The sequence below is a fragment of the Grus americana genome, chromosome 26 (genome assembly GCF_028858705.1).
Source record: "Grus americana isolate bGruAme1 chromosome 26, bGruAme1.mat, whole genome shotgun sequence".
NCBI classification, from domain to species: domain Eukaryota; kingdom Metazoa; phylum Chordata; class Aves; order Gruiformes; family Gruidae; genus Grus; species Grus americana.
In genome coordinates, this window is record NC_072877.1 from 2,203,210 (window position 1) to 2,309,273 (window position 106,064).

The following is a 106,064-nucleotide window of genomic DNA, read 5'->3' on the forward strand; positions in this document are numbered from 1 at the left end:
TCGACGCTCACATAATCTGACCTAATTTACCATTACCTACCTCGATGGATTAATGGAACAGGGAGAGGCAATACCCAATGTGTATAATTAAACCTGCTTTTTGTATTACTTCCTGGACTGAATTTTTTCATCAACTTGCCTTTCTGGTTTGAAGCCCCGAGGAAACAATGGGAAAGGTGCAGCACACGCTGGGGGTGCCTTTGGGATTGACTGGTGGCACTGGGCAGAGGAGGCTGAGAGGATCCCATGGGCTTTGGGTACAGCTCTTCTGGGGTGGGGTTGGTTTTTTTTGGCCTTGTTTCTAGCGTTTAGCAAAATTAGGTCCAGAAAGGAGGGAGAAAATCCTGCCTTGTTGTTCAGGGGATGTTTAAAGCCGGGGAATGGTCCTGCTCTGCCACTGATTCCTCGCATGGCCTTGGTCAAGTCATTTAATTTTGCTGGGCTTCACCACCTCTTCTGGGCAGGGTTTTGTGTGGTTAAAAGACGGTGAGCAGGAAGGGATGAGATGAGGGCTCTGCAAACCGCCGTGGCTGGCGGGCAGTCCTACCCTGCTGCTGCAGTGCAAGCAAATAAAAAATCAGCTTTATTTGCCCCAGAGTGAGCACAGCCAACACATCCAGGGAGATCGGGCTGCGGGGACACCTCTCCGGCTTTGAAATGGAAAGAGGGGCGTTTTAACAAATAAACACAAAAATGCAAGATGAAAAGTCCAGCTGGGGGACACGGCTCAGCCCTGCCTCCCCCTCCACACCCCCCTTCGTACCCCCACCGGCCAAAGGAACGGGGTGCTCCACCTCGATCAGCACGGACAGCCGCCGCGTGCCCCAGCTGCTCCCGTATCTGCTCACCCCGCTGCACGCTGCGGGCTGATATGTGGGGGGGGGGTGCGGCGGGGCGGGCGACGTGCTCCCCCGAGATAGGGGCCGGGCACCCTGCTCACACCTTGCTCGGGCTGTCGGGGTCGACCTGCGCGTGTCCTAGAGGCGGTTTGTCCTTTGGAAATGGCCGATGCCCAAACGCCCCGCTCACGGCGAGCTCTGCCGCGCTGCTCTGCGTCTCCATCAAGCTGCTTTCTCCAGGCACCAATTCAGAGCGAGCCCGATGATTTTAGCAGCGTGGCTTTATCCCAGATTTCCTCTGAATTGCACGAGGCGGGCGGGGGGGGAACAAAGCAGGATTTGGTGCTTGGTGGAAACCTTCCTCCCGTGCAAAATGCTGGGAGCTCTCCTCGGCGGAGCATCGGAGCCCGAGTCCGAACTCACTTCACCGACACGAGCAACAGCCAGCGGGGAAGGTTTTAGGTTTTACTCCCACTGGTGATACTGTTAACGGTGGAATGAAATATATTCACAAACAACTAATATTTTCTCCGTTGCTGCAAAGAGCATGCATCTGGAAATAATTAGCATGCACAAAAACAACTTGCACATTCCTCCTAGGCCTCCATTTTGTGCCGCCTGCAGGCTCTGGCAATGACGGTTTTATCGGCAGCTCTCAATTTCTGCATATTTTTCATTATTTCTAACACCCGGGCCGGCCCAGGCCGAGCCCTGGTCAAAGCTTGCCGGTGACGCAGAAACCGCGCTCAGCCCCCAGCAAACCACCCCCCCTGCGCAGCTTTTTTGTTTGCATGGTTTCATGGCAGCGCTGGCTTTTTTTCTTTTCTTTTCTTTTCTTTTTGTTTTGTTTTATTTTTCCCCCTCCACAAAGCCTTCGCCGCCACTGACATGCTCCTACTTGTGCCTTCGTCTCTGCAGATGACGGCAGCATCGGGAACCCGCCGCCCTGCAGCCATTCCCCCCAGCATCACGAGTTGCAGCAAACTGCTTTTGGGGCGAATTCAGCTTGGAAAGGGACTGAGGCGCTGCCCAGAGCAGTTGGGTTTTGAGCTGCGTGGCCCGGTGGGAGCCCGTGCAATGCCAGGATGGGTCCCACCAGCCCGGTGGTTGAATGTCCACGGTGCTGAGCGAGGACGGGGAAGCTCTGAGGGGACACGTGCTCCTCACGCCGCGGGGCAACAGGCTCAGCACCTTTGCTGGGCTGAACCCCCTGGCAGAGGTTTGCTCCCACGTTTCTCCTGCAAATCAAGAGCAGGTCTAAGAGCTCCTCCCCAGAGGCCTTGTCATTAGCTCAGCATAATTTGCCATCGCAAAGCACCTGCTTTCCCGCCCAGGGCCGCATCCAGCCGCGCTGGGGATGGCTCGCACACCCAGCACAGCTTTCCCCGTGAGTTCAAGACTGCTCTGCTTCGCTCTGAGCTAATGAGCGATATATACCCACAGACAAGAGTTGCAATGCTTAAATCCTAAAGAAGCCCAAGGTATTGGCCGTCTTGGAGAGCCGTACGCCTGGAGCACGGCTGCAGTCCTCCCTCCAGCAAAGCCCTCTCCCCTGCCCTGCCTGGGCAAGCTCTCCTTGCTCCACGGGGCCCCGTGCATTGCTGCGGCTTGGTCAATATATTTCTGCACTGCTTCTGCGAGAAGTTCATTAAAGCATTTTAACTATTGTGAAAAAACACGCTAGAGACAAACGACTTCGTTCTCAGCGCGTGGCAGAGTAGCTGCGGTGAGCCCTGGCGGGACGTGTGGCCCTGACCCCACCCTGGTTATCTGGCAGTAAAACCTGGCGTGCAAAAGCCAGTGTGCAAATCCCGGTGTGCAAAACCCGGCGTGCAGAACTCAGCGCGCAAAACCCAGCATGCAAAATCCAGTGTGAAAAACCCAGCGTGCAAAGCCCAGTCTGCAAAACCTGGTGTGTAAAGCCTGGCATGCAAAATCTGGCGTGCAAAACCCGGTGTGTAAAACCTGGCGTGCAAAAGCCGTCACACAAAATCCAGCACACAAAACCCAGATGCAAAGCCCAGCGCGTGGGCTCAGCGGGTCTCCCTGGGGACAGCTGGGTGCACTGGTGGCTCTGCGCCGAGCGGGGAAGCAAAAGCCAAAGTGTTTTTGAGAAGCGTTGACGGCGGCTCGAGAGGCAAAGATGAAAGTTTCTTGTGTGAGAAGAGAAAGAGGAAGAGGAAACGCGGCAGAAAATGAACTCGTGTGAAAACCCGTCGCCTTCCACGCTCCCCTCCAGCCGGAGGAGTCCTGCAAAGGATCCTGCTCAGCACAATGCAGCTCCTGGGTCACATCTGCTTTTCATAAGGGCACCAGACAGCCAGTCCCAGCTCTGCTTCTTCACCCCGGGCCACATTTGGATTCTCTGCTCCTGATGTGACCGTGGCTTTCAAAAGGCGGAAGGAGTTCTGGATGCTCCCCGGAAAACGCATGGCAAAGGCTCGCTGCTCCTTCGCTTGAGGGCTTCGCGCCGCCCAAAGCCAAAGCCTCACCGGGGGGTCCAGCCGGGGCATCCAAAGTACAGAGCTGCGTCCGAGCGCCTACAGAGGCGCGCGATGGCCAGAGGGGCAAACAGCAGGTAACCGGCGTGCATCAGGGAAACGACAGCGCCCGTCAGGCTGGGCGTTCAGTTTTGTCCCGTTTCCCTCCTGCTGGGCTCCCAGGGGCGAAGGCCAAGTCTGTAAGCACCGGTTTGTGACGGCAGAAGGAATGAGCAGAAGCCAGAGCAGCCCGGCAGGGCCAGCTCCTTCCCCCCTGCAGATGAGACCAATTTTTGATCTTACGAAATCACCCAGCGTGTGGCTTACCCCTGGAAAAGCAGCGCTTAACCCGCGAGGGCTTTATGCAACGCCCTCCACACCTCTGCCTGGACACGCATTAATCACCGAGCGCGTGGTTTTGCTCACGCGGCCACACTCGACTTCACCCACGGCAGCTGGGACGAGCCTGAAGCGCACTCCGACCGACGCTCCCCAGCCTTTCCGTGAGCTTATTCCTGTTACGAATCCATCGCAGTGGCCCGGATAAACTTTTTTCTTTCCCGTTCTCTTGGAGCTGCGCGGGCACGAGCTGTGCTGCCACTCAGTGGCAAGGCTCAGGAGGGTTCCTCCCGCACCCCTTCGCCCTCAGATTTTGAGCCCCTTCAAGGCAAGGAGAGGCTTTTTGCTTGGTTATAATTTAAACCAGATTCATGCATTTATTACCTATAAATATTTGTGTTTATTGCAGGTGCTGCACCACCACTGCATATTTACAACATATAAACAAATATTTATGTATCCGCGTATTTATAGTTATAAATTTCTGTTCAGATGTTTACACACTGTTTGTACATTGATAGTTGCCTGCTTACAGCAGCAGGGTAACGCGCGGCTCGCAGGGCCCTGCAGTGATTGCCCCCCAGCGCCGGGCCATAGAGCTGCGCTGCACGCTGACATTAACCCACGGGCACCGCCCTGGCCACGCCCCCTCACGCTTGGCCACGCCTCTCTCACGCTTGGCCACGCCTCCCTCACGCTTGACCACGCCTCCCTCATGCTTGGCCACGCCTCCCTCACGCTTGACCACGCCCCTAGCCCGCAAACCACGCCTCCTCTCACCCGTGGTCACGCCCCCGGGGGAATCCCTTCCCAGCCCACCACTGCGAGCTCGTGCGCCACGTGTGTGTGTGTATATGTGTGTGCGTCACATCCGGCGGCGGAACCCGGAAGTGGCGCGGTGGCCCGTTGCTATGCGGCGGGTCGGGAGGTGAGCGCGGCGTTGGCGGCCCGGGCCCACCGGCTGAGGGAGTGGGGGAACGGGCGGCGGCGGCGGGGAGGGTCCCGTCCTTCTGGGGTGGGCACGGGTGGGGCAGCGCCTCTAGGTTCCCGGGAGGGGCCCCTGGCCGCCGGGGGTGCCGCCGCGTTTCTGGGGAGCGGGGCGGGGGGGTGAGACCGGGCCGAGCCCTGCGGCCTGCCGGGGCCTGTGCCCCTGCGCCTTGCCCTCCCTGCCTCCGCCCGGGGCGGGTTTGAGGGCGCCGCTGAGAGCGGGAGTGGGCGGCTGCGGTTTGGAAAGGGGGGAGTTGGTGGCTCCTGGGGCAGGTGCTTTGGTGGGGCTGGGGCGTGTGTGGAAGGGCTGGTAGGAGAACGACGGTGCAGGCCTGTGCTGAAGCGTCGGCATTTGTGTTTGGTTGTTTGGGTTTTTTAAATGTTGCTGATGTTTTGGTATGTCTGGAGTCTTTACGTTTGGGGACTGGCTGTGCAGGTGGTAGCAGAGCTGAAGGAGCTCGGTTTGTAAAGGCCTTGTGTTGCAGGTGCGCTGCTGTGCGTGCCTTTCTCTGGGCTCCCTGAGCAGAGCGGTGAGCAGCTGTGCTGCAGGCAGGGGCAGCTAGCGTGGGCTGCCCAGGCCTGTGTCCTGCCAGGCTTTGAGTGTCCCAGAGGATGGAGACCGTGCAGCCTCTCCGAGCGTCCTGTTCCAGTGTCCCACCGCCCTCAGTTTTTTTGGGTGTTCAGATGGCACAAACAGAAACACAGGAAATTGCCCCTTGTCCCGTCACTGGGCACTGCTGAGAAAAGAGTCTGCGTCGTCTTCGTGTTCTCCAGTCAGATGCTTGCATGCGTTGATAACAGCTCTCTCCTCTCCATGTAAAACAGGCCCAGCTTTCTCAGCCTCTCATTGTGTGAGAGGTGCTTCAGTACCTTTGTCATCTTTGTGGCCCCACACTGCACTTGCTCTGTGTATTTCTCGTCCTGGGGAGCGCCAGACTGGACCCAGCGTTCCAGATGTGGCCTCATCAGTGCTGAGCAGAGGGGAAGGCTCACCTCCCTCAACCTGTTGGCAATGCTCTTGTAATGCTGTCTAGAAGTTCATTTATGTTTTCTTTTTGATTCAGGATCAGCAGAGCAATGGTTTGGAGAACAGTTGATGTGCCTTGTCAGTCTGAGGTGACCGGCTGATGTTTGAACACCAGCTGGTCTTTCTGTCTGCTGGTCGTGTCCCAAAATGGGGAGGTAAGAATCCCAGAGGAACTGTCCAGTTCAATTGTGATGATGTCTTTTGAGTGGAGGACAGGGAGCCTAATCATGAATTCATGGCTAATCATGAATTCAAAGGTGGGAATAGCATCTTGACTACACTCAAGCCAGACCACGTGCAAAGCAAGAGCAAAGTAAAAAGCTTTATGAAGAATTTGTCCTTAGCTTGCTTCAAAATGCATTGTGTTTAGTTTTGGTGATAAAGTCCATTTTTAAAGCAGATTATCCTCTTTGAATTTTAAGGATCAGCATCTCATGTTTGCTTCCCGCTTCTTGGCACTTCAGCATCTCTCCAGTGGGATGTCCACGTATTCTCAACACCACTTTGCGACAGATCGTTGTGATAGGAATACTTGCTGCTGCTGTCTCTCTGCTTTACTACTCTCTGGTAGTCATCCGCAATAAGTATGGGCGTGCATACAGGGACAAAAGATTCCACAGGTGAGAGTTGAAAAGACTTTTTGTGGAAAGGAACGAAATGTAGTTTTGGTCTGAAAGGGAAAACACTGGCAAGTTGTGTCTGTAAAATACACGAATGGGGTGGAAAAAGTATAAGTAAAACTTCCTGCTGTCTTTTACAAAGCTTTCCTTATCTAAGTCGATTTTAAGTTATTAGTAATTCGACTTTCTAATATCTTATGTATCTGTAGTAGCTCAGTAAAACTATAGGCGCAAAAATATTGCATAATAAATTATTTTGGAAACTACTTTTGGTTTGTGTTCTGGGAATTTGATTCTTATGGGTGGCACTTTGCTTTTTTTTTTTTTTTCATCAGCAAGAGTACAGTAGTGAAAACCATGTGATTGCTGTGATGGAAAATGTTGTCCTGTTTTGAGTCTGATGCTGAGAAAAACTTCCATATGGAACTTAATTGCCACGTAGTAATGCCTAGTTTCCTTTTAGGTATCTTGCCCGAGTAACTGACACTGAAGCTACAGATACGAACAACCCCAATCTGAACTATGGCATCGTTGTGGACTGTGGCAGCAGCGGCTCTAGGATTTTTGTATATTGTTGGCCAAGGCACAATGGTAATCCGCACGATCTGTTGGACATAAAACAGATGAGGGACAAAACCAGAAAGCCAGTGGTTATGAAAATTAAACCAGGTACTAGAAAGAAATTAATTTTAGATATGCGAATTTCTAAATAATTGCCTATCCTCACTTTGCTTTTTCAAACCCTTTATTTAAAGTGTCTGGGTAAAGGACACTTGTGAGTTGTCAACGTGGCACTCCTCCAGATTTCTTTGGGTTTGGTTTGCAGAGAGCTCTGTTCAGCTTTAAAGCTTGAAACATGACACTGACGGGCAGGAGGGAGAGGTTTCTCTGTGGACTAAGACAGTTGCCGGTTCAGTTGTCGGTTAACTTGGTTCTGTTTATTTAGTGAATAAATAATTGGCTTTCTATAAAGCTATTTGAACCAATTATATAAATAGATAATATATCTGATGCCAGGTTTTGTTTAGAGGGTGATTAAGTGTTAGTTTCATTCTTATTTTCTTATTTCTGTAGTTGATTTCCTGGGTTTGGCTTTGGGCTGTTGCTTTCTTCTCTGTGCGTTGGTTATCGAGATTTTTCCAGGAAATGCCCAAAGCTTGAGTTGCTTCACTTTCATATTTATCTGTTTCACTAGGCATTTCGGAGTTTGCCAGCTCTCCTGAAAAGGTCAGTGATTATATTTCTCCACTTCTGAGCTTTGCTGCGGAACATGTGCCACGTGCAAAACACAAAGAGACTCCTCTTTATATTCTGTGTACTGCAGGGATGCGGATTCTGCCAGAAAGGTTATTGGCTGTCTTATTTTTAGCATTTAGGATAGAGATCCTGGTGTGTCTGACTATTTTTAACTGTTGAAAATGTAATTTTGCAGCCAACAGAAGGCAATACTTGAAGATCTGCTCACTGATATTCCTGTGCATTTTGATTTTCTGTTTTCGGACTCGCATGCAGAGGTTATTTCAGGGAAGCAGGAAGGTAGGTTAACGTTCGAAAAACTATCTTTGAAATGTTTATTGCTTTCACGGTACAACCTGGATAATTTTTTGTTGTTGTTGTTGCTTTTGAAGACTGTGGTTTGGTTGAGAGACCTTATTCCTCAGTAGCAACATATGGAGTGTGGAGATGATCATCTGCTGTAATCTTCTAACTTGCCTAAATGTTTTCTAATTAGCAGTGAAAATAACTTATCTGTGTTTAGCAGGAATTTTAGTCCATTTTCTCTGGCTTTGCGGAGGGAGGGGTAAGGATAAGGCACAATATTCTTGCTGGAAGAAACTTTGCAGGGAAAAACGGTTTCTAACAGAGCAATGCTTTTATATGATCAGCTCACTAGAGGCTTAAAATCCCTTTAAAAGCTAATGTGCTTACTTTTTTTGAAACTTAGACTGTCTTTTTTTTAATTAGGATTTTTATTGTTGCCTTGACCTGGGAGAGGAGGACTAGAATAACTTGTCAGGAATGTTTAACTTCTAAGTGTTTTATGTAATAAAATATGAGCAGCGATATATCTTGACTCATATGCAAACAATCCCTCTTTGTTTTTAAGATGATATGTCCCAGATATTCCTGAAATGTCCAAATATGTTTTCTTATGCATGTAGGAGTATATGCATGGATTGGCATCAACTTTGTTCTTGGAAGATTTGAACATACAGATGATGGTAAGTATCTTAACTGTGAATTGGATTGTAGGAAGGACTTCAAGTACATTCCTGTGCTTTCGCTGTTGATGGCTTGTTTTTAGACAGAGACGTTAGCGAATAGTGCGTGTGCAGATGCTTAATTTGGCTTAATTTGCACGTGAAATTTCAATGAGCTGCATTGCTCCAAAAAATAAGTTAACAAGAAGTAGTGTACTGCTGCTTTAGGCTCGCTCTAGTTGTATTTCTCACTGCCTTTCCGTTGTTTTATCCAGAGGATGAAGCGATTGTGGAGGTGCATGTCCCAGGCAGTGAAAACAAAGAGGCCATCTTTCGTAAGAGGACAGTGGGTATTCTTGACATGGGCGGAGTGTCGACTCAGATAGCGTACGAAGTCCCTAAAACTGTAAGCTTTGCCTCTTCGCAGCAGGTTATTATCTGTGCAACTTTCTTCTTTTCCTTTTGATTTATTTTAATGCATATTTGTTGTTTTGTGTTCTTTGTTTTGAGTCCTATTCCTCATTACATCACATTCCAAAACCAAGGCAAGAGAAGATGGCAAATACGAGTCCTTCATCAGCTAAGCAACTCATTTGTATTTTGTTTGTTCAGAAACTTTATTTCAATTAATATAATTTGCTACTAATTTTTAGGTGGATGTGCATTCTTTGTGTGTGTGCATGCATTTATGTACAATTTTAAAATTTGTGTTATACTTGAGATTGTATTCTGGGGTTTAGAAACCAAAAGTTATGTGGTTCTTATGCAAGAACTTACGTGAGAGATTACTTTTTCCTTTAAGTTGGGTTGGTAGAAACTGAATTAACAGGACAGGGGGGTAACAGTACAGTTTGTTTAAATATCACCTGCATCCTCAGCACGGTTCATCTGTTGTAGGAAGGAAATTTCTTTGTTAAAAGTCTTAAATGGAACATAAATTGCTCTAACCTCAACCCACTGAGTTCTAGAGTAATTCCTGAATTTCCTTTTTTCCCCCGTTAACTTCATTGAGAAATTATCTAAAGTAAGAATAGCATAAAAGCCCTATGTTTTGAGTCTCGATGCACTGTTATAATGATATATATATTTTTTTTTCAAATCTTCCTGTGAAGTGATGGGTTTTCATTATTACAGGTTTTAATAACTACACTGCCTTTCAGACAGATGGTGTAACAAATAGTTTGGGCTGTTAAACAAAAGTATGAGCGTTTAGATTCAGAGCAGATTGCCCCAGTCAAATATGAATTGGAAATGGGAAGAGTTGCATACAATTGATGACAATTGGAAAATGAAGAACAGCGCTGCTGGGCAGACCATAAATCTACCTAGCCTGGCAATCAGTAGTACGGGGACTCAGTTGGAAGTGGTAGCATTGAGATTAATAGCCACAGCACGTAGGCTTTTGTAGAAGATGATACTTCAGCGCCCATAGTAGCAGTTGACTATCAGTAGTGACGATACAGTTCTTGGGACAGCAAAGCATATTGATTGCTATCAAGGAGAAGGTAACGTGGACCTGTGAAAAGCAAAATAGATGAGTAAGGAGTGAAGTTTAAAGATGTCAAGGGCATCCCGTTGTCCCAAGAACTCATCTTTAGTTCTAGTTCATATTGTTTATACTTCATCTTGGTGCTTGTGTTTCTACAGGAGGAAGTAGCCAAAAACTTACTTGCAGAATTCAACTTGGGCTGCGACGCTCATCAAACTGAGCACGTGTATAGAGTCTATGTTGCAACGTTCCTTGGCTTTGGAGGAAATGCAGCACGGCAGAGATATGAAGACAGTCTATTTACAAGTACAGCACTTAAAAACAGGTACCTGGGATACAGGTTCTGTGCATCACTAGGCTTGGTAACCCCCTCACTTGAATATAGTAAAGTGTCCTGGCATAAAACTTAATTTCTACAGTGTGCTGCCTGCAATGCTGAAGTTTCTTTATTGAGGCTACTTTGTTTTGATGTTGTATCTCAGAGCTTGATGCTTCTGATATGCAGTTGTTACTGTGCTTGCTTCTTTTATACAGACTGCTAGGCAAACAGACCGGCATGACTTCTGATTCACCCTACCTTGATCCTTGCCTGCCCCTGGACGCTCAGGATGAGATCCAGCAGAACGGACAGATAATGTATTTGCGAGGAACGGGAGACTTTAATCTGTGTCGTGAAATTATTCAACCCTTTATGAATAAGACTAACGAAACACAGACATCTCTTAATGGTGTCTATCAGCCTGCTGTGCACTTTCAGAACAGTGAATTCTATGGTTTCTCAGAATTCTACTACTGCACCGAGGACGTGTTACGCATGGGAGGAGATTACAATGCTGCTAAATTTACGAAAGCCGCAAAGGTAAAGTGTTCTTGAGATAAAGTTTTTCTAGTTCAAAACAACTACTCTCCAGAAGCATTTTGTTCTGAAATTCTTGCGACAAAAATGTACCTTTGAAGATCCCAAATCCTTTTACCTTGCAATAAACTATCACAGGGCATCTCTTTTCCTCACTGGGTTTTCTTTTAGAATACTTGTTTTAAGGCACAATAGTAAAATTGGCTCTAGAGGGAATGGGACTCTTGGTAGTCAAGTTCCAGCAGAACTATTGATAATGGGGAGATCCATGTTGCTTCCACCCCTTGCTGCTTTTTAGGAATGTCTTCGTTGTTGTTAGAAAAATAATTCCTTTTCTTCTTGCTTCATACATTTTGTACCAGTTTCTCAAGTGTTACTCCTAACAGGGATCAATCTGTTGGGGACAGTTTAAGGCTACAACATAAAGTAGAAGAATGTGACCTGCTTTGTTGATGCCCTAACAATAAGTTGTCTATTTTTCATCTCCAAGTACATGACCAAAGAGTTTAAATGCTACTGAATATTAATTTAACCACAAATGCCAAGTATAGATGAAAATGTTTCAGAAAATACCATGAAATTTGCGATCTGACTTATTAGCAGTGCAAGGGAAGCCATTATTTTTGAGTTTTCTAGCTTTTGGTATTTACAGAACATCTTATCTAGTGGTATTTTTTTCTTCTGAAGGCAGAAGCAATGTTGAAGTCTTTCTTCTTTTTCTTTTTTTTTTTTTCTTAAAGGATTATTGTGCCACTAAGTGGTCTGTCCTACGGGAACGCTTTGACCATGGTCTTTATGCTTCACATGCTGATCTCCACAGATTGAAGTAAGTATTTGTGTTTGTACAGCAAATTCATTCATGCAGAGTTGCCAGGGAGAGGTCAAGGTCATGTCCAAATGATCCATTTAATGAAGTCATTGAAAGTGTGAATATAACCTTAAATATTGCATCAGCCGTAAGAAAGTACTGCTAATTACATGTCTAATTGTGCTCTCCAGTCCTCTGGGACTCTCTAACTGCTGGCCTGACTTTATGCCACTCTTTCTATAGGTACCAGTGTTTTAAGTCTGCCTGGATGTATGAAGTATTTCATAGTGGCTTCTCTTTTCCTGTGAGTTACAGCAATTTGAAAACAGCTCTGCAGGTTTACGATAAAGAGGTGCAATGGACCTTGGGAGCCATTCTTTACCGAACACGGTTTTTACCTTTAAGGTACTAGAAGTTGCTATCTCAAATGTGTGGAAAGAGGGTTTGGGTGGAAGGTACGGGGGTTTTATGAAGGGAAGAAGTGTGATAGAGCTGCTGACAGATAGGGGGAGACAAGATCTTGTTTCTAGTGCATTATATATAACCTTAGTACATATTTCAGGTAGCCCAAGTAATGCTTTGTAAAGAGTATTCTACTAAAATGGGCTCTGTTTCCTTTGGTAAGATAGATGGAGGCAAAGTTTGGTTCACAACTTATGTCTGTTATCCCTTTGATTCCTTTCAGAGATATCCAGCAAGAAAACTTCCGTGGAAGTCACTCCCACTGGAGAAGCTTCTCCTTTGTTTACAATCACTATTTGTTTTTTGTCTGTTTTCTGATTGTGCTGCTCTCCATCCTGCTTTACCTGCTAAGGCTCAGACGAATCCACAGGCGAATGTTGCGTAACAGCTCGTCTGCTTCCCTATGGATGGAGGAAGGCCTTCCGCCACAGAAGATTGCAGGACCCTTATGAGATGCTGTGATGGAGAGCTTTTATTGGACTTGCTACACAAAAAGCCATTTTTGCCTCAGGGTTCCTCCTTTTTGTCCCTTTAAACCATTGAAGAAGCAGATTGCCTAGAGTGTGTAATACAGCTAGGCTTTGGAAATATGGGAAAATGGGGTCAACTTGGCTTAGTCTCATTAGACGATATCTGCCAAAAATTACTTTTTTTTAATATTGCACTTTTGTGTGTAAAGGGACGAGCAGAGGCTCGTCGTCAGTAAATGAGTAGCAGCAGCGTAAGCTATGTATGGTAAGAGAATGAGTGTGAATTCTCATCCTTTGGGTGAGATTGTGAAATACTGTTAGCTAGGATGAATGAGGACTGTTTTTATTTTCTTTTCCAGATTCCAGCATTGATATCACTTGACTTTTCAATTCTGAGTCTCCTCAGTCAAAGAAAAGGAAGTGCAGGGTTTTCAAAAGCAGTAAGAAAACAACCTTTTAGGACAGTTTATCTGATTTTATATTCTGGAATAAGTACTGTGATGGAGAAGAAAAATCTATTGCACCCAATGCTGTGCTTCCACAAAACTGCTTAAATCAGTTTTGTTTATTTGTGACAGATTCCCCTTTTGTCTTGGAAGCTATATCCTCCCAGTGGCAGAAGTCACTACTTTTTAATCCTTTATTTCTGTTTCATAATCATTCAGAGATCTCCCTGAAACTCCAGTGAGGTGAAGAGAACTGGAATATGCCTAGGCTTTTGTTTCTGCTAGAGTAGACATGCACAGTGTCTCTTTTTGGTTTTGAGTACTCTGATTTGTTAATTTATATTTTATTTAAAACTGTTAATTTTACTTGAATCTAAATTTGTCCATGATTAAAAGTGGGATTTATATGAACTTTTGGTGTATGGATATTTTATTGCACAGTATCACTTCTGTTCTCACTGTATCCAACTGGCAAAGCTTTCTTCTCTTCTAGTAGGTGTGAATATGCTGGAAAACTGGATGCTGTTTTCAGTATTGGAGAACTAGACACGTTGATACCGCTTTTGTCATGCTTAAGGTGCAGTTTATTCATCTAAAAATCTAGATACTTTGAATTGTTTTATTGTCTCCTTTTGATATGCTTTTGCCTTTGACTGTGTAGGGAATTCAGGCTTGATTCGTTGAACCGCAACTAGACTTAGGTGCTAAACTTCCTGCTCCTTCCATCCAGTGTCTGGTAGATGGCTGTGCTGCAGTCATAAGAATTAACTGTGGTGGAATTTCAAAATGGCAACAGGATCTTTAATTGAATGATCAGAAGTAATAAATGGTGTCTCCCTTTTATAAAGGATTTTTTTTGTACCTGACAAATCTGAACACTTCACCAGCTGAGAGTCTGTTTTGCATTTTGCCTTTTGGTTTTTTTTGACCACCGAGTGAATGCTTAGATAATACACCTCTCACTTCTGATGTCTGGAACTGGGGTACAAACTTGTTGCACTCATAGGCTGATAAGAATTATCAGAAAACTGACACTGCCAATTGTTAGAGAGCCTGTACTTCCCCTTTCTGAGATGCCTAAAACCGAGTACAGAGCCTCTAATTGCATGCTTAGATAAAGCAGCCCCCTTTGGACAAGGGCTGACGTTAGTGGTGAAGTGGAGAGGAAGTATCGGTGTGTGACTTGGCAAAATCCAGGCATCACTTAGCAGAAGAGATAGCGTCTCAAATGCAGCAAGCCAAAAAAGCCCCAAAAAGGCCAATAAAAAACTTCTGAAAATCATAAAAACATAAAAAAAATTGAAGGAAGAATGTTTCAGACCTAAAATAGAATTTCCTTTTAGATGCTGCAGCATTTTCTTTTTAGTGATGTTCTTAAACATTGAAGAGAATGCCAAAAAAGAAGAAAGGAGAGAGAACGATCTTAATGTATAACTTTAAAACTTATTCTTTAATAGAATCAGAAGCTCATTTTTATTAAATAATGGAGAGTCATGGACAAAAATGTTATTCTGGCCTTGACTAAGGTGGTCTAAACTTTTTGAAAGGAAAAACAATTGTCTAAAGTTATGTAATATGTCACGGTTGAACCAAGAGCAGGATTTCGACATTGCTTTCTTATCTTGTAGGATGGACAAACTATGGCTGTGCACAATGAAGTGTGTGGTTTATGGCCCCCCAGAGCTTCAGAAGATTTTGGTAGAACAAAAGCTGCAGCTAGCAAGCTTGGTGAATGCAGTAGGGACAGGTACAGCATTGGGATCATGGAGACAGATTGGTCTTGTGCTTACATAAAACATCGTGTGCCTGCTTTAGGGTTTCCACACTCGTTTTTGAAAGTGGACACTAGGGACTGAAGATATGAAGGAGGAGTGTTTGGAATGTGAAAAAGATAGGATGATGAATGGTGAGAAAGTGGTCAGGAAAAAGGGGCACAAATGGGCAGGAAACTTTCCACGTACCAGTACCTGCTCTGCAGTGTACGGTGTCTCTTTTTTCCTCTAGGATTGTAGCAGTATTGTCCTGCTTTTTATAGTGATTTGGTTCAGGAAGGGCAGAATAAAGATGGCCCAATACAGAATTTCCTCCTGTAATGGTAAAAAGATACTGCCAGCAGAGATTGGTTGTGGGAGCAGCTATTGTTCATTAAAAATCTAAGCAGTGCATGAAAAACCAGATTCAAACAAGTGTAAGGCCTAGAAACTTAAACAAGCTTTCTTCATTCATGCAAGGTAGTGCACAGAGCCATTTTAGATCTGTATATCCCCCTCATTCAGCTGTTGGGGGGTAAACTGCTTGATAAGGTGAGCAGGTGAGTGGGGTGGGGAACACTATCTTCCAAACTAAAACCAGCTGGCTCTTACCTGCTTGGGGACTTGCTTTCCAAAATTCTTGACGATCTTTAAGAAACCTCATTAGATGCTCAGCTGCCCCTCCCTGTGCATGAGAAGAGTCCATTTGTCATGGTAGTGCTAGTCATTGATCCTCACTTTCACAGCTTTTTTCTTTTTTTTTCTTCCAATAAACTGTTTCCTCCAGTTGCTTAGTGGATTTGTATTTTTTTGTGCGGTTTTTCTGCTGCATTATGTCTTTATGGCCATAATGCTAATGGAAAGATTTAAGGGGAAGAGGCTGAGATTCTTTAAACCCACACAGTCTCACACCCTGGTAGGAGTCTAGAGAGCTTCAGGGAGCTGAGTACACTGTGAAAGCAGCACTGGGAGCCTGGTTGCTTCCAACAAGCTGGGAGTTAAGCCCCTTGATCTCACACAGGTGTAGGGAGCACAGTGAGAGGCAGCTGAGTTAATTAAGTTTCCTAAAGGTGCACAGGAGAGATCCATTGTGCTCATTAGGAGCAAGAACCTATAAGGGCTGGGAGAACACAAGGCTATGGGAGAACAGATGGTGTTATGCCTTGGTCCTCTTTGGGCACATTCCTGCTTATCTGAGGTATTCTTCTTTCAAATTGAAGGTTTTTTTAGCCCTGTTGGAGAGTGGGTGGGTTTGAGTTTTTCATTGCTGTGGAGCCATGGGGATGGTGCAGTAGAAGGGCAATAGGGTGCTGTGGAGGGGAGGAAAGTGTGCAGAGTGGTTTGCAGTGAGGACCTCAAGTGGATAAACCAAGCCTAAAACTGACTGGTAGCTTTGGATTGATTTAGCAGCAGTCCTGTGGTAGATCAGGGTTGCTTAGAGAGGAATAAATGTATTGAGAGGAATTTCAGCAGGTTTAGGCTGTGAATCTAAAAATGTTGGTTGTTCTTGGCCTGTACTTTTGGAAAGAGTAGAGCATGAATGACTTGGAGACTCCAACTTTTGCTTCTTTCAGGAGGTGGTTTTAATGCTGTAACTGGGATGTGCTAGGGATTGGGGTATGGAGGAGAGTAGGGTTTTGTCCTGGGAAAGTGTATTTTAGAAGAAAGGATGTTAAAAACCAGCTTTGAGTATCAGCCTGACCATCAGGGCAGTGTAGGGCAACAACACGGTGCTGAGCATGTCAATCTGATTGTATACGTACATACAGGTTTGTAGCGTGCTCGGAGAGTGTGTCCGTGCTCGGAAGCAACTGGAGCACCCTGCAGACTGCTCTGCTCCCAGAACCTCACTGCTGGTGTGTCTGTGAGGCCGATGGGCTGGGGCAGGGGAGCAGCCAGCTCCTTGCGGGCACCTCCTGGGGTGCTCCAAGTGCTGCTGATTCAGGGGTAAGGAGGCTTTGGCAATCCAGCCCCCAGTGGCGCGGGGACCTTGAGCCACGCAGCAGGACTGAGCAAGGCCCTTCCTGCGAGGGCTTTGTGCGAGTTCATCGCACGTTAGCGGTTGCTATATTGAGGCTGACAGATGCGCGGGTGCCTTTAATTGCTTTAAGAGCTTAAAGCCCACAAGGCATGGGGAGGAGGCACAGATTTTCAAAAGCAATCAGCTAAGTGCCAAACCTAAATGCCTGCATTTATGAGACTGCTGTGCTTTTTGGTGCTTGAACTATCCTGTGGCAAGTGTTTGCAAATTCAGCTCTTAGCTTCTTTGAAGATCTGGCTGTAGTGTCTTATTAGTTAGAACTATAGGATGTGTGTGGTTGTTTGGGGTTTTTTTGTTTCTTTTCTTCTTCCCTCCCTGCAATAGGGGTTTGCAGGATGGGCAGGGGGTCTGGAAGAGGAGGAAGTTGTTTGTGATATTTCCCGAGAAGGAGACTAAAACCATATTATTCTTGCAGCTCCAGATGAAGGGGGGAAAAAAAAAAAAAAAAGGAAGCCTTTCCATCCCACCCCTGGACAAGCCTGCTCCAAGGAGACTACGCTAAACAACACCAGGGGAAACATGATTCCTTTAAGAGACTTAGCAATACCTGTTTTCACTCAGAGCCTGTTCCTGGGCTCGGATTCCGAAGTCACAATGGTAATGTTTATCTGTTTGTGTCTGTTTCTGCATTAACATGCTTTATTTTCTTTCTTCTGCTTCTCCTATTCACCTTGTCCTTTCTCCAGGTACATTAAGGCCAGGTAAGGCATGCAGAAGAGCACAGAGGGCAGGCAAGGGCACTGCTCTTTGACCTATCCCAGTCACCTGGAAAGGACAGGCAAATGATATCGAAGCTTTTGGCTTCATGGCCTCTTAAATGTATCACTCTTCTTTTTGTTGTTGTGTTTTTGTGTGTGGAAAATGTCCAAAGCAAACAGGGAACAAGGCCAAATGTGGCCCCTAATGGAAGAAGTGGTTGGGAGACAAAAGTATGCTCATGAGAAAGGCAGGGTATGATGAGGAGGGAGGGAGGAGGCACAGGGCTCCTCCAGGAACACCGTCTCTAGCCCTGCAGCTTGTGGAAATGAAAGGGTTTTCCATCTCTGCAGCCCTTAATGAAGGGGACAGTCAATAGTAGTGATTTGATGGCATGCCTGATCGGGGGCACCTTGTTCTTTCTTCTCTCATTGTTTCTGCCATTGTTGCTACTAAATAACGCATGAAGCTCATTGAAAGCCGAAATGAGCCTTGTGAGGACTTGCTGTGTCCCTCTCCCTGGGCACCAGCCTCTGTGTGTGTAGTGTTCAGGGGACCTGGTCCTGACAGTTGTTTTTTTCAGGTCACCTTCTCTTTGTTTAAAGAATGGGAGGATGACAATTACTGCTTGTGCTTGAAGGTCTTTGGATTGGTAGGAGGTGGTGCTGGGAAATTGCTTGGGACTGGCTTAGCGGTGTCTTCCTCGGTGGTGAGTGGTTTGTGTTGCTGGAGATACTTTTTAGACCCCTCATCTTCAAAAGCTCAGCATGCTTGTACCAGGCAACATGCAAATACACTTAAGACACAAATGTGATGTCTGCGTTTTCCTGAACTCCAAATGCTTTCCAGGATGCTGGAAGTTACCAGTTCTATGTTCCCTGCTACAAATAACGTGCAGAGCAGGGCAGGATTTGAACCTACAGATTGCAGAAGTTTTCTATTCCTAGGTCTTGCATGTATGGCGTTTTACCAGCATTTCTCTTCTGCTGATTGCTCCACTAGTGACTTGCAAACAAGATTCTAACAGTGCCAGGTTTTTTTCTCCATTAGGTGGGCTTTCTAGGTTGCCGTGGCCAAATTTTGGCAGGCGGTAATAAATGGTCTAAGGCAGTAATCTTGGGTAACCTGCCTGCCATGAAAGCTGAGGGTCCTTAACTCCTTGCTGATCACATATACACGAAGGGCATTAATGAAACGGTGGGATTAGACACAAGGGTGTGTCACGCATCTCCTACATAGCTGTTCCCTTCTGCATCCCATGTCCTGGCCTTGTAGTGAGCTCTCTTGCAAATTCAGCAAGTGGAGTCTCTGTCCCTGAACTAATTGTTCTAGTTTCTGCCTAAGAGCAGAACCGCTAGCAGAGACTGCCCTTGTTAGGACATGTTCCTTGGCCTGTCACAGTGAATCAGCACAAAAGACGTTAAACCAGATGTTTCCATAACGCCTTTTAAGGATGAGGAGGGATTTGCTGCATTTGCCTGGGAGTAATGGAGACCAATACGTTGTGTTCTTGAGCATCCTCCCCCTTTTACAGCCAAACGGCCTTATTCTGTTCAGTTCCTTCCCTCTTCTCCCTTTCTCCTGGACATAGCTCTCTTAATCACAGCAAAATAAATCCTGACAGAGTGGATGTGAGGCCAGTTCTGTCTGCTCAGTGCTCTTCAGGGCCCGAAGTCCCTTCTCTGGCTCTTGACCCCTGGACACAAAGTCTGTGCTTGCCAAGGCTCTGCTGTTAGGAGGGGGACTCTTGCCATCTAGTGGGAGGGGATGGTAAGCCTCCAGGACCTCTGCCATCCCTGGGGAGTAGAAGATAATATGCAACCCTCCTTCCCGGACTTTTAGTGCATGAGTCAGTTCTCTGCACATGTGGGATTAGCTCACACTGCTTTCCCACAGTGGTGTCACTGCTTCCAATTGGTGAAGCTGGATTTCTCAAACTCTTTACCTTTCTAGACATCTCACTCTTTTCACATTTTTAGGGGCAAAATTTCATTTACACCCTTCTATAATCATCTCCTGGATGGCTAAGTTGCACAGAGGGAACCTGTACGTATGGCGAAGGAAGTTGGTGCGTGCTGGTCACATACTGTATGCCACCTGCATTTTGTCAGGAGATTGTGTGGGGGAAGTTGCCTTTCAACAGCTGACTCCTTGAATCAGTGCTCAAAGACAGCTAGGATCTCTGAGTAATTGCTCTTACAGATAGAGAATGGACAGTACTTGCAATGTGCCGTGTGCTGGGTCTTCCTTGGCCTAGGAAAACCAGAAGCTCACATTCCACCTGGGAGATTTCAGCCCTAACTGGCTTCCCCCCACCCCTTTCTTGAAAGGTTAAGGAGAGAAATACAAGGAAGATGTATGTGCTGCTCTATTGTTCAAACTGCCCGGGACTGAGAAGGAACAGCTGTACATGTACAAGGACAGACATCATCTCTGAGCCCCTGTGCCTGCTACAGAAATATATCTGCTATGAATATTTCTTGGGGCTTCAGGTTTTCCCCCACCTTGGTGTACAAGCCCTTCGTTTGCTCAGAGATAGGTGTAGTTAATGGATGTTGAAGGTGTGTTACTCTTTAGATGATGCACCAGATTGAGAGCTGGAAGACACAGGTCTATTGCAGATCTCGTGTGAGGCTGATCTGCGCTTCTGTTTGGATGGGCCATTTGTTAAGAGTCTGGACTTCAGCAGAGATCTTGTTTCGGAATGTTTTTATAGAGCACTGAGGTGTCAGCTGTGCCATAGTGAGCTAATATGAATTGCAAGACTGAGAAGTTATGAGGCGTGTATATTTGAGGGGGTGACTCTGCAAAGCATGGAAAATCAAGTGGGTGATGGAAAGTAAGCATGATGTGGTCATTGTCTGCACTGCACTGACCGTTAGACTCGAACGTGTGCAGAGGAGGAGAGAGAGAGATCTCAAAGGCCTGAAGTTACTTCTTACGGAAAACGAATATCATTTTTTCCAGCTTTTCTGGCTGCAAAAGAGCTGTGTCATGCAAGGGTCCCTCCCTGAAGAGAAGCAGCACAAGTTGACAGTCCTTTCAACAGCAACTAGCAGTAACCAAATAGCAGTTATAGAACCAAACTCCTGACGTGGAAATCGTAGAAATTCCAGTAGAGATTAATCATATTGTATAAACTGGTTTATGCCTTTTTTGAGGATGCATAGAACTACTTTTCCAGAATCACTGGTGTGTGTGAGCGAAAAAGCAGGGATCTAGCTCTGCAATTACACGTGGCAGGTACTTTTCAGTAGGGCCAATTGGCGTGAAAATTGCCACGTGTCATTAACGCTCTTACTGAGCAGTCAGGTCCTTCAGTTCTTTAGGTATCGCCTAGATCACCTCTGTGCGGAGCAACCTTTACAGACCTTAGTGTATCTGCTCTGTGAATTTGAAAGGTCAAGTCAGCTTGTGGCTCCAGAGAGTCTACAGGGTGAAAACACAAGGTTTGGGGAGGCAATGAGCCTTCTCTTTTTAAAAGAACTGAAAATTGGAGAAGAGAGATTATAGAACCTAATAGTGCGTACCTAATTTTTGGGAGCATGGACCATGACTGTGACTACCTGGTCAAAACCAGCCTTGACTTGTCCATATGGCAAGGTGTGTCCTTCAGGCAGATGCAGATGAAAACATGTACGCAAGGGATGTGGACCTGAAATGATGGCTGTGCGTATGGCCAAGAGGCAGATTCAGCTGTAGCTGGTACTTGTACAAGTATTTTGCATGAAAATATCTGTTATGTGTGGTATCGCTGAATGCAGAAAATTGGTGCCTGCTGTTAGCGATGGTATTGCTGTCACAAGGGTGCATCTTTGCCCCTTTGTTGGAAGAAGCTGAAAGATTACTGCTGGGGAGGCAGATTTGTGCTTCCCTCCTGGCAAAGGGCAGCAAGCTCCACACAGCCCAAAGAGCAATGAGCTGATGGTTAAACAGGCTGGGAGGTGATAGGATTGCTGGTGGGCCTGGCAAGTGGTTTTGCTGGTTGCCTGTTTACATGATCAAATGATGCAAATCCTGTTTGAGCAGCATTATTTTTCTGTAGACTATATGATTTTGAGAAGTTTTCTAATTTTTTTTTTTTTTTACTAGGTGCTTTTCTTTTGGTCTTAACCAGCTGCAGTACGAAGGGGGCAGCAAATTCCCTGGATCCAGCATGTTACCTTGAAGAGCTTTGCTGAATTCCTGCCGAATGTTTGGCTTTATGCAACCAGCAAGCTCTTCCATCAGCTGGAAGCCTGCATGGAATTTGCTGCTTGTATCCTTACCCGACCCGGGCATTCAGCAAACATTCCTCCGGCAGGCTGTCATGTTTCTCCATGCCCTGATCAGCAGACGCTCACACATTCCTTCCTCTGGCCAAGCTGCCTTCAGCTTCCTGCCAGTCTGAAATAGCTCTGTGGAGCTTCTGCTGTGACAGGTTTTTCCCCTGATGTCCCTGAGACTGAGTGAGGTGAGTCTGGCCGGGCTTGACCCACGAGGTGGAGCTCTGCTGATAGCCATGATGCTAATTGCAATTTGCAGCGTATCATGGAATCCCAGACTGGTTTGGGTTGGAAGAGACCTCAAAGCCCATCCAGTTCCACCCCCCTGCCATGGGCAGGGACACCCTCCACCAGCCCAGGTTGCCCAAAGCCCCATCCAACCTGGCCTTGAACACTGCCAGGGAGCCAGGGGCAGCCACAGCTTCTCTGGGCACCCTGTGCCAGGGCCTCAGCACCCTCACAGGGAAGGATTTCTTCCTCAGATCTCATCTCAGTCTCCCCTCTTTTAGTTTAAAGCCATTCCCCTCATCCTGTCCCTCCCTGCCCTTGTCACCAGTCCCTCTCCAGCTTTTCTGGAGCCTCTTCAGGGACCGGAAGGTGCTCTAAGGTCTCCCCGGAGACTTCTCTTCTCCAGGCTGAACAACCCCAAATTTCACCTTTCAGGAGCATTCCTGGTACAAGAGAATTAGGGCACTGTGGACTAGCTGCAAAACCTGCTGCTGCTTACCACTCATGCTGGCTTCCCTGCGAAGAAGAGTCAAGCTCCATTTCAGTGGCATCCTGGGTTTAAGTCCTGATGTCTTGGTATTCTCTGTATCACACCAAGAAACAACTGTCCTCTCTCTAGTTGTTTTTTTCTCCTTTAACAACACGTTTGATGTCGGGGTACTGCCCAGCAAGAGGCTTTGCCAGCTCATGGGAATGTGATTGTCATCACTCTACCAATATTGTCAGCTGGTGTGGTCTCCTCTGGGTGAGTAGCATTTTGGCAGCCTGCTGTGCCACTGATGGGCCCGTTCTTGTGCTGGGCTGAACCCTCAGTTCTGGACCAGATCACTTCATGTAGAACCTGTGAAACAGCAAGAGAGACTCTGTGCTGAACGCTCTACAGTCTCTTGTAAGCAAGGTTGAGCTTCTCTGGTATTGTCAGTTCATTCAGCGAAGAGTTATGACCTTGCTTAAATTATGCAGAGCTGTATTACACTACCAAACTAGCTTCCCTTCTGTTTCCAGCACGTTGCAGATTCCTCTAATGTTGGTGCCCAGTTCAGTGCAATATCCCTTTCCAATAAAAGGTGGCATCAGAGAGAGGGGAAGCCCTGCACATCAGTGCCAGAGCAGCTGGGACTAAGAACAAATGCTGCTTTTCCTGTGGTTGGGATTGAGAAAATGGAGTTACGCCTGCTTCCTGCTCAGAGCACTACTTGGTGTGGGTAAATTGTGTAGGAAGTGATGAAAACGCCTGGGAAAAGGGAGAAGTCTGATGACAGACGTGTTCTTGTAGGGTTTGGTGTTACATTGCTGGAAATGTATCCAGAGATGTGGGTGAAGCACTTGAACTTTTCAAAATAATTAATAGAATTAATTTGAGAATTGATGTGAAACCAGGCAGGACTAACCTGGAAGAGTATGCTATAGGCAGCAGTCCTGTGCTAGGGTAGGACTTGCTAGAAAGTCCTTTACAAATATGAATATACTGAAATAAATAGGGATATTCCTTCAAAAGTTAGCCTTTGGGAATACCTGCTGTTCTTTCTGTTCCTATCAACTTCCTGCAGACTTGTTTGAAAACCCATTGAACGTAGATTTAAATACCCAAGGTGAAAGCTGGTGGGAAAAGAAATTTCCATTCTTTGGGAAATGCTGACACTTCAGAATGTGTTGCTATCCAAAATTGGGTCAGAAGACAAATTTCAAGGTCTTGTCTGTAATAGAGATTTGAAAGCCACTGTTTACAGAAAATGGAACTGAATAGAATTGCTATGATGCATTAAAAGCCTAAATGAAAAAAAAAAAAAGGACCATTTTAAAAACACAACCCCCCCTCTAGCTGAAAAGATTTCAGAAGTGTACAGTGGCCTCAGAATAATGCCTAATTGATTTAGCTACTACTTGTTGACAGAAGAACTGTTTCAGCTAGCTCAGACCAGTGTTACTATTTCACTGCTAACTGTTCGCACCACAGATGCTCTGAATCTTCTGACACAGCAGAGGTCGGGAATTTTAATTGAGCTGTTGTTTTTTATGAAGAATTGTTTTTAGTATCTGGTTACTCCTTAGGACATTAAGGAATATGGAGTAATTGTTGCTGCAGATCTAGATGGTTTTTAAGTGTGTGCCTTGGTTTGAGCTGCTGTAGTTAGGAGCTTTAAGAATATCGAGCCGCTGGAAAAGCAGTTGCTGGATGCTGAAGGGTTAAGATGGGCGATACCTGAATAGCTGAGGAGCTGGCAAATGCTACAAACTCTAGAAAGGGGTGTAAGTTTGAAGATGCTGTACTGTAAGACCCTGCGCTCCTCTGTTTGTAGAATGCTTAGCGCTGTGAGGCTCCGAATCAAACTGGGGTGCTTAAAACCTGCTGTGATCACACCGGATTATTTAACACTGGTATTGATACAGTTCTCAATATTTGTTCTCTAGGAACGTCCTGAGAAAGCATTCCTGTTCCTAATCCACCTCCTTCCTTGCAACCCTGGCTAGATTTCCCCCTCTACCCCCAATTCTTTTCTCTTTGCAGTCCTTCTGCTCAGATTACAAGACAAGCCCATGATATCACCCGCTATGAGCTGAGGCTAAAGGGGCTGGGTCTTGGGAGGGGTTTGCTTGACTAACTCTAGTGAAATTTGCCAGGAAGCAGCAGCTTCTCGCAGCATATTTCTCTGGCTGCAGGATATTTTCCAGCGCAGAGGGGACCACTCAGACGGCGCGCTCAGCCCAGAAGAAAGAACTTCATGAAGCACGACAAGGCAGAGGTCACCCCCAGCACAGCCTACCACTAACTCCAAGGTAAACGCAGTCCTGCCGAGCCAGAACAGTGGCATTATTGCCAGAAATGAAGGGGCTGATGAATTAGTTGAAACATTTCTAACTCTCTCTTGCTTCGGGGCTGAAAGTTTGATTTCACTTCTTCCCTTTTCTCTTTGAATGTATTTTCTTTCTCTCCCATCAGTTTATTATAAAATATGATGTTTAGGCATAACAGGCTGGGAAGAAGGTAGATGTTTCTTTGAATTCCTGTCCCCTGCGGCTTGATTTGGCAGGGGTGCGATGACAGATATTCAGTGTCACTTTGCAAAGACATTGTGACCAAGTTAAAGATTTTCTCCCCTTGCTCATAGGCATGCACAGATGAAATAAAAAAAGACATGTTGCAAACTGTCTGCAAGTTCAGGCAATGCATATTCTGTAATATTATTAAAATATGCTTGATTTAGACCAGAAAGCTACAGTACATGCCATCAACATTGTGTAAATGTTACCAGCTAAACTTCAGAAGCAGTTTAAATTCTCCTCTCTGAATTTCAGAGTGCTCTTTCAGAGGAAAAGGCTTCAGTGCAGATGTTTCCCATTGGCAGAAGGTGCAAAACAGTTATGTCCATAGTTAAGAAACTTTTCTGTGTGATTGCTTGGGATTCAGAGCCCCTTGAAAATAGCCCTCAGCCTACCAGCAACTTTCTTTAAACTGTTTTATCGTGCAGCAGTCACAGTAGTTTTCAGGATGACTCTAGGAGGTGCAGTGGTAGCTACCTGAAAAGTTGCAGGATGTTTCTGTCTGGAATTAGCATAGCCCAGTTTGAGTTCTGATTCTTCAGCATGCACACAAATAACTTTGCCTTCTTTTAGATTAATTTTTGATGTCTAATTTAAACAGATGTTACTGTGGGGGGGTAAAAAAAAGATCTATAGACCAAGGTAGTTTAGAAGACTATAGAGAAAGTTTAGTTATCGGGGAGTGTAGTGGGAAAACTATTTAGCATCTCTATAATCAGCTCATAAGATGACATTGCAATGCTTTCAAATTTGTACTGAATAGGGGCTGAAAATAATTGCTTTAGGTGGTCCTACTTGCCAGTTTTGTCTGTATTGAACCACCCACAGTGGTGGAATTTCCTTGGTTGGAAGCTAGAGAGCAGTTAGAAAACATAAAATGAAATATTAGCATGAACTACTGTAATAGCAAAGCATATAGGGAGAAACTGCATCTTCAGTGTAGTGTGCTGGATGCTTGTTGCTGCAGGAATGAATTTCATGTGATCTTATTGGCAGTGCAGGACGACGTTGGAAAGCACCCCCAAAGACGGGTTACTAATGCGAGGTTTAATACTTCGGTCAGGTGGTGATGAGGCTCAATATATCTCTACGATTGTCTGCTCTCCAGTCAAATCCAGTGTGGTGTTTTGTGAGTGCTGAGGCAGGAGAGCAGAGATGAGGTCTTTGGAAAAAACTTTGAGAAAGTTTTAGCGGCTTGGGAAAGCCACCCAGATTGAAGAGGGTGCTGATGATGTACTAGAGGACAATGCCTTTGTCTTCAGCAGGGTGATTTAATAGAGAAGCCATGTGTTTTGCTGAAAGTGCTAGCCTTTTGCAAGTTAAGCAGAGACCCCAAAATGCATGCCTAGAAATGTTCCATGGAGTTTTTTTCAGTAGTTCAACTCCCAAGTTCATTGTCTTTACCTTACTGTACCACTAACTTCCCTTCTGTTTTTTCTGTTTCTTGCTTTTACATTTATTTCAACCTTTTGTTCTTTCTCCTCCTGAACTGTTTCATGACATTCTTGGTGCTGTTTAAAACCACAACAATGTCCGTCCTTAGACAGGGCAACTCCAGCGGATGGAGTGATTTAGCAGATCAACCAGTCAGTTTGCAAAGCACCTTCTGTGAAATGCTCTGGGAGTGCGTGTGTGCGCAGACACGTGTTTACTATGAATGTCTGCAAATATACACACTGAGAAGAAAAAGTCCCACTCCGAATCTGTAGAAATGCTGAGGGAGGCTTGTTATTTCAAGGGATAATAAAATCAGAATGCAGGCGTAGGGATAACAATGTGCTGTTCTGAAGTCAACCTGTCCTGCGTCTGCACTGCTGATGGGTCAGGCTGTATTAATTAAGACAGCGTTACGCAGGGGTATGAGGGGGATCTCCTCCTTGGAGGATATCTAGTATTTATTAATGCTCTTCAAACTTAGGTCATGCACATATCTGGCTCTGAGTGTGTGTGTCTGCTGTGGATTTTAATGTGGTACCTTTTTGTAGGGTCTTTATTCACAAATCAATTGTATGTTTCATGAAAAGAGAAGTTGAATCAGATAGCTCTAGTTGCTCCTCCTGGTTTTACTAAGTATAGACGGATTGCTTGGTCATTGTAATTGCATCCACTAGCTGCAAATTAAATAATTTATACTGCTAGGTTAAAAAAAAAAAATCACTTTTTCTGTTTAATTGTCTTGGAAATATATTTGGGAATAAGTTCTGTTTCCTATTAAGAGTACAGCACAAGGTCTGTGGAACAGCCAGCTGGTGCTGGCCAGGAGCCTGAGAATTGTCATGGTTCACATCTCTATTCGTCTTCATTCTCTGACACCAGGCAAAGGGAAGAGATAAGGAAAATAAAGAACTTCCCAAAATGAAGCATATTTAAATTGCAACCGTGACATGGAGAGAAGATGGGGTGCGTGTCCATCTGATCCCCAGGCAAGCTTTTTTTGCCTTCTAAGATAAATGAATGCATCAAGGGGCTAAAACTGAAAGCACATGTGAATTGTTGAAGAAGTAGATCTGAGAAGAGGCCACAGCCTGGGTTTGGAAGCTGTAAGAAGCGTTCAGCTGAGCCCTTTCATGAAACATGCTGACCATGGATCCGGGTGTTTTGTCCTGTAAAAATTGCTGTGTCCTTGCAACTTTGGAGAGCAGCATAGTCCTAAACATTTGGATCTCATAGATCTAATCAATGATGCAACAGACTTTGGTTAGGCAACTTCCACAAACACTGATTTTTCTGTTGTTAGACTTGTAGCTGTCTTTTAAAAGAAAACACAAGCAAAGTGCCTTTTCTTTCCTACTCTCCTAACTAGTATGTTTGTTCATCCATCAGAGCTTCTCTTCTCTTGTCTAGCTTCAATAGCAAGTGATTCCTGGGCTATGTACATCTCTTTTTGCTGTCTGTTCAAAGCGCTGTCTCTTGTAGTTTATCCTCAGCAGTTGGCAAACACTCCAAATTGTTTTCTGTTCCAGGTAGTACATACTTCAGTAAGCTTTTGGGAGGAAATAAAAAGGGGGTGGGTGGGTGTGTGTGTATGTATGTTTGAATGTGAAGCAGAGGCCAGAAGGTTCTTTAGTAATTATTAAATAACGTTGTTTCTCTTGAGTGAGATCTTGTGGCTAGTAAAGTCGTGGCAAGTCTATAGCTTTGGACTGTGCAAGCTTTACCTCTGCTGCGGGCATTTGCGCTTTCTTTCCCTGCAGCATCCCAACAGGCTAGAAGGAGCAAATTGCATTTGGTAGCTTCCCTGATGTAAACAACTCTTGAATTTGCTACTGGTTGGCCTTGGCCAGTTTGTAATAATGTGAAATTTGCTTTCTTAAGCTCTTGACTCCCTGGTAGCAGGTTTCAGTTCCTGAGCAGCGTCAGCTCTCTGGAGAGACTTATGAAAGCCCTACGCTAATCGGAGAGCTCCAGGGAGCCCGAGTGAAAGGGATGAGCAAAGGGCAACAGCTCGTGGTACTGGCTAATAGGCACCAGTTCTTTTCTCCTCAACTGTGGAGAGAAATCCAGAGGAAACGTGTTCCTCAGAGTGATCACTAGTGGGTTATATTGCAAACCAGAAGGATGGCAGAGTCTCTGGATTGTAACGTATCAAAATGTTATCCTGAAATGATTTCTGCTGTCCTGCTTGCTCTTGAATCCTATACAGCTTTTTACTGAAAAAAACCTTTAGTTTATGGTTTAGATGAACCCAGCAGCATTTCAGCTTCCTTCAGTCATTCAACTTCTGCTTTCAGCACGCTCTTTGCATTGCCTTAGCTGCCTTTCCTAAGAGTGGCTGTGTCCTGACACTCGAAGGGGCTTGCCTGACCCATCAGGTGTAGCATGATGGCATCTCCTCCCTGCAGAGGCCATCGCAGCACACCGTACACAAGTTTTGTTATCAAGCCCACGCTGTTCTGCTCTTCTCCAAGGCAGGTTCAGTTATGCTGAAGTCAATCTGAAGGATGTCTGGGGATTTCTAGGAAGAGGGTTAAGAGTGATGGTGATTTTCCTGATCACCCTGCTTAACTGTGTCCACTCCTTAACCCCTGGGGGAAGTGCTGGTCTTAGGTTGCTCCTCTGGCTAATGGGTCTTTGCTGTAGATTTGGATTTATTGGCATTGCTTGGTCTCTCTGGCCTTGGCGTAGCGCTTTCAGAGCGTGAACGAGAGGGCTCTCATTCGTGGTTTACACCAGGGTTTATAATCAATGGGCATTTAATCTACAAAAGCATTAGCCCTAGTGCCCGCGGCAGGGCTGAGTCTCTTGGAACAATCGGAGAACGCACCCCAGTAAGCGGTAGCGTTTCTATTCACTTCAGTAGTACTGGAGAGGGGCCGGTGTGAATTGCCCTTGTCTTGGCTGGAAACTGCTTCTGTGGTAGTGGGAAATCCTGTTCCCGTCCCCTGGCCGTGCCTGCTGCGGGATGTGAGGGTGCCTGAGGAATGCACTTTGGGCGATGGGGCATGGAATTGGAAACGCAGGGTGTACGATTCGGGCGGTACCGTTTCAAGTGGTTGAATACCAACTGTTTGGTGCTCCTGGCTGAGACCCAGGCGTGCCAGCAGTGGTCGGAGTGCTAATTGTCTCTTCCTCCTGATGGATGCCAAGCCAAACAGAGCGTTGCTGGATCTCCAGTCACAAAGGACTCAAATCAACCACTTGAGGCTTTCCTTTTGTTGTCTGGCCAAGGATGGGAGCAGGAAAGCTGGTGTTTCTGGCTTTGTCTGAGCTGATCTATTGTTCGGATGATTTGGTGAAATTAAAAACGGGATCCTTGCTGGTAGGAGCAGGCTTTTGATTTGGGGAGATGAATACCCTATTAGTTTCACCTGGTGAATTCTCTGAGGAAGTAAAAGCTCGGTATTATTTTGAAATGAAACTGTTGCACATTTCCTTGTAAGCCTGTGTCCATCTGCTCCCTTCAAGACTTAAGACTGGAGTCCTGGAAAGGGCTGAGTCAGCAGCTAGCAGGAGCATGCCTTAAAGCCTTAAATTACATGTTAATGCGGTGATGGAGAATCATCTTATGGCCTGAAGGACAGGATGGAGAGCCAGGAGACCTGGAGTATTTTCCTGGCTTCTCCACTGACTTTATTCAATAGGTTTTTAATGTTCTGTCTTGGATTCTTTTGAATGGAGAGACCAAAATATATACTTTTAGGATTACATCATTAATAAATCTGGAGGCTATTAAAGTGAGGGTGTGAGGGGAGGAATGAGCCCTACAATAAAGGGAATAGCCAGCACAAACCAAACGTCTTGCAAATCTAAGCCTAGATATGTTCTTAGGAAGGTCAGCATGTGCAGCTTTCTTTGAGACTTGGGCAAGAAACGTGTCCAAATCTTGGTCACAGCAGCAGAGGAGTAGGTTTCCTTAAATACTTTCTGTATTAAATTTTGTTATTGTGGGTTATAACGATGCCACCGTAAATGTGTGTGTGCAGTTGCCTTCTATCTGATACTGTCCACAGTTGTTTCTTTAAATGCTCTTAAGTGAGTCTGTTGCCAAGTCCTTGGTGCTCTTGCTGAAGAGCAGTGATAGTTCTCTTTGATACCGGTGCAGTACAACTAACGTCTTGTAGCTAAGGAGAGAGATTTCAGGAGGAGCCAGGAAAGAATAAATCCGGAACTCGCGTGGCTGTTGGGCTATGGAGTGAAAGAAGCGGTGTAAAATTTTATGTGCTGCTTTATCAATCCTCTAGACTGGTCCTGTGTTACTGCTTGTCTTGTCCCCGATAAAAACTGACCTGGAGGATACGGACGGATGCCTCTGCCAGAAGATGCCCGAACCTCTCTGATGCCAAAACTCCCTGCCCCCCTGACCGATCTTGATAGGAGGCAGAAAGCTGAGAGCCCTTTGCAGTACTGCAGCATCGGGTGGCTTCCCTGGCACTGCCGGGCACAGTGGGCTCCTGAAATTTCCCCATGGTACCTGGGCTGCTGCTTCTTGTGGAAATACTAAAATATGCCTGTGTTCAAATTCCACTGGATTCTGCTTTTCCTGACGTCGTGACTTAGTCTGAATAGTTTCTCTTAAGCACCTCCATAAACAAGACCTCTGGGTATGGAAGGTTTTATTTCTGGGGCGATGCAAACACTGTGAAAGCTTTGTCTCTTAATGTTTGAATGTGTAACTATTTTGAAGCGGATGGTAATATGACCTGAAGAAAAAGCGGACTGTGGTTGCTAGTACACACTGCAGTGTTGTCTCCTGAAGCACGTAGCATTGCTGCTGTTCTGGTCTTATGGAGATTTCCTCCGGGATTCGTTTCTGCAGGTGGAATGGGACTAGAAGGGAGATTTCTGAATCTTTTTCCAGTACCTTCCCCTGGGCCGTCGAGGAGCCCTATCTGATCCTCGCAGGATCCTGATGAAGACCAGATACGATGCTGTATGACCTGAGCACAAAATGTGTGTGCCCTGAGTCATTTTTCTTAGCAAAGGTTGGGGATTGTGTTCATACAGGCTTGTTAAAATTCCTTTTTGCTAGCCAAACTTGCCCCTGCAGAGCTGGGACCTCTCGGGCAACCTTATCCTCCCTCACCAGGTTTTCTTGTGTTCTGTGGTAAATGGTGGGTTTTGGGGAACAAAAGCAATCCTGCCTGCAGTTGCCTTTTGGAGTCTTGGGGCTCTTGGGGTGTCCGACTCAGCCAGGCTTTGCCAAGAGTGAAAATTACACCTACTATATTTACTATAATCTAAATTAGCGTCTCCCTGACTAAGCTCGGTATCAGTTAAAGTGTCCTGGGAGTCTGTTGTGACCTCCCCTCCCCTCCAGCTGCTCATGGACTGCGAGGTCCCCCAGTGCTGTGACTTTTTGAAAGGCTCTGGCATCTTGCAGTGGTCTGTCTGCTTTATTAATTAACACTTCAGGGAGCACTGCTCTCGGCTGGTAACTATTACATCCTGCCTCTGAATGGTTTCCCCAAATTGTTGTGTCTTTTGGCTGAAGTCCTTCAGTAAAATGACTCAAGAGCTTTGGTTTGAATAGAAAGCAGTCCTGGAGACTGATGTTGCACAGCTTTTAGCTATTCCTTGGCCTCCGATCAGGAAAGACCCCCATTAACCTGAGCGCAGAGCTGACCGCTGGTCATTGTTTGCCTTGGCACAAAAGGGACGAGTGAAACACGCTGACCTGCTGGTTACTCGCTGTTTGTCGATCCTTTTCTCCTGTAAAATATTCTTATTTAGTTTACTATTGAGCTTTCTGGAGTATCACGAAACATAACTGTAACCTAGAGGGGAATTTGGCATATTCTGTTAATTACACTGACGTGCCTTCTAATCTCTTGAGAGCTAGTGATCCTCCAGGACTCGACTGTGAGGCTACTCACCACGCGTTATCTGCCTTCGCCTTCTCAAATATCCTTCGTCTGGCCGCCTGCTACGCAGCAAGACCATCCAGATGCTTCGAAAGGTCCCAGCAATATATAAACAGAGCTCTGCGTTCTTGGGCGTGTGGAACAGCCATGGGAAAGCTGTCGTGACTTCTTTAGAAATCCAACTGTGTAGCTTTCAGCTAAGTCAGGGGCCTGCTACCCCTCATCTTAGTTTTTGGAGAGAGATTGTTTCAGTCCAGCTTAGTTTTTGATTAATATTTGCTGAAGCTTTTAATATCCAATTTATGCAGTAGCAAGAAACAACAGCCACATAAAATGAAGTAGGTCAAAACAGATGCTTAAAGAAGATTAAAACTGAAAACCAGATTTTTTTTTCCTGAAGACCACTACGCTTGTGGTTCTGCTACGCTTGAAGTTTGACACACCCCCTTCGGTATTTTCGCTTATAACTAACATATGTTGTTCTTCTCTGTTATGATCCGACTAGGGGGGTTACTTGGATTTTTTTATACTGTTCATGACAATTGCTCTGCCCATGTGTTTATCCTCTGGGCTAAAAACCATCTTGTATCCATGAAAAACATTGTAAGAGGTTTCTTTTGAAATCAGTGCTAGTAGGTATTGAAGTCAGGCATGTCTGACTAGTACTAATGTGCCTTGACTCAGGAGCCCTTTATTTTTACAGAACGCATGTATCCTGCGCTGTGGCTACATTTACTTCGGGAAATCCCCTTTGTTTGCTGCTGGAGGGGAGCAGCCTTGTGAAAGCAGTTGTGCTTCCTTCCTCTCTTCCCCTCCAACTCTCTCTGATGTGGGACAGGACTTTATTTTATTCCTTTCTCTCAGCCTCGCCTCTTGACCTGCAAAAAAATGGAAAAATACCATGTTTCCATAGCAGTATTGCTCTGAATATCTGATGAAAATTTACAAATCTCAATCTTGTGAAACCACTGTGAAAGCACGTGGCTCCTTGGAACCAAATGTTTATTCTCCCTGCCCTGATTTAGTTAGACCTGTTGTAAAGTCTGCCCTTGCTTTTCCTGTTTTATCCCCTGATGTCCAATGCTAGACTTCTAACCCTCATGCTTTCTATTTCATTTGTCTATTCCTTGGGCAAATGCCTTTCATCCTCAGGTCTCAAAGCACTTCGGTAGGAAGCTTGTGATCACCAGCCCTGTTTAGCTCAAGGGGAAATTGAGGCACAGCTCTGGAAGTGACCTGCTTGAGGTCACACAGCAGGTCGGTTGCAGAGCTGAGGTTTGGACTGATGTCTCTTGAATTTCAGGCTAGTTGCCTGGGATTTCTGATACATCTCCTCATTAAGCGGCTTGAAAGGCTGGTTAATGTGTTTCGCTGTGTCTTCATATGTGTATGTGATCTTCTGGTCATTTTTTAGGGATAGCTAAGACCCAGCAAAATTACTGGAGGTTTTTAGCTTCTAGACATCTGGTTTTGGAGCAGAATCTTTCCCCTTCTCCCTCCCCTTTGGTGGTTGCCAGGAAATAATGGAGCTTTAGAGGGCTGGGAAGCTTTTTCCCACTACACTCTGGCATTGCTTCACTTGGAAACTATTCAATCATCAACCCCCACGTGTGCTGCTTGACCACTCCATGTGCTGGGTGCCTGAATGAAGGCCAGGGAGTAAGTGAACGGGAAGCAGGCAGAAAAGGACCAGGATTTAATCTCTGCGTAGCATCTAGATGAAATTCCTCTAATGAGTCAAAAAAGTTGCTGGTTCATACCTTAAATGACTAGTTTATTTAAGGATGTAGCAGTCGTATGACAAGTAAATCCCTATCCAGACTTAGCAACCAAAAACTGGAGACCATTAGCCACTGCATCAGACAGACAAGGTCTGCAAAGTGTCTGTGTACAGGAACTTATGTTCATTCTCTATAGATGAAACTGGACGTGCAGTGACAGAAATAAGTCTTCTATCATCGTATTGGGAAAACAGACTTCAATATACATACCTCACTTCTGACCGTATGATGATACATTTCATTACCCTTCTAGATTTCCACTGTTTAAGTGATGGGTTTGGCTTCTCTGTTGTAGGAGGTATGGGAGCAAAATGGTTCAGTTCTGTCCTGGTAGGATTTGAACCAAGGCTGGCTGTAGCTTGCTAAAGCCACTGAACTACTGGATTTGCAGAGAAATAGGAAAATCAACTGCTAGCACTTATGACCTGTAGAATTTTGCCCTGGAAAAAAATATTTTCCAGGTAAAATTATTTAGCAAGCTGGTCTAAACTTAGAAGCGGTTTTCTTGGGGGGGTGGTTCAGTTTGTTCTTCCGCCTCACAAGAAATAATTTACTTGACTTTGTTTTTACAGGCAACATGTACATAGTTTTTTCCGTAGCTTTATCCTCTGCTGAAGCAAGAGATATAAAGTCTATGTCATTATCAAGCTTTACTCAACTTTTCCTTTCATTTCAGGACAGCCACACAGTACCTACCTGCACTGATTGGCAGCTGCTAGCAGAGGATTTGGCTCTGAGAACTGTGAGCACTGAAAAATGGCAAGATTCCTGGGTTTTACCCATAACCACTGTTTCATCATGCTGTTCTTCACCTCCCTGAGCCCGCTGGGCTTTGCCCAGTACGAAAACTGGTCCTACCTCCCCAGTTACCCTGAGCCACCCCCACAAGTGTACCAGCCCCCCCAGAGGCCGGCAAATGTTCCCAAAATCCAGCTGCGGCTTGCGGGGCAGAAGAGAAAACACAACGAAGGCAGAGTGGAGGTGTTTTACAGCGGCGAGTGGGGCACGGTGTGTGACGATGACTTCTCCATCCATGCTGCACACGTGGTCTGCAGGGAGCTGGGCTACGTGGAGGCAGTGTCTTGGCTACCAAGCTCAAAGTATGGAAAAGGAGAAGGTAAGGTAACTCCAGAGCAGTGGTATTGTACTAGCTGTCTCTCCAAGCACCAATAATTCTTGGCCTGTCGATCAAATTTAAGATGTAGTGATATTTCCTACAAATGTAACTGAAATAGCTTCCTGGTGAAGCAGTGCCTCTATAAATCACTATCCCATTAGATTCTACAGTTAAAATAATAGGTGTTTGCTTGTCTGGACTGAAACAAGGAATGATGAGGCAAAAAGCTGAAGGACCAGGTTACAGTGTGTGAACTCTGGCAGGGGACACTTGGGAGCAGCTGGCTGTGGACAAGGGTAGGAGGCTCTTGAGTAGCCAGTATGGTTTGTGAAAAGAGAAGCTGCGTCCACAAATGTGATGTGTATAGGTGGCCCATTTCCCTATTCACAGTTCCTTTGCCTTGTAGTGAGTCAACTAGAGCCTCTAAGCACTCCTTTCCCTGTTCTTTTTTTCCCTCTGAATTGTTTAGGCTCTAAACAGGCTGTCTATATGATGCTATACAAATCTTTCTTTTCTCCTGTTAGCCTCTCTAGAGACACATCATATTCTGCAATGCAGACTAGCCTATAAAACCCCAAAGGAGTGTGTGCACTTCATGTCCTGTATAGGACTATATTTATAATAATCCATTGGTACAGTCCCAGGCTGTTCCTAGTGGAAAGAGCTCTTCACCTCCGCCCCAAACTGTACGTCCTTTCTTGCTCTTTGAAATGGCACCTGATGGTTGTGTGGACAATTGCACCTTATTGCACCTCATTCCCAAATATGTGCTGAAAAAGACTTGGAAAGGTGAATGTTTGTGTGGTATAGCAACGAATTCTTAAAATCATAATGTTTGAGAGAGAATAGCTCTGTGACAGTATATAACTCAACAGATTTAATTGTTGTATTTTGATTTGCTGTTAGTTAAATGTTGACCTACGGAGAATTTTTTCTGCAAACATTGAAGCCTGGCACACCATTGATGTAACCCACAGACAGATTATTTCCACTGCAGCAGGGATAAACGTGCTGTATGCTTGTTACTTAGCACCACTCGTTAGTCCTCACACCTATAAACTTGCCCGTAAAAGAGCAAGCAGGCCTTGACTGAAATGCGAAACCTTGAATGTTGTCCCAAGCTGTGGATTTTGGCTCTTGGGGTAGAGTAGGAGACTTCCGAGCAAGTAAGAGGCCATGACATTTGAAAACAAACCAGGAACTGATTGCCACGTGATTTAACAGGAGTGTTCTCTGTACGCCAGAGTAGCGCTGGGTAAATCTCGTGCCGAGAGCCTGTGCAGGGGAGATCATGCCTTCCTCAAACTGTAGAGCCAGGCTTTGCAGGAGATCTTTCTGCTGTCCTGTTTGGGGAGCGCAGAGAGGGCTGGCAGATCCATCGTCGGGTGATTAACCCACTGAACTTGTTGGGGCTGCTGGAACAAAGCTGGGACAGCCAAGGGAAATGGCTGCAGAATCTCCTAGTGGCTCTGAAGCTCAGGCAGCCCTTTCTATCCAAGGGACGTGTTATTCTTCAGACAGGCAAAGCGTTTGGGATCCTAAAATATGGGAATTGCTTGTTGGCCCTAGTTCCCTGCAATTTAGGGGGTAAATCACAGGCAGCAGCATGTGCCTAGCACATTTCCAAAGGGAAAACAGGCACTTTGTAAAGGTGAATCTTGGAGATGCTGTTGGGTGTCTTGCTCTCAGCTGCCTCTGGGAAAATGTGACCTAAAATTTGGAGGTGACACCTATTGATTTTTTTTTTTTTATCTGCTCATCTTAGAAGTGAGTTCTGAGGGACCTGATTTGATAAAATGTTTTTTATATATATATATGCACGTACATGTGCATGCCCATGTGAATATGCACTCACTTTATGCTGGAGGGAAAGTGGTAATCACAATCTGGAAATTGGATCTGGTGATTGGTTTTCAAAGAACTCCCAAATAACAGGAGGTTCCAAACAATAGTGGTTTGTTAAAGCTTTCGCAAAACTCTGTTTTTAAAAAATGAGGGCATTTAATCAAAATTCGGAGATGACTCCTACAAGAGATTTAATGAGGGTTTGATAAAGGAGAAACAATGTAAAGAGAAGTCTTAAATACGGAAGGGATGATTTGGTGAGTATGATTAGAGGGCAGGATCTAATCAGCCAGATCAAGGGGACCTGGCGACACTGTTTGCTCTGAAGTGGCTGTCATCAGAGGAAGGCAGTTATCGCTGGGAGCAGGTCTGCAGCGGAGATCTGCTGGTGGTAGTCTTTTATTACCATGCAGATAAGGGAAAGGGAAAGCTGTGGGGCAGAGCTGTTTGCAGTTAGTAAGTGTTTGAGGTGGATCGTTGATGTTCCTTAGTTGTTGATTCAAGCTTATTTTAGCTGTAATCTCTTCCCCTAACGTAGTAAGAGCACGGCAGCCTTCCTTGCTTTCCTACCAGCTATCAGTACAATCTAGATTTACCCTCTTTGTGAGTCTCAGTTCTATTTTCTTTCCCCTTCAGGGAAAATTTGGATGGACAATGTCCACTGTAATGGCAAGGAGACCACCCTGGCAGCATGCACTTCAAATGGCTGGGGAGTAACTGACTGCAAACACACCGAAGACGTGGGAGTGGTCTGCAGTGAAAAGAGAATCCCTGGCTTCAAGTTTGACAACTCATTGCTTAACCAAATAGAGGTAAACATACTTAAAGCTATGAGCTGCTGATCAAGAGTCTTCTGTGGACAGGGATGTCTGCTACTACATGTTACAGGTTATCCCAGCTGCATGCTGTGGTTAAAGCAAACTCTTGACAGTGCTTCTAGATGCTGGCTAAAGATGCAACTTTCAAATTGGATTTCAGCTGTTCAGAGCATTATATGTATAATAAGAACCTGAAAGATTTTTTTTTTTATAGCATTAGACTAAGGAGAAAATATATTATTCCTGTTCTGCAATCAATTTTCAGAATTGAAAACTGGTTTATTATATTTCTAAGCATGTATTTAGAGAGACAAGGATATGTGCTGTACTCACAGACCTTACACCTGGGCGACTTTGTCATAGTACTAAATTACTGAGTTTTCTTTCCCCTGATGCCCCCCTTTCAGTACTGGGAGCAATTTGGGGGTCTCTGGTATAACAGCAGGGGTCAGCAGGTAGGCTTGGATTTAGATGTGAATAGGGCTTACAACCATGGCGTGAAACGGGTGGATTTATGAAGAAATATATAAAGAGATTTTTTTGCACAGTTTGGCTAAGCAATGACGAAGTAACCACGATAACTGTATGGAAATATTTGCGGGAATGGGGGATTAGTACTGGAAGTGACAAAAGGAGTTGAAGAGAGGAAAACGTGGGCTGGTCACTGGGGAAAGGTTCTGGATTGTGACTGGGTTAGACTGCTAGGCTGAGGTTAAAACTCTTGGGGAAATGACAGAAGCAAAATGCTTGAATCGCCTTCCAGTGGGCTTGTTAGATTTCTGCAGAATAAAGAGCTGGGAGAACGCTGGGCTGGAAAGAAGTTGAGCTGAGCTCTTCAAAGAAAAAAAATGCGGCTTTTTCTTTTTTTCCTTCAGCTTTTCAGGTTGGAAAGTATTTGTGGTGACTCTGCTAACATCTCTCTTGTTTCAGATGCTCTGGTGTTTCCGTACACGAATTCAGTGGTTGCCCATGGTCAAAAGTTATTGAAAGAACCTATCCAGTAACCACAGTCAAATCTTATTTTAAGCAGACAGGGAATCCAGGATGTATTGCATACCACAGTGTGGTTACCATGGCTGAATCTTGGTTTTGTTCATGCTCTGAAACAATGGATACAGCTGCCTTTATCACTTTAAAACAAAATTGTTCTAGCAGTTACTTCATAGCCACTGATTTTGAAAGGGTCTCCCAGCATTTTCGTTCACCAGATTTTTCCATTGTAGGTTAATGCAATGCAGTATACTTGGCAAGGGAAGATAATCGCTCAGTCAAACCTTTCCCTGCCCTGCTGAGGCTTTAGGAAGAACACTGTATGGGTGGGCAGGCAGCATTCGGCACTTTACAGAAGGCTCTCATGCAAGGGTGCACATATGGGATACAGGAGCTGAAATTCTCTTCCTTGCCTTGACCTTGCTTCACTTGGCTAAGGAGGGAAAGGAGGCTTTCCCGAGGGATCCCAAGCTGTCTCCATCAATGGCACTGTTGTTCAGGGAATGAGGCGAAATCATGGAACATCAGTGATGGCTTTGGCAGAGGCATGCTTCCCCAAAGCCACAGTGAATCCTCAAAACAGAGGCCTGGAAGAAAAGATGCTTTAGTCTAGACGGAGGTCACTTCATTCTGAGATGCTTCAGATATTAATCATAAAAGCTTTGGAGGGCTCTGCTTTTCCATTAGCTAAGCATTGGAGTTTGACTAATGAGTTGAACACATTGGGTAATTGAGGGCTAGCTTGTGCTGATGCTGTGTGGGTGCTTAAAGCTTCACATATGATAAGTAAAATGAATCATGAGATTGAAGCAGTTCATGTAGCAGAAGCCTGACTCATCAACAGGATCACTTAAGAGAAAAAGGTGTAAGAGAAGTCATATTTCCCATATCCTGGCAGCTCTTGGGAGCTACGTATGGGTGAAGGCACCCACTGATGCAACGAGTAACAGCATTCACAGCGATTGCTAAGGGGCACTGGTGACTAAAGACGCTGAGCTGGTGGGAGAAAAAAGTAAAACAGATGAATAGCTTTATTTTTAAGTACTTGCAGTAAGCTGAGAGCTGTCAGCGTGGCTGTCCCTGTGACTTTGTCCTGGTGGTAGAAAATAGTGTTGTATTTTCTGGGCAGTGGCTGCTGTGACCCTCGGCTCTATGTGTCTGTGCTTCTCCCTTCCCCATGGCCGCCTGAATTTTATGAGCAACTTAATACCATACTGTTGCTTCTACTCTGCAAAACTAAGCTGATTTTTCTTATGGCCCTATAAGATCACTGGCTGCCAAAGGATTCTTTTTCTGCTGGTTTTGCTGCAGCACGATTAAAGTTGAAGGTGATGTGCTATAAATTTTTAAGATGCCATTGTGGAAGTACTTTTCAGTCACAGCTAGCTGTCAAATGTTTAAGCTCTTTCCCCCTCTCTCAGCTTTCCTCCTCCTCTTAATCTTTGCTTTATCTTATTAGCAGCTGGCGTGACATAGTTTGAGTCAAAGATGATGAGCAGGGTTACTCATAGGGTCATAAACTCGAAAACAGGGAGGTCAAAAGGCTTGTATGAATGCAAGTTGAAAGTCTTTGCCCTCTCTAACATGCCTGGGAATTCTACATATCATACCTCACATTCATCAGAGGAAACATCATTGTTTTTTAAGCTGCTGGGTTCTTTAGTCTGTAGCCCAAAGTTTGCCCAAGTGATGTTTTCTCTTTGGAATGAGATCAGGGGTTGAGGGGCCTGGAATTTTCTACTGCACAGCAGTGCTGTGGTCAAGTCTCTCCACCAGTCCCACTGGCTTCAGCTATCACACTGACGGAGCTAAACCAGAACAAATTTCCCACTGAGATTTCCAATGGCAGGTATTTCAGTTTGCCCTTAAGCTGCTTTTAAAACTACGCTTTACTCAAAATAGATCTGGTTTAAGACAATGCACAGAGCTTATATATTCAATTGCACCTTCCAATGTTGCTTTCCCACGCTAGTTAGTAACAACTTTAACAATTCCCAAGTGGATCTGACTGTTTGCAAACCCGTTCATGTGTCGGGGTGTAAGCTGCGGTGGGGTAGGAGCAGCAGTTTTGTTTTGCTTTCCTATTGCAAGCGTTGAGGGGAAATACGTGCTTTGTGCAGCCCGGTTAACCCTTCGCCAAAGGTGTGCCAGCACATTTAGATTTCCCTTGCCTGTCACAGGGAGCTCTGTGTGTTCCCACTGCCAGGGACAGATAGATCATCTTAAATTCATCGTTTAGAAAGTGTCTTAAAGACCCTTTAGTGCTAAGTTCTCTGGGGCTGCCAAGTGCTGCTAAGATTTAACATGGAAAGCCAGCAGGTATAAGACAACATCTGACTTCATTTTGACGGGGCTCCAGCTCGGAGGGGCTGTGCAAATTGACATTTGCTCAAGTCTGGCCTTGCTCCCTAAAATCTGACAGGCAAAGAGAGTTCACACTCTTTTAAAAGCAACGTGATAGCCCTTGAGCAGAGTTTATTTTTATTGGACAACGGACTTGCCTCCATTTCCCAGTTTGGAAATGCTGCAGATAAGTAGTATAGAATGAATTTTTCCATCACCACTTGGCTTATATATATATATGCTCAGACAGATCTTTTCCCGTCACAGCTCATATTTTGAGGGTTACATCATATCTCTTCCTGAGCCTTTCCATTCCCTGCCCTGTTGGGAAGGAGCAGTGCCTGACCCTTGCTTCTGTGAGACAAGTTGCTGGTCACAGGCCAAAGTGAAACGTTTCAGTCTAGGGTGAGTGATGGAAGGGCTGTGATAAGATGATGGGGAGATGGGCAGGAAGAGGTTAACTCCTCTAACAGGACTGAGGTTGGGGCAGATCTGAAATCCATCAGTTTCTTGCTAAAGGGCAGAAAAACTCCCATCGTTTTTGCTTGCTATTTTCCGCAGCCACTGCAGCTTTTAGCCTTGGGACTTGTTCAAAGGATTATTTCTTGGAGGGTGATGAATGTGCATAGCAGGACAGCTCTTTCATGGGCTGCTGGCTGGTCAGAATTAGCCTGATAGCCCTTTAGCTCAGTGGCTGCATAAACACTGAAGGTTGCTCACCTTTTCAAAGCTAGAAGAGCGGCGTGTGTTTGGTGCTGATGTGAGCATAATGACATTGAATGCATTTTACACAGGGACTTTTCCCCCTCCTCTTTAAAGTGCGTAGGCTAAATATGCAGACAGTGTCTCATTAATGGAGAGAGCAGGCTTGACCTTGTCTGTTATTACCTGTTCACCTCTGGGAGCAAATGTCTTGGTGTTTGGGAAGCCAAGAAATCCCACAGCACTAGGAGGGGAAAGGCAGGTACCACTGGTATCGCATCCTCCCTCCCTTCCTGCACACCAGCTCTGTGAGAGTAAGCCCTACACCCTGAAAGGGTTAAAAAAAAAAAGTAGTAGCTGTGCTTGGAGGTGCTGCAAGTGTGTGGCTGAGCATTGCTTAAATTGTATGTGGACATAAAGGCTGTGTGGATGGTTGGGAACACGAGGAAGTTGATGCTGATCCTTGCTGTGATCCTTCACAGAAGCTTCTGCACGTGCAGAACGATGGGGCCAAAGTTGTTACCGTAACACCATTGTTGAACTCGGAGTTTGATTCCTCCTTTTTTAGCCACAGCGTAGCCTGGAGTAAAGCTCTGTTTTGCATACTCGAATTCACATTAGTGGCTTGATGTACGACTAGGGTCTAACCACGATGGCAGAGCATGTTACCCGCTTTATTTGTCATGGTAACTCTTGTAGGCATTGCAGCGTGCCAGGCACATTGTGAGTGGTGTCTGGTCAATGAGGGTGAAAAGAAAAGTTTAATCATGCTGGGTTTGAGTGCTCAAAGTATATCTGGGAACACCGAGACTGCTTGCTGACTGTCATGGAGTTTGGGAGGGACAGACGGTTAAGTGCTGTAAATATATAAGCTGAACTGCAATAATTCAAGCTTTGTAAAATATAACAAGTGGAATCTGTTGTGTTAGCCAAAGATATCTGAGCACATGGGGCCTTGTGCTGTCTGTCTGTCCCAAGGAAGCACTATATCTGTTCTGCAGGTAGGGCAGGGGGAGTCAGCGAGGGGAAGAGCCAGGTTTGAGGAGTGAAGTGGAGGAAAAAAGCTGGGAGCAGAATCTGCGCATCTAGACTGTCCCGAACTGCACTCTTCCTTCTGCCGGTATGCTATGGCAAAAGGTACAAAGAGCAGGGTACAATCGATGCAGAAGTGCAGTACGACTTTTGGTTCTTGTCTTGCAGTTCATAAGTGTCTGAAAGTGGTTGGGTGGGTAGCGTGGACCTGCTTTAAGGTTCCTTTATACAGTGCCAAAGCCTGCAGGTTAAATGTGTGCACAGTCTCAAATGTTTTCCTAAGTCTTTGCAGGATGCCAGAAGCTCTGAAATCAAAATGATTTAATGTGTGTTCACAAAACCATGAGCAGGGAATACAGGCCCTGCTTTTCCAAATAGTACACGCAGCCACTTTGTGTTGTCGCAGCACAAGCCCACCTGCGACTGCCTTACTGGGTTGACCAGCAATTTTAAGACCACAGTAACTAGCTTCTACCCTTAATATATTTCTTAAATAAATGCATGCTAGGTTTTTTTTTTTTATCCTATCCCCCAAAACATCCTTAACAAAATATTTGTTGTCCACCCTCTTCCTCTGTGTGCACACAGAGGCTTCAAATAGGACATACTCTAAATATATCAAATTGCTACAGCCATTGCAGGTTCACAAATAGATCTGGTACCTGAGACTAGACCAGAGCTTTGGCCAGACGGTGGGCAGACGAGGTCTAGGTAAACATACCAGGCTGTGCTGCTATTTCTGTCCTGCTTTTCCCTTCTGGGTGTATGTGAAGCACAAAAATCTCACTTCAAAGCCCAGTGGCTCAAAGGCTCTGGTCATGCCAGGTTAAAAGTGGGTTGAACATTGTTTTCCAGGTTTCTTAACCAGTGGGAAGAGGCATTGCGAAGTCCTGCTCAGGAGCTTTCAGTTAAGTTGGGCTCTGTGGATCTGACTGGAAGGTGTATGGAGGGGAGGAGGAAAGGGTCATTGTTTGTGGCTTGGCACGCAGATAGATCTTCCTTTTATGTAGCTTTTTGCCATGCGAATCAGTGGAGACTCTCTCTGTACTGTGGGGAGTTGCAACTTAGGTCACCACCCTCTGAGACTTCAGCTCTGTCTCGACCATTCAGTTCTCAAGAATGTTTGACAATAAAAGGTTTATTTGCCTGTTTGTTATGACAACAGTGTTTTAATTTCTTTCCCCTTGGTGTAAATGTTTACTTCACTAAACATCAGCCCATGTGTAGCATAAAAGCTGATGCTTCGTGTATCTAGAAGGGGTCTCAGCATCTCGTCTGGAGCTAACTCCAGACAAATATTAATTAAGCTGCTGTTGGGGTAAGCCACCGTGTTTCTTTAGTGCTATAATTTTAAAGTGTGTGTGTGTGATAGTTTCTAACTGCTTGCCTCAATGGTTTCTTTGTCACGGCTTGTGGCATGTCAGGCTGCTGGGTTTGTTGTCCCAAAACAAGGTTCATCTCCTTGCACTGTCTGTATCCAGGGCCTAAGTAGCTGTCAGCCGTTGTGCTGGATGCGATACCATTTCTCTGTTACACAAGACAAATTAACTCTTTAACAGAGTATGATCTTGTTCTGTTTTGCAGTGTGGAGGTCGGGTAATAAATTTGGCTAGCTTGCAGCATTAACGGTTGGACTTGATGATCTTAAAGGTCTTTTCCAACCTAAACAATTCTATGATCTGACCCAGATTGTCTTTAAAGTCACTCGGAAGAAAGGAAACGGAGAATGTAAAGGCTTTGCTCATCGTGAAACCCTTGGGCCATGATGCGCACGGAACAGAGCGACATCCTACCCTGAGCTGAGCCTCCCACCCATGCCAAAGTATCTCCAGGGTTCAGTGCTCCTGCCTTCTCTCGCTCGCTTCTGTCACCAGCGTTTCTTTTCTCTCGTGCTTTTCATTAGCCTGCTTTGCATTGGCAACCATGAGGCTGCTGCTGAAGCGTTTCATGGCTTAGCAAAGGCCTCAGCTTTTGTCCTTTATAATCTGCACTGTATTTGCTCCTGGACCCTAATCCTGAGTTGCACTCTCATCCCTTACCCTTTTGTACTGCACAAACCCAGAACACAAAGTGCTTGCAGTTCAATACAGCAGAATGTTCCCAGGGGACGGCTGTCCCCCATAGGCAACCCGGCTTTGTCTTGCAGCATCTATCTCACCATGTTTATTTAACAGCTGGGACCTTGTTAGTGACTCAGAGACACAGCTCCAGATGTTTAAATCAAAACAGATTCCACCAATTCCTATGTACGTGAAGAAGACTTTCTAAAAAGTCATCTTCAGGGGAAAAGACTTGGTAGCTGAGACTCCAGTGGAAGTAAGTGAAGGTTTAAATACAGGAGACAAGATGTCTCTGGGATGAACAAAGTCTGGAAAGATTTTGTGTTATGTTCTTAATTGAAAAAAATCAATTTATTTCTTGTCCAAGTTGCAGCCTTAATATCTTGGTGTTTGGGAAGGCAAGAAATCCCAGAGCTCTGTTGTAAATGAGAAATGAGGATATGACTTGGTTTCTGCATCTAAGAGGCAGTGGGATAGGTCAGGCATAGGGAAGGACTGGATCACGGGGAATCTTAAAGCAGGAGAGCAATGCATGTGGACTAGCCAGAGACAGACTCCTTGCATTTGTTAAATCAAGGATTTGTGGTAAGAAGTGCACCTTTGCGTAAGCTGTGTGCTCGTACCATCACCTGGCGACCAGGTAGCCGCCAGAGCCGGTACTGAATACCTCCGCTCTCTCCCTCTGCAATCTTTAGCATCGCTCATGGTGGTAATGTGTTGTTTGGGGTTTTTTTTAAATCATAAAGTACACAGAAGCAAAATTTCATTCCAGTTCCCCTTCTGCCTGCATTTGAGTAGTTTCTCTGGCCGTAAGGGAGATGCACGCAGCCACGGCTGTTCAGACCCACCTGCCCCGTGCGGTTCTCTAGCTGGTTTCTTAGTGTCGTCACTGAGCGCGTGGGTGTGTGTTTAAAGCGAGTGTTGAGATGCTCTTCTGAAAAGCCCCTCTGAAATCCCAGCTGCTGTGGCTTGCTTCCAGCCAGGAGCCAGTGATTCAGAACCAGGGTAGCCTCTGCAGTCTGCGAAGTCGCAATTGGGTTTCTAGGAACGGGATCTCCTTCCTGTATTGATCACTTTGCGTCCTCAGGGCTGTTGCAAGAAGAAAGGGTATCGCTGAGCTTGGGCAGTGGAGGAGGACACAAGCATGCTGTCCTGGGCATTGTTGTTCTGCCAACGCAAAATAGATGGCAAAATGTGAAAGAAAATGTTATGAAAGTTGTGTCAGTTTTTGCAATCAGATCCGAAGCTGTGGGGGAAGCATTTGGTTCAGAGACTGGAAACAAAAGCAGCTGAGGCTCATGTGAAAACTTTCCAAGCCAGGAATCCTTTTGTGAAAGCTCAAAAACAACCCCCTTTCTTTTTGCTGTCTCTGGGCAGGCCCCGGCTTTCTGAAGCTGAGATTCATTGGTTTCGTAACGGAGTGCAGCGTGTTGGCTTGCGGTGGGCTTTTGTGTCCGGGACTGAAGAGGAGCAGCAGTGCGGGTCTTGAACATGGCTCTTGGCGAGGAAAGGAGGGGCTGGAGGGGAATATGGTCCCACCCAGAATAGTTTGACACTTTTTTCTGCATTTTTATACTAATTTGTATTGTGGTCATGTTGGAAGTCCCAACTGAAATCACATCTTTGCTTTGGGCAAATACAGATGTGAAGCCCTTGCTGCAGAGGCTTTGCAATTCGGGGCAGGTGAGATGAGCTCAGAATTGTCTTCCCTTTCCAGAAGGGGTGAGGAAGTGTGAGCAAGAGGCCAGAGGTAACAGCAGGGAGGTGGGGAAGTGAGTTTTTGTGGCTGAAATCACACAGGGGATCTGTTGCAGAACCGAGCAGGGTCTCTTCAGCCTCGGACCACAGAGTTATTTTAGCTTTGGTCTGATTTTTATATCGCTGTGCACAGTCAAGTGGCTCCAGTGAAAAGCAGGGTGAGGTGGAAGCCAGAGCATCAAATCTACGAACAGAGGTACTACGCTTCCTCCCCCTGCCCTCCGTACCCACCTTTAGCTTGCTTTCTATTTCTTCACACCTTTCAAGGCTAAGGAGGCTTAACTCAAGCAGGAGAGAAATGCCTTAGTGCGTACTCCCTTAATGGAGTTTGTCTGTGCCAGATTGGATGTCTTTGATGAAAGCGAAGCTGCAGCTTGACGAATGAGGCCAGTGGTGATGGAGCAGATCCGCAAACTCCATGCACAGGGTCAGCAATGCAAGCAAGGCAAAGCAGCGCTCTGGAGAGCAGAAAGCAAAGGCGAGAGCTGATTCAACCTCAAGTATGTGGGTGGGATTGTTTCATAAGCAAAGGGGAGGTTGGAGATCCAGGTCTGAGTTATGCTAGTAGCTGAATTCTAAGACTTGGAGTTCAGGGGGAGTTAAAAAAAAAAAAAAAGGAAAAGGGCTGGCACATACATCTCCACAGCTGTTGGCCTAAATAGGTGGAAATTGCGCAAGGCTAGCTGGGAAGGGGAGGACTGTCCTGCATGAGCCGTGAGAGTTAACTCTTTCTGGCCTTGGTCTCTCCTCTTGCTTTGTGGGTAGAAATCCTCAGCAGCTTTTTTCCCTTGTATTGAGGAAGCTGAACTGTGGGTTTGTGCATGGTTTTCTCCCTCCCTGCTCTGGCTTCCTCAGCCTTAGACTGAGCAAGCCATGTCCCATTGGCTTTGGGGCTTGGGCCTCTATTCCTTCCCATAACGAGGGGTGCAGCCAAGCCAGTTTTATTTCCTAGAGGTAGCATTGCTCTTTAGTGAATGCTTGGCTCCTGAAATACTCTTGAAGGCTCTGCATTATGGTGGTTGATAGCTGAGGTGGGAGCTTGGCAGATGTGCATTCAGCTTCTGAGTTGGTTGCAGATACCTGCTTTGTGATCCTCAGATAGCCGTCAGAGGATTTCCCAGGTCTACCTTGGAGCTTCAGTGTCTGGCTATAAGTAAAAGAGAATATGGAGAATAAGTAAAGTTTTCAGAGATGAGGTTTCCTTGTTGATACGACGGCTTGTTGTAGGTGTTTGTCTCCACGTGTACGTAAAGCATGGAGACAGTGGTTTTAAAAAGTCTGCTCTAGCTATTAAGTATTGTTTGCTTCTGATTTTTATGTGGAGTCTGTTTTCACCATTAGCCCAGCTGCTCTACACGTTGGTGTTGGAAGATAAAATATAAGTCTGCCTGTATTTGCATTATTGCATACTCCCAGTGTAACAAAACCTCTGTAATGAAAGGAAACCATTCAAATCTGTTAAGAGTTATCGGGAGAAAGTTCTTAGCAGTCCTTTCTCCTTGAGAAACCTACAGTGCACTTATTTTGATCCTTTGTTCTTTCATCTTCCAGTATAAAGCTGAGGTCTACAGCATGTTGAATTCCTCTCGGACGTTTTGCTGTTCAGACTGAGTACAAACCCTCGAGTTGCTATATCAATAATTCTCTGCTCTAAACCTCCTCTCTGTGAGCAGAAAGGGCAATGGATGTGGATTGGTTTTGCTCTTGGACGAATCATGAAGATGTCATTGTGTGCCGGTCTGCTATAGCTATCTGAAGATTGAAATACCCTCGAAGGAATGAAATGATGGTTTTTTCTTGCTAGTTTGCTCACTTTTTTTTTTCCTTCCTTGGCAAATACAGGCAAAAAAACCCCATGACAAAAGAGTTGGATTTACTAAGACAGAGTCCCAAGTCAGAGCAGGATTTCTTTTTGTGTGTATGTCAGCATCTCTGGGGAGAGACAGACGTGTCGTGGGACCTTTGTACTGGAGCCCGCAGTGCCTGAGGTATCATGCTGGCTCTGACAGTGGTTTTTTGAATCCGAGAGCAAGCCATTCAAGTTTGCACTTTATTTCTCCCTCTTGTGAAATGACCAGCAAGGACGAGTGGAAAAGACCTGCCCGAACACACAACCTGGAAGTAGGAAACGCAGGCATCTCGAGTCCTGCCTGGGTCATGGGTACCACAGGAGGTCGGGGCACCCCAGGATCCTGTACCGGGACCCCAGCATCCCCACCCCTGCAGCGGTCAGAGCTCTGTTGGAAACAGACGTAGCAACTTGTTTTTATTTGCTAAGCTGCTGAACTAATTGCAAAAATAACAGGCAAATCATAACATCCCTAACAGTATTCCCAAGCTCTTTTTTCAAGAGTGTTTATTTTTTGCAACTTTGTGACTTCTCTCTCCCCTTCTCTGACTCAGCCAGCTGGTTTCTTTCTTTGCCTGTTGCTCTGATATCATAAATCCTGGTAAGAGATTCTCAAATCCATCCAGGGTTTTTGAACATTAAAATATACCCTCTGGCTTGGGAAGTCTGCGAGATGCAGATGCTCAGAAGGTGCAGGAACGCAGCAGGGAAGAATTGCTGCGCGTTGCCCTGTTTGGATGCTCTTTCCTCAGCATCTCTCTTGTTTTTGTGCAACGCAGCTCCTGCTAGGCTGGTGGAGTGGGAAGGCGGAAAAAATCCAGATGTGCTTGATCAGAATGCGAGTGTTTTAGTGCTAGAGGATTGTTTAGCTGATGTTCTCTGCCGCAGGAGGGATCTTCACGTGGAGGCTAGAGCTGGGGCCTTGGGACACTTGGATGCGATTTCCTGCCCTTGTGGTCTTTGGAGAAGCAGTTTGCTCTCTCTGCACCTTTATTTCTCAATCTGCAAAAGGAGGCTGAGAATCATTGCTTTCTCCCCTCCTTTGAGGTCTCTGTTTAGCTTGGAGGCTTTTCAGATTTGTCACCACCTTCTATCTCTGTGAAGACCTCTGATGGTGCAGTAGTGAGAATAGTGATGTATTAACGATGACTAATAGGTGCAACGTGGGAATAATGGTTCTGCTGCTTTGCGGTAGAAGCATCAGGCAGATGTTTAACATCTGGAATAGCACTCTCTGTGATTCAAATGGAGTTAGCAACTGCTGTTGTGCAGCTTCCTCGCAAAACACAGGCATCTTGAACGTGTGAAATCACACTTTGTTCCGAACGCTCCTCCTTCTCCGTTGTGCCGTGGACCGGCTGCGGCCTCCGGCCTGTCTAAATTCAAGCAAAATGGAAATGGCTGTCAAGTGAAAACCACGGGTGGATTTTAGCACGTTGCTGATGTCAGGTCTAGTCAGGGAAAATGTTCCATTTCAGTTACTTTAATATGCAGTAGGGCTGAGACTGACGTAACTACGTGTAGCGAACATACTTAGGGCTTTATATAGGGTGGATATATCCTGCAGTCACAGACGGAGAAGCTCACTTAGGCTGTCTCACCCACTTTCTCAGCTGTCAATGCAAATTTCCTCCTCAGTTACTATCTTTTCATGTGCTTTTCTAGTGCAATTTTAAGCTTTGGCTCTCTGTCCTTTGGGTTAATCCTTTTAATAGGCTTTCATTAAAAACACTTTTAGATCTTCAGCAGTCAAAGCTATTTCCAAATGGATTTCAGGCTTTGATTACCTCTTGTTTCCTGGGGAAGAAACTAAGGCAAGGTAGAGGGAGCAGAGAAACAAGGTGCTCTCTCAGGCAGCACTGGCCTGTAGCTCCAGGTAAACGTGCTTTCTCCATCAGGTGAAGAGCTGGAAACATTTCATAAACTGCACCGGAGGAAAAGTGAGTTTCAGGCATTGGAAACCAGCCTGGGGAGGCTTTCAATGCACAGAGGCTCTGCTACTTTTCTGACAGCACGTAGTCAAAAGCTGTGCAATATTTCAAGAGAATCTGCCAAATTCAGGAGCAACTCTTTGTGTTGCAAATGGACTTCCCAGACTACACAGGAGGTGTACAAGTTTGCTCTTGCATCAGAGCCTTTGTCTGAGCACCTTAAAGCGTCTCAGATGTAAGAAACTGGGATGTTGTTGTGGTTTTGTTTTGTTTTTTCTTCTTGAGGGCTACAAGAGCTTTCAAAACTGAAGCCCAAACTGCAAACCCTGTATGAGTAGCACTATCCTACTGGGTATATCACAAGGTCCCATTTTCCAGGGTTACTGGGGGTCTCATGGATGCTCCAGCTGAGTTGCTGGAGGACTGAATTCCTGCAGCTGCAGGCAAAAGGAGGAATCGGTGATCTGGTTTGGTGTAAAATGAGGTGGTAAATGTAGACAATAAAAAAAGAAGGGGAAAAAAGAGAGAAGAAAAGGGGAAAAAAAGCCTTAAGTGACTTGCCCCAAAGTGGTGTGTCAGAGCAGTAGCAGAGCTGTGGATGAGGAGATGCCTCTGCCTTGCCCTGCCCCAGCAGACTTTCTCTGCAGTTGGTTTCTGTTTGCCTGGGGTCTGTTAGTTGCATCAGTGTGGGTGAAGCATCTGGAGAATGGATGCACCACGTGTAATTTGCAGGACTCTGCACGTCCTACTGCGATCTCCGTGACTTCAATACCTGTGTGTGCCGCTGATCGGTATGCAGAGGCCTGTGTCTCTTTAAAGCTCTGGGCATTTTTCTTTTCCAAGTGATTGAATTTGAGCAAGGGGAGGGGAGGATTCCTCAGTTCTGATGTAACTGTTAGCAGAACCACGTGGGTTTCTACATTTTCGACAAGAAAAGGTCTCCTGGAAGCAAGTTATAAAATTTTCAGTAGCTCTTTTGTAATTGCTTGCCACAGCAGATATTTTCCAGTCAGCCTTTGCTTTGGGTCCCCGCAAGGTTTGTTTGTTCAGTGTCCTCACGTAGGCTCCAAATGTGAAATCCATTCAACCTTCATGACTCATTTGCTGTACCAAGTAACGCTTCAGCTGGAGGAGGAACCTGGCTTGGGGAAGCGGCGAAATGCCGGTGTCAGCACATCGAGATCCCAGCTTTCACAGGTGGGAAGGGATGCCCAGGGGCTCGCTGGGAGCCCCCACGTCCTTCCCTGCCAGGGCTCCCACCTCTCTGCACCCTGCCAGCATTGAGGTGGCCCTAGCAAAGCTGAGCTTGGTTCACTTCCATAGTAGCTGAGACTAAATTAAGGTCACTGGGCTTCTGAAACAGGCACTTCAATGAATTCAAGTAACAAAGGAGGTTTGTTACACAGCTATTTGTAAAATAATGTGCACTTTTTTATTTAAATGAGAAAAAGCATCCTCTTTCGCAGGATGGATTTGCACAAGGTGGCAAGGTTGGTTTGCTTCCCTGTTGTGTCTTTTCCTAAGCAGCTCTTCCTTTCTGCCTCCCTCTGTTTAGCTGTAACCCTGAATTAGAACTGGGTTTGGTTCCTTACCTCAAAGCTCCACAACCAGTTTCCTTGCAAGCCAGCATCAATAAGCATTTCTCTTACGCTTACAGAACATGAACATCCAGGTGGAGGACATACGGATCCGTGCCATCCTCGCCACCTACCGCAAGCGGGTGCCTGTCACAGAGGGTTATGTGGAGGTGAAAGACGCAGGGACATGGAAGCAGGTCTGCGACAAGCACTGGACCATGAAAAATTCCCGAGTTGTCTGTGGCATGTTTGGATTTCCGAGTGAGAGGAAATACAACACCAATGTCTACAAGTAAGAGCAGAGCTTTGTATGAGACACAAGCATGTTTCTTTGAACACTTGGGGCCTTGTTCAAAAATGCAAATTGTCAAATGACACTGGAGAGCTTGAGGTAGAAAAACCTCCAACTGCTTCATTCCTTCAGATCAGATTTTCCTTCTGTGTAAATATTTGAAATGTCAAGCATTTCCTTGTGCAGACAGGGGAGTCGTTTGATCTCACCGTTCTGGCTGAAGACCTAGTACAGTATCAGTTGTAGTATTTGATAGGTCCTATAGATGTGGACAGTCAGCCCCAGAAATCTTTTTTTCTTTCCAGCTGTAGCACAGTTATTACCTTCACCAGAGAGAGGTTTAGGTTCTGTCTTGTGTGCAGGGGATGGATGTGAGCAAACTGATCATATTCTCGCAGTAAACCTATCAGCTGCAAGCAAATCTAACTGCTTACCCCATCCCTCTGCAGAAAGCCAGCCGTAGGAGCAGATCTGGTGTGTGCTGAAAGCTCCAACCGAGTACTCTTGGAATAAAACATGCCTTTGTTGTGCTTTGTTGCCCAGGTTCCCCCTTCCTGCTACTGCATGCAATTCATGGTCTCTCACCTCTCGTGACGTGTTTATCCATGTTTACCAACCTCTCTGGCTCTCACGGAGGCTCACCGCCCATGGTTCATGGGTGTCCAGCTGCCAAATCACCCCCCTAGAGCAGCCTGCCCAGGGGAATATTTCCCAGTAAATCTCCCACTGTTGTTAACCCCAGTTCAGATCCTTTTGCACTGGCAATTCCTCAGGGTCCCAGGCTGGAAGAGCATTTTGTCACCAGCCTTCATCACAGACATGGTTCTTCCTACACTGTTCCCTAGAAATAACACCCTAAAGCAGATGCAAAATAGTTTAAGTGAAATTCGGTCTTGTTTCTTTCCTACGCTGTGACCTATGGAGTGGGAAAGCGTCAACTGGTTGGGGGAGAACTGAATTCTCCGGGCAGGAGTTGTGGTTTTCCTGCCTGTTCCTTTTGGCCTGTGCAATTGCTATTTCCGAAAGCTCCCTCTGGAACTGGCTGGCCACGTTTCATTTCTTTCATTAGCAAGATTGTGATCAATTGAAGAGGTCCTTGGGTTGGAATAGCGTAAAGCCACATAGCAGCACAAAGAATATAAAATAAATAACCCAAGTGGAATTCTGTTTTCAGGCTTCCCAGGGAGATGAGCAGTGAATTAATAATTGCTACCAGGCAGACTCGTGTTCTGCCCTGGACACCAGTTAGAGGAGTGTTTGCTCCCATCAGTGCAGCATGTCTCCATCAAACTCAGCTCCGAGATTCCCATCCCCTGCATCAGAGCAGGAGGGCAGAATAAATTACCTCTAGTAAGACAAAGGAGATTTTTCCTGCTTCTCAGTCCTGGTGTTTCCAAGAAAAGCATTAACTTTAGCAGCTGGAGCCATCTGCCTTAAATAAAAGGGTGCTTGGTAATTGTCCTGTCTCTTGCAATAGTACACGTAGAGACGGAAAAACTGAGGCACAGTTGTTCAGCATAATTTTTGACGATGTTGAAAATCCCATTCACCAGAGCTGGAGATATGAATATGCAGTGCTTACAAATACCAGGCTGCTACCGAGCAGACACATTGCTTAAGTAGCCTCAGTGCCCTAATACCTCCCTCATCTTTGCTTGTTTTCGGCAAGCGGTAACGGCTTGCTGGGCTGCTGCACCCACAGAAGGATGTTTTGGAAAATATGCTGAATATTATCCCAGGTTGGAAGAAGATGGGATGTCATTTTATTGGAGGGAAGAGACTTGTAAAACTTTGTCAGCTAGACAGTTTTGTTTGGTTAGCATAGTTTAAAAAGCAGTGTTTTTTTCTTAGGGCATTTGCCTTTGTGCTTTGTGTTACTGGTAGATGCATCATGTACAACCAGCATTGCTGGTAACCTTGCTGGTGAGGGAAACCTCCCAGTTCTGGGTTGGGAACTTCACAAGTGATCTTTGCTTTCACGATCGAGGTACTGGAATGACGACCACTGTAATCTGCTCTCTGCTTTGTCCCACGTGCTTTCTGGTCGTGTTTTGTGTTGGAGAGGGAAGAGTTCGTCTCTGGCTGGTCACTTGAACTAAGCCCTCTCTCCAAGTGAGTGTGAAGCCTCAGAAACATTTTTCTCATTTCTTGAGCTTTGCCCTCCCTAATTCCTAAATACCATTCTCCCAAGAGCAGATCCTTTCCCGCTCCTGTTCTGCAGCTGGGAGACAGGCTGGAATTAGGTTTCTGCCCCCCTTCCCACGTCCCCGCCAGTCCCACTCCCCACAAACTACAGCTTTGCCTGCTGAGCTAGCTGATACTCTGCTCTGCTTCTGCACAATGGTGGGAGGTGAAATGATTTGCAGATGGATCTCGCTTGAAAGAAAACAACTTAGTTCATTGTTGTCCCGGTGCCAGGGTTTTATTCCTGAATGTAACTTAGACTCTGCAGTTGACAGCACGATTTATGTTAGGAAACGAAACAAATCTCAATGTTGTTTCCATGTTCTTGTTCATTCTTCAAAGTGATTTTATATAGGCACCACTTGTTAATTCCTCCTCCCAACTCCTGCTCTGGTTGAGAAAGCAGGATAGAATTAAACGCATTTTGCTGATGGGGAGAGTAGAAGTTTGTGACCAGAGATGCCTAAAGCAGAGAGTGAGACCTGATGCCTTCTCGAGGCCTTACAGCTTGGGATGGAGGAGTTCAGCAGTTCCAGGATATTTTGTTCAATGTCAGGCTAAAAAGCATCTCCCAGTTTAAGCAGTCTGCTCATACCATTATAAAGCTGGTCAGATGTGTGAGGCAGTTAATCACTTCTACGCTTGTAGTAGAAATCATCATGGTTTGGGTTTTTCCTAGCAAAGCCAAGATCTTGAGGGCTTTGGTAGTAGGTGGCAGGTCTGGCTTCTCTTCTGCCTCCCTGAGGCTGAAGATAGCAAACTTGTTAACTTCAGTAAATGCTTGAAGGATTTGTTGAGTGTAGAAGTTGCTCTTAGCACCAGAAATGTATGCTCACACCCCTGAAGAGGAGTTATTCAGCCTCCGTTCAGTGTGTTACGGGTGAATTTTCCTGGCGTGTGTGTGTAATGATTTGTTTTCTGGTCTCCTTGAGCGCTCTCTTGACGCGTTCTTACGTAGCAAGGTTGCTTTAGCTAAACCCTGAGCCACTTCCCACAGGCCTTGGGCTTAACCTGTGTCTTTGTTTAAAGCTTATGTGATGAAGGTCCATCTCTCCTCACCCGTATTAATGGTTTGGACTCCAACTTGACCTAGAATTAGTTAAACTCTCACAGCATGGCTGTTCACTCGCACCTCTGATCAGAGCAGCATTGCTCTTGGTTTATACCAAGGCCAGCGAGAGGTGGGTTGTACCCTTTCTGTGTTAAAAAGTAAGTAGCAAGAATGCCCTCAGTTTCTATCTGTAAAGATCATCTGTATTCTATTTCCTTTTTTTTTATATATATATATATACACACACACACACACACACACATATATATATATATATGTATTTGGTCTGGGGAAACAAGGTGGGGCTTTCTCTGGCTATTTCTCCCCAGCCTACTAAGGGCCGTTAATACCAACCAGATGTTAATGCCTCGTGAAATTTCCAGGATGAGGTCATTGTTTGCTATTATAAGGCATCCCCATAATTACTTCTCTGAGACAGGCAGTGTTTCTTGTCTGCTTTGGAGTTCATGGAGCTCTCCGCACATGTCTGCGGAGGGCCCTCAGTGAAAATCGTCCTTTGGGTTCTCACTTCCATACGGAAAGGTCACAGACTGGAAGGGCAGTGGAGCAGAGCTGGCTCATCCCAGGAGAGCATGGAGCAGCCTCAGGGAATGCAGGCGGCTCCGGGTGCTCTCCAGTCTGCCCCATCGCTCTGCACTCCGAGAGCAGTTAACGTTCAGGTGGGACCTCGGTGCTGAGCTCCAGCAGTCCAAGGGCAGAGGCTTTTGTGGCTTTTTGGTAGACGCGTAGTATCCTGTGTAGTTTAATTAAAAGGGACAAAAATCTTCAAGGTTTGGTCCAAATTGAGCCAGATATTGTAACTGAGGAGTGCCTGGCACTTTCTGCCTGCATCCTCCCTGGTTTTACTTTTTTATTTTTTTAAATTTTTATTCCCCATTCATTTTCTGTTGTTTCGGGGTCCCTGACAGCTCTGGTTTGACAGACTTAGACAGCCAGCATTTTACCCACAGCACAGGTGGGTTGCCCATCGCTCCTCCATCCCTTCCAGCACAGCGTTTACTCCCCATCATGAGATGCAATTGCATCTCTATCTCCAGCCTGGCTGTATTTGGCCCTAACCTCAACACAGATAAATTTGTTTCCAGAAAGGATTAGACAGTGGCCGCGAGCCATGTGAGCCTAGAGAACTGCTGAGCTTGTCAGCAAGGCTTAGAAAGCAGAAGGGGAGAACATGGTCCCCTCAAGCATCTGAGACCATGCAAATTAGCCCACGCAGGACCACCAAAGGGTATCAGCTGGGAAAACCTCAACCTGTCCAATTTATTTTCAAACCAACAACCTCTGAAAGGCTGTTTGTCCCTTTACCAGATCTTGTTCAGGCTCTCTGTCCTGCAGGGATGTGCTACAGTTAATCGGACTTGGTGCTTTTTCTCCCAGCAAGTTCCACCCACCTCGCTATGCCGTTTCTCACAGCTAATCCCCGGATGGCCAGGGCTGCATGGCAGCTCCTCCTGGAATAAGGAGCCGCACACGGATCTCACAAAGCCACGTCAGGATCACAGCAGGGCGTTGGCTCCTCTGCGCCTTGACTTTTTTTTAACTCAACATCTAACATCTCCCTTTTGATAATGATCTGACCTATATTTTTATTGATTATTTTAGCTCCGATACAGTCGTCTGACGGCCTTACAATGCAGTTAGGATGAAGCGGGATTACTTTCTTTTCTCAATTTATCACATGTGCCCCTTCCCCCTTAGGAGTCCCTGGAGCAACTCCAGGCAAGTGCTACAGTTTGGGAGCAAGAAGCAGAAACTGCTGCCAATCTCCTCTGCTGTGAACATGTCATCAGGGGAATTGCTCTCGCACTCGGAAATTGCTTTCAGGCCCACAGTTGTTAACACTGCAGCTTTGAAAGAAGCTGGAGAGCCGTGGCTTTTTCCCAGCCTGCCATCTTCTCCCAGCTGATAGGTGATGGCCAGCAAAGAGAACAGCTCATTTACGGGAGAGGTCTTTTGGGGGTCTTTCTGAGATGACCTAGTTACTCCCGAGTGACACCTTAACAGAGAGTCATTGTGTGTATGAATGGATCAGCCTTCAAATAATACTCTTCAATCCTCATTTTATTTCAGAGTGGGTTTGGTTTTTTCTCCCCAAATGTAGCTGCATCAGTGCAGTTTTTATGGATTCCTAACTTTTATTTTCCTGTTACCTTTTACTCCTTTAAGGATGTTTGCCAGCAGAAGGAAGCAGCATTACTGGGCTTACTCGATGGACTGCAGTGGGAATGAGGCTCATGTCTCCAGCTGCAAACTGGGCAACCACCTCAACATGGATGCAGAGAAGAACGCAACGTGTGACAACGGGATGCCCGCAGTAGTCAGCTGTGTCCCTGGACGCGCCTTTGCCCCCAGCAGCCACAGTGGCTTCCGAAAAGCCTTCAGGCAGGAGGTGAGCAGGCAGCAAAGTGCAACCCGTCAAGTAGGAAAAGCCTGGGGGTAACAATTCACCACCTGTATGCCTGTAGCCACAAACCAGCCTGTTGTGCAAATGCCCCCTCTTTGTATTCCTTTCTGACAAGCCCAGCTGAGTTTTTGTCCTCAGAGTATGTGGTACCTTGCCTCAGTCTGCAGGCTGAGAAGGATGGGAGGCTGGCTCGCTGCTGCAGCTGGCAAAGCTGCGAGCAAGTAGTAAGAAAATACATTTGTCACGTTTCTGAGCTGTTCTGTTCAAGCCAATTGAATGCATGCCCAGTTGCTGCCGGGCTTTGCTGTTTCACAGTCACTTAAATGCTGCTGGGTTGTTTTTCCTGTGGAGGTACAAGGGTAGTAAGCTGGCATTTCCGCTACCCCTCTATCTTCTGCAAAGCAATGCCCTGAGAGACTGGGAAAACCTGGCCTAGAGAAAAGGTTGAAAAAGCAGTGTTTGTTTAGTCTAGCCAGGAGAGGGCTGAGTGTAGCGTAAAAAAGATATGCAAAAGGCTGTTATAAAATAACCCTGGAGTCGGTTGTTCGCGGTATCAGCGGGGCGCCTGAATGTGAAAGAACAGCTTAACTTGCAGCAAGTGTGGTTTAGGTTGACCCTAATGGAAATTTTCCAGCTGTAAGGTACGTGCAGCCTTAGGATACAGTGGTGATCTCAGGGTCTGGAGGCCCTTAATGCTGGGTGAGAGGGTGTTTTTGCAGGGTGCCTTAGGTGCTTTGGATCTAGCCTATAGCCCGAGGCTGCAGCCTGCGTCCCCCAGCCCTCTGTGACTTTAGGAGTGGGCTTTCTCTTGGCACCTGAGAAGACCCCAGACCACAGCTCCGAACGCTGCTGTAGTGGGAACAGTGCAGTCCTGTCCCTTCTTCTGCACTTCTCTGCACACGAGCTTGCAGGATTTAGGCCTCAAAGGTGAAAGGTCTTGTAAATCATTACTAATCTTCTGAGCCATGCACACTGCCAAGTAATTCCTTAAGCCTTTGTGTAGGCTTTGGATGTCCTTCGTGTGACCCCAGCCTGGAGAACTGAATATGCTTCCAGTTTTAAAAGTTAAGGTTTTTTTGGTCTCAGATGTTGCCCGAATCACTTGGTGTTCCCATACCTAAGGCTCGGCTCCCACCGCAGCAGCACATCTGTCCGGTGCAGCAGTAATTGGCAGGTCTCTGCTTGGTACTGGGGAAAGCTGTAAGCGACGTATTGTCAATGACTAATAGAAATATAAGAACAGAAATTAATGGAACTGGACCTGCCACTCAGCTGTGTATTTCTGACTGGGATCTGTCAGATCACTTACTCCACTAGTCGTAACTGCAGCGGACAGATAGGTTATACATGGCTTGTTCCGCGTTGGTGGTCTCGGTTAACCCAGGACCCCCGTCTGGAGATCTGTACAGCAAATGAATCCATAGCGGCTGATCCACAGGCAGCAAGTGGAGGAGAGCAGTGTGCTAGCTGGGTCGGTTCCTATAAGGCTCCCAGGAGATGTGGTGTGACTGCTGGGCGGTTGCATGTCCAGCCACCCCTGTGTGCAGCAGCTCTTCTCTGCTGCAGAACTGCTCGTGTGAAAAAGGCTTCTAAATCCAAGCACTAAAACTGCAGAGAATGAGATGTCTCTCTTTGTTCTCTGCCCGTGTACAGGGACGTAAGAAACGTGTCTATGCATACCGTAAGTCTTAGAAATAAAGATGTCCTTTCATCCAGCGCTCTTAGCCTTTTGTATTATGTGGTGGTTGTTTTAAGGTGCCTCAGGGAATGCTTTTTAGGCCACAACTTACCTGCAGCCACAGTTGTAAATAAGAGCTACAAAGGAAGGATGCTGCTTTGTTCCGAGGCAGTGGTAACACCAGCTCTGTCTGTGTCTTCCAGCAGCCGCTGGTGAGGCTGAAAGGAGGAGCCAACACTGGCGAAGGACGAGTTGAAGTGCTGAAAAACGGGGAGTGGGGAACAGTTTGCGATGATAACTGGAACCTGGTGTCGGCCAGCGTGGTCTGCCGAGAGCTGGGCTTCGGGAGCGCCAAGGAAGCAATAACGGGCGCAAGGCTCGGACAAGGTAAGAGCAGCAAGAGCTCCAGGGACCGTTTGTGCCTTGTCCACCTCCGAGAACCCTTTCATGATTCAGGGCAGAGCGTATTTTTACTGGGATGTTTGGTTTGGGGACCAGGAATTTATTCTCTACCCTTAATAAGTCTCTTGAGTCCAGGAGCTTGAGGCTGAACCGGAATATGTGACTTAAAAATATATTCAAGATTCCTTGAAAGAAGTCTAGTGATGATGAGTTTAACCTTTCCCTCAGACAGCTGTTCCAGTAATTACTTCTTTGTTATCACGTCCGTTGCTCTCAAGTTCTCCTTATGAGTTTGCTAGATTCACATCATGGTGTAATGCATTACTAGAAGGTTCCTGGCAAAAATGGTCCTGGATCTAGACTTCAAACGCTCTCCAGTTTAAGACCAGAACATTAATTTAGCCCATTATAAATAGAAGGGCATTTGAACAGTTCAGAGCCAGGTTTGGGTTTGGATTTCCTGTATTTGGGAGCTGGTTTAAATCCCAAACTGTGGTAAACAGTAACTCAAAGCCTAACGTACGCCCTCTCAAACCACCTTCTGATTCACACGCCTTGGTCCCATAGTGTAAACCCAAAGAAAATGACACCAAACCAAACCCTTTATTATGAGACTAGATGAATGGAGGAAATTTCTTCAGCCCAGTATGGCTTGGAGAAGGGGAGAAAAAGTAACAACACGTGTAAAGCACAGTGGTGGTGTCCAGAATCTGGAAAGCTTTAAAATGTGACCTGTCCATTGGATTTGCCAAAAAAAATCTTGCGGTGAGATGCAGGGAGCTACTGATGAGCTTAGCTGCATCTAGGGAACAGCAGCATCACGATGGGGGGGAAGCGGCTGCCACGTGAGGGAGGAGAACACGCCGTTCCCTGCCACCTCCCGCAGCCGCAGTCTGGAAACTCTCAGCAGCAGCTGCCGATTCCCACACGTTTTCCTTTCTTTTAACGTTAAACGCTGGCAATCAGTCGGTGCACCCTGTCAAAACTGTCCTCGGGGATGACAGCAGCCAGATCGTCACGTTGTGGTAGGAAAAGCAGCTCTCCTGGCCCCAACTCACCTCCATGCTCCTGTTGCACAGGGCAGTCTCATAGCTGTTAAACTGTGTCCACGTGCGTGTTGATGCTTTGCTTTGTTACAGCTGCATCTCGGTGAATTTGTGCGTTCAAAGACTAATTTGAAGGACCGGTCTCATCATTGCTGTGGTGGAGATGTAATTTCACGGGGTAAAACACATAAAGATGGGCTACGTGTTAAATCAGTGTGCAGTGTCTAGGAGTCCCAGTTAAGACAGTGACCTGTGGGAGATGAGTGCCTACCACAAAGAGTACAGGGTATGGAGAAGATGATTTATTCTGCCTGGGCAGCTGAGACCCTGATTAAATAATTTACCTTTATTCACACAAGAATTCTCTGAAAGGAAGATGCTAAGCCCAGAGCTCCCGAATGCATTGTCTGCTGCAACGTCCTTGGAGGGAGAACATAGAATAAATCCTCAAGCAGTAGGTGAATGTATACATTGGATATACAGTCCTAATCCTGTTCTTATGCTAAATGGAATGGCATGGGAGGAAATATGATTTTTATCGCCATATTGCAGCACATACAGCAATGCAGCTTGGCTACATTTCAGTGCCCATGACAGCAGTACTTGCTGCCTCCATGTATCATAAAAGAATTTCCCCCGAGAAGAGCAAATGCGCCAGGGTTACGTGGATCAGTGCTGTGGCCCTGCCCTCTTGCTTGGTCACTTCATTGGTATGACTTTGTCGGGCTGTTTCAGTGGAGGATGTCGGACTGGATCCATCCTGCATTCTTGGTGCATCACTCTCCAATTCTGGTCAGCACCAAGGCATTCCTCCTACTCCAACTGTTCAGCAGCTTGCAAAATGCCTAGATCAGTGTCACCATTTCCAGATGTAGACCACAAGCAAGATTTTAATAAGAGAGAAGCAAAAAAGGCTAGAAACACATTCCCCAGCAGCCTCGATCTGTTCCCACGTTGTACAGGTCTTGTGTGATGAGTGGATACAGGGCTGGCCGAAGTATTAAGGTGCGAAAGGTGGCCAGAGCCAAATTAATTCTGTGGGTGAGATTGAACCCAATACGTTTACATCTCTGCCTTTGTTCTGCTGTTGTCAGAAGGCGGCTCCGGGGTACATCCTGACTCATTCCACCACACAATCGCAAAAATATGCTAAAGACATTTCCCCCCCCCCCCCCCCTTTTTTCTGTTTTCCCTGTGCCTCAGCAGAAGTCTGAGGAGGTGAGGGGTTCACCAGACAAGATCATTAAACTGTCACCCACGGTTAGGTCTCTGAGTCAGAGGTGTGCTGGCTGCCACATAGAGTTAGAAAGGCTCCAGATGGCAGCAGGAAGAGGTTTTTAAGCAAAAGGATCCCACCTACTGTTAATAAACCAATTACCTTTTCCTGCCTTCCAGAGTCAGCTCTTTGCTTTGAACTAAAAGGAGCAAGCTCGAAGTTGGGTAAAATTTTCCTTTCCAGAGGAGTGAGCAAAAGAGGGTTTGTGGTGAGGCTGCTGGTTGGAGCCCAGTTGGCAGTTCTGCCACTGTCTAACTTAAGGGCGATTTTTGTCCTCTCTGGGTTCGGATGAAGGAACGGAGCCAGCATCCAGGATGTCATTTCCAGGCTCTGTTCTCTGCTGATGTGAATGCTTTGAGACAGGTACAGCTCTCTGGCTCTGTGGAGCCCTCATCACTTCTGCTGTGATGAGAATAGCGTTGCAGGAATGAAGAATCACCAGGCGCTGTCAGAAATGGTAAGAAAACAGTTGTTTTTCTATCTCCGGTACCCAGAGGGGCCAGCCTGGCCTCCGGCAGCCTACTGCTGTGTGCCGTGCACCCTGACAAAGGGAACTCCCCACTGAAGGCCAATTCCTAAATCTGGTGTGGGTCAACCTCTTCCAGCCGGTGGAAAGAGCTGGGGATGGGTATCGCTGGGTGGATGCTGCTTTCTTGGAAACATCTTCTGTGGCTTTTGCCTTTCATCGCCACCATCATCGTGGTGACCAGCGATGGGCATGCCTGCGGCTCAGGAGTGCCTGGCCGAGGGCTGCAGTGAGGCAGCACAGCATCTGCCAGCGTTTTGAGTACACTGAGTCCAGAGGGAGCACGTTGACAGCAAAGTTCAGGAGTGGTTTTATTCTTAGCCTCCCATCTCTGAAAGCTTCCTAGAAACTGCTGGAGACCAGAGGTTCTACATCTGCTACTTGCAGGGATCTCCTGTCAAAGCTATCCGGTGTGTTTCCATCAGTAATTACTCATGGATTATATGGGCTCCAAGAAAGACTCCGGTTGTTCTGTAATGAAGATCATCTGCTGGAACCTCTGATTTGTGTGTCCCCGCCAAAACTTCTTTCTAACCAGCTTTGGGCTCAGTTTGGAAACCAAACCCGAGAGCTTTACAGGCAGGACTTTTGCCTTCTCATACGTGCGTCTCCTCTGGCTGTGTCTCTTTGGTAGAAGGGACAATTCTTTGCTGCCACTTGCCCGGGGAAGAACCAAATTATTCAGCTTGGCTCCCAGCACCTTGAGACCGTTCTCTGCAGTAGGAAATGGTGTTTGCTCTCTTGTTTCCATCGGTGGCATCGGAGTCTGTACCCGCCCAAAGCGTTTCACTGACTTCTCGCGCATCCCTGTGGTGTTACGTTTTGTTGTCCCAGCAAACGTGTCTATATCCCGTTTAAATGTCAGGGCTTGATTGGGAGCAGGTTCCAGCATATAGACCCAGCCAAAAGGTCATAATTCGCGAATTCCTCCAGCTGAAGTTTGTAAATTATGTAACAATGGAAACTTGGCATTTTCTGTGGTGCTAGAGTCCCAGAGACTACTGGAAAGAATTTAACGGTAAAATTATTAATAATAATCTTGTAGCTTTTTGTTTTATTTTTACAAGAAATCGCTGGAATTTTTTTCAGGATTACCGTGTTTTGAATGCTAGAGGCTAGCGTGATGTCTGCAGTGTATTCATAAACTGTTACTGGATATTTCTTCACCACACAGTAGCATGGGCAGAAGGTAAGGCCTCTCTTCTTTTTTCTCCTTTTCTTCCCCAAGGCATGGGTCCAATTCATCTAAACGAAATTGACTGTACGGGCTTTGAAAAATCAGTCACGGACTGCAAGTTCAACATGGAGTCGCAGGGCTGTAACCATGAGGAAGATGCTGCTGTGAGGTGCAACGTTCCAGCGATGGGTTTCCAGAATCAGGTGAGAAGCCGAGCGATCCGGGTGCGAGCGAGCGTAGCGAGGTGCGTTCATCCTGGAGCATCGGCTGCCCTCCCTTGCAGTGCGGGGCATCTGGGCAGGAATCATTTCGCCTAAGCCGTGCCTATTCAGTTTAGGTTTAAACATCGGTGTTGCATCGGAGAGGAGGGTGAATAAGGGTGATGTACCCTTTTTGTACTGAGCTTTGAGCTCCTCCAAGCATGACAGGGGCTTATAAACGGGTGAAGTGCTACTTCAGCTGCAACCGGTGCAGTCCCGCAGCCTCGTCAGTCTGGTACCTGTCCCTGTTGTGATGGGATCTCGGTTGGGTCTCGTGACAGCGGGACCCGGGTGGCTGCTGGCACGGGCGCTGCTGTCATCTTTGCCACGCGGGGCTTAAAAACTTTAACCACAAGCCTTGAGAAGATCCTGAGCCCGACTGTTGCATCTTCCCTATAAAGTTTGCTATGTTTATTGACGTAGGAGTTTTTATGCTCTGCAGCTGCGTCTGAGCGGCGGCCGCAACCCGTACGAGGGCCGGGTGGAGGTCCTGGCAGAGCGCAATGGCACGCTGAAATGGGGCACCGTCTGCAGCGAGAACTGGAGCACCGTGGAGGCCATGGTGGTGTGTCGGCAGCTGGGCCTGGGGTTTGCCAGCCATGCCTTCCAGGTGAGTCCCCGTGCCCTCCCCTGCGTGTGTGTGCTTGGGTAGGGGCTACTGGAGGAGGGGGAGGAAGGCTTATTAAAAAAAAAAACAAACACAAAACAAACCATGACATTCAGCTGCAAGGCATTAGCTGGAGAGACCCCGAAGGTTAAACCTTGTTGCACAACAGCCATTGGGGGAAATTCAGAGCAGAAGGAGCTCTCGCAGCTCTGGGCAGAGCTGCTGTTTTCATACTGCTCCGGGCTCAGATTTCCTGGGAAGCCTGATTCCCTTAGCCCTGGTCGGGCTGGGGGTTGCATGCAGTTTCTTGTCCCTCCCTGAGTCAGTGGGGAGTTGAACTCCTCGGGCTGACTGAAGTGTGCAAGCCAAGTTTAACCTGGTGTCAAATCACTTGAAAACAATTTGATTTTGCTCCTGTAGTTACCTCTCAGCGCAGTGTGTACGCTAGCGTGTGATGGAGCTGTGTGCATTTCTTGCCCCTCCAATGGCAAAACCTCTAAACCCTCCCTGCTCGCACACGACTAAGAACGGCACTTAAGAAAGGGATAAAAGCTACCAACTAACAAGCTTGGGATAACCACAAAGGAATAAAGTGTTCTTTCCCAGCGAAGCTCTTTGGCGCAGTGAATAGCAGCCTGCTGTGCTGGCTGGAGGAAAGCAAGCAGCAACCATAAGAGCTGGGAAGGAGGGAGGGCAACAGCTTCCCACCCAGTTCCCGGATGGATAAATGGCATCGGGTGTAAGTAGCTGGTCTACCAATAACCCTGGTGCAAGATACTCTTCTGTACTGATACATCCCTCGAGGATCACAAGGTGAAAGAGGGGCAGGCAGATCTAGGGGTAATGGTAGATTCTTGAAAGGAAATATATAACCTCTGGGCCTCTATTGCAGTTCCCAGACACTGGGAAAGTGGGGATTGAGGCTCCTAAAACAAACTGGTTTCTCCCACGGACAAAGTAATCCCTTGCCAGAGCTTGTTGTCTTGCTGAGCTCTGGAAATGCAGCCCCTCTGAGGCATTTCAACCGAGAATCAAAAATCACCAGCAGCTTTGGGGAAGCTTAGGCTCAAATGGCCACTGAATAAATAAACTTAATGTGTGTTTATATAGATGGAAACCCGCATACAGAAAACAGCCTTAGATCAGTTCTGGAAGGAAAACTCTTTTCCCCAAACAATTTCCGGAAATGGAAAACTTGGGCAAACAAGTAAAATGTGGTCGCAGAGAGCGGAGGCTGTCCCCGTTCTCCAAGCTCGGGGTCTGGTTGGCTGCGCTGTCTTTCTGTGCCGTGTCTGGCCCGCTCGGCATTCAGACGCAGCTGACTCTGCTGCGCTGCAGGGATAAACCCAGTGAGAATTAGCATCTCTGTCCACTGCCTGCTGGTTTTGTGCTGGGAGGAACAATAAGGCCCAGAAATGACTTAACAGCTTCAGCATCCTTGGGGCTGGTTGTGAGACTGTAGGCAGAAATGGAGAGTTAAAACTCTGCCTGGGGAGCGTGTCCTGCAATGAGTTTGTCTTTAAGGAGTGACTAAGCTGGGGGCCAGGAGGACAGGCTGGGCTCGTGGGCAGGCAAATTCCAGCCAATTTAACTGGGATCTGCAGGTCCCCGAGGGATGTGCTGGGGTCGGATGCCTAAGAGGCAGAAGGCTGGAGCTGCCCGTGCTGCTATTGTGGCAATCCCACCGTGCAAGCTGGTTCCTCCAGCTGATTTGCCTGCGCAGCTGCCAAGCTGAGCACCAGAGCTGAGGATAGCCACGTACCTCGAACGCTGGCCTTTCCAACTGCCTGGCTCTATTGACATAGCCCTGAGAGTCCAGCAAGAAACAAGACATTTTTTCCTTTAGCTGAGACTGCTGGTATTTAGAACAGAAAAGGCCCTTATGCGTATCCCGGCTGCACCAGCTACACGAGCATAAAGCTACACTGTGTAGAACAGGGCAGCCCTGTGTGCGTGTGTGCAAAAAGTGTTGCTAACAGGGTTAACAAACAGCCTGTTGCAATGGAAGCAATGGTACAGATGGGTTTTCTTTTCCTGGAAACGTGCTCCCAGTTTTGACGCTAACAGATCTGATTTATTTTTTTCCTTCTTTCTTCCCTCCCCTTCTCCCAAGCTTTGCAGTTGCAGCTTCATCGGGGTTTACTTTTGTGAGTGGTGTTATGTTGTGCGTTAATTTTCTGTCATTGCCACAAGTTTCGTAAAGCTGGGGGATGAAGATGAGTAGTGAGGAGCGTTTGAACATGTGTGAATCCCCCCTCGGAACCAAGACATGCAGCCCCCTGGGTTCGCAGACCCTGTTAGTCCTGCTACTCCTCAAATGCCTTGTTTCCACTGGCATTTCCAGCACGGCTGTTAGTTCTGCCTCCCCTCCTTGTGCAAGCAGGCATTCTGGCATTGCTTGTGGCCCTCTCAAGTGCACAGATGTCACAAGAGAGATGTGGTTTAATTGCTGGGCATCCCTCCCAAAGGCACAGCCTAGATGACTTGAAACAGCCTGAGGATGAATTTGTCAGCTGGATGGGCAGAGCAGGGTGGAAAAGTGAGTTTACAGCTGGATTAAAAACAAGCAGAGATTTAAACCAGCTTGTAAACAAGGAGAGAGATTTGCTTAACACTGGTCAGATGTTCAGGGCAGGGAACGTGGGACTGGAATTAAACCCCAAGTTGACCACCCTTCTGCTTGAACAGACTTGGGCTCGTTCCCCGAGTTGCTCTGCTCCGGCATCCTTTGGGAAGATCTGTCTCCGTGATAGTGTTGGCTCTTGCATTGATCTTCCCTGGGGGAGAACACAAGTTACAGGGGGATGAATAGTCCTCCGGCAGTCCACTAAACACTGAAGAGTGTGTGAAATGCCTTTTTCTGCCTTTCTGCCCAGGAAACCTGGTACTGGCATGGAGACATCACCGCTGACAACGTAGTCATGAGCGGCGTCAAGTGTTCGGGGACCGAGATGTCCCTGGCCCACTGTCGTCACGATGGAGCTGATGTCTCCTGTCCCAGAGGAGGTGGTCGTTTTGGTGCTGGTGTGTCCTGCTCAGAGAGTGAGTAACTCAGGTTTTATTTCATTTTGGTGTGATTACCCTGAGATACGCAGGAGAAATGGGGTGGCCTTGGACATGTCAAAACAGCGGCAAATCGCTGCTGATGGGGCTGAGAAATAGAGTGCAAGGAAGGGGCTGACCTCTGTTTCTGGCAGATGCTTTTTTGAGTAGCCCATCAGTTCATTTCAAACCTTCCTGCCCTCCTGCCAGCTGCCCCTGACCTGGTGCTCAACGCCGAGCTGGTGGAGCAGACGGCCTACCTGGAGGACCGCCCCATGTTCATGCTGCAGTGCGCGCTGGAGGAGAACTGCCTGGCCAGCTCGGCCGTCAACACCTCCATCACTTCTGGGTACCGGCGCCTGCTGCGCTTCTCCTCCCAGATCCACAACAACGGGCAGTCTGACTTCCGCCCCAAAAACGGCCGCCACGCCTGGGTCTGGCACGACTGTCACCGGTGAGTGCCACGAAGACGATTCTACACGGTCGGTGCCTCCTTCCATCCCTTTCTGCTGCCCACGGGGGAAATATTTTGCTGTGGGAGTACAGGGCTGAAATGCCGGAGCTGCGGAGCTGTGACGTGTGTTAGGGCAGCTGTGATCCCCTGTCAGCAGGGAAACCAGCTCGTTACAGCAGAAATTACAGTTAAGAGCTGCTGTGTGAACAAGACGGGTGTAGAGCCCTCACTGGGAGAGATGCAAGGGCAGTATATACCTGGAGGTATGCATGTGTACAGACAGGAGGACGCGTGTGCCTATGTACACACTGGGTGTAGAAGGTGCAGCCGTCTCAGCTACTTCCCTCACCTGGGAAAGGACTCAAGAACACGCCGTAATTCTGCATTTTTTTGACTGCATCTCGACTCCACTTAAACTGTGCACAGCTGGGAGATTGGTTTGTGCTTATTTTTGACAAACAGTAAATGCACCCCCATAAATGCACCATTTTTCAGGGGGAAGTTGATAGTTTCAGCCAAAGTAAACCAGGGGGAGGAAAGGGAGCTAGAATCAAGCTGTCCAGAGGCTTTGCTTCTGAAATGATGGCTTGTTACAAGGTTGATTTTTCTCTAATTTAAGGTAAAAGGGAGTGCACAGCTCTTGTCCTGCCACTGTTGTAAGACTTTTTGCTTTGTGAAAACATTAGAGCAGTAAATTCTCAAATCTGAGTCCTTTCTAGCCTTCCTAAGCAGCGCGAGTGAGGCGAGACGCGTAGGTAGCGCAGCATCAGCGGCGCAGCACTACTAGTCGGAAACTTCACGTCATGGTGTGGGGCAAATGTTGGCCACTTACCGTGCAGACAGGTTGGTTTGCAATGTTTGAAGTCAGAGGCACGAGCAGAGCGAAAACCTCGGCAGCGCAGACCTGAAGATAAATAGGAACTGGTGCATTCAGGGGAGGACGAAACGCGGACTGGTGCGAGGATTTGCCTTACTGGCCCCGTTGGAAGGGGCTGGGGGAATATGTGGGAACCGCACGGCTGCGAGCACGTCGCAGGCTGGTTAAAAAGGAGGGACTCTGTCCGGGAGGTGAGACTGGGAAAGCATCGGGAAGGGGCCGAGAGCCATCTGCATGTTTTAAACTGGATTCTGTTTATACGGAGGAGGATGAACTCGATTCCTCTTCAGTCTTTCCAGTCTGTAAACACCAGAATGTAAACACCTCTTTGAATGATTCAGACATATTTCAGAAACTGAGTCAGACTTGAGAACCTCAAACTTTTATCGGAGGCAGCCAAATTAGACAGCCTCAAAGTCAACAGCTCAGCCACTGCAGAAAGCCTCTTCTTTCCTAGCTGCCTCCCTCCGTCACTGGGTGCTTCTGTTTAGTTGGCTTTTGATCTGGAAGTAGAACAAAAATGGGAAAGACCTGTAGCAGGGAGGGAAAAGTGATTAACTTCTGGCAGGTGGCAATTTATGGGTTGGTTTTTTTGGTTAGGGGAAGGGCCAGAGGAGGTAAGAAGAAATCCATTCTCCAGAAGAAAAATTTCCTCCTATTCCCTCCTTGCTGCCCCTTTATCTCTAAATTTGTGTGCAGAGTGCTGCTGCAATAATGGTGGTTGGAAGTTTTTAAGCCATGATTATTTTTACAGCTGGAAAGGAGAGGATTTCTGCACCCTTTTTTTTTTTTTTACTTTTTTTAACTCCTAAGCAATGGCTTTTGAATTAGGGCCTGTCCGTGCAGTTACCTCACTCCGCAGGGTCGAGCTACGCAGACGGGCTCTGGTGTGTCTCAGCGCAGCGTTCCCGTAGTGGGGGTAGGCATGGGGCGATTTAAGGACCCGCTCCGCACCCGCTCTCCTGTCTCTGTAACGTGCTCATGCTGTGGGTTTGCTCCCGATTCCAAGGCTGGGATCAAATTCAATGTGTTGCATCAGCATGACCGCGTTTATGTGCCCAGCCCTGACCACGTGGAGCACACAACTGTGTTTTAATCGGGTGCTGCCATCTGCTTCCTGCTCTACAAGTCCCACGGACTTCAACTGGACCGACACACAGGCTTAATTTTTTGCTGAACCAGCAGTGTGGCATGGAAAAGGTCGATGTTGCCAAGTTCTACATCACGCAAACCCTGCCGTGGTCTAACTTTTGCTAGTTAGGGGTCTACACCGCAGGTTGCGTTCTCTCTCCAAACTGTTGCTGGAAGGTTCCTGGTAGCGGCCAGCCCAGGCTGAGTTGACACTAACACTTCCCCATTTAAAATCGTGAAAGGAATCGTGTGCGAACCCAGCTGTCGGGTTGTTTAGATCTGAGCAGAGCAAGTGCTGAGAGAAGCTGGTTCCATCTGTTGTTAGTTTTCTGCCAATAAATTTGCATTCTGCTTCTTAAAACTAACTAAATAAAAATAGCCAGGTTGCTGGCCTGGGTACATCCAGTGCTGTTTGCAGCCTCTTGTTAAGAGCAGGTGAATTATTTCTTGTTCTGGTAAATCACAGGGCCCCTAGAAATGACAACCAGGCTGATCGTGGCTTTGATTTATTATTTTTTCCCTCCTTCCTTGCCATTATAAAACATGGTGTGATCCTGTGAAGGCTGAGGCAAGACTCTCCCCTGGAACAGCTTTAGCACTTGACATGCAAACAAATATCCAGGCCAGGAGCCAGCATGAAGGTGCAGGGCGATGGTGTCACACAGGATTTCCTGGCTGTGGTTTCTCTCGCTTTTCCCCCTGAAGAGCCGCTCGGTCCGTAGCACTTCACGTGTTGGCGTGTATTTGCCCCCGGGGCCGTGGGGATGGGGCCGAGGGAGGTGAAATGCCCGGCCCCAGGGATGCAACAGCCCAGAATTGAGTCTGGGCTACTGGCATCCAAGTCATCGTGCCCTAGCCACTGGACCACCTCTGCTGGGGCAGACCATGCAGCCCTTTGGGCTGGGGAGTTAGAGGGGTGGCTGTTTTTAAAGAAAATTCTCCCTGTCCGTACCTTGCAGGCATTACCACAGCATGGAGGTTTTTACCCACTACGATCTATTGAACCTCAACGGAACCAAGGTGGCTGAAGGACACAAAGCCAGTTTCTGCCTGGAAGACACGGAATGCGAAGCAGGTATTTTTGCCAGAGCCCTTTGTGCTGGGAATTTACTGCTGTCCCCATACGGATGATGGGATTCAAAGATGCTGTCAAATTCCTGAGCAGGGCTAGGACGTGGCTTGAAGGAGCCAGAAACCAGTCCTGAAGTGTGTACGTATGGAGTGGGCTCTACAGGTATAAGAGAATCCCCCAAGGCCCCATATACTGAGGTTTTCAGACCTCAGCTCCTTACATCCATACTCTGAGCTGCTCTGAAAACCCGACTGTGCATTTTCTTATTCCCGTAAAGCGAGAAACTCCAAAAAGCACCTCTGGGTGATGAGGTGGCAGTTCCTCCCGGGCAGTTAAGCAGTACGTGTATGTCAGTGCAAGACACTGTTGTATTAAATCTCATCCAAAACGCTGTGCCTGTAGCTTCTCGCTATCTGTGGGAGTTGGAGAACAACTAACCCTTCATCTGATGTGTCCAAGGGCGGGAAATTCCCAGCCCGCCTTGCTGTGAACGTAACACTTTGTGCCTTTAATTCTTCTCATCTAGATGTGCAAAAACAGTATGAATGCGCCAATTTTGGTGAACAGGGAATCACAGTGGGGTGCTGGGATGTGTACCGTCATGACATCGACTGCCAGTGGATCGATATTACTGATGTCCCACCAGGCGATTACCTCTTCCAGGTATGGGAGAAAAAAGAGGGTTTGAGACACTGCTGTTGCTTTTATCTAATCCGTTAGGGATGTAACCAACTGGTTTATTTGTACATCTCCTACAGTACTATAAACTTCTGATTACAAAGGGGTTATATTCCCAGGATACCTAAAAGATAAAGAATTACCTAACAGGACAAAGTGTTACCAGATGATACTTCCCCAAGTGAAAAATCAGGGCCAATGGCCACAGCTTAGAGCCGATAGTCTTAAGAAATCCGCGCCCAAGCTAATATCCGATAGTCCTACACAATCCACGTGCAGCTAATGTTGTTAACGCACCATGTTACATGTCACATTTTATATATATATATATATATATATATGCGCACAGCATCCCACTGTCATCTTGTACTAAGCTTTTGAGCTTAGTTTGTAAGCAATGTTTGCCTCATCTGGGGATTAAATACAGTGCTATTCTTGTGGTGTTTGCACGAGGAGATAAGACTGCGCCTACAGTCTGTTCTGTGCAAGTGGGTGGAGTGGGGGGAATTCTTTGGTTCTAAAAACAGCCACTTAAACAGGAGAGGAGGGAAGAGGAATTATTTTTGTCTGCACTATCGTGTGAAATGTAGAGAAAGGTGTTTGAGGGTCTGGGTGCATGGGGGAAGGTGTGATCTTGATCTGGCTGCAGAGAAACTACTTGATTAAAAAGTGAGTTGTTTGGGGTTTTTTTAATTATTATGGTGTAATGAAAAAGCTGATTCTGTCTCCATCTGATTAGTACATGCCATATCCAGTCCACCTGTAGGTAACTTTATGCTGTTTCTCTGTCACTCCCTAGGTTGTCATCAACCCAAACTATGAAGTTGCTGAATCCGATTATTCAAATAACGTGATGAAATGCAGGAGCCGGTACGATGGGCAGCGCATCTGGATGTACAACTGCCACATAGGTGAGAGTAACTTCTGCAGGCGGAAATTTAATGGCTGTTGCGCGTAGATCAGACTGCGCCGCTGCCTCTTCACTAGGAATTCTCTGCGCTTCTGTTGCAACGTGCTTACGTGCTGTTTGTTCCTTTGTATGTGCATGGAAAGATGAGATACTCACCCCAAACTGTACCCTGGTGCTATCTGAACAGTCTGTGGCAAAGGCAGACACCAATGTGTCTCTGCTACAGGGTCAAGCTGCTACAGGTTTCAAAGAGTAAGATTTGGATGAGGGTGGGATGGTGCGTTACTGCTTGGTGCTGCTTTGTGCCTGTTCCTGGAGCAGCAAGCACCGCGCTGGTAAAACGGCCCTCAGGCGTGGGAGAACAGGGGTGAGGGATGTTCCAGCTGTATCCCTTCTGCAAGGAATTCAGCATTTTTCTCTCCCAAGCTTGTCAGGCATAAGGAGCTGTTTGGAGGGCCTGAGTAGGTCCAGGCAGACAACTACACTTCCCAGAATTATTACCAGCCTGAGACTGATCTCTTCAGACCTCAAAGCTTCTCTTTTCTTGAGAAGCAAACAAGAACAGTGATGGGTGAAGCACAGTGCTCTGCTGTCCCTTGAATGTGAGGGAAAACTGTGCATTTTCTTGAATAGATGTAAAACATTCATTTGTAATTTTTTTTTGGTCTTGGAAATATCAAAGCCAAACTAGTTTAAAAATGCATTAATGGTCAATTGTCAAGACCTTTTTAAAAAAGAATTAAGCTGGGGGCTTTGTAAGATAAACTGTTTTTAACAGAGAAAACAAATGAACAGCAACTGCCTGCCAACCTCCAAATAAAATCAGTGGTGAAGACAATTTCCACAGCTGCCTGAAGTTCTTCAAGGCATGTTTTTCCTGAAAAAATTCCATGTAACCACTGATATTTTTCTCATTAATTTGTTCGGGTTTTTTTAAGAAAATACTTGTCTCATGTGTCACGCTTCAGATTGCGACCTAGTTCAGAAAAGCCAAACCCACTTCATTTGGATGAGCAGGCACTTAAGGGCTGAATGGACTCTCCAGCTGAGCTTGAAACTATTTCTATTTAAAAATAAATGGCTTTAGCTTTCATTGTGTCTCAACTAGCAAAAAGTAAGGGCATGGTCCTACTTCAGAAGAGTAAACAGAACCCACTTACCATCAGCTCCAAGGAGGAGACCATGTCACAGGTCCTGCTAGCCATCACCTGATTTTTTTTTTTTTTTCCAAGCGGTGAAATTGAGGGTAGTTTGTCATCTAGTCTTCCAAATACATAAAAGACTAGATCCAGTACTCCTGGGGCCTCTTGACTGTTCCAGTTATGGCAAGATTTAATACGTACTTAAATTAATTAGCCCAGTAATATCTTTGCTCTTCTAGTACTTGCTTTGAACCCTTCATTTTCGCAGCATCTCTTGCAGATTACCCCTCGCTCTGCCTTGTGTTGCAAGCTGCCGTTGCTACCTCCTGCGTAACCCTGAGCTCTTTCTGTCAACTCCCCAGGTGGCTCCTTCAGTGAGGAAACGGAACAGAAGTTTGATCACTTCAGCGGACTCACAAATAACAAGGTGTCCACCCGATAGAACAGCATCGCCTCCCACCCCACTATTTAAAGAAGCAAGGTTTCCTGCTTCAGTGATTTTTTTTCCCTAACCACTGCACAAGAAAGAAAATCAAGCAAACAATCAAACTCTAAATTAGCAAGGTAAATTATTTTCTAAAGATGCCTTCCTTCCCAGTTTAGGTGCTCACTCCAGCCCCTCTAACCGAGGTAGTTAGGAGCAGGCTTTTAAACTCTACTTGGCTCCGTATCTTCACCATTCCAACCTTCTCCACAAAGATTTCTCCCTCCACTTTTTGCAGCACCATCTTTACTCACAGATGTAGGTCCTGGCTGCAGCGAGCACACTTTGCCTTTGGGTACCAACAACCTAAATATGTCTTTACGGTTCATTTCCTTCAAGGCATTAATCTTGGTATCTTTAAGCTCTTTAACTCAAGCTTGAAACGCACCATTGATGCAAACGCCTCCATTTGTGACGCTGCTTCTTGAACACAGCTAATCCTCAGTACTGCCATGTCATTACTCCAGTGTAGCAAAGAAATACAGGAAAGGAGAAAAAAAAAAAATCGGAGCAGCTTTTTCTGCGCAGAACAGTATAAAGCATAATTTAATACTGCAGTGAAACTCTTGTATTCAACAATCAACTCCCAGCACAATCTCTTAAGCGGAGCAGCTAATGCAGAACTGTTTTCTCGAGTGCATCAGGGCTCCGTGAAGCTGCACCTCCCTTGTAACATCTAGAAGACTTTGCAGATCTCCTGGTGATGAGTCCACTGGACTGTGAATGTCCATTACACAGTAAGCTATTCACCCAATAGATTCTACCTACATCTAAGTATTACTTCTAAGCTGGATATTCACTCTGTCTTTTCTTTAAAGGATTAATTTAGTTAAGGCATTGCATCATCACTGTACCTTACAGAGGTAACGTCATGGCTTTCATCATCAGGGATCTGGACCTGTGCTGTCACAGACCCTCCTGTGTAAGTTGTCTTTAAAAGGATTTTTACACTCGGTAAAATCATAATGGTGCTACGTGTGTTCCTCTGTTTGTTTGAGGACACGCATTGCTACAGATTTTCAGACACAGCTACTTGAATAAAATGTTTTACCCAGAAAAATGTTTTATACGCCATTTGTGTATTTCTACTCCATGAAAGTTTAGGGCCTTGTTCACAATTCCTGGTACTGAAGGTTTGGGGTTTTTTTTTCCCTCTGTGTCTGTACAGAAGACTTCTACAAGCAGCTAAAGTTAACTGACTGCTTATAGCTGACCATTTCAATCCACAGGGTGATTGAAACTGGACGCATCTAACTTGTGCTCTCCATAACCTACCTCACAGGGATGTTGTGAGGCTTAAAGAATGCAGAAGTCTTTTGCTAATGCCTGCCAGAGTATTTGTCATTTATCCAGTGGCCCAGACGGTGGCATCTAGCAAAGGTTTTTAGCCTACTGTAAGCTGGAAAACTCCATTTTGTTCTCAAGGTGCCGGACTGTAGCAAAAGCAGCGTCTGAGATGTGCTGGATGCACAACAAGGTGTGTCGCAGCATCTCTGAACACCCAGCTCTGGGCAAATCGGAACCAGCAAGTGCTGGTTTTCTTGTCCTAATCAGTGGCTGACAACTTTCCTTGCTATAACAGTGTAACAAAGCAAGTCAGGCTCTTTAGCACTCTGTAAATAACAAAAAAAACCCAAAACTCACTTGCAGTCAATGCCTGTCAGTTTTGTGGGATATTTTAACAATAACATTACAACAAAGTAAACATTAAACAGATTTTTTTTGACTCCTGCAGATGCTCTGCTCTTGCTTACAGCTGAATTTTGGCCAACAAGATACCATTCCCTTACTCTAATGCTTTTTTTTTTTTTTTAAGCTCTCGAGCAGGCTCTTCTGTATGCAACCTTACTTTCTGCCAGCACCCCAGTGAGTAACAGACGCTTTCAAAGAGAGCAGGGAAGCTGCTCTCCGTACTGAAGAGCTAACAGCAATCCTCACAGGGCTTGGCTCTAGAGCTTGAGATCTCATTAATAGTAAACTTTTTCCCTTCCCAACTTTAGAAAGAAAAGACGGTGCTAATCCATAAGAGAACATCCCTGTGGCAACTCACTGTTCTGCATGCAGTTTAATATCACAGCCATGCTCGTCTTTACATCTTTTTTTTTTTTTTTAGCTGAGATGGTTTATTCCTCCTCGTCCAAGCTTTCTGGTGGGAGCATTTCAGTGCCTGAGACACCCTGCTGCTTGTGCTTCAAGCCCAACGCCCGGGTCACCAGCCTCTTCGCCACTGCAGTGTCAGTCTGGGGTCTTTCTTTTGCGAGGTGAAGGAGCTCTAGGGGGAAAAAAAAGGGTGAAAATTATTAAGTTAGTGCTTGTTCAGGAACAGGCTGGTGGCTGAACCACAGGACTGGCAGCCAGAAGGGCTGATTTCTATTTTCTTAGTCTTAGAATTAGCCCCAGGAGCATGAGCAAATAATTCTATTCCTATCCAGTAAATTGCCCTTTCTTTTAGAAGGATGTGCCTCCAGATTTGGACTTAACATTTTTTTTAGCTGTACTTAAGCTCCAGGCCTCTTCTGCAGTGGTAGAGAGAATTGTTCCCTGTTAACTTTCAGAAATGGCTTCATAACTATTCCTGGCAAAATTCAGCAGATCACATCTCTGAGAACAAAATGAAGGTACACAGTCCAACCAATCTATCCATCACAGAAAAGTTTGATCTCAGTTTACACTAATTTAAAACCAGCTGTCTAAATCCTTAGAAAGCAGCAAGGAAAAAAAAAAACCTGGATTTTTTTTAAAAAATTAGCTAAATTTAATCAGATGCTTTGGGAAAGCCCTTTGGCCAGTAACCTCCAGTTTTGGGTAGATATCTGGCTTGCTACAGTTTCATCTTACAAGAAATGAATCTGCCAAAACTTTACCAAATCCAGACTGCTGTGGACTTGGTAATTATCTAATCATTTATCATATCAGCAACTGTTTGCAAATTTATTATCCAGTTAGCAATGGGGGCTTTGCTTGCTTTTTCAGAAGTTGTTATTAATAAAGGCAGCCCATCAGCAGCTTAAAGAAAAAGGGGCAGACTCAAAGCATCCACAGCTTGGAAAATAAAACTGCCACTCTTTCTTGACTAAAGCTCAAAAAAAAAAAAAAAGGAAAAAAAAGAGAGACACTGTCAGCCAATTAAGATAATTTGTATTTGAAAAAAAAGGTACTTAAATTGAATAGAAATAGAGTTTTTATCTGATGTTCCCCACAAGGAGTTTATGACCTGATTCAGAAGTGTGCTGATACGCTACAGCAACAAGGATCAGGGAGCGTGAATGAAAACCAATGAAGTGGCAAGTGCAAAACCAAATCCAATTCTTTGGCATTTCATTTAAATCGAGCAGTCTTAAAAACTCAGGAACTTCTCACTGTGACAGTGTTCCTTTAAAGCATTAATACTGAAATTTGTTTCAACTGCAATGTGCTGTAGAATTAACAGTATGGTTGTAGGTTCAGCAAAGTCTCTACTGCTACAAGATTCATGGCATTTCTTTACTGTGGCAAGTATAACTGATTACAATATGATTTTAAAAGGCAATAAAATAAACCAATGTTAATGGCTAAGCATAACAATTTCTTCCTTTGTGATACTGAATAAAAATTACGCCAACCACAAAACAGAACTGCTATGGGTTTTATCTCATCTGTTATCTGTAACCCTTGCCATCCCCTGCCTTCACTGCTACACCTACACCTGGCTGCCGATCAATTAAAACTTTACACAAGAGAAGCAAATAACACACAAAAACCTGAGAATAAACAAAAAGCAACAGGATTTGATGCTTTTTGATTCTGTCCTTGTATAGAAGGGGTGACTGAAAACTTAAGCACAAGTAACTGCTATAGTTATCTTTCCCATAAGTAGAATATAATGTAGTCTCATGCTGCAAATTCATTTTTGTCATCACCTTGACCTGTGCCAACCCCTCACGCCTGCTGCAAACAGGCAGCAACCAGCATTACCGATGTAACAAATATAACTGAAAACTCTACACAACAGCTCCCTGTCCTGCAATGCCAATAAAGCTATAGAAAACCCACCCAAAAAAAGAAATACTGGTCCTTAATATATATTTCCCCATTTAACTTGTCATTGTGACCACTCAGGATACAGAACACTGGTAAACCAAGAAATAATACTAGTAATAATTAAAAAAAAAAATTGTCTTACTCGGTCGCTGAAGCGCCTTGATCTTTGACTGCTTTGTCGCATGGATCAAGGGTCGGATCTTTAAAGAAGGATAACGTCGCCCCAGGGCTTGAGATGCTTCAAAGAACAAAGATTGCTGAAATTAGCAGGCTGAATATTCGTGGCTTTAATCGTAAAAAACAGTACACGGTATAACAACACTGAATAATTTGAACTTTGGCAGCTGATGCGTTATCTCAAGACTTGTACTAAACCAGCTGAACTCATCCTGGTCACCTCAGGCTTACATCACACATTCCAAGAGTCCCAAGAAAATACTAACAGTTACAAGAGGAAAAAAAAAAAAAAACCAAAACCAACAAACCTGAAGCAGCAAACCAGAAATTAATCTAATTTCTAGAAATGCAGTGTGAGTTGCTCAGTAAACACAAGGTGCCCTGGTTTATTATCCAAGGCAATTAAAAACCCGTTCTCGCAAAGCAGTGTTTCCACACAACACACAGTAATTCCTGCTTCTTGAGCCTTAAAAGCCTTTCAAGTCTGAAGCATGGAAGAAGAAAGACGCGATGAACTGTGACTACCTTTGGCAACAGCTAGCCTGAGCGCAAGACTCAACAGACACAGCGAACCACCGCGTTGGTGCCGGGAAAAAAGCAGAGAAGCCCCGGCAGGTCCCTCAATCACAGCCCCAAATTGAGTCACGCTACCTGTGGACAGGCTGGAGAAGATTCCCAGGGCGTGCGTATCATCAACCCATTGGATTTTGAAACCGCTCTCACTAAAATGAAAAGGCAATAGAGTAATATTTATTAATAAGAAAGAAAAAAAAAACAAACAAACCCCAAACCCACACCCCACACACAAAAAAAATAAATTCATCAGCCACATTGGGTTATCGGGAGTAATATGTATTTTTATGTAGACAGCTGGTGCTTTTCAAATCATTTATACCCATTTTACATGAGGGAAAAGAGAAGGAAAGGAACAGAAGGAGATTAGATGTGCCCCTTTTCACAGCCACAATCTACGATTCCCCCAAGAACTCTCCTTTTCCTCCGAAGAAACCCTCGGCCAAAATCAACCTCAATTTCAGGGACTGTCTCATAACACAAAAATATTGTAAAGCACTACACAAACGACAAACACACACCACCTGAGTGCTCAGACATCTAAAATAAAAAGTGATTTATAAAAGTGGTTTACAAAGCTCAGGCGAAAATCTAATAAAGTGTCAGTGGAAAAATGTGAGTTTGGGAGCAGGGAGTTCAAAGCTTTTCCTGCAGCACAGGAAATACAAATACCATCGACTGCTCAGATTAGATCCATCAATTTTCAGCTCAGTTTCACTCTCAGAGCAAGTGGAAAAAAAGCATTAGAGGAAAACACACACAACAGACAGGAGCCTACTTAAAATGCAAATCACGTTATTTAATTTAAGGGATCCGTAGAGGTGAAGCGTTCACATCCAACCTGCCAGGTCTATCAAGAGAGGAGGAGGATGGCGAGAGGAAAAGAGGGAGAGGTGCCTACAGACACAGCGTCCGCACGCTCGGCCAGCGGCAACGCAGGAATTCAGAGCTGCACCAAGCACCGCTGCTCGCTAACGCAGGGCTGAACTTTGGTCTGGTCCTGCCACTAATCCAATGTCACTCCCTTAGGCGCAAGGCTCTGTTCCCCATATTTACATAAGAAATCTTATCTCCAACAGCAGGATTGAGCCCTTTTTCTTGCAAGACTTACGTAAGCACTTCATTTCACTCAGGCACAGTAACAAAGAAGCTCCTAGAAAGCACCTAAAGACTCTCACTGAAGGCAGAGCAGTAGGAATAAGCTTGCACGGAGATAACTGTGTGTATGACAGAGCCCTGAAGGACCAGTCATGTTTTAAATCATGCATGAACTGCAGGAAAGCGTCCTTTAAGGCACAGAAAGAGCGTAAGACATAGGGGCACGAAGGCAAAATTGAAATTCAAAATTCATCAGGTTCTGTTGCGCATTCAAGCCTGAATACTGCTGCCTTCGTGCCCCTGATGCGCTCGGGCTCCCGACAGGTACTCACTGGAAATCCGAGAACACTTCTAGCAGGTGCTCCGTTTTCAGCGACGGGGAGAAGTCATAGATTTCGGTTACGTGGCCAAAGTCCCCCTCGCTGAGCTGTGCATCTCCGTAGCTGGAAAAATCGAAGTTGATCTTCTCGATGCTTATGTCCTTCACAGTTAAATAACCCACAATCTGAGAATATTAAAAAAAAAAAAAAATTAAAACTATCAGACAAGGTTTCAGTTCAAAGAGCGATCCTCCAGGGCCCCACCTCGGTCCCCGCAAACCACTTCTGCGACCGCACTCCTGCCAACAGGCTCAGCAGCCGCCCGGGGCGGCGCAGCACAGGGACTCTCCTCCCACGGACTAACGCTTCCCCTCGGGCCGAGTCCTGAGCCACCCTCTTTTGCCCCAAAGTCGCTCCCTGCGGCAATCCCGGTGGCAAACAGTACCTCTGCAAAGAGCTCTGCAGTACAGTCGTTCTCGAGGCTGCTCTGCCGGCGGACGGCCACACTCTCCTCTTCATCACCTGCAGACAAATGCAGCTCACGCCAGAGCACGCCGGCCAAGCCCGAATGCTCCTCGTCCTCCTCTCCTGCCACAGGCTCCTTCCCACCACGGTTCTGCACGGGAGCATCTGCCTGGCGCTCGTTCTGGTCCTCAGGAGCCGATGGGTTGGCACCGTGGGCATGAGAAGGCTCATTTTGGGCTTCTGGGGGGTTCTGGTTACGCTCCACCCGGGCAACATCAGGACACTCTTGATCTTGGCTTTCCAGTTTGGAGAAACTCTCACCTCCCTCCACCGCACCAGCATTCACAAAGTCCTCGCCCTGTTCTTCAGGCAGTGACACGTTCCCACCGCTCTCCAGGCTCGTGGCAGCCCCGCAGCTCTTATCTTGGTTTTCCAGCACCGGCAACGTTGCGCTCAGCTCTGCTACAGCCGGGTCTGTACAGCAGTTACCACTGCGACTTTCTGATAGGGAGGAGTTTTTGCCACTCTCCGTTACACTGGCATCCTGGCTGCTTTGGTCTTCAGCTTGCGGCTGGCACAGGATTTTGCTACCTTCTTGTATAATAGAGTTGTCGCAGCTCTGATCTTGCTCATCCGCTTCAATTGGGTTTTTATTGTCTAGAGAAGAAAGGGAATCTGAACAGTCTTTATCTTGACTTTCCTGCCCAGAGAAATCATGACTGTTCTCTGATGACAGGACATCCGTAGAGCACGGAGGACATTCATTGTTTACATCATCATTACTTTTTCCTGAAACACACTCTTCGCCAGGTTCCTGTTGCTTGCCGAGGGCCAAGGAGGCGCTACCTGGGCTGCTTTCGGACTTCCCCGGTTCCTCCTGGGCGTCCCCGACTGAAGCTTTAGGGCGGCCCTCTTCTTCCCGTGCCACATCCCCACCTGACTCGGTGCCGGCCGCCACTGGGTTCTCCTGCTCCCCCCGCTCTGCCTTCTTGCGCATCGCCTTGGGGACGTACAGGGCTTTATCTGGTTTCTTCCAGGGTGGCCTTTTTATCCTGCCAGACCCCACGCAGGCTCGAGAGTTGTCACCGTGGACCTCCCCGCCATGCCGCAGCCTGCCACCTCGGCCCCCCCGGCCCCACGGCTGCGGAGGTCGGTGTGGTCTCGGTGGGTTGCTGCTGGGTTTTTGGTCGCTGGTCTCGCTGGGCAGCCTGGGACCGAGAGAATGGCGAGATGTGAGCGGGGAGCAGAGGAACCCAAGTGACGTGACATTTGCAAAAGAGAGAGAAGAGGAAAAGCATCAAATCCACATGGAAGTCAGCAGATGGGGCGGGGGGGAAGCCCCTGCTTCCTTAATGACTGGAAGATGCTATCAACAACAGACACCCTCCTCTTTGCAGAGAAGCACCGTGCAAACTTCACGCTCATAAGCTTAAGCAAAAACCCCATGGCCGTAGAAAGAGAACCACCGTTACGTCTACCACACCATACCTTACGGCCGAGTGACAGATGACCGTCCTCCTCCTCCATCCTTCTCCCACAGAAAAGCTGCTCAACAAATCCACATTGTCCACGGTCCGGTGGATCAGGTACCTGAGGCGACTGGACAGAGGGGGGAACAGGAGCACACTGAAAAGAGAGAGGGGTCAGGGGCATCAGCAACTTGCAGGAAGGAAAAGGACAGGGACGTAGCAAAAATGTATTAACCTCTCTTCCCCATACAGGGTTTAAATCCAAGCATGACTTTCTAGTATTAAAGAGCCAAAATCCCTTCTCCATCCTAGATGTCTAGATGCGCTCGCTTTGCACATCGCACCGGGAGCATGGAGTGGCTGGGGCTGCCTGGTCCCCCGGCCTTTGGCTGGGGCTCTCATTCCTGCCTGTATCCGTGCTGGGAAAGGCTGGAAAGCACCAGCAGAAGGCTGGTCCTGGTCCCCTTCCTCCCAGTCTGAGCAACTAAAAAACCACGAATGAATAAACACCGTGTTCGATTTCATTGCGTTTAGACACGTTTTTACAATTCTAGCTTCGTTCCTGAGCACTTTACAATTACACTGGTACTTTCTCTGCCAAACTTTTTTTTAAAAAAAGCAATGAAACAAATATTTAAGGTCATTACAAACTGGCAGGAAGCTGAACTAAGCAATCCCACTCCTGCTCCTGCCTGACACCCTCTTTTTGGCCATCTCAAGGGCTTCAAAGGTCACTAGATCAGGGACTAGGTCCAGTTAAATCCAGCCTGGACAAAGAAAAAAGATGCAGCAATCCAAGGCGATGGAGTTCACTGCTGCGGAGGAGGATCCAGCGTGCAGGAAGCCCTCAGCAGAGGGGGGAAATGAAACAGTTTGATTATGAAACTATTCATTATAACTCGTCAGGCTGACTAGTGAGCTAGGCCAGACGGGGGCTGGTGCAAAAGCCACGAGCATCCAAAACAACTCTGCTTGGAGGAGTATGAACGGAGAAGGGCGTACGGCAGAAAGCCCGCGCCGATCCTTGGCCCTGGAGCTCTGCAGCCAGCCGGCCCTTGCAGCCCAGCTCCGAACGCCGCTGCTCAAACCCAGCCGGCGTTTTCACCCAAAAAACCCGATGCAAAATAGAGACAAGAGTCACAACGCGCTGTTGCTCCTGGAGTGGCACAAGCCAGCGTGGAGTAAGTCGCCCCACGCAAAGACCCCTCTGTGCCCGTGGCGGGGCACCTACCTGTGGTGCTGCCCCTGCAGCATGAAGTGCTCCAGCTCCTCCACTATCCTGCCCACGAACTCATCCTCGTTGGGCGAGAGGACGACGCCATCCATGCAGCGCAGCGCCAGGGTGGCAGCGGACGGGAGGCCTGCGGAGGGACAGGGCCACATGGAGAGCCAGCTGCAAACTCCCCGCCCCCATGGGTGCCCGGCACCCCCTGCAAACCTGGCCCACCCTCTGTGCCGCTGCATGCAGCCAGCTGCAGCCCTGACCCCCACCCTGTGCACCCAAGGCCCCTGGGCAGCCTGTGCACCCCCAGCGCCCCGTGCTGCTCTGTGCACCCTGCTGTACCCCAGCCCTTTCCCTGTGCACCCCCCAGCACCCCATGGTGCTCTGTGCACCCCGCTGCACCCCAGCCCTTTCCCTGTGCACCCCCAGCACCCTGTTACCCCCTTCCTGGTGCACCCCCAGCACCCCGTGCTGCTCTGTGCACCCTGCTGCACCCCTCTCCCTTGCTCGTGCACCCCCAGCACCCTGTGTGGCTCCGTGCACCCCTCGACACCCCCGTGCACCCCCAGCACCACGTGCTGCTCTACGCGCCCCGTTGCCCCCCCCCCCTTTCCCTCTGCACCCCCAGCACCACGTGCTGCTTTTTGCACCCTATTACCCCACCCGCTCACCCCCAGCACTCCGTGCACCCCCTTTCCCATGCACACACCCCCCCCCGGTGCACCCCCGGGTGCCGTGCGTGGCTCTGGGCCCCCCCCCTCGCCGCCCTCACCGGCAGGCCCGGGCGAGCGGCAGTTCCCGGCGCGGCGCCTGCGCCCGGTCCCGGCTCCTCCCGCCGGGCAGCACCGCCCCGCACCGCCCCCGCCCGGCAGCGGCCGCCCCGCGTGGGGAGCGTGGGCCCGGGCACGCGGAGGAAAGTGGTTTTTTTTCCCACGCAGGCGGCGCGGCCCGGCCGTGGCAAACGGGGCTGCGGGGGAGAAAGGGGCGGGCGGTCACGCGGGTAAGCCCACGCGTGTCCAGGGAAGCGCTCAGAGCCGGCGGGTGCGGTGGTGTGGCCGCAAAACCCTAAATCCCGCAAAACCCCGTTGATGCTACACTCCCCCCGGTCACAGCAGCAGATACCGCCTCAAGAGCCAGGACATCATCTACTCGCTTGTTTTCCTTAGCTCCAGTTCCCTGGAACGCTTTTTCTGTAACAACAAGAAATAAAACCTGTTACTTTTCTGTAATCGCACAGATTCCTCCGGCCAAAAGTCCCGGAGGTTTTCACCATCTTCTCTTCTTCCTTAGAGCGTGGCACAAAGCACTTCAGCAGTCAGAAGTAGCCTCTGAGGCTGAGTTTTGGGATGGCTAACTGGAGATTTGGGGCTGTTTCAGGGGTGCCAGGTGAAGCCAATGAGACAGACAGGTGCTCAACACTAATTGTGGCCTTAGTTTCACCTTCCTTAATGAGTTAATGCATAGATCCTGAGGAGGGGGGAATTTGCCCCAGCTGACAGTTTTTAGAAGAGTAAGGGTCTCAAGAACTGAAAACATTGCACAGAGCAGAAACAAAGGCAGCATCACATTGAACGACTGCTTTCCCAGGGCGTGATCCGTCCCCCAGCGCCATGAAAGCGTCCCCGTTGCTCCCCAGCACGAGCAGAGAAGGTCTCTACACGGCCCCGAGCTGCTGCCAGCTGAGAAGTCACTGCTGTTCAGCACGGGAGTGGGGTTGATGACAACCAACCGCACAGTTCGTTAGTGATATGCTCAAAAGTAACTAATGACCCTCATTATTTCTCTTGTAGGAGCATAGAAGAACTGTGTCTGGGCTCCTTTACATGCTCCACGCGCTGCCAGAGACACACAGACAAGTCCAGAGGCGGCACAGAGCCATCCCCACGCTGGCACGGGGAGAGATTCTGGCCTTGAGCTGTCGAAAATCCTCCTCGGCAGGGTTAATCTCTCCTGCCTCTCCCCCCTGAGCTGACTGATTGCTCAAAATTACCATATAGATTGAGAAAGCCAGGCCGGTGATTTCACAAGAGCTTCTGCCTGGCTCCTCCAAGCATCCAGAGACCCTCATCCAGTCTTGACCCCCGGCTGGAGCTGCTTTCCTCAGAGACCAACCCTGGCCTCTGCCTGATGAGAAGAGCAGCTGATGTTTCCAATTTGGAAGTGAAGTCAGGCAAGATAGCAACCTACACCAGCCACATCCTGTTCCCTTCCCCTTTCTCTGCTAAATCCATTCCCCCTAAACCTGAACAATCACTTTGAGGGCAACAGCCATCCCCTGCCCCACGCTGCTCCCCCCAGATACGCTCCTCCTGCAACGCAGGAGCGGTGGGCACGATTCTGCGCCCACCTGCTGCAGCAACCACCCACCCGTGGTTAATTCCCAGAGTCTTCCTGTCTGCCCCAGGCCAACGTAATAGAACGTGCATTGATTTTGTGATTGCACGGAGTAAGGCACCCTTTCCAGCCTTGCAGCATCCTTCCTAACCTACCGGCATGCGATACCATTTCCAGCCTAACTTTGAGACACAAAAGCCCCGCTCCCCTTCAGAGCCAGGCTGAGATGACTAGCCCTGAACGCAGGACCAGCGGCACAGGCTTCCAGAACAGGGACTACCTCCGCTGCAAACCAGGGGCAGGGCACACGGTGCCACCGTCCTGTGTCTGCAAACCTCCGCGGTGCTGGCAGCGACCCGCGCAGCCCCCCCTTACACCGCTGCTGGCATTTACCTGTGAGCAGAGATGAACCACAGGCCTGTCTCTCCCTGGCAGACTCTCCAGCAGCAGTTTTGGGTAATCTGCTCTGTCTTGTGGTAACAGCACTAAATGCCTCCAGGGTGCTTGCTGTTCATCATCGCAGCAGGAACTATGGGGGGGGGAAGACGAGAGGAAAAGCCCTGCAGAGCTCAAGGAGCCTACAGCCCACGGCCAGAGCCCAGCAGTCCCCCGGGAGGACGGGACCATACGTGCTGCCGTGGCTTCGGACAAACGGGGTTTTATCTGTGTCGCTCTGGGGAATGGAAGGGGAGCTCCGAGGGTGGGCAAAGTACTGCAGTGCCTGGAGAGGCACGGGGACCCGTCCAGAGCAGGGGCCAGGGGCAGCTCAGAGCCCCCATGCTGGGGCAGCCACCTCCATCCCCAGCTGGGTGCCGTTGAGGTCCTTCCTCCCCAAACACACTCTTCCTCGGGTTGGGAGCCGAGTCCCAGCCGTCCTGACCGCTCACTTCCAAGTTGCGGCATGAGACCCATCATCCCTGCCCCTTGTCTGAGCTCTCAGGACCAGCTGCCAGCTGCTGCCCCTTCTCTCAGGAGTGGCCTCCAATTTCCATTTAAATTGAGATTTTAATGCTCCTTTTCCCCTAGTCCCTGCGTATCCAGGCTTAGTGAGTGGCTTCAGACACTTGAGTTGTGCCTGATGGGTTCTGGATACCTCTCCCTAGTTAATGATCTCTCTCTTCATGTAACCAGGCACCTAATGAGATAACGTTGGGATGCTGGTACCTCCATAGCAGCTGCCACAGCAGCAGAGGGACACTCAGCGCATTAAAGATGCCAGTTTGATATCTTACTCCGCAATCCAGCTCGCACTGAATTGGATTTGAGCTCCTATTGACTCATTTTATTCTTATCTAGACTTATCTAGAGCTCACCCTGACAGCCCAAAAAACCCCCACTTGTCTTCGCAACCTGTCCGCGGGGTGAGCCAACGCCGCTGCCCCCAGCTCACCCGCAGCAAAATGGGAGCTCCAGAAAGTGAACTGGTTTGCCTGGGATTACAGGGCAGGAGCAGAGCTAGCAACAGCACGCACGAGTCCCGACTCACAGTTCCTGCTCTGGGATCAGCCCCAGGTAGGAATCCATTGCACTCACCTCTGAAATACGGGCAGGGATGCAGCAGAATCCTGCACGACTTCAGGATGGTCAGAGGAGGATGCTACCCGGTGGAATTGCAGAGGAGACCTGGGCAGGAAACCCATAGCAGGAAAAAAAAAGAAACCCTTTCTGGAGCCAGGTAAACAAGGTGTAATTTTGCCAAAGCAAGCCCGAGTTACAGTGTTTTGGAGCTGTTGTCCACTTCCCAGACTGACCACAGAAATGTCTGCGATGTGCAGAGGCCTGCTCCATAACCTGGAAGCTTTTGGTTTAGCTCATTGTCACCACCTCGTCTCTTCTGACGCGGATGTCAGGAAGGTATGGGCCATCCGTGGGACTGGCTGGGCCCCAAGTCACAGTAGGAGGTCCGGCCGGAGGGAGCTGGTGCACCGTGCTGCTGGTGGAGGAGAGCCCCAGCGCTTTGGAGCTGGGGACTCTGCGGTGTTCCCCAACACAAGTTAAATACTGGATTAAAAAAAGGACCATATCACCCTTCTCCATTGTCTGTCTTTTGCAGATTCACCCTGCAACTCATCAGCAATAACAGCAACGCATTGAGCTACTTGCTTTCCTCCGATCTCTTTACAAACAGTCGTGGATTAAGCCCCGGAACCTTGCCGCAAGATGAGTATCAGTAAACTCTTCAAAAACAGGGAGGCCAGGCCAGAACTGCTTTGAAAAAAGCTGGGCATTCTGACTCCCTCTTGCCACCAAGCCAGGAGTCCCGAGGTAAAGCACGACCATAGTACACGCGCTACAACACCTTGCTTTTAGTGTGGGAAATCATTATATATATTGCAGCAACATTCAGATGAAACCAGTCGCGCTGGGCCTCCTAGGAACATGCCAGATGATCGTCCCCACCTCAGAACAGCTACTCCTTCTCTAAGTTAGGCTCTCCCATCCTCCCAGAGCTGAAAAGCCTCACGACTGTCTCCGTTTTGACAGTTAGCCACTGCTGCCACGCAGGGAGATGGTTATAAACCAAGTTAAGTCTTATCAGTGCTTCCCCAGAAAAATCCAAGTGTCGACCTTGGAGATACGGTGAGCTCTGCTCCCCTCCCACGCTGATTATGCTGTAACTTGACTATAATTGGGCTCTATTTAATAATTACCGTTACTCTGTAATTATCACTTTCTGATTTTTCTCTTTGTTAACATTTGCTGGGGAGAGGGAGAGACTTTTCTGCTTTTTCTCTGTGCCAGAGAGCTAAAGATGTCTCAGATTCAAGACGACATGGATGTGCCGCTCGCTGCGGCAGTGTTTAACCAGGCGCCGATCAAAACACGTTTCTAAAGTCACTCGTGTCACAGCAGTGAAATGCTGGGGGCTGTTCCTACCCCCAGCTCCCATACCCGCAGGAGAGGCTCATTAAAGAGTACAGGTGAGCAAGGAGTGCTTCTCAAGAAGCCATTATTATTGAAATGAGACAGCAAGGGAGGCTGTGGAAGGATCCTTAATGAAATGGGGGAGGAAGAAAATTAGAGGGAGAACAAAGTAAAAGGGGGAAGAAACAGTCTAGGAAAAGGAGGGGGACCTGACTGATGGAAGATGTGGCGGAGGCGCAGAAACCAAAACAGCAATGTTCTTGCTTTAACATCTGATTTTCTCCTCTACCCTCGGAGCCTGAAGGGCTCAGACACCCTCATTGCCAAAGGGTCCGAGCAAACGGTCCAGCATCCTGGGGCTAAAAGACAACTTATGTTCATCCTAGACTGCTCTCAGCCGTGCACGTCCCAGCTCAGAGAGGCTGGCTCTTGCTCCAGGGGCCAGAGGGGACTTCAGCATGCCAAATCCTTCCCTGCAACACGCTCCAGACAAGCTGCTACCAAGCCCAGCCTCAGGGCTCTGGGAAAGGCGGCTGCATACTTGTCCAGACTTGTAGGATAATTTGCCTGAGCAAGAGAGACACAGTCAGAGGTGAGCCTGAGAGAGTTATCCTGGCAAGGCCATCTCCTCCCTCCTGCAGAGCCCACCAGAAATGTGAGTTTCCCCAGCTAAAGGCTGCTTGCAGCACAGCATCATCCCACCAAGCACAGGGCAGCATTATTTTGTGGCAGTTATCACCAAGTTAGCAGTTGCATTTGGCTTGTGCCCATTTAGCAGCCTCGGGCTGATGGCCTTTTGGACATGGGCAGCCGCAAAACCAGCCCCTCTCCCCACAACACAGCTGCATTTTTACTTCATGGACTACGGAGGGAAGGCTCAGCAGACCACACAAGTCTTTGCTTTCTCAGCTGAAGTCACAAGGAAAGAGAAATTTGAGCCCTTGCATTTTCATCTTTTGCAGAAAGCATTTTTCTATGGGTCAGCTAGAGAGAGCAGCACCACAGATCTCTGCTGCCCACCCAGGCTGGATCTGGAACGGTGAGTTACAAAAACGTGTATCTGGATCCCTTGAGCCACCTGGAAAGTTACTCTGGCTATTCCACACTTAGTAATGCAAACTCCTGCCCAGAGTACAATATCCATGTTATCCTCAAACTCCTCAGAAAATAGGCAACTGCAGTAGTGTCCTCACTCCTGTCCCTCCTCAAGATCATCCCACCACCCTGTTCCCAACCCTGTCTCAATCAAATGCGTTGGTGGTGAAAGGTGTAATCTTCTCCAGAGAGACAGCCATTTCACGCTCCACTTGCATCACCGCAGGCAAGACATCCGCAGGGCAGGTGTTGGGAGAGGGCTCGGAGACCTGAGAAACCTTGTCAAAGGACACCTCATTGTTTTCCGTCTGTAGAGCAGCATGGGGGAGAAGCTGGGGGTAGCTGAGGGTCACCACTTCCTTCTGATACGTGGTGTCATGGTGGTAAGAGACCAGCTCATTGCTGAAGTTCACTGTCTCCACTGCATTGCTGGGGCAAAGGCAGCCACAGCCCAAGATGCTTGCAAAAGCTCTCCGAAAGTCTGCATTGAAGGCATAGATGATAGGATTGAGCGAAGAGTTGGCCCACCCAAACCAGACAAAGATGTTGAAGACAGTCTTGCTGACACAAGGAAACTCCTCTGGCTCCCGTATGTCAAGATCACAAAAGGGCACCATGCAGTTGAGCACAAAGAAGGGCAGCCAGCAGAAGACAAAGACGCCCATGATGATGGAGAGGGTCTTGAGGACTTTGGTCTCCTTCTTGAAGGAGTTCTTCATGGAGGCCTCGTGAGGGCAGTCACTGCTGTGGCAGTTTTGGGCATGTTCCACTGCCCTCTCCAGGGAGGAGATCCTGCGGATCTGCCGCTGGGCAATGCGGAAGATGCGGGTGTACGTCACGATCATGATGGCAACGGGGATGTAGAAGCTAATGAGAGAAGATGAGATGGCGTAAGCCCTGTTGAGGCTGGAATCACAGTTCTCCTCCTCGCCAGTGACATTAAAACCTGGCTCCTGTTGGCTAAAGAGCTCACGATCCTTGTGCCACTTCAGCTGCACAGGGATGAAGGAAATCAAGAGGGACAGTAGCCAAGCCACTCCGATCATGGTGAAAGCCACGCGCTGCGTCATCTTCCTCTCATAGCGGAAGGGGTTGGAAATGGCCCAGTAACGGTCCACGCTGATGATGCACAAATTGAGGATAGAGGCTGTGGAGCACATGATATCAAAAGCCACCCAAACATCACAGAAAGCCCCAAAGGGCCAGAACCCCGCCACCTCGGTGGCGGCCTTCCAGGGCATCACCAGTACAGCCACAAAGAGGTCGGAGACTGCCAAGGAGATAACGAAGAAATTGGTGACCTTAGAGCGCAAGTGTCTGAACTTGACCACAGCCACACACACCAGGGTGTTGCCCAGGAGCGTGGAGAGGATGAGAAGGAAGAGCAAGGCAGCTGTCACCACGCGGAAGGACAACTCGGAGTTGCCTTCCTCTGCCCAGCTTTTACTACTGCTGGTGTCGTTGATCACATCCTGCCCAGCTCCTTCTGCAGAGGAGTAAAAACCATCCATGGGTTCCCCTTTCTTCCAGTCCCTTGAGAGGTTTCACAGCTGTTCAAATCCCCATCAGCTTCCAAAACCCCTTTTTACTGCTCCACTGACATCTCGGAAGCACCAACTGCAATCCTTCCAGCTCTCACACCCAGCCAGACGACCCGGCACAAGGAAAAGTGCTTGAAGCTCTCGCTCCTTTCCAAATCTCCTGCTGACAGTGGGGTGTTTGTTTTTTTTCCCCTCTTGCCTCCCACCCTACTTTTCTTTCTTTGCAGCCTGCCACTGACAAAAAGCCGACACTCACCTCCGGCACTTGAGCGAGCTGGGAGGGCTTTGCTGCAAGCCTTCCTCCCTCTCCTCTCTCAGAAGCTCTTCATCCGTTGTTGATCTGATGCCTGCTACAGAATCCCAGTCAATCCCTTCTGCACTGGCCAGGCTGGGACTTGCTGCCAGACGCAAGAGGGAATCTGAGCTCTCTCTGCTCTTGCGGACAGACCTTCTCTGCTCATAAAACAGGCTGCTCTGCTCTCTGCTCTTCCCTCTGTTGCTCATTGCCTCTGGATTTCACTCAGGTGAGATCTGTCTCTGCCCGCACACCGGGTCCCCTATTTACCAGGTCGGTCCTCTGCGAGCTAAGAATATGACATTGGGAGTCTGCAGCTGATGGGGTAAGTTGCTTGGGAATTAGGTGATAGGGCTGAAGGGGTAAAATAACAAGCATTCAAGTGGGATTTGAGGGTCTTCAATGCAAATCAGGATGGAAATTTAGCGTGCTTGATCTCTGAATAAAAGATGCCTAAGTTCACTGCCCAGGCACTGAGTCACAGCTCAGATATATGACCCTAACCAGTTACTCCCCTGTCCCGCACTGCCCACCTGCAAGTGGTACAAAACTGGCATTTACTTTCCACTACAAAATTCCTTCAAGTCCACAGGGAAAATAAAGCAAACCCAAAAAAACCCCATTGTACAAATGTGAATATTTCTTTTTTTCTGAAAGCATCAGACAAAGCACAGTTTAAGTGTATGTTTCAGTAGAGGTTACGTGTAGGACTAAAGAGGATGCTGAACATCACTTCGATAAATTTTTTATCCTGAATAAACGTGGGTATTTTCATTAAAGTGATATAAGGTAGCTTCTCTTTCAAGTTCATCATTCTTTCTTTAAATTTACTTCCTAAGTAGTTCCACAGTAGCTATCACCTCAGTGATCAACTGATAGCTGAAAACATCAACCAGAAAACCAGCACAGTACCAGCTCCGTCAGCAAGCAGTGGTCACCCCCAAGAGCTCTCCTCACTACCCCTACCACCCGTTCCTCCAAAAGCACAATTACAGCTCTTCCTCCTGGCTCCTGTGCTCTCTCGTGAGGACTGAACAGAGCCAAACAGCCCCAGCCCGCTGCCTTGCCTGTTGTGCCAAAAGCAGAGGCACAGCCCGTAAGCTGCTGGGACTGGCAGGCAGCAGTCACCAGTGTCGTGGTACTGCAGCTCTGGAGAAATGAGCAGGGATATCCCCCCTAGAATCACTCCTCTCCCTACCCCATAAAGCTCTCACCCCAGACTGACAAGCAAAGGGTTCTGCAAGACTCTCCCCTATTGCATTGCGGGGAGGAACACCGTGGTATTAGGAACCAGGTCTGGCCTACTAAGGCACAGCTTAGCCTTAGAAACAGGAAGATCCTATCCATCACTTTGTAACTGAAGCTACTCAGTAAGCAAAAGAGCTTCTCTGCTCAAGAAATGTCAGAAAAATCCTTCAGGAGGCAAGTTTCCTTGAGAGCTAGCTCTCTAACGACTGCTAAAATGAGGACATGCTTTTGAGAAGAGCCTTGCTGGTAAACTGGCCAAGGTGGGAAAGAGCAGCAAAAGCTTTCTGCATCAAACTGAAACACCAACCAGGCAGTTCAGCATCAATTCACTCATTACATTGATAGTAGCTGTAGCGTATCATGATGACCTCTGCCTTTGCCTGTCACATACTCCACTTCTGAAGAAAGCAGCAGCCAAGCTATAGAGTCAGCTCAGCTACAGTGAGATTTAATGAACTTGACCCCGTGACCCAGGCTTTGCATAAGAGCAAGAACTGCCCAGGAACAACTTTCAAACAAGAGCGCAATTATTCTCTTGAAGATACAGCACCAAGCAGCTACTCCTAAAGTAAACAGCACGCTTGCTTTGTGACAGGTTCAAGAAACTTGTTGCCAGCATGTCACAGCATTTACTTCTGAAGGCTTTGTTTAATTAAGCCTCATTAGTTCCACCGTCTGCAGCCTGCTCCTGCCAAGTGCCTATGCCAGGAAGAGCAGCTAGATGGCACCAACCACCGGCTCATGGCCCAGCACCTTCACTTGGGTCTTTTGCGTCAGGCCAGCTCCATTCCTCCTTACCAAGAGGAAGAAAAAGAGGGTCATCTAATTGCCCGGACCCCACAGGACCCTAGCAGTGCACCAACCCGTGCAAGGATGCATGCAGATGCACTGTCCTCTGTGCCCCAAAAGGCATTTTCCCTCATATTCCCTATACTGGGCACAAAGATTTTGGCGATCTACGTTGCAAGACACAAGCCACAGGATGCTTTCACTGCTCTTCAAGGGAGCAGCGATGGCAGGTGACCTGTCAAACAGCATTAAATCATGGCAGAGGCTCGGAGGGGGAGCTCACCGTACACTTGGGTCACACATGCTAAGCCAGAAGGCATTCCAGGAAATCATTCCTCGAGATACAAGGAAGCCTTCTTCCTCCTTAGAAGCTTAAAAACATCCAAGAAAGGATCTCGCCCTTGCACGCTGCTCATACTGAAAACGACGTTCAAAGCTGGGTTAGCAGGGGGAAAGTGGGATGGAAAGGGATCCGATACTTTACCAACTTCTGCGCATCTGAGAACACACCTAATGAGGAAAGGACCGGTAACACCGTTGTCATAGGAGAACTAAGTTCTGTTCTGCTGCATTACATCACTAAACAGTTGCTACAATTCCTCGCATAAGTGGCTGCTATTTTTTCCCGAGAATCACGTTAAGTACTATTTTAAACAGCACTCAAATATGATAAGATTCCAGTTTAGTGGCAGTTCAGCTCTAGGTTTTTATATTTAATTTCCTCACCCAGCAAGAAACTGCCCTCTATTTCCCTTCCCTGCTGTCTCACCAAAATATACTTAAAATTCTCTATTCAGCCATCTTGATTACATTCCCCACTTTGCATCAAAGGAAGAAAATTACAAGCCACTTCAAATAAAGCAGCAGCTGCTTGGGTTTAACTCTTAAATGCCTCTTCCAGAATGGCTGGCTCACTCACATGCATTACGGAATTACAGGAGAGCGTTTATTCATACAGGAATCACTTTGTACTTCCAGAGAAGATACAAGTTCTGATAGCAGGGGAGAAATGAGGGGTAGTCAGATCCTTTAAAAAAAAGATCCAGCAATACTGGCTGTAGGCAAGACCTGAGCCTTCCCAGAGTTGCACTGTAGACGGCACAAGATAAGCACAGAACAAGAAGCTTCCTCCTCCCTGACCCTGCAAAAAGCCGCTAGTAGCTCTCCAGGGATCAGCATGGCAGCTCAGATCAAACCTTTTGCCAGAGGAAACAGGCTCAACTGCCTGCAAAGTCAAAGCTTCCTTCAGGCATATTAGACGGAAGTAGGAGTAATTTACACACCAGGTCACTCCAATCAGATTCATTGTCTTAGAGGAAAAAACAGTACCAGTCTCCTCAGCCACACTGCTTAATTACAATCAGAAGAAGGAGCTGGATAAAAACTGTCTCAGAGTAAGGCTTGCGTATTGTTTATTAAAAAACCAAGAGGTCAATTAGAACAGACTTCCTGGCATAGCAGTTTCCTCCACGGCCACAGCGAGGTGGCTTAGGCAGAGGACCCAAATTTCTGTGTGAGCCTCAAAACTGCACGTTTGAGATGCACAACAATGAAAAGGAAGTGGAAAGGTAAGACAAGCTGAAGCAAAGAAAAGAAGCAAACCTTTCTAAAGTGATATTCATAAAATTAAGGCTGTACAATCCAAAAACCAATACAGGCTTCTTGGTAAAAACCAGACAACTTTTTAAAGGTAAACATAGTAACTGCTGGGTTTTTTTAAACACAAACACTCAGGGAAATCAAAGCATGGTACAGCAGTTATTCAATGTTTGTTGACAAAGAAGCCCAGGAATCTGCCTGTTTATTTCAGCAGACAAGTTTTACAGATGCAGAAGCACAGCTGAAACAGCACTAATATGGCAGTGATCTGTGGCACAGAGAAAAGAAAAGGAGGCACCACAAGGGACTCTGGTTCCTCCCCTCCCCTTTATTACACATAGGCAGAAAACACAGTGGTTTTTCTCCCGTTTACTTACAAAGGAAAGGAATACGGAGCTTCAAGTCATTTCACATAATTCCATGTGCAGCCTGGGTAAACCGCTAGCCGGCTACAGCACACCTTCTCTGGCAGGAGCCTGCGCTCTCGGACAAAGTGACAAGCCAGAGCCAATGCAGAACCCTAATGACACCTCTAATTTCTTCTCCTGTCCTCTAGGGCTAAAAGCTGGGTCGTCAGTAATTAACAGGACATGAGAACTCCAGCCCGAGTTCACCGCTCACCCAAACTGCCATCCACACAGCTCGAGCAAGGGAGCTTGGTACAGGAGGCAGCGTAGAAATGAACTGTGACAGGAATACATTCCGAGTCAGGAGGCCTGGTTACACATCAACATGTAGCGTAGTCACCGCCCTGCCACGCGCAGGCTCTGTGTGCAGAAAGCCCAGTTAATAGCACATTCCCCTCCTGAAAGAATTCATTTATTCATGTTAGGTATCAGGCTTTCTGCTCTTCCACGTGTATAAGCGTAATAAAAAAGGGACCTGCAAAAGACGGTGATTTCACTTCTGATGGGTAAAGACAGCTTAGGGGGTTTTTTGCATTAGAAACGTTCACAGGGTTTTGTTTTGGGGCTTTCTGGTAACCCATAATCATGTGGGATTGCAACATCAAGACAGAATGCAAAGTCAAGGCTGTTGTATGAAACAGTCCTCAAAGGGAGAAATGATGCATCTCTTCTCCTCCCACCCCTAATCACCCAACACGAGAGCTCCAAGCAGATCACACTGCAGCTCCCAACAAGTTTTGCTATTTTTGTATATTCCCCTGTTTGCAAACAGCTCAAATTTCAAGTAAGAGCAAGCAGAAAATCGTATTAATAGTCACTGCAAGCCCTCATCCCAACAAGCAGTGTAAGAAACTCCTTCATTTAAAATCTTTTGCAGGTCTCCCTTTTAAGGCCTTAGTGTCATTACAGAAAGAGGAATTTTTTTTGTCTTGTGCTTGCAATTGCTGCCCCCTAGAGCAGCAACAAAATCTCCTACAATTTAACACTTAGTGTGTCTAGTTGTCCACGACCGTGCAAAATACAGACAGGGAGGGATAGAACTACCAACAGGTGTTTAAGCTTGTTGCAGATAATGTATGTCAAGGACAGTACTTGTATGTGCCAAGTGTTTTAAACAACCACACAAACAGCCAAATGTTGAGCAACTGCAATACGGCTGCAACTCAGATTCTCAACATCAGCCACAGCAAAGAAAAAAAAAAAACCCAAAAAACCCAAAAAAGAGCACTGTTATGGACATTGAAGAGTTTATCTTCACTGGGCAGAATAGTGAATTGCATTCCCAGAAGGGAAGACTGGATGTTGCAGAGTGACTTGGGATAACAAGTCAAATTGAGACCAGTGCAGATGTTGGCACAGAGATGACAAACACCAGCTGGGGCCAGTTCCAGAGTGGATTGTCATGGCAGGAGATCCTGTTGCTGAGCAAAGTGATATCCGTGAAGAACAGGGGAGCGTTACCCCTCTCCCTAGAAGTTCTAGTCATTAGTTAAGGAACCTTTAGACAACTTCTCAAACTGCAGCAACAGGATACTGTTGGGTCTTTAGAGATTCAGTCCCAGAGCTGTTTTGGGTTCAGAGGAAGCAGAGGGAGTCTTTTGTGCCAAATCTATAAAGAAAATTGCAACAGAAAGACATCAGTTTTCATCAGTAAGGGGGACTAGATCAACCATGTCCATAACTAACAAGTACAATTTCAGAGTGTCTCAGTGCCTTAAACATTCAAGTGCATTCTCTTGGAAACACATGCTTCATGTCTGATATAGGATGCTGAGCATCATTCTGCTCCAAAACTTAAGAATATCAGCTGCCCAAATAGAAAGAGAACAATATGGGCAGTCCTATGTAATTGTTCATTAACAGATTCCTGAAAGGAAAATTGAAGTCTATTTACCCCTGTCCAAGACAGGTCTAGGGAAAACTCAGCATGCAGTTCAAGCCCATAAGCTCTGGTCACTCACTGTTACTGAATAAAGACTAGTTTAGTATTAGTTTAAGCAGACATCATACCTGTAACACGTAAGACATAGGAAGCATTCTAGGACAGAGAAGATGCTGCTTGCTTGGCAGCAACAGGCATGAAAATGCTGGTTTACTTTATCACTGGTAGCAGAACATACAAAAAATACTGCCTGGCTTTGTACAGGCTTTGTTAAATGACAACAAAAAATAATTAGTCCAAGCACTATCTCCTTCATAGGGCTTTCAACTTCCCCTACACCCCATAGCAAAAAGTCCAGGCAGAATTTCTAGCAAGGAGGGCAGTTCTCTCAAGACTGAGTCGGTAGAGAAAGCAAATGCCACCGGGCACCCAGCAGGGATACCTGGAGAGCTTGCTTTCAATCGCGCAACTGGGAGTGGGAAAGATTCTGGCTCAGGCTTTAGTTCTGACATCTTTCATTTTGCAAGGCTGCCATAGATCCTAATAGCACTAGCTAACATGACTTGCTAACATCCGTACCTCCATCAGAAACGGAGAGCTTTTCCAACTCAGCTTCAAGCTCAGCATCAGAAATGGGTGGATTCAGCACCTTCTGGGGAACAGGAGGCAGATCTACAGGCTCCTTAGTCGAGTCCTGGAGGAGACTGTCCAGCTCCTTCTCAAGTTCCTCAGTGTCCATCTCTGCTGATTAAAGAAAACAATTCAGTTCCAAGCAGAATTAAGTAGCATCTTTGCAGCACAGACTGAAGTCCAAGTTTAACAGAGGTATTACTCCCATCCATCATTACTCATCATAATAAGGAACTTCCTGTGCTACTTCTAAAGGTGAAAATTCAGTCCTGATCTCAGGGAGAAGCTATTCCTTTAGAAGCCTTTGCACTGAGGCATCTAAGGGCAAGAAAACATTTCAGCACAGACAAACAAGCTACAGCAACACGCGGGCCAGAGGAAAAAAGAGATCATCACTTAAAAAACAAAGTGGCAGCCACTCTAAAAATAGATTTAAATCAACATTACACAACTCTGAACTGAAATCCACCATCAGCTAGAGACTGCAGGGATTTGGAGATGCACAAATGTCGATTACCCTGCAACCCCTGTCAGGGAAGAGAAGTCCTCATCAGTCCTCATTCCCTCTCCATGCACCAGCAGCAGCAGCCTTGGTATGTCAGTAAGTGCTTGTCCTCCCAGGAAGGAGGAGTAGATATGTGGGAAAGCAGCAGGGAAGGGATGGCAGCTCAAAGGGCCAGCAGTGGCAAGAGAAGACAAGCAAAGGATGAAAACCCCAAAACATACCTAGACCATTGATCCCCACTCCAGCCAGAGTCTGGGCTACTTCATCTTGAGTATCACAAAGCTGAGGAAAAATACACAGCATTTGATATAGAATATAAACTCATCTTAAGTCTTACTGTAGCAACCTATGTCAAAAGTGGAAATAACAAAAAACAAACAACAAAAATTTCAAAAGTTGACTTAAAGGCAGCAGGTACTAGTACAAAAGAGACTTATAACATGACTGTTTTTTCACTAGCAAAATCAATAACATGAAATATTATTAAATAAAGTGCTACAAGACCAAGTAGCATGTTTGTGAATCAAACCTGAAACAGAATTTCATAGTAAAAAAAAAAAAATCCCCATAATTTTAGCTTTTTCACATAAGTAACAGCTTGTATTGCTGCTTAGGCTAATAAAATAAGAAAGCTAACGACCAATACATCTTGGGTATGAAATTTTACAGACAGTCCCTCAGATCACTAGTTGAAGTCACCATTTAAGTACATGCAGCTTAAGCTGCTAAAAAAGCAATCCTTTTCTGTTTTTTACACCAGCTTAGACAGACAGACTGCTCTCTTCATTTCAATTTGTTCTTAATAAACTCATCTCCTTTCCCTCACTGAACTGCAGAAGATTACAGGGTAGGCAGTTTTAAGACCCTGTTTTTATACACACAGTTGCATTCCAGCTTCCAAAGGTATGACTTGTATTTCTTTTTACTACATCTCGCTAAACATTTTTTGGGAAAGTTGTGTGCTTGAACAATATTGCTAACCAAAACAACACATGAAATGCACAAATCTAACATAAGTTCCGATTACTAGCCAGCAATAAATGGAAATACATAAAACCAGACACAGCCAGTTACCTGAAGACCTCTGCTTACCGATCTAAAAAAATTAAGCCAGTTTGCTCTGGTGACATATGGAATAGAAACCAAACAGCGCCAGAAGCCTCAGCATTAATAGCTGGGCAAGCTTGCTGCGTACATCTACACACCACTTGCTTATTTAGACGTGCTCTTATTTCAGTACCTCTTGTATCTGATCCACCAGGTTCTCTGCCTTCTCCACAGTAACATCCTTCATAGACAGTTTCAGAGCTCCCACACCAGCCTGATAGGCATTAAATACCTTTTAAAAAAAAGAAAAAAGGATGCACAACACTAACTAAGAACAAACAACAAGCAGTGTAAGCTTCTCTCAAGACCTGTTACCCAAGCAGGACCCTCAGAGAAACATTAGCACACAAGAAGGAAATGAAGCCACAAGCAGGTTTATTCAGAGCAGAGAATAAAGTCTTGCCAGCCAGCTTACACCCCTCAGACACGAGCTCTGACAAGCAGGTAAAGCAGCACAAGCGAGAAGAGCAGGGCTAAAGCAAGAAGCACAAGACAAAATTAACATGCTACCATCTGGTCAGTCTGGGAGGCGTATATACGATCCAAGATCCCCTGCACTGCATCCAGCTTGGAATGAAGCTCTTCAATGCGCCTTTCTGTCCTTCGCTTGGACTTCAAACATCTCAGCGCCTGGAGACATTGGATACACAGGCTTGGATCACAAACCAGGCAGCAGCCAAAGGAAGTGTAAAAAAGCTAGGTATTTCCATTTCTCTTCACCACATCCCTCTGGACATATTCTCATTCCCTGGCCTCAGAAATACCACTTCACCACATCTGAGTTCAAGTACACAACGCCTAACCCTGGTCATTATCTGCAGTTATGGACCAGCTCCAAGACACTTAACTTGTAGTTCCTCCCAAGTAGAACAGTACTTACCAATTGCTTTTTCCCAGCTCTACAAGCACTCCGGGCATCCTCTTTACACCTGTACAGATGCAAGCAGTAGTTATTTTATAAATCAGCAACCATCCTCACTACCTTGCTCTAATCCTGAGGTGACGGAGTAACAATGCATTTTGGATGCAACCACCCTTAAGCCATTGCTACTTCTCAGAAGTAGTCCTTGAACGCATTCCAAATCTTTTGCAAAAAAACTTTTGACGTCCATTCATTGCACGCTGTTTTCGCGGGGATAGGGAACAAAGACTGGAAAACCTGTCCTACCACATGACTGTGGCTACTATGTTTACTGAACAGGAAGGAATGACTTGCACTTTCAGAAAGCAGCTTTGTTCCGTGTCACAGGAATACAAAGTTCTACAGTACACAGCTGTTCTTCCCACCACCCTTCCCCAAATTACTTCTCTGCTTCCTGGGAAAGGGACTCCACCTTCTGTGACAGCAGCTGTTCGCTTTGCATCAATTGGTACACTCCAATGTCCACATCATTCATTGGGGAGACTTTGGCATGAAGACCTCGGGCAAACTTCACTATCTAAAGAGAGAGAACCACACACTCGAGTCACTTGTCTCCAGAGTCCGTGCCTGCACTAGAAATACTTCCTCTCTGATGGGAGGAAAAGATGCTTTTACACCCCCAGTTAAAGCCTTGTAATAGAGTGATGAGGACATAGCAGTCATCATATAATCTAATATTAAGCTAGACAGGATCAAGTGACATCAGTGTGAAAAAGGAAAGCCTTAATGGAACACCCCAAAGATTTCAAGCTGTCCTGGTTCTCTGAATAGCGCATGGCAATGTCACACTTCTATATACTTTAGTACTGAACCATACAGTGCAGAACACTATGGCAAACATGCCTTCTTAGACATGAGAGCGCCTGCAGCTCTCTAGTTACTGACAGACAGGAAAACTTCTTCACAGAAAGTGGAACGCTAATTCCAGTGGTGTGGAACAGTCAACCTGTAAGTAGACAACTACAGTATATGCCAATTTTCCAGCTGTTAAGTTACATAGGTAATCTTACAAATGTTTGGTGGAGGAAAGTAAGAAACTGTAATGCAAGACTCAAGGATTTAATCCCATCTATAACCAGGTTACAATGTTGAGGTACATAGAATTGACTTTTCCAATCAAAGAATGCCCAGATTTAGCCAAGAAAGTATTCTTCCCAGCCAGATGAAATGCAAGACAGGGATTATACCACCCAAAAGCAGTCACCTTTACCCTGTACCTTCTCTCCATTCTGTTCCAGGATCGTGACCCTCTTTTCCTTTTGCAGCTGGAGCAGCAACAAATAGAACGTCCTTTCATCCGGACAAACACTGGCACAGAGGGAACGCAGCTCTGAGAGGGCAACAACAGGGTGAGAAGAAAGCGCAGAGTTCTGATACAGGCGATAAACTTCCTCTGCCTTCTCCTGAAAGGAAGCAACAGAGCTGTCTATTAGTTTACACAGCACTCTTCCTTCTCTTGCAACAACTGCCAAGTCCAAACCTGCTTCCTCCCACACACTGAAGGTGAAAAGTTAGGCGCATCACCCTTTAGGCCAGAGAAATGTTCAGAATAAGTTGTATGTAACATTCAAAAGCAATTACAATGCTTTAAAAATATCACCATTATTGGAATGAAAAACAGTACAGTTTTCCATCAGAACCCAAACTACACTATTCACATTCCCTGTGCAAATGCTACGGAACAATGTAAGAACCACACAGTCAGCACAGTGCCTCATCTGCGCTCCTTGAAGTCCGCCCCCCCCCCAAAAAAGTTTAAACCAAATAAAACTTTTCTTTAATCCACACTGTACTTGTACTCACAGAGTCATTTGGCATCATTTGTATACGCTCATAGAAATAAAAGTTTTCCCCATTTCAAGTGAGAGTTATAGCCTATAACTCTAAGACTATAGGAACAACTCTTTCCATCCACCCCCAGATTCCACATCAAGGCTTGTGGTTTTCCAGGCACCTTTTTAGAAAGTTTCTCTTCTCTCCCCTCCGAAAGGACTGTGGAATACCCACCGCGGAGGGAAGATACCATCTGCTATCAGAGTAACTACAAATAAAGGAACACATCTCTTGCATTTTGCTAGTCCCAGTCATTTAGAGTGACTCCGATTCTCTCCCGGGGGGACTGAACAAGCAGCTGCACGGTGCTTAGCTACCGGCTGGGGTTAAACCACGACACACACACTCTGAAGTGAAAGCAACTTTCAATAACGGACATGCAAGTTCGGCTTGATGATACATTGGACTGACAGCAACTTCTACGTCACCTGTTTCTCCCTACAACAGATGGCACCCAATCTGCAAGTTTCTCTCATGTACTACACTTGCACAAACTCAAACCCAAGATTTACAGTGATCTTGGCATACTACTTGCCCTCCTAGACAAGCGAACCCGCTTCTCCCGCTTCATGGAAGTCAGTGAAGTCATTATCTTAGTTTCAAGGCACATCTGTAGATGTAAACCACTTCTTATCCCAGAGTTACTCCATCCACCTCTACAGGCTTTTAAACACCTAAAGAGTACAAATGAAGGACTATTCAACCCTGTACTTCCTTGCTAGCGCATAAAATGACTTGGAATTTTTCTGGAGATGCATAATCTTGAGAGAGCTCTCAAGAACACTCACCTGAAGCAGCTCCACATAAATCAGAACTTCCTCTTCCTCAGGTATTTTACTGTCACCCAGCACACTGGAGAGAGTCCACTTCAGGGGCTTCAGAATGAAGACTCCCACACCCCAGGAAATCCAGCTGCTGTCTACACTGGCCATGAAGTCTGACTCCCTCTGCAGCTTGCCACGTCTAGAGAAGAGATATGCATGCAGAACTGAGTACGGTCAGTCCTAAACCCTTCCACTGGCAGCAAAGCACCAGCATGGAGAATTATTAACAGAAACACTGCCCTACGCATCGTACACCCACAGTCCTAGTGGCATTTTCTAACAACAGTTTCTAGCTAAAGTTCATGTGTTACCGCTGAGTATGGAAGTGCATGGAGGTCTCCACTCCTCCCAGGCTTCCTCTGGACACAAGGGATTTTTGTTTACTATTTTTCCAGTTTTGCAAGTTTTGCCCAGTTTTCTGGCTTGAAACTGATGAGGCATCAAAGAAGTAAATCCAGGGGGAGGGACAGTTTTTAAAGGGGGAAGTTGCACATTTCAGGACACTTCCTTTGCATGTTAATTACAAATATAGCTTTTCTCAGATCCGGAGATTTTAGTTTCTGTGTTACAGACACAGACTCAGCTAGCTTCTACTGTTCCTGAATCTTTTCAGGATATCAGTCCTAGGCTCTAGTTTCATAACACAAAACACTTGGTTGCAAATACCAGCACACCACATCCCCACATGCCCGTACACCACCACATACCATTCGTAGCTGGGTCATCACAACAACCACTTCAGGGCACGTAAGCCAATTTAACACAAAGCTCCCCCTGCACAGTATTCCCTTAGTTTCCCCTGCACTCCCCATGGCACACTGCCTTCCCACACGTCCTGGCAGCCCCAGGCTGAACTCCTCTGACTCCCTGTCAGCTTTACCTTGCAAAGGACTCCCCAATTCCCCCTGCACAACTCAACCCCACGCTCCCTCGGGCGTCTCTGCGCTCTCCTCTGCAAGCCCTAGCGCAGCAACAAACCCCCTTCCCGCTCTCCCACACCCCTAACGCTTAACAGAGGCAGGCACAACCACCCCTCCAAGAGCAGCACCAAGCCTTCCCTCACCTCCCCCGCCATTTATCCAGCTCCCTCCTTACCATGCACACAGCGGGCATCTTCCAGGCTGGCACGACACAGAACTCTCCCTGCCCGCATCCGCGGCGCAAAGCTCCCTTACACCCCTTCCTTTTACAACCACCCCTCCCTGCTAGCCGGGCCCCCCTCACAGAGACCCCCCTGCGGCCTTCCCTGCCCTCCAGCCCCCGCAGCGGGTGGGCTCCCAGGCCCAGACCCAGGCCCAGCCCTAGCCCCCCCCCCCGCTGGCGGTACCTGAGGAGCTCCCGGAGGACGGTACCGAGGCCGAGCGGGAGGCTGCCGCGCCGCTCGAAGCCGTGTTGCAGGTCTCGCAGGCAGGTACGCACGGCGCCTCGGCGGCGGCCGCGGGCCAGCACCAGCCCGACCCAGAAGGCCATTTTGCTGTCCCACTCTGTGCTGTTCACCTCGCGGCTCTGCTTGAAGGCCGAGAAAAGAAAAGCCATGCGTTCGTCGTCCGTCTCCCACTCGGGCGGCAGGTCCCCCGCCGGGGCCGGCCCAGGCGGCGCCCGCCCCGGGCTGCACATCTACGCGAGCCCCCGGCTCTGCCCGCGGCCTCCGCCCGGCCGGGACCCGCCTGGCTGCCGGGGAGACAAGCACAGCGCATGCGCACCACTCCCCCCCGCGGCCGCCTTTGTGTGGGCCGCCCCGCGCCGCTCCCCCCCCCCCACCCGCCATGGTACGGCCCTGCGCCTGCGCACTGCGCGCCGCCGCCTTCCCGCCACGCACGGCGGCGGGTAACTGCGTGTGGTGGGTGAGTCTGTGCCGGGGAGGATCACCTCACGTCTGTGACATCGTGTGGTGATGTCATTGGGGGTGATGTCATTCTGCAGAACAGGGCCTGGGTTTTCCCCTTCTTGCCGGAGTCGGGCCTGGAGGCCGCTGTGGG

General features: G+C 47.1%; 5 protein-coding genes across 16 annotated transcripts; 2 read left to right on the top strand and 3 right to left on the bottom strand.

The window, feature by feature from the left end:
- Positions 1-4,497: 4,497 nt before the first annotated feature.
- Positions 4,498-13,435, top strand: ENTPD4 (ectonucleoside triphosphate diphosphohydrolase 4). Of its 4 annotated transcripts, XM_054804497.1 has the most exons (14): positions 4,498-4,586; positions 5,710-5,827; positions 6,095-6,292; positions 6,756-6,961; positions 7,488-7,638; positions 7,725-7,828; positions 8,455-8,514; positions 8,769-8,899; positions 9,004-9,072; positions 10,141-10,307; positions 10,517-10,841; positions 11,579-11,664; positions 11,890-12,051; positions 12,332-13,435. In XM_054804497.1, the coding sequence occupies exons 2-14, from the start codon at positions 5,820-5,822 to the stop codon at positions 12,558-12,560; spliced, it is 1,896 nt and encodes a 631-aa protein (XP_054660472.1). In that variant the 5' UTR covers positions 4,498-4,586; positions 5,710-5,819; the 3' UTR covers positions 12,561-13,435. The 4 variants fall into 4 exon arrangements, with proteins under 4 accessions (XP_054660472.1, XP_054660474.1, XP_054660475.1 ...); XM_054804499.1 differs by lacking the exon at positions 9,004-9,072 and having other exon boundaries at positions 8,769-8,923; XM_054804500.1 differs by lacking the exon at positions 9,004-9,072.
- A 66-nt stretch (positions 13,436-13,501) lies between these two features.
- Positions 13,502-78,474, top strand: LOXL2 (lysyl oxidase like 2). 7 transcript variants are annotated; one of them, XR_008574189.1, is made up of 19 exons: positions 13,502-13,601; positions 14,653-14,771; positions 17,232-17,413; positions 21,605-24,783; positions 34,806-35,246; positions 37,728-37,903; positions 52,232-52,443; positions 57,866-58,088; positions 59,985-60,168; positions 64,260-64,411; positions 64,911-65,078; positions 67,952-68,117; positions 68,328-68,571; positions 71,539-71,654; positions 72,178-72,314; positions 73,129-73,240; positions 74,744-75,602; positions 75,684-75,787; positions 76,979-78,474. XR_008574189.1 is itself a non-coding variant. In XM_054804493.1 (19 exons), the coding sequence occupies exons 7-19, from the start codon at positions 34,886-34,888 to the stop codon at positions 74,821-74,823; spliced, it is 2,331 nt and encodes a 776-aa protein (XP_054660468.1). In that variant the 5' UTR covers positions 13,502-13,601; positions 14,653-14,771; positions 17,232-17,413; positions 21,605-21,770; positions 22,674-22,750; positions 24,667-24,783; positions 34,806-34,885; the 3' UTR covers positions 74,824-78,474. The 7 variants fall into 7 exon arrangements, 3 of the variants coding, with proteins under 3 accessions (XP_054660468.1, XP_054660467.1, XP_054660466.1); XM_054804493.1 differs by having other exon boundaries at positions 21,605-21,770; positions 22,674-22,750; positions 24,667-24,783; positions 74,744-78,474; XR_008574187.1 differs by having other exon boundaries at positions 74,744-75,787.
- On the bottom strand, positions 76,915-85,262 carry R3HCC1 (R3H domain and coiled-coil containing 1). 2 transcript variants are annotated; one of them, XM_054804496.1, is made up of 9 exons: positions 84,982-85,262; positions 84,219-84,348; positions 83,007-83,144; positions 82,302-82,726; positions 81,499-82,175; positions 81,066-81,238; positions 79,714-79,784; positions 79,028-79,123; positions 76,915-77,137 (listed from the first exon to the last, which is right to left on the bottom strand). In XM_054804496.1, the coding sequence occupies exons 2-9, from the start codon at positions 84,311-84,313 to the stop codon at positions 76,989-76,991; spliced, it is 1,824 nt and encodes a 607-aa protein (XP_054660471.1). In that variant the 5' UTR covers positions 84,314-84,348; positions 84,982-85,262; the 3' UTR covers positions 76,915-76,988. The 2 variants fall into 2 exon arrangements, with proteins under 2 accessions (XP_054660471.1, XP_054660470.1); XM_054804495.1 differs by having other exon boundaries at positions 81,499-82,726; positions 84,982-85,259.
- Positions 85,263-85,336: 74 nt separating this feature from the next.
- Positions 85,337-95,621, bottom strand: LOC129196675 (D(1) dopamine receptor-like). The gene is made up of 3 exons (XM_054804501.1): positions 88,077-95,621; positions 86,937-87,072; positions 85,337-85,399 (listed from the first exon to the last, which is right to left on the bottom strand). Exon 1 carries the CDS (start codon positions 92,012-92,014, stop codon positions 90,650-90,652), a length of 1,365 nt encoding a protein of 454 aa, XP_054660476.1. The 5' UTR covers positions 92,015-95,621; the 3' UTR covers positions 85,337-85,399; positions 86,937-87,072; positions 88,077-90,649.
- Positions 95,622-95,765: 144 nt separating this feature from the next.
- On the bottom strand, positions 95,766-105,791 carry CHMP7 (charged multivesicular body protein 7). Of its 2 annotated transcripts, none has more exons than XM_054804502.1 (10): positions 105,413-105,791; positions 104,050-104,224; positions 102,646-102,831; positions 101,812-101,945; positions 101,387-101,435; positions 101,017-101,136; positions 100,640-100,738; positions 99,621-99,681; positions 98,844-99,008; positions 95,766-97,991 (listed from the first exon to the last, which is right to left on the bottom strand). In XM_054804502.1, exons 1-10 carry the CDS (start codon positions 105,700-105,702, stop codon positions 97,927-97,929), a joined length of 1,344 nt encoding a protein of 447 aa, XP_054660477.1. In that variant the 5' UTR covers positions 105,703-105,791; the 3' UTR covers positions 95,766-97,926. The 2 variants fall into 2 exon arrangements, with proteins under 2 accessions (XP_054660477.1, XP_054660478.1); XM_054804503.1 differs by having other exon boundaries at positions 98,844-99,005; positions 105,413-105,790.
- Positions 105,792-106,064: the final 273 nt, after the last annotated feature.

Excerpts from the sequence above, each read along its gene's own strand:
- LOC129196675 (XM_054804501.1), bottom strand. The coding sequence starts at position 92,014 with ATGGATGGTTTTTACTCCTCTGCAGAAGGAGCTGGGCAGGATGTGATC.
- R3HCC1 (XM_054804495.1), bottom strand. The coding sequence starts at position 84,313 with ATGGATGGCGTCGTCCTCTCGCCCAACGAGGATGAGTTCGTGGGCAGG. Across the intron at positions 81,239-81,498 it reads CTGCAGAGCTCTTTGCAGAG|ATTGTGGGTTATTTAACTGT; the intron begins GTACTGTTTGCC and ends TAATATTCTCAG. Across the intron at positions 79,785-81,065 it reads GAAGTGTTCTCGGATTTCCA|TGAGAGCGGTTTCAAAATCC; the intron begins GTGAGTACCTGT and ends TTTTCATTTTAG.
- CHMP7 (XM_054804502.1), bottom strand. The coding sequence starts at position 105,702 with ATGTGCAGCCCGGGGCGGGCGCCGCCTGGGCCGGCCCCGGCGGGGGAC. Across the intron at positions 101,436-101,811 it reads CTTTCCCAGGAAGCAGAGAA|GTGTAAAGAGGATGCCCGGA; the intron begins GTAATTTGGGGA and ends GCATCTGTACAG. Across the intron at positions 99,009-99,620 it reads AGTGGGGATCAATGGTCTAG|CAGAGATGGACACTGAGGAA; the intron begins GTATGTTTTGGG and ends TTCTTTAATCAG.
- ENTPD4 (XM_054804497.1), top strand. Across the intron at positions 10,842-11,578 it reads AATTTACGAAAGCCGCAAAG|GATTATTGTGCCACTAAGTG; the intron begins GTAAAGTGTTCT and ends TTTTTCTTAAAG. Across the intron at positions 11,665-11,889 it reads GCTGATCTCCACAGATTGAA|GTACCAGTGTTTTAAGTCTG; the intron begins GTAAGTATTTGT and ends CTCTTTCTATAG.
- LOXL2 (XM_054804492.1), top strand. The coding sequence starts at position 34,886 with ATGGCAAGATTCCTGGGTTTTACCCATAACCACTGTTTCATCATGCTG. Across the intron at positions 37,904-52,231 it reads CATTGCTTAACCAAATAGAG|AACATGAACATCCAGGTGGA; the intron begins GTAAACATACTT and ends TTACGCTTACAG. Across the intron at positions 60,169-64,259 it reads GGGCGCAAGGCTCGGACAAG|GCATGGGTCCAATTCATCTA; the intron begins GTAAGAGCAGCA and ends TTCTTCCCCAAG.